Below are 144179 nucleotides of genomic sequence, written 5' to 3'. Positions count from 1 at the left end.
TCAGGAGACCATTAGGGGCTGAAGTGCCAAAATCTGTTTCATTGATCAACTAAAATACTTCAAAGATGAAGTTTTAAAAGAGGAAATTATCAAGAAGTAATTGTTTTAACACAGAACTAGAGACAATTTTTCAGGTAGGCAAACATATTCAATTTCTTTACTTTATTACTAGCAGATTCCTAAAACATAAGAAATCAACTCTGTGCTTTGACATCCCTTTAGAACTCACCTGCCACCTTTGGGCAGCCCCCAACCCTCCTGTACCCTGCCAGTGTATGTCTAGTGACATAGTGTGGCTGTCGTTTGTTGATTACAAAGTAGGCACAAAATGTTTTGTAGTACAATCAAATGCATTTTACTGCACAGAATAGTATTTTTTCACCTATTATAATAAAAATACCTAATAATTACATAAATATTCGATTTTGTAATCATAAACATTTTGACATAATGAAACACAAACACAATACTATTTTTTAGAGCTTATATTATTTCTTTGTAATTCTTAGTGTGTTCCTGTTAAATTAATTGAACAAATACATGATTACTTCTGTAGGCCAATTTATACCTCTAAACGTCTGGGGATTGCTACTAAACTAAACTAAATACAATATAGTTTAATGCACACAGCAGGTGCATCAAATTACTGAGTAGACTTACCTCTGTCATTTGAACGGAGCCCATTGCTGTGGAGAGCAGTGATTTGGTGATGTAACAAGCATAATCAAAAGCTTAGGAAAAGCAGTGAAATAAAGTTATGTGTATTTTGCAGTTATAGCAACCAAGGACTACGTGGATACTCTACAGTTGCAATACAACTTGGTTACGGTGGAAAGACTCATGAATAGTTTGATTTATTGTCATTTGCAGGTGAAGTACAATGCAAGTTTTTCATCAAGCATCTGCACCCATAGCCTTTTGAAAACATGCAATATTAAATATGTCTTACTTAAACAGATCCACTATATGGTTTTTCAGTTTAAAATTTTACTTATGGAACTGACCCAATGCCCCCTAGATTCCGTTTTAACAGGCTCTGATCACTGGTTTAAGAACATGAGGTTTTTTTTGCTGCTTCTAAGAATAATTTTATTTTCTTTTTTAATTTTCAATTTCTGTGCTATTTTTCTCCAAAGGAACTTTTAGCTCTACTATGTTTCATCTGCTAGGAACTTCCATACATGTCACTTCTGATTTTGGGCTCACAACCAATATAAAATAACACATCCGTAACTATACTGGTCCTAGTGGCTGTCTTCTTCTATATGTAGCAAATAATAGTTGTCATAATTTATCTCTGAATAAATTAGTTTTATATTTTGAATCCTGGCATTTACATTCAAAAAAGTGATGGTTCTTTTTTGGAGAGCTGGAAAAAATGGAAAAGCTCCTGAGTGATCTAATTCACATTAAGCACTGAACTATTTCTGCAATATCTCAGATTTAGGGAAGCACAAAGATACTGAAATGATTCTTCATCTCCATTTCGAAGGCAGTATCCTTGAGAAAGCTCAAAATCTCACTAAAGAGCATAGATCTTTTCAGATCTGTTTGTGATAGAGGTGGACTCAAAGCCTAAAACATGAGAAGAACGTTTGATCTGTACTTTTCATAACACACAAAAAAAGGGTTGAAATTCTAATCTACTGAAATCAATGGCAAAAATCTCAAGCTTTTACCTGAGAAGCCTGCAAAGAGGGAAGAATGCTGTGTTTAGCTTTGGTTTCTGGTGATTTGGTGGGTTTTTTTTCCGGGGCGGGGGGGGGGGAGGCGCGGGGGGGGGACGACGACGACGCATTGTAAAAATACAGACCACAATTTTCCAGCAACAATTTTCATGTAAATTCTTGCTGCAGGGCTAGCATTTGAATCTAAGAAGACAGCAGCTTGTTCAATTTGCAATTGAATTGGAGGTGTGTACCCTCACACCTTCTAAAGTGTGAAAGTACTCAGACCCATCTGCATCCTTCACTGCTTCGCCCACTTTTTCATGTGTTAATCCCAAACAGTTTGAGGTAAAACTGCTATTCTGACTCATTTCTGACATCTCTACTCCAATAGATTTTCTCTCTCACTTCAGCTTCAGGCCCTTTTAGGGTCTATGTCTTCAGCTCCAAAAGTTTTAGCTTTATCTGCATGGAGGAAGCTGCAGATGAAATGAATATCTCACTCATTTTCTGTTCCAGGACCAAGAAAGATGCAGAAAAGCAGTTCTGGAAATCTTCTGCTTTCACTAGTTCCTGCAGCTCCATAGTGGCTGGTATATGGCACTGTCAGAGCTGCACAAAGTATATGGCAGCTTCCAGGACACCAGGCCTGGAGAACTGTCAGTGAGGTAAGATAAAAAGCTGGTTAGATATTTCAGACCAACCATATGACTGAAAAAGTCAACACAAATAGAGAACACAAATGACAAAGTGCTGAGAACAGAACACCTGTGGAAAAAAACATACGTGGTCAAAAATGTTATCTAAGTTATGAAGCCAATGTAGACCATGAATCCTTTTTCTCTAGTCTCCTTTTCTATTCCTAGTACACAAATTGCAGAATAAAGTCAGGAGAGTTGTTAGCATGCTGTTATTTTGTATCCTGTTTTCTTAAAATACACTACTTAAAATTAAATTTTATAAGAAAAATAATGAAAGTTCCCTGGAACAGAATTCCAGGGAAAAGAGACCAGGAAGGCACTGTGAAAAAGCAACATCTTCATCCAGTGAGGTGCACAGGCACACACGAACTGGGATGTAATGGGAACTGGTACTCTCTATAAACAACATTTCTCCTTTTCTGTTTCAGAATTTCCTCCAGTTCTGCAACATGCCCAGAGACCATTTTCACCACTTTATTATTTGTCCTTATTGCTTATCTTCAGACTTAGTTTTCCATATTTGATGTTTTGTCTGCTTAATACCTTCTTTGAATAACATAATAGTCTGATATCTTTCTTTTTAGACTTATCTTTATCTGCTTGACTGAACTTTGTCATCTACTTACTAGCCATTAGAAGATTTATATTCTGTTCATTTAATGAACAGAAATTACAAACAATTTTAAATTTCAGTGTTATTCATCGCAACTTAAGAAGTGAAAATTAAAACTTTAGCATAAAAAACAACTTGACAATGGAATAAACAAACCATACTTTTTCCATTTTTGCTCTAGTTATTCAAATTAAGTCACTTAGTCTTTTTATTGGATTTATTCAGGGTCATTATTTATCTTTTGTGGAGAACAAAGGACATTTGCTGTGGTTATTTACTAATGCAATACACCATAAACACACATACTAAAAAGGAAAAATGGCATTGAACTAACATTGTGTACTGCTTTATTAGTAAAATCCATCTGGGTTAGATACATTTGAAAGTTATGCTATTAATACTTATAATTTCTGCAATAAGTAATCTAGAAGTTAAAATAAAAATGTTCCAAGTCATTGAAATGCACAATACAAAAAACAAAGCTAAGCAAACTTTTTTTTTTGTGAAGTCAATAAGCTGTTCCGATCACATTATTTCCCTGTGTATATGTTTTTCCTATTCTAGATTTTCTGCATATTAACCAAAACTGCAGAAAAAACAAGAGCAGAACTCAGCTTCAGCACTTTGTTGTCACACCCTGAATCCTGAAGCTAAGGCTGAATAGGACAATGCTTCTATTTTAATTTTCAGAAATAATACAAGGTTTATTTTCTTTGTGAGAAGCCAATTTGGCAGAAGGCGTGCGGACAGAGACAGGGTGGATGGAGACAGGGCAGTCTGCAGTGTACATCTGCACAGGATGCCTTTCACAGAAGGATGAAGTTGATATTTTTGGTATTTTATTGTTAAATCCTGAGTCTTTAATTGCACATTACATAAATTGCAAGTAGTAAGAGCATTGCTGAAGAAGTTACTCAGTGAAGTGTGGAGTCAAATTCATTTCACTATAGTAAACTGGCAAAATAGGCTACTAGACAACTGGTTTTATGTGCAGATCAAAAATGAGAGACAGAAGGACGTATCTGCATGAAGAATAGATGTGTCCTATACAATATGAGGGATGCTGCCCTCCTGCTTATCCAAGTCTCTTCTGTCCTGTCCTTGGAATGGAGGGGAATGGAAGGATGGGAAATAACTCCATACCTAGCTGGCAGTAGTGTCCCCCTGTCCTTGCCATCCCCTCAGTCATCCACCTGCCTCCTCCCTTCCCCTCTTTGGATCAGTAGAGGATGCTTGGGGTCTTGGAGGCTTTGAACTACCCCCAGTAGCCTTTTTTCCCCATGGTTAGGGACAACCTGAGATAAATCAAGGAGTTCTGCATCAATCAATAGTTACTTGTGATTGTGGACACCTCACCTAAGATCTCTGTGTGTCAACCAACAAAGGAAAAATCTTATTGTTTTTTGTATTTATAGGATAATATGTGATTCTCATTTGAGTATTAGAGTGTAAACATTCACCTTAGTGAAACACTGCCATTTACAGCAATTCTTTTAGTTTACCTCTGAACAGGTAAAAAAATTATAATAATGTTCATGGTAATTAACCTTCCCTTCCTTGAACACTGCCATTCGTCTTTGGGGAAAAATGTTCTTAAAAGCTGAAATCCAAAGACTTCTATTCTGGTTTTCTTTGCCTTTTTAATTAACTGTTATTTCAGTCTCTAAATATTTTATTTGGAAAAATGAAAATTAAAAAAAGCCCTATACTTTGTTTTTAAAGCTACTTGCAGATCAAAAAATGTGATCAGATGTGGCTATTTAGCTATGAGGTTACCTCCAGGCTATCAATATGAAAGAACATTTTTCAGTGATTTTAGTTCAAATTTATCTCCCCTGAGTTAGTCAGCCAAAAGGCAGTCAGATGGTTCCCCAAATTATCCAGTTGCCTTTCAGTTGCAAAGACATACTCCAGATATATCATTTCACCTTTGTGTTCCACAGGCAGCACTTCGGATGGTAAACACTCATCCTGAATGATCCAGCTCCCTTTTATCTTGACCTGGGTAGCTGAATAGCCTGAAGCTTCCAAGATATTTGCATGCCAGGCCCACAGGATGCTCTTTTCCTCCCCATCTATGGTTCTGCACAGCACTTCTAACATTTATCCCAACTATCACAGCTCCCTTTTGCAAGGAGAATTGTTTGATTGTTTTCTAATATAAAGAATAGAAAACAACTGGTCATTTAAGTGGAAACAGCAAGGAATAGCTATTTCCCAGACTTAGAAAAATCATGTTCCTAAACACTCTTCTTTCCCAATTACCCTTTTCACTTCTGACTCTGCATCAGGAGGTAACAGTTTCACATGTGAATAGTAGTATTATACCATTAAATTGTAATTTTATGTGTTTGCTAGATGAAAAGTTTAATGAAGGGATAGCTCTTGAGAAAAAGCAAAGCTATGGGGAAATTAAAAGATCAGCAGGACCCTGTAGCTTCATGTGTTTTGAGGCAGCAGCCATATGCTGTTCTCCAGACTCTCCAGATCCATGATTTTTAAGTGAGACAGAAAGGAGCACAAGTCCTGGGAATTCTCTCATCAGTGTGGCAGTAAATGTCATGAGTGTTCCACTTCTCGCAGGTATGAAGAAGATATGATGCATGTCTTGGCACCTTACATGTGCTTTAAATCACCCAGCCAAAATCATCTATGGCAATAGACAGCATCTTATCTCTGAGAAAGAGTACATCCCATTACCATCAATATTCCATGATCAGGGACAGCAAGCTGAAGATCAAATCTGAAAAACTGTATTACAGAAACACAGAGGAAAAACACTCAAATATGTACTTATCCAGAACTTCCTTAGATAGAATAACGTATACTTTCCTAACTTCTGGGAAAGACAACTTTCCTAACTTCTGAGAAAGCCAACTTTCTTTTATCTCTTCTACCAATAACACCTGCCTGACAGTATAACATGTACGAGACCTCTGGGAATCCCAACCAGAGAAGGCCAAGTGCAGCTACTGATTTACTCCACTTTGGGAGGGATAAAAGACAGTTCTGCAGTACTGATGAATGTTTTGTCTCCTGATGCTTGCTTGCATGACCCCATCAGAGCTGGATATGTTTCCAATGAGGTGTAAAACAGAGTTTCCAGCCCTTCTGTCCAGACTTAATAATCTTTCTGTATCACCACCTACATGTTTTGCCTAAAATATGTATCTCTACAAATTTATAGAAGATAACTCTTCCAGTTATATTTCACATAATGTTTGAAAATTTGCCTAAACCTTCACATCAATTCTTCAAACCATTGGTGGGAGTCTTATTTTTTGAAGCAAGCTTTTTAAAGAAGTCCACCCATTCTTTCCTTTAGATAATTTTTGGGGGTTTCTACCACTCCCTAAATTACAATCTGGATCCACATGATCTGAGAGAGTTGTCAGGCAGTAGAAAAAGTAGAAAACCTTTGGAAATTCAGAAGGTTTCTGTATGTCTATGAAGAGATTGACATATGGTATGGTTCTTCCAGTGGTTCAAATGGATGCATATCTTAACGCAAGTTCTGTAGGCATGCTATGTATTACAGGGTCAGTTGGGGTAGAATGATATGAAGTTTTTCAAAGTTCTATAAAAAAATTTGGGTGAACTGAATGAAAACAAGAGCCTTGCAAGAGATAAACATAGAGCTGAAAAATAAGTGAATAAATTGTGTCTATCTTTTCAAAATCTGCTCAGACTATAAGACAAATATTAGTGACCTTAAGAACGGATGTATAGACTTGGATACTGAGGAAATACTTTGTGGAAACTACCTAGTTACAAAACCCAGACTCGTTCTGATATGAAACAATTGTATTTCATAGTGAACATTTTACACAGGCACTTCTTTAACTGTGGACATTATCTGACTGTTGCCAGCTTGCTCACTGCAAGCAATAAGGATTCTTCATTAATATTCGTGTAAAACAATGTTCAGTGTTTTCAAAAGGATTTTTTTGAATGGCAAAAACCTTTTTTAAGTCTCAGTGTATACCCACAACTATTAGGAAAATAAAGGAAACTGTGTTCAGGAGGAGGTTAATGAGCAGCCATAAGTGTAGTGAATATTTAGTTTTGCTTACATTGAACATTGCTCACAGTTTAAAATAAAGCTTCGTGAGCCTCGAGCTATGAAGAGTTGTATATCTCTGAAGATATAGTGAAAGACTAAAAGAAAAAAAAAATCCTGTTTTCCTAAAGTTGCACATAAATTACCTTACAAGCCTTATTTGCATATATTTTTGCACATGATTCACCATGGATGGGTAAAGCCCAGGATAAGCCTAGTTCTGGAAGTTCTGGGTTTGAGAGAAGGAGGCATCCTTGATGCTCTCGAAAACAGAGGATGGGAAGAAAAGAAAGACAGGCTAAGCACATCTCAGAAATTAACAAAAAAATAAAAAATGAAGGATGCCAGCAAAGCACATGCCATTTAACCAGATATTTTAAAGTCTGTGGCCTATCAACACTCATTGCTTACTGGCTTTAGTACGCCTCTTCATATCCACATAGCATACTCATGATAGCCAGGAACATACATGATCACTATATCTGTATTATCATATCCACTTCACTATTGTTGTTCTAGAAATCCAGATATCATACCCAGAAACCACTTCTGAGAGCAGAACCAACAGTGACAAAGGACACCTGCTGCTTGAAAAAGACAGGTATTGATGTTTTTTATATGTCATTGGCCCAGAAATGTGAGTTGGTCCACTGCCTCCTATGTTTTTTTATTGCAATCAAATGGTGAATAAGAATGTCAACATCCTGAAGGATAAAATAGAATTAAGTCACTATTGCTCTCCACCAGCTAAAGGATTTGGACTTACAGTGAAACTTAGATGAGCCCTATTTCCAGTTAATATCTACATCATATACCTGGAGATGAATGAAGTAGGGAAATAATGGCATTGCAATTCATAAATAAAAAAAAATATATAGCCCTCTTATGATGAGACTGGTGAAAGTGAGAAATAGACAGAGAAGTATATCTGTTAGTATCACAAATCTTGCACCACAAGTCACATCATTGTGGCCAAAATTGTGGGGTTTTTTATAGCCCTGAATTCTCAACAGCAAAATATCACAATGACATGGAATGACCTGTGAGGTTATATAAAGATTAGATAAAAATTCAAGCTAAAGTGAATAAATATAAATAAAAATATATTGTTCTCTTTCACAGCTGAAGACAATAAAACATCACTTTAAGTGGCATTTATGAGAAAAAAAAACACAATTAGGCAGTGTATCAAACAACTGGGAGCACCAAGAAGGATTACTGTAGAATTATAATCTATGTTTTATGGAAGTGTGGTATTAATTCTTACTTTCTATTTATTAATGATTTTAAAACTGCATAACCAGTGTACCTATGTTTCTGCCACAAGAAAAAAAAATCATAATTGACATAACTCATCCCAGTAACAGGCTCAGAATGGAGCATATGTTAATTAGCTTATGTTTATAGGACATGAGTCCAGCTACCTCAATCTTACAGCCATTTTCTCTGTGAGGAACTATTCTTCAGGAGATGGCTGCAAGATGAATTTGTAAAACCACTCTGCCAAGTAGATTTAAAAAAAACCTGTTATTAAACCATTATATTTTTGAACGTACATTTTCAGGGATTTTTTTTTTTTCTGCAGGCATATGAAGCAGTATTTGCAGAAAGCCAAATGTTTCCAGACAAGCTGCTTTCCAGTTTTATGGTACATTGCTCCTCTCTGCATTTTCTGCCCACAGTGTTTGCTATTAAAAAGCTCCATCTCTAGTGGAAAATTTAAAAGGAGAATGGCCATTAAAATTTTGCTGCCCGCTCCATCTAGTAGAGTAATTTAATTGCATTAAGTAACTATTTAACAGATGTACTAGAATTATGAAGCTCCGGTAGGCCCTCTGAATATCAATGCACTATTTAACATGTTATATTGTTCACCACACCCCCCTAAGTTAATGGACCATATATATACTTGAACACAGATTTTGCCATTTAATACTAAATAAGATTACTGCAAGTTATGGACATTTTCATCTTTTCAGAATGTTAACAATTATATTCTTTTTTTTTTTATCACTTTTTTTTACCAATAGGGAGTCCATTGTTTTCTTTTACAGGAGTTATTTAAATGGGAATTACTTTCAAAGAAGTATTCAATAAATCCTTTTTTGCTTATAGAACTGAAATGAAGAGATATACTTACTGTGTGACAATATTTACGCATTTCTTATGGGCACAATATGCAATATGAAATAAATAATTTATCCACAAAACGCATAGTTAGTCTAATACTTCCTCAGTCTTAATTCAGTGCATTCTGCATATCTTAGTTGAGTTAATTTGACAGTGATATTAAATTATTATTATTGCATGAAGGTCTGTAATTTGTTTACTATAGAAGACCAATCTCCAGTAATGAAGGTATAGCTGATTTCTGTTCTTCTGAACACCAAGTGCCTGAATCCCATCTTTGGCAGTGCAAGAGCTGAGCTAAGTACCCATAGGATACCTTCTACATAAAGGAGACAACAATGTGTTCTGGCTAGTGGATGCTAGTATCACTATCATGGTCAAAAAACACTACTTTACAACGGTAGTTCTCAAAATATGTAGTCTGTTGATATGATCTAATCTAAGTAGTACTAGAATCAATATAATGAACCCTTGGAAAATTAAAAACATTCAGATGAGGAAAATACACAGGGAAAAACCTCCCTGGTACAAATATTCAGTTGAAGTCAATATGTCTACATCAATTTTTACCATTGAAGGCTTGATCCTCTGTTATCATCAAGGTACTACAGTTTAACCAGTACTCATTAGGACCTTGCCTTTCACCCACTGATATCTTTAGTCAGATTGTATCATCATGTGAATGGAGCTGTGAAAATACTGACACATAATCATAGAATCATAGAACAGTTAGGGTTGGAAAGGACCTTAAGACCATCTAGTTCCAACCCCCCTGCCATAATTATAAGTGATAACTTTAGCCAACCATTGTTTGTGTAACAAAGCAGAGTTTGCATGCATTGCAGAAGTGGAGAGAAGTGATTGTCAAAGGCTGAACTCTGATGGGAAACATTTTTCCACGGCAAGTATTTCCTAGGTGATCTACAGTGTAGTGTCAAAGCAGAACAAAGCAAAAATGCTGAAGGTCTGATTATATTTCCAAAGCAAACTTCTTGAAGAAGGGGGAGAAAGGAGAGGAAGTAAAACTGGAGTCTCTAACAAAATTACAGGTAGACATTAAAAAATCAGAAGCAGGAGCCTCAGTAATAATATTAAACTATATTATCATCTCCGGCATAAGATTTGAAAGCAGGAGGAAGAAAGGCAGCTATCACTATCTCTAGCTACTGACAGTGCAGTCATGGTCTAAAATATTCAGATCTCATAGAATTACTTAGCTCTTAGTCACTTCCTATCATGAAACATCTGTTTTTCATTATTTTGTCTCATGATTTAGAAGCCAAACAGTTGGTAGGTGATTTATCTAGAGCAATTTGGATCTGGCTGACTAAATCTTAAAATCACTCCTTCTGAAATTATACGTGTTTATTCTGAGACCATCCCTGTTGTGACTCACTAATATATAGTCATCTGTTCTTCACAAAGTCTAAGTGATGTTTAAAAACCCACTCTTGCAGAAGGTGGACAAGCCAGTTTCTTTAAGATTTTAAATTAAAAGTGTAACTTTCTTCTTCTCTAAACCCCAAACTTTGAATAGCACTGTGGATGCACCAGCAGGCTCCAATTGCTCTCACCAGCATGTAACCATGTTCCCCTGCAATCCTTTGCAGCCTCTCCCCACTTCTTTCTCATCCTTGGGCTGCCCTAGTCATCAACTTTATGTTTCCCTGGAAGAAGGAAGCACCCAAAGCCTGGGGGCAAGAAATTTCTCTGGAGTTTGGTGGGGAGTTGAGGCAGAGGGCCTGAGGGCTGCCACCACCACTACCACCTCAGCATCATATTCCCAACACAGTCATGTTAAGTATGACATCCCCAAATCATGGGCCAACCATTACCACTGCACTGCCTCCATGCTGAGATCCTGAAGTCTCTGCCGCAGCTACACAGTCTCCTTCAGCAACTGCCCCAGCTGCACACTGTGACTGCCAGCACCTTTCAGAAGGGAAACACCGTCACCCACAATACAATTGTATTGACTAGCTCTCAGGGAGCATTCAGCACCTGGGTTCATTTCCCCCTAAATCTCCCTTGCAAGGACTTAATATTTTTCATAAAAAATAAGAATAGATGGGAGAGATTTTGCAGAGGTATTTCACAGACAACCAGTTATAGGTGGGGTGAGGGTGTGTCGGGGGGGGGGGAGGTCAGGACAGCCAGAGACTGCTAGTACTCACAGGACCCTCACAAGAACTTTTGTATAAAATAACCCTTAATAATTCAAAGCTAACATCTCACAGTAGGGTTGTGCATGCATGTTTTTCTCCACCAAAACGTGCACTGCATAGCAACTACAGAGACTGCATGTTTCATTGTCTAATGAGAGTTTTCCTCTATAGCCTCTTGCAACAAGAGAGATGGAGAACAAGATTATTTATATGCAAAAAATACTTTGATTGCTATTTATATTGCTATTTATATCCACTCTGCATGTGTTCTTTCACCTATTAGTTGACTTTTGCCGGAAGCATAGTTTTTAAGTCCAGTCAGAAAATAATCACCTTTTCTTCTTCCTTGTTTGTACATTGTCTACAGAGCTATGCTTTGATAGCAAAGGCCTTGATATATTCACTGTTATTTTTTTATTTTTTTTTTCTAAAGGAACAACACAGAAAGCATAAAAGATGAGTGCTCAAAACTACTATGTGATGCATGAATGAAAGATAGAACCCCCACTGTACACTAAACTGAGAACTGGAGTCTTTGAAGCTACACACTGAAGAACTGGAATATGTCTTCAAGTTTATACTAAAATACAAACTATATTGAATTATTCTACAGTTAAATCATCAGCAAGTTAATTTTAGGTACTAAAATCTCTAAAAATGTATTTTCCAATTTATGCATTAAGCCAAATGTATTTGTTTGAATAAAAGCAGCAAGAAAAAACAAGGGACCTGAGCTATCTCACCACTGTCATTCACAGAATTCCTATTTTATCCACTAAGTTGACCTGACCCAAGTTTCACTGCCATCATCATATCACTCCAACAACCATGGGGGCTACCATGGATAAAGCAATTGCTCTTCCTGTTTCTTCATCTTCCTTTGCAGCAGCAGCAGCTTTTGTGCAGCCATTCAGCAAATTGAACTGGCATGAAGATGCATGAAGACTGTTCCTCAGAAACAGCCAATCAGTAACTCAAACAACCAACTTCCATGGACACAAGAAGGACTTGTGGGAACTGGGAAAGTGGGACTATGGAATTGTTATGGTTTAAGAGTAGTCAGTAACCCATGCAGCCCACTCGCTAACTCCCCTGCTTTCTCCCCCCACCCCCAGCTCCCGGAGGGACAGGGAGGAGAATCGAAAGAATGCAACTCCCACAGGTTGAGATAAGAACAGTCCAGCAACTAAGGTGTAACACGAACCACTGCTGCAACCACCAATAATAATAACGATAAGAGAAATAACAAGGGAAGAGAATACAATGCCACCTGTCGATACCCAGCCTGACCTAGCAGTGAACTAGCCCTTCTGGGTAATTCTCAGTTACATCCTGGGTATGACATGCTGTGGTATGAAATACCACTTTGGCTACTTTGGGTCAGGTGTCCTGTCTCTGCTTCTTCCTGGCTTCCCCTCCTCCCTGGCAGAGCATGAGGCTCAGGAAGTCCTTGGTCAGACTAAATATTTGAGCAGTAAATAAAAACATCGGTGTTATCAGCACTGTTCCCAGGCTGAAAGTCAAAACCACAGCGCTGCACCAGCTACTAAGAAGAAAAATGACTGCTGCTGCTGAATCCAGGACAGGAATAAGCAGCAACGAGGAACTGGGGGTAGAGGGGGAGACATCTCCTATTAGTTGGTGTCTGCCCTTGACTCAGATCACAGTCTCACATTGCCAAGAGGGAATGCCAGTGAACGAGTTGTTGTGGTGAGGAAAAATCTATATATAAAAGGAAGGGAGCATCTCCAGTGATTTGGACCATGTCCTGGGTTCAGCAGTAGCAGTCATTTTTCTCTTTCTTGGTAGCTGCTGCAGGGCTGTGTTTTGACTTTCAGCTGGGAACAGAGCTGAAAAACAATGATGTTTTGGTTTGGCCAAGGACTTTGTGGGCCTCATGCTCTGCCAGGGAGGAGGGAAGCCGGGAGGAAGCAGGGACAGGACACCTGACTCAAACTAACCAAAGAGGTATTCCATACCACAGCACATCATGCCCAGGATGTAACTGGGGAGGGACCCAGAAGGGGCTAGAGTGGACTGCTAGGGTTGGAGGAGATATTGGTCTGTGCTTGGTCGAGCTGGGGGGAGCAAGTTATCGGTTGCCTGGTGATGGGGTGTTGTATTCTCTTCCCTTGTTATTTCCTTTATCATTACTATTATTGGTGGTAGCAGTAGTGATTTGTGTTATACCTTAGTTACTAAACCGTTTCTTATCTCAACCCATGGGAGTTGCATTTCTTTTTGATTCTCCTCTCCGTTCCCCCAGGAGTAGGGGGAGGGCAAGAAGGGGGGGAGTGGGTAACAAGCTGTCTGGCTAGGGTTAAACCACGACAACCAAAAGGAGGACTAGATGCCCAAATGACGTAAATCAATACAGTTCTTTTCAAGGAAGTGCTTCATACTAACTGGAAGTTCAGGTTAAATTTTCACTGTTCAGATTCACCAGCCTAAACCAGAAAAAGGATACATTTATGAACTGGTTATTAATACATTGGAATAAATCATTGTTTATCAGACAGCTGCATAATTTATCTTAATATCGATATAGCTAAATCTCTTTGTTGTAATGACTGATTTGTCAGTTAAAGTATGTATTTGGAACAAGGATGTTTTTATAACCCAGAGACGTAGAAAGGTACACATACTTTAGCATTTGAAATATTTTTAAATCAGCAACTCTGATGTGAAAAATAAAAATGCATTAGAATAGACTAAAAGAGCCTCTGTCTTCTGCATGCAAGCTCTGTAAGAAATCTGTTTTGAATATTGAGTTTATCCCAACTATACATAATATTGCTGGTTTTGAACTTGGGAATATGGAGAAAGTTAAATAGGTCATCAAATTCTGTTATTTTTCACATTACCACTGTAACTCAAGAATATGTTGTCCTCAAAAGAATTTATCCAAATAGAAAATTACAAAATCAGAGAAAACAGCCTCCTGAGACTATGATATGAATTAATAATGTCCTTGTTTTATCAAATGCCTGTGAGATGATCTGATTTTATATAACACTTCTTAAGACTGCTTTAAAAAAGTAAACACCAGAGAATATTAATATACAAGATAAAATAAAAATATTAATTAAATACATAATGTGAAACAGTATTTATGAACTTTCCTAAACTTAAGTCAACAATGATTATGAGTGTCTAACATAAATTATGCATGCAACATCACACAGTCAATCTGAAACTGTAACAGTGCATCTAGAAATGTGCAACTTAAAAGATCCTCTCTGTGTGTATAAACATCATACATCAGTGTGCCTTTTGGTTAAGAGCCAAAAGTCATAGGTTGGAAGAATAATTCAATTTCATTGTCTAAGAACTGGTGCTACTTAGTCAGCTTTCCCTGATAAAGTGAAAGAAAAACCCCAGTAGAATATGACAGTTATAATCAGTAATAATGAATATAAATTGAAACTCACCTAAGTGTTCACTGATTAAATTGAAGTACAACAATGGGGCAGAAAAACCTAGAGTACACGAATCAGTACACAAAAACCTTTGTCGCTTTTGGGGGTTTTTGTGTGGTGGCTTTTGTGTGTGTGCATACGTGCGTGCGTGTGCGTGTGTGTGTGTGTGCGCTTGTTTTGGGGTTGTATTTATTGCTGCTGCTTTGGGATTTTGTGTAGTTTTTTTTGGTTGGTTGGGTTGGGTTAGGTTGGGTTCGGGTTTTTTGTTCCATTCACACTTATTAAGGAAAGAAGAGACTACCTTGAATTAAAGTTTAGAAAATCCCTCAGTGAATACTTTTGTCAGAACCACCAAGAGATGTACAAATGAACACCACAAGGTATTGCTGAAGATGAGTCCAGCAGTGATGAGAAAAGACTGCAACAACGAGAACAGTATATCCTTTTTTATTTTTCTATGGTGCAAGGAGCATCACATCCTGTCGTGGTTTAACCAATGCCAGACAGCTTTCACTCACTCTCCCCCTTTCTTGCTCTCCCCCCTACTCCTGGAGGGACAGAGAGGAGAATCAGAAAGAATGCAACTCCCACAGGTTGAGATAAGAACAGTTTAGTAACTAAGGTATAACACAAATCACTGCTGCTACCACCAATAATAGTAATGATAAAGGAAATAACAAGGGAAGAGAATACAACACCTCATCACCAGGTGATCGATAACTTGCCCCCCCAGCCCGATCAAGCACCGACCGATACCTCCTCCAACCCTGAGGTCCACCTGCCCTTCCGGCTAACTCCCAGTTCCATCCAGGGCATGACGTGCTGTGGTATGGAATACCTCTTTGGTCAGTTTGGGTCAGGTGTCCTGTCTCTGCTTCCTCCTCGCTTCCCTCCTCCCTGGCAGAGCATGAGGCCCACAGAGGCCTTGGCCAAACCAAAATATCATTGTTTTTCAGCTCTGTTCCCAGCCCGAAAGTGAAAACACAGCACTGCACCAGCTACCAAGGAGAAAAATGACTGCCACTGATAAACCCAGGACACATCCTTATAATGATCCCACAGTTTCCCTATGCTGCAGAAAATCCCTGAATACTTAGATAGGGTTCGATAGTCTGTGTACTGAATTTCCATTATGACAATGGAATTTGAATTCATTGTTAAAAGGAAGAATTCACTTAAATATTATGCAGAAATGGATTTAAATATGTACTTACAAACTTGCCATGGACAATGCCCATGCAATGAGTTATAAGCAAGAAAAAGCCTGAGTGATTGTATTCTCTCTGAGTCATAAAGAACAATTTCTATTTTTAACCATAATAGCATTTACAGGATGGCTTTTTCACCTTTTGGCATGAAGGTTAATTGTCTTTCTGGACAGGGAATATATATGAAACTCATTCAACATTTAACACAAAATATTTTATTAGGGAGAATAGAAAATAGGAAAACCTTGTAGACAGGTGCACAAATGTTGCAAGACAATCATGGCAGGTAGAAGGCAAAAATAGAGTATGCAAAGGCTATCAGGCTATAACTCAAAGACGTTGAAACAATGCCTGCTGTCCAGTTTTATTAGCCTTTCTGACAGCAGCAACAAGGGCTACAAAAGGCATAATATTTACAGAAAAGCATGAATGGATACAAGCATAATCCTGACACCAAAGCTATGTAAAAATGGTCATTAAGGAGATAAAGAAATGTGTGTACAGTGGATAAAATTAAAAGGAGTTTATGAAAAATTAAGCATTTATTAAATACAGCATCAAAGTCTGACAAACTGATGAGAATAAAAAATAGATTACGAATAATGAAGAAAACATAATGAAAAATATTAAAATATATTTAGAACATATAGAAATTCTAAAAGGAAAAATATTTAAAATTACATTGTTTCTATAACTGTAGTACGTCTGCACAGTGTGATGTGGAGAGAAGATTTACCATTCTTTTTGTTAACATGAGGCAAAGAAATAGAAAATGCTTAGCAGGTAAAGGACACATACTGAAATAGAAAAAATACTGCAGTTTGAAATGACTGTGACCATGAGAGTTATTATGATTCTTTTAAAGACATTCTTGGAAGGCAAAGTTGTGACCCATGAAACAGCACTCCAGCATGTGCTTTACCTTCTGCATCACCTATCTAAATTGTAGGCAGCAGTGCTGAAAGAAAATGGGCTCCAAAAGACGTCATGGAAGGCAAAGAACAAAACAAGGTAAGACCTTTATGAATGCAGTTTCTGTATCTCATCACTGACTGTCACTTTTATAGTGACTGCAGTATGTACTTTCTGAGATTGTGCAGAGGAAACCATTATCTTTCTCACCACATTTCCATAATTGTCTTTAATTAGGCCATTTTATTCCATGATATACTTGTCTTTTCATGTCTGCCACTTATCACAGATAACAGAAGTTAGATAATATGCTTTATCCCTTTTTTTTTTCACCTGATAGCTTTTTAAATAAGAAGACACATGAGGTCAAGAGTGATACTGAATAGTGCCATACAGCTTTGCAATCTTTAACATGTTAGATTAGAAAGGTGTATTTCTTGCCAGCAAGCAGATAAAAATTGCCTTATTTAGTGACTACAAGGAGTTTACTTAGGAGCTAACTTTATTTAAAAAGCTTTTTCTCTTAAAGAGAATCTAAAAACCAGGAAATAAAAAATGCTATTTATGAAAAATTTCTCAAATATAGCTTCAATATATGCTAAATCAAACATCATGTTTGCTTTCAGAAATCTGAGATATTAAAACAGGTTATCTCAATAGTTGCAAAATTGATTTTATAATTCTTTTTGAGATCACATTCTCTTTGTGAAGGAACTTTTGAAGTCAACAACTTACCTCATACACACTATTTTTAAATGTTCTTTACAGAAGAAAGATTTGAAGATTCAGCAAGAAAGCCTCTTCTATACATACACCTTTTTAGCTCAGAAAACAATATGATTTTGTTGATTGTAAAAAACAAATTATATTTATCACAATTCTTGGTCCCTTGTTGACGTGGGAGCTCGGACAAACACGGACACAATCAATGTGATCAAGCGATTGCCAAATTTATTCACACACATTGACAGCTTTTATAATACACAAGAATATCTGATGTAGCCACTATACATTCCGATTGGCTTAAAAGTGCTAAACACACATTCTTATGACAGATTAGAGGTGAACAGAAAAATTCTGTCAACTGTTACTTTTGCTACTTTTAACGTGTCTCTTGCAGTTTCTCCATCCCGCTCCCACATCCTGTTATCCTTGAGAACTACCAAGCCTCTTTGTTCTACTGCAAGTAGCTGACCCTTAATAACCTAAGGTTAGGCCTTGCAGCCTGGGTAACTTGAGTGCAAGCCTCAGAGTTCGGCTAAGACCAGAGAGCTGGGATTGCTTCTCATGTCCATCGTTCAGCTGTATTCTTCATAACCGCCACCTCCTTAGGGCTAAGACGTCTGGGTGTCCGCCATCCCTCAACCAATCCACAGTCCCTGTACTCCCTTTAAATTTATAATGCATAGCTAACTTACTTAAACAAAACTTGTTTCATGGTGCCATGAAAAAGTGCATAGGTTTGTAAGTGGTTAAAACCATTATAAATCCCACGTTTTAAAACAGCAGAGAGGCCAACATGCAAAATAGAAAACAGTATTTGTGACTCAGCTTTTTTCTGAAGTGCAAACACTCTGGCAGTTAAAGTGTGAACATAAATTAAGTCTACATCCAGCATATCCTGAGTGTTCTTCCTCCATACACTGTCCCAAACAAATTTTTTCCAGATATATGTTTAATTGCACAAAGAAATTTTTTAACTTATATGTAAAATAAGAAGCATGCATTAAATTAATATCTAGTTATAGAATACAGTTCTGTTACAGGTAACATTCCAATTTTTATTTTGACACATGAAAAGATCATTTATTTTCACATTTTTGTTTCTTCTGAAACACTTAGAGCATTGATAGTAGCTCAGAAATGATGACAAATGAGGTAAGAGCAAACCCGCGCCTATGTGAGTGTGGTAAAATTTGCTAGTTTTCAGTAGAGCTCATTAGGTTGCCGATTAACATAAAGCAATGGGTAAAAAGTGCTCAGAAGTTACTTGTTTTCCAAGGTGTTAGCTAAAACATTATCAGTTCCTAGAATAACTAAAAAACCGGGTTCAATAGCAGTCCTAAGTGCATAAAGTAGGAAGAAGGCAGAACTGAGGAACTTAAACTCAAAATCCAAACTCTCAAATTCCCCATTTATCTGTCATCTAAGCGTAAAGTAATCAAATTCAATAGGCCACTGGTATACATTCCCCAGACACCTGAGCTTCTGTTCAAGTTTAGCCCACTCTGAGCAGCAACCTTCTTATCAACAGCCTTTAGAAAATAGTTACAAGGAGCACAATCCAGAAGGCTCATTTTGTGTCACCTATCTTAGGTTCAAAATCCTGTTATTGTCAAAAGGGAGCCAACAACAAGTTGGTGGCATAAATAAAATCTTAATACTCGAATGAAAATGCAAGTTACTGTAAGTCCAATTACAATAACACTAACAATATGCCACATTAATACACAAAAGCCTCATTAATAACAACTTCAAAATTGTTGTACAAAAAATCTTAGGAACACTTTCCTCTGATGTTGTGACAGCTCCTGACACCCCTCTGAGTGCAGGTGGTAATGAAGGAATCTCAGTGTATTGTTACACTCAGCACATTTAGGTCTGCTCAGGACTACAGTAACACCTTTGATTTCAGATTAGATATCACTGAAAGTTGGTGCAAGGTAAATTCTTATATAACTGCAACACTTTAAACAAACACTGCAGCTGCTAAGTCAGTGAGTACTTTCAGAATTCCTCCTGTTTTGAAGGACAGAGTACAAGCAGTAACATTTTCAGTAACAAGTCACTCAAACAACATACGGTTGTGTTTTACTGTAATTGCAGCTTTGACCTCACTCTCTCCAAGACTGAGTGGTCATACAGCTTTTCTGTTATCTCAGGAGTGAACCTGCTCACACCAACATGACAGATTTGTGTGTTTGCAGCCCAGAAATCTAACTGTATGCTGGGCTGCATCAAAAGAAGCCTTTATCTGTGTAAAGTACAAGCCAGGGGAGAAGTAATAGATGTCGTGGTCTCTGAAAAATAACCTTAATGTATGCAGAAATGTTTATGCAAAATCAAGCAACTTTATGAATATCTTCTGCTACCCAAAAGAGCAGAGCTGTCCTAGTCACAGCTCCCTAAACATAGTAAGAACAATTCAATATCCTAGAAGGCTTAAAATGTCATCACCTTCCAAGGTACAATTTGTTCAATAACTTCCAACTTCCAATAACAATTTGTCTCTTAGGTATTGTTTTCACATGTGTATAACTATGTTTCTAGGAAGTCTTCCCACGTATGTCTAGACTTTTCCATTTTTTTCAGAAAGCTCCTAAAAATACCTTTTATGATTAGACCATTATTTCTAGTAAATGACTACAAAATCAGCATTAAAAAATGTCTTGAGTCTCTCAATACTTTGTTAGCTGCACATTGATCTTACACAGTGTGATACAACGATTAACTGACATCATCCCATATAATTTCATAGAGGTACTTGATTTATCAATAATAGAGGCTTTTGTCAGCATGATATCAGGTACTATGTTCAATAAATCTATTAAAAACTGAGTCAATCTATAAATGTATATGAGTAGGATCAAATGAGGGTTTGGGGAATTACATCTTTTTTCCTTTTATGCACTTGGAAATTATCCTGTGGGGACAACACATGATGCTTCCTTTTTCCCAATTTTGCCTTTTATAGATTACTGAAAGAATGCACAAGCAAGCCTATGTAGGTGACAGAACCATTACTACTTTGAAGAGAAATATCTCACACCTACAACAGTATCTGGAAGGGGCTACTGGTCTGGTCATTCTAGCTAGAAAGTTGGAAGCACCTTCACGGGTGGTTTATATACAGAATACCTGTGATTTGTAGTTGAAACAAGGACTTTTTCTAGACCATGGTCCCACCAAAGGGAAATATTTCACAGTGACCTCAGGTTAGAGGATTAAACCTATTACTGTTTCTAGCATACTGAATCACTTAACTTGTTAAAGCTATGAAGGTTGTTTGGAAACAAAGTAATCAGAAGTTCTCTATCAAGGTAAACACTGCTTGCTTTCCTACATGGATAATTATAGTCCTGTTAATCTATTAACCTTATGGTGGTGTTACTGCTTTTAAGTGTTGCGTGTATCCTTTGTGAGTCACTGCAAGGTCCGAAAAGTCTAACTCCAAAATGTGAGACTACGGCTATTGCAACTGTGGTATTACAGGCAATTTCCAGGAGAGCCTGGCTCCTTCTCCCACCTGTACAGCCCTTGGAGAGGACAAAGGAAGGTGCATGCAGGCTCTATGGCAGAGAGGTAGGGTCATGCAGCTCCTTCTCATATTAGCTCATATTATCTATGAGAGAGGAAGCATTATGGAATGAGCACAGAAGGACAAGACTTGACCTGTAGCTATACTAGCAAGTTAGCAGCATGAGAAATTACAAGGCATCACAGAGAGCAAAGAGGAGTGCAGCAGCTGGCCAGCCTTGGCTGGTGTCTGCACTAACAAGACAGCAACACAGGTGATGCAAAAATGGCAAACATTAGAGATAGCAAAGTAGGGTGGTAGCTTCACAGAGTTGCTGACCCAAAGCAGTAATTGCCAGGGTTACCATGCCACACATACTGAATAAAAGTGTAAAATTAAACAAAGGGTGAGGTGTTTATCTCAGAAGGCAAGAGTATGTTAGAGGGCAAGAACTTGGGAAAATAAAAAGAGGAAAGAGAACTTAAAGGGAAGCAACCATGTGATTTGTTCTGTCCAGAAGCTGTTAGGCAACCTGATGCCTAATTAGCACTATGAAACAGGAAAATGAGACCCTTTGTAACTGTAGTTATACCGGATGTACACTCCCAGAGTTGTTAGCAAGGGCACACCTTAGGGACTACACTCCCTAACCACATTTGCTACAACTAATGATAGCTGACAGTGCAGGGGAGGGAATTTTCAGATCCACAAAAAAATTTACTGGCGAGATAAGGAAATAAAATACAGATGTGGAGAAAAGGGAAGGTGGAGGTGTGGAAGACGTGGGGTTTCAGATTTATACACTTCACTCCAAAGAATATTGATCTAGCCATAATACTCAGTAATAACCATAGAAACTTAAATGAAGTAAGCTAAGCAAGTTTAACTTAACAAATAAATAACAAAGATTAATTCTTAACAGGATTTCAATATTTCCTGCTCTTCACTGACACTCCTGAAATACCAGGAAGATTCAAAAATCACTATAGAGATGAATATAGAATTGTATAATCAATCATCCTATGCCCATAATTGTCATCAAACATCCTTCAACTTCTCAAATGTAGCGCTACGTCCTGGAAAGACAATTTTTCCTGAAGAATCAGTGTCTTAACACAGCTCCTTTTTAAGCTAAAATGTAATTTTCTCTCTTTCACTGTCTATTAATTCTTTATCTGGGCAGATTGCAAGGGTAATCGACATTAACAGCTAAGTGACAAAGAAGGGAAAATATTTTTGACTTGCTCATTTGCAGTCTGATCTATAGCATAAAAAAAAAAAGAATATATAGAGAGAGATATGAAGATGGGGGAGCACAAAGACATCAAGGAAGTGCACTTTTACTAATGTATTCTGCAAAATAAATATTTTTAATTTTGTCTATTAAAATCCTTATGACATGTTAGATGGAAGTCTGAGATCCTAGTGTCTTCAAAAATCAGCTAATTAACTTTCCTTTCACAGGGGATATATGTTCACAATGCTTCAGGGAAACAGTTCTAGCTGTGAAAACCACATCCTTCAATGCAATACAGCCTACCCAGAGCAGCATCAGATTAAAACCTATGTGTAAAAGGCAATGTAAAAATTTCCAAAGACGATTGTTGAAGGAAAAGAAGGACTGAATCATTCACACTGTCAGTTTATATTGTTACCTGAGGTGTTACATATGACTCAATTTTTAAAAAATATAATAAACTTAATTCCTAAAGAAAAATGTCTAATTTCGAAAGGGGAACCAAAAATAAAACAGGAAAAATGACAAGATTGCTGGTGAATCCTTTGTGAGGGATCTAAGGAAATGTGTCACTGCAGGAAGAGTTAAGGATCAGGGGAGAAGATGGAAGACAAAGTCAGGATTCCTGTTAAGACAAGGTTAAATCTACTGGCAACAGCGAGTATATCAAAAGACAAAAGTTAAATTAAATGGCAGAGTGAGTTAATGAAATGGCATCAATGAGTTAGAAACAGGCCAAAACCCAAAAGGCTGCAATGGAAAAGTTAATCAAATGGCAACAGTGAGGTGAAAAGTGGCAGTTAATTAATGGCAGCAGTGGCAGTTAATTAATGGCAACAACAGATAGTCAAATGGCAGGGAAAGATTAAAATCTGGCTATGCTTATCAGCAGCAGGTGACATGTGGACTGTGTGGAGAATCCAGAAGGTGGCTTTTGTACAAATGCTGCACTATCCTTTTGTAGGAGGCTAGGAAGGCTCTTCCTTGGAGTCCAGCAAAGCCTGGAGGAGCCAGAGACGGCTACAACTCTATGCCTGCTGGGGCTGTACACAACAGCGCTGCTGTGGAGACTTGGTGCTTATTCCCTCAGGAAACAGGAGTGATGAGAGGACGAACTCACTCTTCAGGGACCATTTTAGAAGGGACTGTGCCTCAGAGTGGTTTCTTCCATATTTTGGCTGTAGCTGACAGTGTTCATAAGATATCCAGACAACTCTTTAAGGGAGGAAAAATCACATCTGTTTTGGAAACAAGTTCTTTGTAAAACAATTATGTATTCCTAAATTGTGCCCCCCATTTTTTTATCTGGCTACCAATGTATAGCCTACCAATCCAACCTATGAGAATTTAATTTCTGTGAGAGCTATCGGTGAAAGATTCTGAAGGCCTTTTGAAAGTCCAAGTACACTAAAGCTACTGTAACATTCCTATTAGCACGGCTATGCTTTTGACTATGTAAAAACCATCAAGGGACTTGTGAGCAATGACTTACTCTGCAAAATGAATATTTGTTGTTCCTAGCCTCTTGAATTATTTATATTTCCATTCGTTGTTTTTCATAGCTTCCACCAACTTGCTTGAAAACATGGTGATTGCAAAAGCAAAGCCAACAGAGCTATAGTACACTAACAGTGGGTTGCACTCAAGCAGAATATTATTACTCATCTTACATTATTTAACCTTTGACCAAAAAGTGAGACAAAACATAGAATGATTTTTTAAAGAAGAAAACTCAAAGTAATGTATCAGCAAAGTGCAGTAACTGTCATCCTGTGTGACTAAATATAAGCTTCCTATACACCAAGAATTTCAGAGCCAAAGATACAGAAGAGAATATAGGAAAAAAAGGTCTGTGTTTTCTGCCTAGTGAAATCCAATGTCGAATGTCTTGTTCCACTGCTAATGAAAATTATCAGCTCCTTCTTTGGACAAACAAGCCTACCAAACCAAACCCAAAAATAGGTACTGTGTACAGCGAAACATAAAAGCCAGCATCTTTAGTAAAATGAACCATTAAAACTAGCATTTCTGTAGCAGATTGTGCACTTCAGTACTTCCTATTCAGGGGTGTGAACCTCATCTATAAAACCATCAGTCAATCAGTACTTTGATATATTCACTGCAGTGACCTTGTATTTACCCAAGAAGCACATACTCATTTACCACAAAGAAGCTTAATAAAATCTGGTCTAATTATAATGAACATTGATGCAAACTATCCTCAATCAAGATGACAAGTTTGAGAAATGAGAAATGAGAGGAGACTGGAGTGAATGAGGTTGGTGTCTGATCAGCTTCAGAAGAACTGATATATAAAGACACCTTATATAAAGACACCTATCACCTCTACACCAGAAATGATTTAGAAAAGAGTAACAAAGCTTATGAGATCATAAAGAGAATAAAGACAAAACCATTTAGAAGGAGCATGATAATCACCTGTCTAATTTGAGTTTTCCAGGATTCAGGATATTATTTAACCACTGGTGCATTGACAGGAATCTTTACATTAAATCTTGTTCCAAGATTAAGATATGACAGACAGTGCTTGAAAGTTACAAGCTCATACAATTATATTTGTATGACAGCACAGCTTAAGCTCCCCATCCTTACATTTAAAATATACCTAAAAAATCTTAAATTGTTACAGTGTGTGCCTGCTGTTAAAGGAAGTGAAAATTATTTGCATGTAATTATGATTAGCATATCTTAGAGCTATCACAAGGACAACAAAGTATCTCTTAGCTTTCCTAAAATGTCTGTAACTTTAAAAAAGGAAGCCAAAAGCTATAAGATATTAAGATGTAGAAAGAGTGGGGGTTTTTTTAACATGAGTCATTTCATCTGTATTTTTTACTTACAAAAGAAAAAAAAGACAGAAACGTTTTTCTTATGCATTTGTTTACACACAAGAAAAAATGTGGCATTTTGATTAAGTAAAATATCTGTAAAAATATCAGTATAATGAGCATAGCTATTATTTTCTTAAAAACAACATGTATTTGCTGCAATACTAATTAGTGCTCATTGAACAAGAAGTAAAATCCTTTAGAGATTCCTGACAACTGTGTTCAAACAGTTATGATCACAAAAATAAGACTTACACCTTCAAGATGTGATTACATCATTTCTAGGTTTGTGTCAATGAAAATGAACTTGAAACTAATTTTTCAACACTCAGAATCTTCAAGCACTTACTGCACCTGGGTGCAGATTCTCCACTGGAGCAAACTTATAGCTATCCAACTGCATGAGAATAATTTATACAGTTAAGGACGTGTTCTATAGAGGTTAATAGTGGAAAATACTAAGACAGTTTTGAAGACAAAACTTTTCCATAACCTTTCACCATACTTGCATTAAGACACTTCAAATGTAGGGATGCTTCTCTCCAAAATATCTGCCATGTACAAAAGCCACATGTAAATGAAAAAAACATTTAATGCTTGTTAGAGACCTGACATCCCCCCACCTCTAGTGAAAACTGGGAATGAAAAGAAGCTGTCCCGAGTAAACTTAACCCTTCCATATCACCCAGAGCCAGTCTTCTGTTTTCTGCAGGAAATGTAGATTGAATTGTGTATTACGTCTGAACACCTGGGCATTATTTACCCAATGTGTCTGCCAGAGGGATGGGTGTATGAAATGCATGGGTGCAAGTTCAAAACTGGAGGTATATTCCTGGATAATTTTGACAACTCAAAAGGAACAGTAAGTCAGGGGTGGAAATACATAAAGTTTAGCCAAGACCTGCTATTTAAATAAACCAGCTTTAATGCAATGAAAGGGTTGAGAAATGATCACAGGAGCCACCCCATATACAGATTTGAGAGCAGCAGACAGTAAAGTAGTGATAGTCTGATGATAGTAACCTCATCCAGCAGGAAAGTCACAAGGAAAAAGACTCACAGCACAGGGCTGAAGAAGACAAAGCGGATGAGCATTTTACATTTATTGTATTTTCTCCATCCCAAATTCACTATTTTTAGTGTACTAATAAAGTCTCACCTTTTCTGTGCTTATTTACCATAAAACTTATTGTATATGCTGATGTTTTTTAATATAAAGTGTTCAAAAGCTCCACAAAAAGGTTATTTTAGTTCTTCTTGCTTTATACTACTCCAGGTAATAAAAAACACTATTGCATCTATAACATTACATGTGATAGCAGCAGGGTGATCTTTTTTAAAAAAACTTGTATTCAGTACTCTTTTATGCCCATATGTCTCTAAACAATAAACTAATAAACACTTTGCTCATTCTCAAAGACTTATTGGCTTTAAGAGAAAATAATGAGATGTGCCAGCTCATGTTCCTAAAAGTCAAAATAGAATTTTATGCAGGCATCCCTTTATTTTGAAGTCTAATACACAAACTACACTGAGAAGAAAACAGCCACAGACTTGTATCAAAGGATGAAGGCTCTCTGAACTGTTAATTAGTGTCTGTAAATTGTAGTATTCATTTTTATTACAGCAAAGTCTTTTTAGACATGGTTTTCATTAGTCTTGATTGTTTCAGGTCTTTTGGAGGGCAGCTATTATGCTTGTCTACCCTTCAACACATCACCTTGAAAATGTGCCACTTTTTGCTATTTCTCACACAAACTCATGAAGTTAATAGTAGAGGGAAATTAGTTTTCCATATGAAGGTGGCATTGTAGCTTGCCACATAGTGTACTCACAAGCCTTACATTGTAATACGCAGATTTTCATCTTGTCATTAACTACAACAACTTGGTTCCATTTATTCTAATGTGAGCTGGACATAACCCTTAAATGGTTATCTTCACTTTCTTGTCTGTGAAATCGAAATTATAACCAGTTATTTCACATGCTTACTTGGAGAATGGAATAACAAAAACTTATCAGCAGATTTGAAATGTTATGAGTTTTCGATACGTTTTTCTAATATATTATTTTTCATATGCAAGCGTAGTAGGTCCAGAGCTAATAGGAACACATAGTAAACCACTCTTTTTTCCTCATTTTACCTCTTCTAAAATTCTTCAGAAAAGAGAAAAAAAAATCAACCCCCCATATGCAACACTTAGTAAATGGAAAGAAAATACTTTTTGCTGTGAGTTAATAGAAATATGAAATCTCTTCTAATAACACAATTATATTACCTACATAAGCTGGAATCCAAATGGTAAATTTGCACTTTACAAGAAAAATATTCAGTTCTTAACACTATTTTTCCTCTAGTACATGTGGCTACTTATCTCTGTCCTCCTTCAGAACAAATCTAAAGACTCTTAAATACAAATCATCAAAAAAACAAACACTAAGAGAGAATGTGTCTAGAAAAGGCTGATGGCTGAAAGTTTATAGCATGACAAAGAAACATAGGATTTCTAGGATGTGTTAATTCTAGTTGGTCACAGAAAAATTATGTGGGGGAAGTAGTTACAGGGTACTTTGGTCAAGGAAACCTCCATATTTAATATCATTAGCTGGCAGCTGGTGGTTTATGTCACTGTATCTCTCTCTATTGTTGTTCTACTGCAGATAAATTATCATTGCAGCAGAGCCATGTACCCTTAACACTAGTTACAGTCTGTCTTTTTCAGTTCAATGAATATGTAGTCATACATAATACATGAATAGAATCATACTAGAGAAAAACACAGAGACATGCATAATGAGAAAATACTCAAGCATGCAAGTTGGCCAAAGTACTACTGTATATGCCTACATCCTTTTTGATCATGCTAGAAAAGAGCACAGCTAACAGAGACAGCCTGCAGCCTTTTCTAGACTTCCCAGGAACATCTGGGATTTTCAGAGGACTCTGGGAACTCTGGAAGACAATCAAGGTGCCTGCCTCTGCTGGGAGGCTGGTAAGCTCCAGCAGCAGATGGGACTGCTGAGGCAATCATGGGCATGACCTACAGGGCATGGTCTCCAGAACCCCTTGGAGCAGCAGCTCCCCCCACTACCTTAGCTACCCAGCATGCCAGAGACTACGGTTCATCTGAGCTCCTGAGAGAGGACGCAGGTCTCCAGGTTTAGGACTGCAGGAAGTATATGTGGATATAACTGTAATCAATCCAGTAAAGGGCCACTAAGATGACTGAGAGTTTGGTACATCTGATATATAAGGAGAGGCTGCGACATTTAGGACTATTCAGCCTTGAATATAACAGTCCTCAAGAAGAATTTTTTCAGTGTGAGTGTAGTTGAACACTAGAACAGGTTGCCCAGAGACATTGTGGAGTTTCCAAAGATGGACAGAGTCCATCCACAGTAACCAGCTTTGGGAAAGTCGGTTACCTAAGATGTCAAGTAGGCAAAGAATTCAAGCCAGTGAAGGCAACAAGGAATGCTTAAAAATAAAAAAGAGGTTGTTACTACCATTTTAACAGTCATGAATCCAAACCTGACACCATTTTAATGTAGCCTAATATACCACTTACTACACTATATAGATAACTCCATTACCACAATATGAAAACTCTAACCAAGAGTTTTTTTACATCAGGTAACACAGATCACAATATAACTTTTTTTAGGAGTTAACCTACTGTTAGTGTAGAATATCGAGTAACTCTTTCATTCACCAAAGTCTGTGATTCAGTCCTGTTTGGCCTGTAGATTCCTACACTGTGCTGTTTCATATCCCTTCAGAAGTATGCCCTCACCCACACCATCATGCAATAATGCACCAATTTTTAGCCCTCTTGTCATCTATCTCCCTTGACAGTTCATGGGCTTGTTATAGAAAATACACCTCCTCTCCCCTCATTTCTCTTTATTCTTCATTTTGGTTTTTAGCCCCCAAACCTAATGATCTTCTGGCACTTAATCCTTTTAATTTTGTTTTTACCTTCACTGTCTATCATTAATCCAGCTTCACAAATTCTTTATATCTTTCTAGACCATCTCCCTTATTATCACATTTTCATTACTTATTTTATTACTCTCTTTTGCTTTTTTGCCAACTTTTTGTCTTCCTTATTTGTCCACCACTTACTTGTTTGCATCCAGATAAAAAGCAATTTTAACTCTGAGTTGGCTATTTTCATTGAAACTTTCCTTTTAGCCTATTCTAATGTATTTAATTATTTTCCACTTCTCCTGATTTTCCTCCATGGCAGTATCCTGTTTACCTAAGATCAATGGGCAGTTAAATATCACAATATCTAGTATGGTTGTTGCAAAGAAAAAAACTATTGTGTATGTTGATCATGTAAGTGCTGAAATGCCTAGGCTTTCATAAGCTTATCCAGTAAATACTGACACAATCTGGACTTTAAAATCTACTTTAGTAATACGCAAGGGTTTTATATTAGTAGCTCTGCTTGAGCTGAAGTGGAAATCTAATATATTTTTATCCTTTTCAAAAAATGTTGCTTTTTATATAGAATTTAGATCCATATTATCAAACTGAATGCTTGAAATTAAGAATAAATTGGTTTACATAGGGAAAATGCACAGTTATAGTTACATACATTCTTAAACTACTATCAGTAAAAATTTTTGTATATCAAAATGAAAATAGATTTTCACAGGTAGGTATATTAACATTTATCATTGCTGATAAAAATCAGTAAGACCATTTTATAGATGATGGGAAAAACTGAACTTGAGTTTAAACAAAATCGGCAAACCTTGCCCCTGAAAGGGGAAAAATATGAAATTACCTATTATTTTGATTGAGCAGTGAAGACAGCCTTCATATGTATGGAGGAAAGCTTACTCTTGGTTCTGAAGTTTTACCGAAAGACTCACTAGAATACTGTTAGTGTGGTTAGTAAAAGATTATTTACTATAAGGAAGCCTTCAGTCATCATTTACTGCTTCTCTACCTAGAATAGTGACAGTCCCTATTCTATTAAACCATTTCTCCTTATATTTTATAGTACTAGCTTCCCCTGGCAGGTATTAAGATCAGTTCCTGAAGTTTAGGTGGCAAAATATAATCTACAGTCATTGAAAATATATTGAAAACTTTAGGAAGAACTTCAGGTTTAGAATAGGATGTGTCTGTCTCAGATACTAGTAATGTCACCACAAAAATCAATCTTAATTAATGCCATGCTAGTTTGCTCACTATATACCTGAATGTTTTTGTTCATTCCTATGCAGGTTAATTTACCCAAGTCCTTGACAGCAGATTGTGTGTGATTAAGAGGGCAGCACTGAGACAGTCATATCAGTGTTTGCACATTTTTTGTTATTATTTTGTCGAATAGATCGTCATGCTTATCTTTACCATTTCCCCTTATCTTTTCCACACTGTGTTCTATTCATTATTTTTTACCATTTGTATCACATTCTCATTGTTATTCTGCCCTTGACATTTTTACTATATGGAATTAGATAACTATCATACTGTTTCAGACATGTCCATTATTACCTTCTGAAATCCTTGTATCATGATTGCACTAACAATGTAATTAAGTAACATGTCAACATGTTGGCCCTAATGCATTATTCATCATTTGTCAAGCTATGATCCATCATAATGGCCTACTGGGAGCTTTAAAACAACCTCATTTGATCAGCTTAATCAATTTGCTGTTGTTGATTAACGTTGCTGTGCTAGTGAAAAGCATGCAATTGCAAAGTATATCAAGTTTTACTCCAAATTATATGTTATACATTTGCACATGGACTGATATATGCATGCATGTATATGTGTGCAAGCATATGCATAGCAACAGCAGGAATCAAATAGGGCTTTTGAAAATCTATCAATACTGGTTTGGGAGGAAAAAAGAATAAACATACACGTATGCCCTAATTTCACATCAATCTCCCTTTGCCTAGCATGTCAAAATCCCTTTCTGAAGTGTTACTAAGGTACATTCTGACATATTTTGACTATTACTATATGGTGTACCACCAAAAGTACAAGCATAACACTGACACAGCTGGTGTAGGCAAGATGAAGGTTCAGTGCTGATAGTGTACAGGGAACAGTATATTGACATTACTATATTGCCAGTCTTAATAAAAAACATTAAAAAGGCAATTGCTTAAAGTACTTCTGTAACAATCTGATATCAGCAATATGAAATTACCAGTTGTATGATTTCCTTCTATATAATCTGGGATCATAAAATGCACTTTAAAAGAACAATCTGATATATCCTTCTTGAATTAATTTTACCTCCTACTGCCCTTCTAGAGTTAATACTTTGTAAAGGGTTCAATCTTTTATTTCCAGCATTTAGTGAGACATCTTTAAAACTTACAGGATGATGTAGCCTGCAGTAAAGACATGCATTTGATACAAGAGAACTTATTAGGATATTTAGAATCCAGATTTACACACCACTGATGCTTTAAACTTCCTAAGCATTTATTTTGAACGATGTTCATCCCAATCTGCTCAAAGTCTGAATAAAAAGAATTAATTAACAAATCATGTTTTAAAGGGAAATTAAAAAAATAAACCTCTGTGAGATCACAAAACAACATATAGAAATAAATTTCTATTTTCCTAACCTAATGCTGCTACTATATATATATATATAGCGCTACTTCGGTAAATGCAGGATAAACAGGTACTTTTCTGTATTTAGTATTGCAAGAACAGAACTTCTCATTAGTATGAAAATATTAAAATAGCTATCTCCTTGAAATAACACCTACAGCAGTTTTCAGAATGAGTTGAGCAGAATGTTCCCAGAAAACCAAAACCTTCTTCCATGACATCTCCTCCATCATCCTTGTGTGCATCTGTATGATCAAACATGACAGTTAGTGTGTGTTCTAGACACACACTTGATGGTGTTGGCAATATAGAGCAAAGAAGGTGACCAGCAAATGTCTCCAGACGACTGAAAGGATATTGTTCTAAACTGTGAATAATGCAAGGTCGTTATCATTAAGAGAGAACAAATGAAGAGTAAGATAGCTATCTCTTATGAGCCAGATGTCTATAAAACTATTTTTTTTTTTTATTTATTTTTGTTTTTAACAGGATAAGAGCCAGAGAAAATTCCTTCTTTGAACTTAAGTGGAGAACTCAAAATGCTGGGATAATCCTCTGGATCTTTGTACGCATAATCTGAGGAGGGCCTACAGCCAGTGTTTGTGCTACTCTTGAAAAGCATACTGTACACCTGGAGGTAGATTTTTGGTGACTTGAAGAACTAGGTGGCTCGTGGCTACAATACTTTATGATCAATTATTATCCATTTTGATCCAAAGGTACTATCAAAAGCACTTATTAAGACCTGAGCTATGTGAAGAGGTAAGAGAAAAAAAAGTAGGAAAATTAATAGCTCAGTAAAGACCTCTTGAACCATGTTTGAAATAGAACTAAGGATATGTTCTAGAAATGTACAGTAGAAAAGCACTCAGATGAGCAAGTACCAATTAGTGAAGAAAAGTGGCAATTGTGTCTGATCTTTGCCCAAAAATTCTTCTTGTCTTTGCATTCCCTTTTATGTCTTTGCACTAGTTTTTACTAATTGTTCAATCAATTGCTACTGCTCATTAACAAGTCTTATACCTACTGATATAACAATGAAAGTATTAGACCAACATGCGAGCTCATTTTTTTATGACAAATGTACATGGGTAGAAAACGGCAAGCACTTAAAATGATCTCATAATAGGCACAATCTAAGGTCACATCACTTTCTTCTTTTAAAATGTACAGTGGAAGGATTTGAATTACAATTATTTAAATGATCTTAATTCTACGATTTTAGAGATTCAAAGTGTGTGTTCTACATACTTAGTCTATAAAACATATGTAAACACATACATATATAGACAAGTATATATACTTGTGCACATTTATGTGTAACAATTCATATCAGAATGTTTCAGAAGATATTCAAACATACTAATTGGTCTCTAATCATTCCCTCTGCTTCACATTTGAAATAATTGGAGATTTCATGTTCTGATCACTATGAGGTGCTAATGACTTTCTCAAAAGAACAGCTGTAACCAGCTGAGTTAATCATAGGGTACACTCTGGTTTTATAAAATTAGGGTAAAATGCTGAATAAAGCTGTATATTTAATACCATATTTCTCCCAAAGCTTGAGGAATCAGAAAAAATAGAATATTCAGGTGAGAAGAAGAAAAAGATAGGAGAGCAGAAATATAACTACAAATTCACAAAGAGCATTATGGCTTTATTTCATGGCCCCACGTATCAATCTCTAAAAAAAAAAAAAAAAAAGAAATAAAAAGGTGTTCTATGCATGCTGGATTAACAATTCCATGTTATTTTTTTACTGTAAATGTTCTACAGCTTTATCTAGTCTTTTCTAGTAATTAATATTGTTCATCATGTTGCTTCTAAAGCAAGATTTTAAACAACTTGGGAATAGACCACAAACTTGATTTTCCTGTTTGAGGCATCTAGCAAACTTCTGTGGTTCCCTAATCATTTTATTCCACAAAACACTTATTAATTCATCATACATTGAACCAAGTTAATTTCAAAATGTAGCACTAACCTCCCCAAAAAATCTTTCATATAGATTTTTAACAGCTGACTGCAATTTTATGTAAATGTTTTTATATGGTTTTAAGCTTTAAAAAGAGTTTCAGAAAGCCTCAGGATATCTGAGTGACACTGACTACTAATGAATATGAATAGAGTTAACTAACATCACTATATTTTTAGACTACCTGTCATAATTGCTGGAAAGCCAATGAATTATATAGCACATTCAAGAGTCCAAGTTGCTTGTGTAGGTGTAAGTTGAGCTTGATTCACTATCTCCTAATTTCCTCCTATATTTCCATAATTTTTTTTTATTTTAGCCTTCTCACTCTTGCTAAGCCCTTATGTTTGATAGCTTCTGAAATGTTAGAAAATATGTTATCTTTCCAAATTTCATATTTTGCTTCAAAGGTTTATTCTGCATAATTTCTCCTCTGTTGTACTGACTAACAAACTCTCTTTTTCTAATCAGTGTTACTATCCTAGAGCTAATGTTTTCTTCTTATTATGAACCCTTTGAACTAGAAAGGAACTCAGTCTTTTAAGTGTTATGGTGAATTGCAGTAGCAGTAATATAAAATACACTGACAGCCTATGACATAAGTAACAGAAGGCATGTAGGAACAAGCAGGAAGATGCCCTGAAGTCACCAAGAGTTCATTTCTGCCAGCCTAGCTGTCATCACACAGAACTATTCCTTTTGCAATAGAAAAATAAGAAACTACTCTCCCTACAGCCTTACACTCAGAACTGTTATCGTAATGGCATACTGAAAACATCAGCATCTGAGAAACACGTTTACTGCAGTAACAAAACTTAGTAACTGGAGAAAATTTTTCATGCATTTGTTTAGTGTCATGATGCAGTATTTTAAAACACTCTTGAATTTTTTAAAATCACATGTCATTACACCATTCAAGTGAGAGATTTTCAAAATGGTACATAAATCAGTACAAATTTAGGAAGTATCTATTCTAATGTAAATAAATAATCAAATAAATAAATAAATAAATAAATGAAAGAATCTCACTATGTTCTATTTCCTACCTACCTGAATGTGTGTGTTAAAGCATAAAGAATAAATATTAGTTTACCAGTTTCTGCTTTTACAGAATTCAACATTCAAGTTACTATCATTATTCATTTAATAGCAACATAGAATGTGTAATGATTAAGTACACAAATGAAATCTTGCATATCTTGTCTGGTATACTTTTACCTTTTACTAGTTTATAAATAGCTGTCAATATGACAATTAAATGATAAGATAAATTTTTACTAAGAGATAATACCTTATATTAGCCTAGGCTGAAAAAACCCTTCTTCATCTTTCCAATTAGAACAATAATAAATCTTCCCCTTAAATCCTACACAATTATTTTGATACACGTTTACACAAAAATAAAACATTAGTCTCTAGCAGTACTTTTGACAAGGAAAATACATAATGTGCATTTTATATAAGACTAATGTGAAACACTGGTATTTGCTTATTAACTGCTGTCTTTATCTGTTGTTTGCATTACTGAGTTTTGGTTATATGCATATAGTGATTGTGAGCATAGTAAGAAAAGGTGTAAAAAACCAATGCCTCTCAGTGCTCCAATATTAAATAAAAAAAAAAAAAAAAGTCCAACCAAGACCACTTAAAAAAGCAACCATTAAGTGTTTATTTTAATGGGGAAATTCATATCGCAGCTTTTTCTGAAGAACATGCACTTAAACAGTGCACAAGATGAAATTATCCGAAAGCCTTTATTTCCTAATAAGCAGGAAAACCTGTATAACAGAGCATCTCTCCAATAGCTTTGAATCTCCTTTGTACTGGGGAGCTCAGCACTGGTTCCAGCACTCCAGATGTCTCTCACCAGTTCTCAGGAGAGGGGAAAGGTCACCTTCCTTGATCTGCTGGCAACACTCTTCCTAAGACAGCCCAGAATGCTCTTTGTATCAGATAATGTTGATCATTATCTAGAAAAGATTAGTCATCAGCAACTAGACAGAATTATGTATTTATAAATAAAGGTTGACACAATGAAAAATACCAGAAACTAACACACATCTTAGCAAAATGACTTTACGTCTTTTTCTAACTAGACAAAAATGAATATTGAACAATATTGAATGAATATTGGTGGTTGTGATGATTTTGACACTGCAGCTCAGTGAATTAAGATATTTTTGAAATAGAGGATAAACATGCATACTTTTTTTCAAATGTGAGGAAATCAATTAAGAAGCTATGAATTGTCACAGACTTAAGAAACTGATCTAAAATTTGAATCATCATATTGGTTTACCTCCTCAGAAACACCAATTCACAAGGAAGGTATCAGCACATCACACTAACAGTCTATGTGTATTACAAACTACTATTCCTGGATTCCTGAATATCAGTTCACAAAACAAAGCAGCCTTCCATTATCTGCTTATCTCATAAATTATTGTATTGGTCTTTTAAATTTAGTTTCCATAAACATACACACATAGCTACAGTACTTAGACTACTGTCAAGACAAACTTGAAATGCAGACTTATCCACAAGTCACAGAAGTCACTAAAGCTCTCACTGGTTTACTGACTTGCCTTTGTTGCCTGTCCTCAGTGTGATTCTTTCCACTGTGCATTGGCTTCCCAATTATTATGGCACATGTTCTGTCCAAAGACTATAGAAATTAAGAGTAGGTTCTGTGTCATAAAGTGGACCATTGAGAACTCTGAGCTAGTGCCAAAGAAAGTACTAATGACAATAAGTACAGCAGAGTCGTATCAGTGTGGAGCTAATTTATCTCTGCTGGGGCACCCAGCTAATCAGCATAACTGTCAGGCCTTGCTGCTGCAGTTGTATAGCTTTGAAAATTAAGATACTGTGCCAACCCAGAGCTGCACTTGCTTGGACCAATGTAAGAGGACCACAGAACATCATGCTGAGCTACAATAGCATGCCTTTGAGTTCTTAATGGTCCAGAAATGCTTTGAGAGAATCAGAAGATGCTTTACTGCCACAATTATTACTACTTATTATTACTTATTTTTTAACTTAGGAGGGAGTTTTCAACAATTTATTCTTGCACAGCTGCTGTTCCATATTTCCTGTTTCAATCATCTAAGATTACATATTTTTACCAAAAGGTCTGGGCTTCTCTTTTTGATGCAGCATGTCCTGACTGAGTACTTAAGCTTTAGAAACCAGCTTTTCCATGTTTTTAAAAAGAAATTTCCTTCAAGTCCACTTATTTATATGTCTGAGATTAAAAACATTGGGATGAAATTTCATTAGAACAATTTGCTTGAAATTTGGAAAAAAATGCTCTGTAGATTTTGGCTCTATTTGTCTGTGCTATATGAAGTCAAATAAATGGCTGGGCAATGGCAGCTGGAATCAAAGCAAATTGTGTGCCCTTCAGACCTTTGAGATTAATGTTTTGACAATGAATTCCCTGCTACAAAATATATGCAAAAATATGCCAGGCATATATCCCCATGCACAAAATGAAACTCTAAATACCACTAAGCACTGGGTCAGTAGTCCTGTCCTTGAAACAGAAACAAGCATGACAAATGTGAGGACTATAATTATTACAAGAAGTCAGGTATTCAATGTTTCTTTGACTCTTTGTTTTTCATTACAAGTATACACCTGGGCGAGTTGTCTTCCCTGTTTGCGCTAATTACTGTCATTCTGTTGCTTTGTTGCAATTTTTAAGTAATCCATATGTTTGAATTGAATCTCTTTCCCATATGTTCTTTCCTATCAGCTGACACATGCAGAACAAGAAAGGTAATCATGCAAGGAGTTTAACTTACCTGTAAGCAAAATAGCTTCAGTTACCACTTTCATTTTTATCTCAACTATGACTTCAAGGATCTATTATGACAACACATACGCGTAAAATTGATATGTTTTCACAGAGATCTTATTTTACAACGTAATATGCACCAGGTTTATTATTTGGTGTGATTTCTTACTTTATGGATGTAGCTGTACATGAGGCAGACATATTGGTCAATATACGGACAGGTAGAGCTAAACACTTGTTTTAATGGGTGCAGACAACCTGCTGTATTTTCTATCATCTCAGACAAATCCTGACAATTTCAAACAGGCAACAAAGTAAAATATAGTTCTTCTATTATGTTCTAAAAGGCAAGCAGGTGGTCTCTAAACAGTTTATGCATACAAAATTGTTTATAAATTGTCAGTAAACCTGCCATGAAACAGTTAAACTGGTGTCCTAGGAGCAGAAAATGCTCACTTTGTGCAATCATTGAATCCTATACAGATTAAGCCTTACAGTTCAATATGCCTGCTACCAGTTTTCTTTACTAGTTTCTTGTTGTAAAAGTTATGTATATGACTAAATTCATCACATTTTTTCTTTGTACAGCCAGGTAGGCAAACATAATTCAGTCTAACATAAAGTCTGCTTCAGTCCTGTTCTGAATGAGTCTTTTTATAGAAATCATTGCACTTGTAAAGTCCAAAATACATTGCCAACAGAGGATTCAAAATATGTAGGAAGTTACATAGGTGGAATATAACCACTCCAATTTTTTTTTATTACAAAATCCCGTTAACCATCATTTCATCCCCCAAATCTCTTACTACATAGATGTCTGACAGCCTATCTACCTGGGTTTTGAAATCCCTGTACTCCCATAATTCCATGCTAAATCTCGTAAGTACAAAACGCTTGTTTACCAACTTTAACTGAGCAAATATTCTAAATTTCCCTTCTGTGGGATGTGCCTGCTAGCTGCAGACATGGTTTTAAAGAAAAAAAAAAAAGATATGTGCAAAACTTCACACATACCTACCCCACCAACCACAAGGGAAATTAATTCACCTTCAGAAAACACTCATTTTGTCTCAGTCTGCCTACCTGAGATTGTTGTATGAATTGACAGACTTAGCTGAGAATTGCAATATACCACTAGGAAGATTATTTGCAAAGAGCAGACTTTTTATCAGTCTGACAGTGCTATTGAATTCAAAACCACAAACAATTTTAGTCTGTAACAAATTGAACATTGTGAAGAACTAAAATAGTTGTGGTTGAAAAGTATATTTCACATATATACTTTTTTTTCATATACATACTTTTTACCACTTGCAGTAATAAAATGAAGCAGTACTTGTACATTGTGGATGAGCACGTCATATAAAGAGTTTACCAGCATCTTGACTACCAGGTACTAGTCCAAGAGGAAAGGTTTAGTCCATATGCTGAAAAATTATTCCAAAATCTGTTTCGCAAAGAATTATGTGGATCCTACTCCTTGTGGCTGCAGGTATGCTCTCTCATTGCATCCTCTGGAATGCGTCAGAGTCAAAATTCCTACCACTCTATACCATGCTAGATACAGACACCGTACCCACGGTGCTTGGCTGAGGAGCCACTGTCGCGAGGCTACCATCTGCGGGCTTATGACTGAACGCCTCTAAGAACCCGCCTAGATGCTTGTTGTGCTATTGTGTCATCGGTCGCTTGTGGTTGACCCAGGAGATGACAGTCTTGTTCAGAATGCACGGCTAAAGGTTCTCCCGAATCTTCGCTAGTGAAGTCAGGCCTTCCTCATAGGAGAAGGAAAACTCCAATCTTCAAACCCGGGCTGATGGAGCTTGTCTACCCTTGTATGGTCTTCCATCTAAGAGAAGGACACTCTTACAAAACCTATGACCTGTGGACTTTGCTGTCACCATCCTAGCTAGCTAGGCCGTGCCAGTTAAACCTCAGGTTTAAAGTGTGGGGCCAGTTCTGCACAAGCTGCACTTCACCTAAAAAATCCACTGCGCAGGCTGAAAGGGCTTACTGTCACTTGTCTGTATGGATGGGCGAGGGTCAAAACGGCAGGTGACAAGGTGCTTGGGAAGCTGCAGACCCAACCTTGCATGTGGGAGGACCAGCGCATGGGTAGCTCAAGTTAGCTCAGGAGTTGGCAGTCCTGGTCGGACACTTCCTGATTGCCTCAGCACCCTTTTTCCCAGATTTGCATATCCCACATGCCCTTGGTCATCACGCTTGTAGTAAACATGGTTAAAACCCTTCCCAAATCTTCGCTCGCGAAGCCAAGCCATCAATCAAACCCATGGTGAGAGCATACACAGGTATCCAGACACTCTCCAATGAATTTCCTTGCTGCCAGACCCCAAAGGTTACTGTGTCCTGCTTGTCACGCCCCTGCTTTTTCACACCACAGCTCACAGCCCTGTTCTTTTCTGCATGGTGATGTTTTTTTGGAAGCAGCATGTTCTAGGCAGGACATGCAGCCCACACATGCACTGTCATGTGCTGGGTGTCCAGTCCATCAGACACCTGATGGGGGCTAGTCCTCCACTGCAGGGAAAACCTCTGCAAGACACTCTTGGTGCTGCCCACGGCACACATGGGCTGCCATTCATAAATGGCCATTTTGAACCCATTATACCTATGTGATCTCTAAGCAGCCACAGATAAGCTACTTTTCACCTCTTGCCATATTAAAGCGGAGACAGAGAGGCCCCACATCTGCCCTAGCCCAACAGGATGTCTGTGCAGCATTTCTGGGGCAGCCTCTGGGCTTTGGATGGTGCTGCCAGGCTCTGGCAACCCTGTATGCATGTATGGGAACCAGGAAAAAATGCCAATCCAGAAGAATATGTATGTGAGGACAGCAAGGAAATCCCCAAAGGGAATCCCCAGAATGACCAGGTAAACCAGAAGACCCACCTGATGGGTCTGTAAATCAGAAACCACTTTCAGGACAGCTTGGATGGATATCATGCCAGGGTGGCTATGGCCCAAGCCACTAGAGAGGGCTGAGGAGGCTGGATTCCAGGGATTTAACCTGTATTTTAAAGCTTTAAACTTTTATCAGTAGACTTTCATCATTATTCTAGTGGTTCTGAAACAACTTTCTCAGTAAACTTAACGGTCTGAGCATAAATTATTTCAACACTTTCTTTTATCCTATTATGAAATTTATATTTTTCCTCCAGCTGTTAGTAACAGAATGTGAGACTGATAATGCAAACTTCTCAATTTGTTAAACTGCGTATCTGTTTAACATCGTCAGAAACATGCTCTGTAATGAAATCGTACAGAAAATAAGTTTTGTCTTACTAGGGTGAACTTAGTAAAAACTTTTATCTAATTCTTGCATAGGTTTTCTTCAATGATTTTGACTTTCTCCTAACAGGGGCTTTAGGAACTGAATTTCATATTAACTATGTGGTACTGATCACTTTGCCATAGTATAGAGACAGCTGCTGCTCCCAACCATAAATTCTGTATAGCAGAACCTAGAGGAAGATCTGTACCTGATGTCAGCTACCATCTCCATTATAACTGGTAAAGTTCAGATTAGTCAGCGAGGTAGCCCTTAATAAATACGCAGTAGGACAGTCACTGAAAATACGATGACAATGCCTTAAAAGAGCGCATCTGTCCTAGAAATGGCATGTGCATCATCTGCTTCTTTTCAAAGTTTTTTTTGCAGTTTCTCTTGGATAAAAATGGATCATGTGAAGTGTATAATAAAGTGGGAAGGCACATCATAAAGCTCACCAGAATCCAGTAAAGCAAGAAAAACAGCATATGAAGAGTGCATTAGGGTAGAATTTAAAGACTAAAATGATTGCACAGAAGGAAGTGAACTGTAATCTTCATCTGTAATTGCAGGCAAGGAAAGTGGAAAGTTTATGAAAATCTATTGCTGAAATACACCAGAAGTTTGTGAGACTTTGGAAAAAGAAAACTTATGACTCATAAAAGGTAGATGCCAGTTTTTACCAATAGGTACCAAACTGTACAATATACAAGAAAATAAAAGTCCAGGAATCTTTTTGGACTTTTAAAGATTGTAATAACAGCCTTCATATTGATATGAATGGGGAAGGGCTTCAAAAATGGCATGAGTTGTTGACACCCACAGCAGCACTTATCTACCTGCAAATTCTCAAGACAACCAGATCTGTAATAAACAGAGTGACTAAACCCTGTCAACTCACAGAGGTGGGACAACATAGAGACATTAACCAGTGCCATCATCTGACTGATACCAAGACAACACATCCAAAATCAGCACACTCCTAAGAAGAAGCCAAAAAGTATAGGAAGGACCTCAACACCTGGTGCCCCTTCATCCTCCATGTTATTGCAGCAGCCTGGACAGACTGCCCAGATAAAGGTGTCTTCACACGAGTACTTGGTAGACTATTTATATACGTTGGGGTGTTGCTGGGTCTAAGACTGGGTGTGAAATCACTTGTGCTTTAAATTAATCTTCTTTCTTGCAAGGTATTGCGCTGACGTACTGCAACATTATTTTTCATGGGCCAATTGGGCAGTCATTATGTTTTTAAGACTTTCTGAAAGATACATAGACTGCAGTAAACTATATATATATATATATACATGTATCTGAGAGGTATACTGTAATAAGCAATTCACATTTATATATGCAATTATAACTTGTGAGATTAAATGATCCATCTGTCAAACTGGAGGGCCATCTCTAGTTCTACATTATGAAAGAAAAGCAGAATTCTAGGACTGTTTTGATCCCATCCTGACAGGCAGTTCTAAAATAGTCCAGATGAGTCGTAACTGTTCCAGCACAGAAAAGAATACATGATGTCTTTCAGCACCACATTGCAGACAACTTAATTTATATGCCTAAATGTTGCAAAACCAATTAAAATTCATAAGTATATCTATGCAGAGCCATTCTAGATTTCCTAAAATAACTGAGATACTTGCTTAGAGCTGCTGTATGTGACAGAGTATCTATGGGAGTTCTATACCTCTTGGGATGGCAGGATACCTTAGGATATCTCAAATGCTGCCAGACATCTAATTTTAAGCAGCTGAATTATTCTGTATGGAGAGCATTCAGCTATGAACAGGTAAACAGCTGGTGTCATCTGGGAGTTTGTGGGTTTTTTGAGACATCCAAACAGAGCAGACCAATACAGCACAGCATTAGTGCGCAGGCTGTGCTGTTCTTGGGTGGGACTCCTCATGATATCTGAAGTGATACTGGAGAGACTATTTTCAGATACCAGAATGCTGTTCTGTGCATCTGGATATGTACTAAGTGTCTGTAGACAGAGTCAGTGCAGTTCTGGGAATCACAACTGGAATTAATTAATTTTTTTCAGTTTGAGATGTCCTTGCATATCCTGATACCTGACTGATACAAAAGGCCAAGCTAACGTGATCACAGTCAATTACATAAAGCACTTGCATGTTCCCTGATGCTTAGACATCTACATTTATTTTCCTGTACCCTCAGGCTGAACTCCACCTGAGCAGGATAAGGAAAATGTTGATCCAAGAGAAGTGGCAGATGCCACCCACTCCTAACCTTCTGCGGGATGTGGTGGCTATGTCAAAGTGAGCAGTAGATCAGTGGTGGCCATGTCATAGTATATCTGTGCCATGGCCAGCAAAGGGGCCATGAAATGTGTCTGCCTTCAGGTGAGAGGTGCACCCCATACAGACAGGAGCAGTCACTGGTGTTGTGGCTTTTTGTCCATCCCAGTGTATTTGGGCAGGCATCAAGAGCCATAGATGTGTTTCCCAAGGAAACACTGGGCTGGGCCCCACATTTGCTGCTGCCTGGTTTGTAGCCTGGTCACAGACATGTAGGTTGGCACTGTCTGGACAGGCAGCATGCTATACCACAACACTGAGGGTTGGAGAAGGGGAAGGTGTAATGCTGCCAGCATGAGGTCCAGCCCAAGGCAGCAATTACTCCCTTTCAGCACTCCGTGCTGCACTGCAGGCTTTTCAGGGGTATGACTTGCTGTCTGCCCAGTTCTGCACCCATGCTGTTTTGCCCGGGGGTAGCAGAGGCTACTGTGGCCAGACACGCTACCTTTAATATGTATACTAATGCCATCTACTACTGGCTAATCAGTAAGACTGAGTACACAAGAGCACAAGTAGAGGTACATAAAGCACAACAAACATTTCTTGTCGTGCTGTGGACTCAGAGCCATCCTTCCACTAATTGAATGTTTCTACGCCTTCATTCTACAAAGCCAAAAAAAAAAAAAAAAGGAAAAAAATTAACAATGCTGCTACTTAATCAGAAACACTACCTCTGGATGATTGTTTCATTTGCAACCTCTGCCAGAGGTTGTATAAGTTGCATTGGTTGCATATAGATGCATAGGTTGTGGGAGCAGTGTATTTCTAGACCTGTGGGATAGCGATTGCTCACAGCATCTCCTCTTCTTTCACCATTTCTCCTCCCTTGCCCAATGCCAAAGGGAAAAATCAGCATTTTCTGCATACGTGTGTGTCTGTGTGCATGTGTATGTGGTAGTGGATGCACACTAGCAAGCTTTTGTGATTCTGAGCCTACCAGGACCTTGCTGTTACACAGTGTTTGGCACTGCTCTCCAAAAGCCACTGGTGGCAGTCTTGTTAAAAAAGCGTTCAGGCATCTTCAGCCTCAGGATTGTCACGAACAGCTAGGGACAGCTGCTTGTTCTGTCATGAACAGGTTGTCAACCCTACAGGAGCTTTGGAGAACCAAAGAGCCAAAGCTCATGTTCTGCTGACAACCTGATTAATTTGTTATGAGACCCTGGTGAAGACTTCTGAATATTTTGAAGTACATAGAAGCACATCTTCAGATGAGTCAGGTGCAGGCACATGTTGGATGTCAGAAAGCAATCAGCTCCCAGAGGTCAGGAGATATTCTGCTTCCACAACCTATGCGTCCGGTAGGAAGTGCAAATGAAGAAGCAGTAAGGCAATACATAGTCTTGTCAAGGCCAGGGTAAAGAACCTAGGCTTTCTGTCCATGGAAAATTATCTGGAATATTCTGTGCCAAAGTACAAAACTGCGTTAACAGAATCTGAATTTAGGCTGTGTTTGAGAGACGTTAAGAGTTAATAGAGAATGTATATAGGTTTAATGTAAACACTGCTATTCTATGGGTCTTGAGAATGTCTGTTGCATAGGAAGATTTTCTGGCTCACCATGGTGAAGACAATATAAAACAAAGTATTTTGCTGAAGTATTATTTTCTATTATAAAACTTGTTTGATTAATATTTTGCAGCAATATTTTTCATCAACTATACTGAAAGATACATATTTTTAAGAAAACATTTATTTAAAATGTCTTAAATGAGTGTCTATAATTTAAGAGGTGGGTAGTGAGGTGGGTACTGGAGACAAGACTTCAGACATTACCAGTGTCGACATGCTCCTATTTGAGTCTTGTTAGTTGACCTCAGTGTAACAGGTAGAGGTAAAGCTAAATTACTACCCAAAGCATGGCCTCCTGTGGACTGAAACAGGCTGGTAAAAAAGAAACATAGCAAGCAATGCTTTTACAGTTTATATTGATAAAATCCTATTTAGATGAAGAAGAGAGATTATGAAAAGCGGCCTCTGCCAAGTTTAGGACACCAGATGCCACACTGGAAAACTGCCTGGTTGTTCTGTGGCATTGTCTATGATTTGTAGACAGCAAAGAGAAAGGCCATTGTATCAAGTCAATGAGGACAGAATTACAAAGAAAATAATTTGTGGATACTTTATTGAATTATGATATACATTAAGAGTGTGGAAATTGGATTTCCCTAAACCTGCTGTACTTTAATTTGTAACTATAACATTCTTCCATTGTATTTGCTGAAAAATATTGCTGCAAACTATCAAAACAGATTTATGATAGAAAATACTTGTTCAGAAAAACACTTTTTGGTGGATTTGCAGAGCAAATATATTCCACAGAAGGACATTTCTGCAAAATGAAAAGATATTTCAGAAAAAATCCAATATGCATTCTAAGAAAGTATTTACATTTGCTTTTTTCAGTACTGTTTTATACTTTCTTTTGGCATATTAGTAATGGCACATAATCTGACAGGCTACAGGGTGGGATACTATATTCTAAGCAAATGAACAAAATTATGTATTATCCAAAATACTGCAGAAAAGAATAATTCTGGTCATCTGTCCAGGGATAGTCAAAGGGAAATTTTGGCATTGGCTCCTTACTCAACAGCATAGAGAGTGCCTTTCATGAAATCTTTATGGACAGAGGAAGGAGATGTTCAGCACCCTAGATCTTTGTTTACTTGTTTCTCTTCCAGGGAGAAAAACAGGAATTTTTAGTATTTTGACATTTTTACTTCTGTCTGTTAGAGACAAGTTATGCTAAAAGAGGAATAATAGTTCATATTTGTTCTTTTTTCCAGATAGATGTTTTTTCAAAATGGATTTCCTTACATGACTCCTAACATCAGAAAAGTCCATTTATTCAAAGGCTGAATATTTTAAAAAGTTTTAGAATTTTTGTATTTTTTTATAGCACAGAAAACATACCAGAGGACTAATTTTACTTTATATTGTGTGCAGTGGCACAATATAAGAAGACGGGAGAGACACGTCTGCTTACTATGCATCCCTCACAATTTGGGAAGTAAATCTGCTAAAGTGGTCTCAACTGCAGTTTCAGATAGCAAAACACTCACATTCCTAATGCTAAGTAGACTCCATGTAACAACCAAGAAAAAATAAAGTAGAAGTATGATACAGGAATTCAAAATTTGGATCAGCAAACTTGTTTGAATCTTTGCAGTACAGCTCTTGTGTCTCTGTAAAGGACTATTTAGGATATTTCTCCTGGTACACATCCAAGTGAAATCGCATATATACTTAAAAAATCTTTAACCTCCAAAAGATAGCAATTTGTTGGAGGTTTGGCTTAATGGGGAATCAGTTGTTAATTGAACCAAAAATTGTTCAATTCTCATATAAATAAAAGATTATAACAACAATTTGTATAGAAAACATGAGCATGCAACTGACTTCTGAAATTCTTACAGCCAGTAAAATATGTAACTTACAACCTTTTACTTGTTAGAAAGTGTCATTCATCTTTACAAATCCAATAGAGTATATAAACATAACGATCAAAAAGTCCACAACTGTGATAACAACTGTGGAGTGATTGAATTATTTCATACATACAAAACATTTGATCTTCCAAATTGCAGATAAAGATGTAAACAGCTTTAAAGAACTACCTCATACCTACTAAACATATTCCTGTGGTTCAACACCATACTTAAAAAGGAACAACAGCTAAGTAGAAACAGCAGTTTGGTAAGGTGACTTATCCAGCTACAGGAAAAGTCCTATTTGCCTTATTCTCATAGTAATACTACATTAGCAAACACAAAAATGAAAGAATATTTCTCTTATAGAATAGGTAAAGGGGAACAGAATGTAACTTCTGAGGAATAAGCAAAGTACTCAGCTTGCTGGAGGAATCAAGAATACTTTCTTCACAGGTATTTAAAAAGAGGAAAAAAAAAATCTAATAAATACTTATTTAGCAAGATTGTAGCATGAGAAAGAGCTCTCTCTCACTTAGCTACATTGAGTCAAATATGATTATTACAAGTGTAAAAATTAGCACACTGTACAGCTACAAGCTCAACATGGTTTCCTTGTTTCTCATCAATCTTGAAATGCACTCACTGGGTGACACAGCTTCTCCTGTGGAAAGATTTTCTTGTTCTTAAGCTATGGAAAAAGCATAGAAAAGACACTCGGATTTTTATCTTCATCTTCGCTAAGATTAATTAATATAGGTCCTACTAGATACTACATTTTTATTGGTGAAGGATATTCGTGTTAATATGCGTTTGGTTTATTTGTTTTACCTATTCATCTTAACAAGTAGGTTGTGATTACTGTTTATGAATCAGTCTATCCCTTTTTGAATATGCACTTCCAATGCACTAAAATGGATGCAGTGAACAGCATTGTTTTGGGGGCATTCTTTCATAATGGGTTGTAAAAGGTAAGTTTTGAAATTGGCTTTCTTGCAGTTATTTTTTTTTTGCCATCCAGCATTCTGCTTCTCTTCACTTTCCACTTACAAATTCCTTTGGTCTGATAAAGTAAAATTTATTTTTTCATCCTCCTGGCACCTGCCAGCACAAGTAGGCCTTGGCCTTCCTTGTCACATCCCGGCAAAGTTCCTGTAGTCCTCCGACTTGGCCTGTCCCTTTTTCCACCTCCCAAAAATTTCTTTATTGAATTTAAGATTGCTAGGAACTCCCTGCTCATCCATGCAGGTCTTCTGACCCCTTTGCCTAATTTGTTCATCATGGGGATACACTGGCCATAGGCTTGGAGGAAGCGATGCTTAAATAATGACCAGATCTCTTGGACTTCATTGTTTTCTAGAGCCCTATCCCAGAGAATTCCTCTAAGTAGGTCTTTGAAGAGACTAAAGTTAGCTCTCCAGAAGTTTAGGGGTTTAGTCCTGCTTTTTGCTTCCCCCCCCCACAGCACTGAGTTCCACCATCACATGATTTCTACAGCCAGGGCTGCCACAGCTTTTATGTCATCATTCAGTCCTCCCTAGTTTGTAAGTACAAGGTCTAGCAGCACAACTTTCCTCATTGGCTCCTCTATCACTTGTAATAAGAAGTTATCTTCAATGATCTACAGGCGTTTCCTGGGCTGTCTGTGCCGGGCCATGCTACCTCTCCAACAAGTATCTGACTGGTTGAAGTCCGCCCAAGACAGCCAGCGCCTATGACCATGAGGCTATTGCCACCTACCCATAGAAGACCTCATCAACTTCCTCCTCCCCTAGATGACTATTCCATTAGAGAAATGTTCAGTCTTACACACTTATATCTAGTTTTGGCCTTAATGTAACAGGACCTTAGTATAGTGTCTCTGCTAAAGACATTATCTTTACCAGAGAATAGAATTTGGCTATGAAACTACTTTTTTTTTAATCCTGTTTTCTCTTTCTGTGCTTTCTGAACTATTTCACTGAGTTCCATGGTACTTATTTGCTTGTAATCTCACTGAATTTATACAAATGATTAGTTCCATCTTTACACTATATGTTTAAAGAAAAATGAACTTTCAAGGTATTCAATTATGCTACAAGGGTTTAGAGCTATGAGGAAAGTGAAAATAATTCATAATTAGTTAAAAAAAATATTTCATGTAAAATTCTTTTCTTGCTAGCACATATTGGAATGTATTCTTACTATTTCAAGGTGTACTGGGTTCAGCTGTAACAGTCATTTTTTTCCTTCGTAGTAGTTGGTGCAGTGCTGTTGACTTTAGTCTGGGAACAATGCTGATAACATACCAGTGTTTTAGTTGTTGCTAAGTAATGCTTACTCTGATCAAGGACTTTTCAGTCTCTCATGGTCTGCCAGTAAGGAGAGACACAGGAAGTCATGAGGAAGCAGAGACAGGACACCTAACCCAAACTAACCAAAGGGGTATTCCATGCCACAGCACATCATGCCCAGTATATTAACTGGGGAGAGTCACCCAGAAGGCCTAGATCACTGCTCAGGTCAGGCTGTGTGTCAGTAGATGGGTGGCGAGCAATTGTATGTGCATCACTTGTGTTTGTTGTTTTTTTTCCCTTTCCTTTTTTGTTTTATATTCTCTTCCCTTGTTATTTCCCTTATTATTATTATTACTATTGGTGGTTGCAGTAGCATTTTTGTATTATACTTTAGTTACTGGACTGTTCTTATCTTAACCCCTGGGATTTACATTCTTTTAATTCTTCTCCCCCTCCTTCTTGGAAGGAGAAGGAGGGGAAAGAAGGGGAGAGTAAGTGAGCAGCTGTGTGGTTCTGAGTTACCGGCTGGGCTTAAACCACAACACAAGAGCACCAGGTGAGTAAGGACAAATTATTAAAAAAAAATAAAAAGCCCTGTTACATCCAGAATAAAAATATTGTTATGAGAAGATATAAATTGGATTATTTATTAATAAAATTAGTTCTTTATTTTAAGGTAACAAAGATTCCTTCTCAGGGAGCCGAGCATAACATAATTGCATCAGCGCATGAGAATCTGCTCTTCTTACAACACGGTTCCTATTCCACCATCACAAATGAATGATTCTTTTAAGAGGTTCAGTCACAGCTTTTCCAATTCTGTCTCAGAAGTATTTTTTTTTCATACTTGCCAGAGAAAGAGCTGCCTCTCAAATTTCACATTAGAATAGTCAAAAGAACACAGCTGCACTCTGAAAACTGACATGAAAGTCAGTAAAAGTCTTGAGTGGTTTCTTGATTTCTAATTAAACCAGGCAGGTCTCTGAATCCTACAGAATTTCAAACAGTAAGTCAGAACACATTGTCTTGACAGCCAGAATGTCCAAACCTGAAAGGATTGAAATCCAAGAAGTCTTGCAGAAAATATGGTTAAATTTTTATGTTTGGAATAATCTTTATAAGCAGTGAGGTTCACTGGTTTTGGGTTTTGCCATATACTCTGCAAAAGTTCTGTTTTACCTTTGATACCCAAACAATTCTGTTGCCATATGCATGGTTGTGTAAAGCATGTTGATATGCTGATGACATTTATTAACAGCTCAACTATTTTCTGTGTTTGAATGGAACTAAATTTTATTGGCTTGCAAATGATTGACGGAACATCCGTTCTTCAGATCAAACACTGTGCAAGAATTATAGCTTACTGTAAAATATACCAATTATAATGCACAATTATAGTACATATAATTTTAACTGCTGTATTTCATTACACAATATTTGCAAAACAGTTTGAATTATTTGGCTGATCTTTTAAACACTAGCCTCAAGTCTTTAGTACTAGACAAGTTTAGGCAACAAGTGAAGTGGTGAAACAGATTAATATTTAGAATACTAGCACTGCATTTTTTGCATTAATTCTGATAAAAGAATACTTGACTACCACACGTAAAATGTTCTGATGTTTGACTTATATGTGGATAATATAAAATCTACCTTTCCTTCCTCTTCAGCAATCTGCTCTTACGTATAGCATTAATGAAGGTGCTTTATTACATTGACAGATAAAAAGCATGACATTTTCTCTTTGTCAGAGCTTAATGACATATATTCGCAAAAAAAAAAATTAGCTGTATGACAAAACCCTATGATGGTAACAGTCCATCATTCTACGGTTCAGAGTTCCTCACTTATTTCATAACTGACATTATGTTTAAAATATCAGTGTATTAACAGGGTTTCTTCTCAAAGTGAAAATGGATTTACATAATTCTTTATGATTTTTACCTCAAAAGGGGTATTTGTGATTATATTCATACTTAAGACTGTTATTTATGAGCGAACATTTAAATAAATGTGAGTGCCACAAGACTGGTATTAATGCAAATGTTTCACCAAAACACACAAAATCTTGATTTATTTCCACTCACACAGCAAACACTTTATGCTTATGTTTCATATTTATGACTATTATTTCTTACTAAAACAGCTTCTGAGGACTGGGGCCACAACACCTGAATTCTGATGTAACTGTGGTTGTTTACTCTGTGCATTAGGCAAATGAAGCTGTCTGGCTGCTGGTGTGTACAGTTTTATTTAACTTAAATTAAAGACAGAGATTAGAGCTTGTTTCCACAATCAGGCTGATTTGTAATTAAGTATAAAACTGTTATGTATATGGTATTTATGATACTATGTAGGAAGAAAATAGCAAAGACTCCTTATAACAAGAAAGCATCTATGGGATATGCTTTGGGTGGGTCTGATAGGAAAGGATAAGGATACATTGGAATTATTCTTTGATTTTAATTGTCTGCCACTGAAACAGGAATAAATTGGTACCATATTAAAAAAAATATATATAATAAAATGCAAATAAATAAATAAATTGTATTTTACCTTGTCCCACTGAAGTGTCTTACAAATGATTTTTAATCGGTTCCATTCATGTAGTACTCAGTTTCTTTCATAGCTACAGTGCAGCATCAGTTTCAAACACAAGTTTCTTATTAAGACCATGCTGTAATCCAGAAATGTGTAATACATATTGTAAGACTGTAAACACCACTTCCTCCATTCAAATATATAACCAAGACCTCACTTACAATATTATTCAAAATACAAAAAGATTACTCCAATTAAGTAAAAAAAAATTTTAGCCAGAAATCAACACTCTGCTATAATATTTACAAAGAAGTATGTATTAATTACTGTAGCCACAAGTCTATAGTAATGTGAATTTTAAACATCAGGACAAATCATACCTCTGTATCAGTCCAAGTGAAAGAAAAAAACTAGTTCATTATCACAGCAACCTCTGAAATACAAGAAATACAAACCTATAGAAAAACTGTTAACAGTTTCACTGCTGGGAATATAAATTGCTGATGTTTTCTGAAGATGTTTCCCTGTATTATTTTCCTTTGCACCAGTCTTCATCAAATTCTGTGACAGAAAAGCCCTGAAACATGAGTGAAATTATATTAATATTTTTTTACATTCTTCTTTTCTTTTTTAAAGATGGCTGTTTGCAGGTTACATGCATTCAAAACTGGGAAGATAAAACTGCCAATTGTCTCCCAGATTCAAAATAAAACATAATAGTACCTAAGTTCAGAAAAACATATAAAAACCAGAGAACAAGTAAAAATAAAATATGTGCAAAAGGAAGAGCAGGTATGGACTGCCAGTATGAAAAGTCAACATAGCACAAAGGTTCCCATCAATCAAGGATCTGCTCCCAAACAATACTCAGCGGTTTCCTAGAGAAGAGTGTAAAAATAATGTCTGCTTGAGGAATTTATGAATAAATCAAAGTATTATGCTTTCTCTAAAGACACATATAGAATCTTAACACAAGCAATTTCTATGCCTGTGGAGAGCACACAAATGTTAGATATTGTCTGCCAACTACAGTTCATTAGCTGTCTTCCATATGAGTCAAGATCTGTGCTATACATTTAACTATGTTCTCTGTCTGAAGCCCAGGAAACAGAAATTCAATAAAATTGCAGGAACTGCAGAAACTGCAGAAATGCGATTCCTACAAGCCATAAACTTGGCCACTAGAGTTGCTGAATACACTTATTGATCAGACAAAGTATGAAGAGTGAAAGAAGAAAGCAATTCATTGTCACTAACTCTCAGTTAAAAGCTTAAACAATGTGTGCTGAACTCAGTGAGAGTTGAGAGGTCATCTTCAGTTCCTCTTTGACTTCCTTGAAATCATGTCCTACTTGATAGTACTGCAGGTAATCAGAATGGGGAGCTACTGGGACAGGATTGCTGTTCTGAAGTTAAAAGTTCACAAAGTGTCACAAACTTCTCCCTCCCCTTTAACTTCTAATGTAGTGGGGAGCAAAAAGAAAGAGCAAGAGACATTATGTGAGTTGCAGACACTCCTGTAATTCCAATACTGCCACTCTATAATTTGGACAAGGCTTAACATCTCAGTACTTTTGTAATAGCCTTTGCATATATCTTTTCTTAGAGAACAATATAATAAACTATATCCATTACAAAGGCAGTGAACCACTTATTCTAAGACAGTAGCTCAAATATGCCTTCTACAGAAAAATATTTACATAAATGAACTATAAACTATATGGGGGTTTTGTTTGTTTTTCCTCCTGCTTTTCTACTTGTTTTTCTTTTCCAGTGCTACAATATATAAATAGGGGAAAAAAAGAAAAAAGAACAAAAAATTCAACAAAGCAAAGGTACTGAGGATATAATTAGAGGTTTCACCCCCCATATTTCCTCTTCATTAGCCTGGGGACATGCCACTCAGTATGCAAGCTGCTGAAAAAGTTTTCTATGGTCTTCTACTTTGTATTTAATAACGTAATTTAGCTACATATAGGCATAGATTTTGTAGCCTTTTGCCCATTTGTTGTAGAATGATATACAAGAAGAAATAACACTTTTCATTATCTCCTGAGTACACTATGCACCATTTGTATCTAGTATATCTAGCATATGCAGGGTATAACCCCAAAATAATGGCGAAGTATAAATGTCAGTTAAATGGTTGAATTACAGTGTTTATCTATTAACTTTTTGTAATTTCAATATCCATCATGTGACTACAGTAACATAATTTATTACTCTTCTGTACAGAAAGTAAACAGAAATATAGTTTTTGATTAATGACTTACAAAGGAAAACAACTAAGTACAACATCAAAAACATCAAAAAAGCTTTATCCATATGATAATCCAAACAAAACCATATTGGTTGCACCTCTATAAGAGTGTGCCTTTAAAAGCAGCAGGGTTTGTGGGTTCAGCCTTTGAATACTCAAATTCCTGAGTTTCTGATCTAGATAATTTGTATTTAGAAACAGGTTTTTGTATTTAGAAACATGCTTTTTCAAATACATGGCAGGTAAAACTAACACCAGAGGCAATGTAGGCCCGCTGATGAACGGGACGGGTGCCCTGGTGACAGAAGATACAGAGATGGCAGAGTTACTGAATGACTTCTTTGTCTCTGTCTACTCTGCTGGAGGCAGTCCTGAAGAGCCCTGTACCGCTGAGACCCCGGATGAAGATAGGTCAACGGAGCGGTCTGCCTTAGTTGATGAGGAATGGGTTAGCCTCACCTCCGTTCCTGGGAAAGTGATGGAACACCTTATCCTTGGTGCCATCTTAAGGCATATCAAGGATAAGAGGGTTATGAGGGGCAGTCAACATGGCTTCACCAAGGGGAAGTCGTGCTTGACCAATCTTGTAGCCTTTTATGAGGAAATAACACGGTGGATGGATGATGGTAGAGCGGTGGATGTGGTCTACCTCGACTTCAGCAAAGCGTTTGACACGGTCTCCCACAGCATCCTTGCGGCTAAATTGAGGAAGTGTGGTCTGGATGATCGGGTAGTGAGGTGGACTGTGAACTGGCTGAAGGAGAGAAGCCAGAGAGTTGTAGTCTATGGGGCGGAGTCTAGTTGGAGGCCTGTATCTAGTGGAGTGCCTCAAGGGTCGGTACTGGGACCAGTATTATTTAATATATTCATCAATGATTTAGATGAGGGAATTGAGTGTACTATCAGCAAGTTTGCTGATGACACTAAGCTGGGAGGAGTGGCCGACACGCCAGAAGGCTGTGCTGCCATCCAGAGAGACCTGGACAGGCTGGAGAGCTGGGCGGGGAATAACTTGATGAAATATAACAAGGGAAAGTGTAGAGTCCTGCATCTGGGCAGGAACAACCCCAGGTTCCAGTATAGGCTGGGGAACGACCTGTTAGAGAGCAGTGTAGGGGAGAGGGACCTGGGGGTCCTGGTGGACGACAGGGTGACCATGAGCCGACACTGTGCCCTTGTGGCCAAGAAGGCCAATGGCATCCTGGGTTGTATTAGAAGGGGGGTGGTTAGTAGGTCGAGAGAGGTCCTCCTTCCCCTCTACTCTGCCCTGGTGAGACCTCATCTGGAATATTGTGTCCAGTTCTGGGCCCCTCAGTTTAAAAAGGACAGGGACCTGCTGGAGAGAGTCCAGCGCAGGGCAACTAAGATGATTAAGGGAGTGGAGCATCTCCCTTATGAGGAAAGACTGAGGGAGCTGGGTCTCTATAGTTTGGAGAAGAGGAGATTGAGGGGTGACCTTATTAGTGTATATAAATATATAAAGGGGGAGTGTCACGAGGATGGAGCCAGGCTCTTCTCAGTGGCAAACAATGAAAGGACAAGGGGTAATGGGTACAAATTGGAGCACAAGAGGTTCCACTTAAACCTGAGAAGAAACTTCTTCTCGGTGAGGGTGACGGAACACTGGAACAGGCTGCCCAGGGAGGTTGTGGAATCTCCTTCTTTGGAGACATTCAAGACCCGCCTGGACACGTTCCTGTGTAACCTTATCTAGGTGTTCCTGCTCCGGCAGGGGGATTGGACTAGATGATCTTTTGAGGTCCCTTCCAATCTCTAACCTACTGTGATACTGTGATACTGTGAAAGAAGTGCTTTCAAGGTCATCTTGTCAGGGAGCATGGTAGGATGAGGATGAGCCCATGAGGGAAGTTAGGGTAGCCCAGGTTCAGGCAGGACCCTGCCCTCACTCTCTATCTTGAGCATGGCAGGCAGAACCAGAGATGGCAGCAGAGTCTGCCAGCACCGCTGGATGGCTTGAGGGGATGGGCTGGGGCCAGGGGTTTGCCTGGGATGGGTCTAGGACCAGAGAAAAGACACTGGTGTGGGTCCATATACTACTGGGACCAGGTCTGGGCAACAGCTGCTGACCAGGCTAAAGTAGAAAAGGGTCTCCTGTGCCCTGGGTGGAGCAGGTGGGGGCAGTGAGGACAGAGCTGCCTGTGCCCCCCGGGTCCTGCCACATGTACTGCCATTAGACAGAGAAATTAATCTCTTAAAAAACCTGTGTGACGGGTCTTGTGCAAGGACTGTCTGGGGACAGACTGGGCAGCAGCACAGGCTATAAATACACTCATTACTTTTGTAAAATAAAAGAAGATGGAACAGATTTACACTAAAACTGAGGGAACTGGTGGAGGTCATTGCTAGACCGCTCTCCATCATCTTTACCAAGTCTTGGGAAACGGGAGAGGTGCCTGAGGACTGGAGGAAAGCAAATGTCACTCCTGTCTTCAAAAAGGGCAAGAAGGAGGACCCGGGTAACTATAGACCGGTCAGCCTCACCTCCATTCCTGGGAAAGTGATGGAACACCTTATCCTTGGTGCCATCTTAAGGCATATCAAGGATAAGAGGGTTATGAGGGGCAGTCAACATGGCTTCACCAAGGGGAAGTCATGCTTGACCAATCTCGTAGCCTTTTATGAGGAAATAACACGGTGGATGGATGATGGCAGAGCGGTGGATGTGGTCTACCTTGACTTCAGCAAAGCGTTTGACACGGTCTCCCACAGCATCCTTGCGGCTAAATTGAGGAAGTGTGGTCTGGATGATCGGGTAGTGAGGTGGACTGTGAACTGGCTGAAGGAGAGAAGCCAGAGAGTTGTAGTCTATGGGGCGGAGTCTAGTTGGAGGCCTGTATCTAGTGGAGTGCCTCAAGGGTCGGTACTGGGACCAGTATTATTTAATATATTCATCAACGATTTAGATGAGGGAATTGAGTGTACTATCAGCAAGTTTGCTGATGACACTAAGCTGGGAGGAGTGGCCGACACGCCAGAAGGCTGTGCTGCCATCCAGAGAGACCTGGACAGGCTGGAGAGCTGGGCGGGGAATAACTTGATGAAATATAACAAGGGAAAGTGTAGAGTCCTGCATCTGGGCAGGAACAACCCCAGGTTCCAGTATAGGCTGGGGAACGACCTGTTAGAGAGCAGTGTAGGGGAGAGGGACCTGGGGGTCCTGGTGGACGACAGGGTGACCATGAGCCGACACTGTGCCCTTGTGGCCAAGAAGGCCAATGGCATCCTGGGTTGTATTAGAAGGGGGGTGGTTAGTAGGTCGAGAGAGGTCCTCCTTCCCCTCTACTCAGCCCTGGTGAGACCTCATCTGGAATATTGTGTCCAGTTCTGGGCCCCTCAGTTTAAGAAGGACAGGGACCTGCTGGAGAGAGTCCAGCGCAGGGCAACTAAGATGATTAAGGGAGTGGAGCATCTCCCTTATGAGGAAAGACTGAGGGAGCTGGGTCTCTATAGTTTGGAGAAGAGGAGATTGAGGGGTGACCTTATTAGTGTATATAAATATATAAAGGGGGAGTGTCACGAGGATGGAGCCAAGCTCTTCTCAGTGGCAAACAATGATAGGACGAGGGGAAATGGGTACAAACTGGAACACAAGAGGTTCCACTTAAACTTGAGAAGAAACTTCTTCTCAGTGAGGGTGACGGAACACTGGAACAGGCTGCCCAGGGAGGTTGTGGAATCTCCTTCTTTGGAGACATTCAAAACCCGCCTGGACACGTTCCTGTGTAACCTTATCTAGGCATTCCTGCTCCGGCAGGGGGATTGGACTAGATGTTCTTTTGAGGTCCCTTCCAATCTCTAACATACTGTGATATTGTGATACTGTAAAACAAAAGTTACTGTTTCTTAGAATACAGGAATTTCAGAAAAACCTTTAGTATCAAATTAGGCCAGGAGAGTCCTTGACTTAGTTAACCATTTGCAGTTGTAGAGGATTTACCAGGACTAGGTGCCAGGAACCCACCAAAGCTGCTTTATCACTTCCCTCCTCAGCTGTACACAGGAGAGAGAAAATATAATTAGATGCCTGTGGGTAGAGATAAGGACAGCAAAAGATCATTCACCAATTACTGTCATGGGCAAAACAGACTTGACTTGAGTTAATTTATGACCGGTCAAATCTGAGTATAGTATTGAGAAATACAACCAAACCTTAAAACACCCTCCCCCCACCCTTCCCTTCTTCCTGGGCTCAACTTCCAATTTTCCCTATGTCCTTTCAGAGAGAGGCGCAGGGGGATGGGGAGTGGGAGTTGTGACCAGTTCATCCTCATGGGGAAAGCTCCTCACACTCTTCCCCTGTTCCAGCATGGGACCTCCCATTGGGGACAGTCCTCCATGAGGTTCCCCAACATGTGTTCTTCCACAGACTATAGTTCTTCATGAGCTACTCTACTTCAGTGTGAGTCTCTTCCATGGAGTGCAGTCCTTCAGGAACGGACTTCTCTAGCATGGGTCCCGCATAGGGTCACAAGTCCTGCTAACAAACCTGTGCCAGCATGGGCTCCTCTCTCCATGGGGTCACTTTCCACAGGGTCACAACCTCCTTTGGACACCCCTTGCTCCAGGGAGTTGTCCTTCATAGGCTACAGGTGGATATCTGCTCCACTGTGGACCTCCATGTGCTGTAGGGGCACAGCCTGCTTCAGCATGGTCTGCACCACAGGCTACAGAGGAATCTCTGCTCCAGGGCCTGGAGCACATCCTCCTCTGCTGTGTAGCAGGCTTGTTCTCCTCCTTATCTGTGTTGTCTCAGAGGCATTACCATCATCACTAATGGGCTCAGATTTGGCCAGCACCAAGTAAATCTTGGAACCAGCTGGCATTGGCTCTTCCAAATATATGGGAAGTTTCTAGTAGCTTCTTTCAGAAGCCACCCCTGTAGCCTCCCTTCTACCAAAACCTTGCCATGTAAATCCAATACAGTAATAGATGGAAAAAAAAAGAAAAAATAAATACCTGCATCGTCATGATAAATCTTGCAGCCTGAGGTAGACAATCAAACTTTTTGATGTAAATACTAGACACCCCATGATCAATGATGTAAAACAGAAAACATTGCCCAGTCACTAAGGAACAAGGAGCCATGTTTCTCATGGCTGAGAAACAACCATGCTGACACCTAAGTGAGAGGAGAAGGAAGGGGAGGAGGTTCTCCAGGTGTTCCAGCACAGGTGGTGCTCTGGGCACCCCAGCAGGGACTCTGCAGACCCTGGAGAAGACCATGCGGCAGTAGGTAGATACCCCCTTGAAGGAAGCTGCAGCCCATGGAGAGCACATGCTGGAGCAGGTTTATCTTGAAGGGCTGCACCCTCTCCGTTGCCCATCCCCCTGTGCTGCTTGGTGATGAGGAGGCAGAGGAGTTGGGAAGGAGTGAAGCTGATTTTGGGAAGAAACTGTTCTTGATGTTCTCTTTGTTTCTCACCATTCTGTTTTTAATCAGCAATAAATTAAATTACCTTTCCCCAAATTGAGTCAGTTTTGTTAGTAACAATAACTGATTAGTGATCTTACTGTCTTCATCAGCCCACATCCCTTTCCATCTTATTTTCTAACCCCCATCATTCCTGTTAAGGAGGGGTAGTGAGAGAACAGAATGTAGACATCTGGGAGCTGGCCAAGTTCAACACACCACAATGTTAGATGTGAATTTGGAGGAGATAATCATGACTTTTATAACTATTCTAATCCTAGCTGAGATATAACTGAAACATGAGGTACTTTTACCAATGATTTTCTTACTACCTAAAGGACAGCCCAGCTGATCCTTGATGTATTCCCTCTGATGCTCTCTGTATACCAGCACTAGCATTCCCAAAGCATGGGACTGATCAACTTGAAAATTAATCTCGCAAAGAGAGAGCAGGTTCCAACCACAGAAATTTACTGGCCCTCTTTGCGTGTGACTCAGTTTATCTAGAGCAAAATCTTTAAAATATTCAAAACACAATTAAATTCACAATGTTGTACACAGATAGACTGTACAGGCTGTTATGGAGAGGAGCAAAATTACCTTCTTTGTAAAAGCTGTTTGATACATAGGTTTTGGATATGCATCACATCTTTCAAGAACCTTTACAGACATAAATAAGATGTTAATTACTGTAGCTATGCAATACAAAGAAGTTATATTTGGTACACAAAAATAATTTTATAGGAAAACCAGTCATTTCTGCTAAATGCAATAGCATATATTGCTATGCTAACATGTACAGTTGCATCCAAAGGCAATTCCACTATCATTAACTCAAATTTACTGTTTTTGGAAAGACAGACTGAGCAAAAGTAGACATCTGCAAAGTTAGTAAATTTTGTTTTATGTAAAACTCTGACTGAATTCTGCATACAGATCTTCTCTCTGTTTGTTTTTTTTTTACTAAAACTGAACACTAACAAAAATTTCAGAGGAAATAGGATGAAATCTGAGATAAATTAGATGCTATCATAGGAAATTGAAAAAGTTCCATAATACTGGTGAAGAGGTTTAGAAAGAGACATTGCTTATGATTCGAAAGCTCGAAAGCACTTGAGATTTATTGTAGCTAAAAAAAGGAACGAGGCTCAAAACACAGTATCTGCTAATAAATAGTCCAAATGTATTTCCCGCCATTATATCTTGATATAAATAGTGTAGTTTAATTTTATTAGTTAGTCTGTCAAGCCTGGAGCTGCATTATACAGCTCATTTAAATGATCACATTTTTGAGGCAAATCCTTAATATAACTTCTGTAATGCCACCAATTTCAAGGACAGGAGACTTTTATAGAGAAATCTGCACCATGTTGGGGAAAAGTTTCATTTTTATACAGCATACAATTAAGCACCTAGAAACAAGTGGTACACGGCATGCTTTGAGATAGGTAAGAATCCTAAAAACACCCTAGGTCTAAAGACAATCTAATGATTGTGGTCCATAAGCATTTCACCATGAACTTACACATTATGCTTTTGCAAGAGTGCTACCATGATTCTTCATTTTGTGGATAGAAAATGTAGGAAAAGTTTTGTCCAGGCAGGTAAGAATATGGTTGATAAAATACACCTATTTCTGAAGTTCTATAGAGGGTATTGGAAAGAGAAGAGATAAACAGTTTTTGTAAAAGGCTGTAGATAATTTTTTACAGGAAGGACCTTTAAAAAAACCCCAACTATTTAGGTTATCAAAAAGGAAACTGAGAGGTGATTAAAGTAGGTGCATATATTTCTACAAGTAAAACCAGTTACATACTAGTGGACACTTCCCTCTACTGCAGAAGGAAAAACGCTGTAGAACCCAATGGAATTCAATATAGCAAAAAATCAAGGTGGAAAGAAAAGGCCAGTGTTTAACACTGGTGAAGCAATCCAGGTTCCTGTACATATGACATGAGTGAGGAAAAGATCTTGAAAATGTATTTTAAAATTATTAAAAAACCCCAAAGTTCAAAGTTCTCTAAACTTGTTCATATCTAAAAGTATGGAATATACATAATGAATGGCAGATAGTACAAAAGGTTTTGCCTGCACCCAGTAGGCATGACCTCTAATTTACTTCTGAATGAATATATAATGAAAACTTCCTAAATTCAGAATAATAAAGCCTTTCCACTAGGCCAGCTATGTAAGCCCATGGGCAAGAGCTCTCTTTTTTAGTTCCCACTGGTAATGAAATACTTTACATGTAAAACAACATATTATGAAATACCCTCTTATCTTTTTCTTCTCTTTTTCCCTTACAGCTGCAGATAGAGACACAGGAACAGTCACTTTACTGCTTCCACCCTCACGTTTTTCTCTCAGAATAAATTGTCCAAGAAACTTATCAGCTCATATACAGCCCCAGTGAACGCTCAAATTTATGGAAAACTATAGACCTTTTCATCACACTGTAAGAAGATAAAATCAATATAATTCATTTTATGAATCTGCTTCTTATTAGTTTCCACATGTATCTGGTTTTAATACTCGAAGGACAACTTTAAAGAAAACCACATCAGAATTGCAGAATACATCATCATCATCAAAATTTCAGTTTTAAGCAAGATATGACAGAAATAATCCTTGTCCCATCTCCAAATTCTGGCAGGGCTTCCTCAGAGCTTCCTGGCTGTCTATCTTATGCTTTCTGTGCTGATCAAATTCTCAATTTTCTGACCAGTAATGTTGTTAAAGGCCACAGGCATATGCTATCAATGGCAGTAAAAAACTGTTAAATGAAATGTGCATAAATACTAACAGAAGTTACTTGCCTGCAGGACAGTTACTTGCTTCCAGGCTCAGTCTCTGATAGCTCAGTGATTTTAGGAGTTGCAGCAGACTATAAACAGTCCCTCTAATCCCTAGATTGCTTTCTTAGTTTTTGGTTTGCTGTGCCATGCAGAAATCTCTCTTCTCTCTGTAATATCCCACCCCTCTCCCTGTCATCTGCCATTCTCCTGTGCAATCTGGGAGTTATTTTTCCGTGATGAGTTCAGTTCCACCTAGGCAAGAACTACAACTCTCCCATTCATAGGATTCTCCTATGTTTAGCATGCTATTAATCACTGAGTATCTGTTGCAGCAAGGAATCTTTCAGCCTCAAGGAGTAACCTTGAGAGGTGTCCCTACTGAAGGGGAGATCCTGTCTTACAGCCTGCAGCCATTCAGGACAGCTGAGTGGGCCCTTTACTGTTCACTATTTTATAAAGTAAAATGTTTGCATGCCAATAAGATGTCTGGGTCATAGTTCCAGACAGCCCTTGGAAACCATGTTGCCATCCATTCCCCAAAGTCCAGAGTAAGCTGTATGCTGCCATCGCAACACCTGCTGGAGGTTACAGTTTAATCTGGAGAAGAGGGGAGCACACTGCCCCAGGCCATTTCCAGCTTACTAAAGACAAAGACTTATGGCAATAGAAATAGGTTGTAATAATACAGATCACCAGTACAAATAGTAAATTTATTAGCAAAGTTTCTTAATATTTCCTTAGATATTTTATTAGTATTTGATTGGATGCAGTAACCTGTTAATACCTTGGTGAGAAGAGAAACTGTATTTTCCTAAAACCAAATGTGGAATTTTCCAAGGATCAGGGTCTAACATCAGAAGAACTTGCAATATATTTATATAAAAATCATGGTGTATAATGAAGTGGGAAATACTGTTAATTATTTGGTAGACATGTTAGTTTGGTTAGTCATGAGACTGGCCAACAGGGAGTATTGTGTAACATAATGTGCTTTTTCGTGTTTCCTTTCTATTGCTCAATAAACCATTAGTTGAATTATTTAGCTGCATAATTGGTGTTAGCTACAGGGTATGCATCAAAGGAGATTTTTGGATTTACTCATCTGTAAATGTCAGGCTATTAATAATTTCCCCGATAACTTCATCTGTTGTAAATCACCTGTGATGAATTCAATATATGGAAATGAAAGGTAAGCACACTGTGTGCCTATGCACAGATATGCAGGCATGTGTGCTAAAATGGAGTATTATCTGAATATTAGAGTTCTTTTATGATCTCATATTTTTAAATAAGAAATTATATTGCTCATGTTTAAGACAAGAGAATACAATTTCAAGACCCCAAGGTCTCCATTAAAGAAAACTGTACTTCTACAATCATTTTTGGCATGCTCAAACATTTTTTAAGCTTCTCTGGGAAACTAAAATATAATAGTGTTAAATTACTTATAAATTGCAAGGCTGTAATTTTGTGTCTTCATATGTTTTATTTCTCTCTAGCTCTGACAGTCTAATCTCCTAATAATATTTTAATAGATAGATTTCCAAGACGGGTCTTTGTAAAAAGTGAAAATCTACATTGTAATTCAGATACATTGTATTTTAAACCTCTGGAGCCTTTAATTAGCTATTTATTTTTCCTGGCTATTTCATTCTACTTTTGTTTTCATTTTCATTATTTCAAAAAAAACAACCCAGAGTAGGTAAAAGTATACTTTTCATGTTATACTAGTTGTGCAAGACAACTTCTTAATGTTCAAATACGGCACATCAAGCAATCTAGAAGTAGCAGTAAAGAAAGCACAGATCCAAAAATGAAGTTTTGGAGGTGTCCTAATTTTTTTTATCTCTGCCTTCACCATTTTATTTACATTTATTTCATTTACTCAGTTATTTACATCTGCAGAGAACCCAGGCACTGCTGACATACTGGGCCTTTCTTGCTTACATACCAGAGGGGTTTTTAATAAGTTTCAGCCTTCTTTAATACAGCCTTAAGTTGTTATGTGCTAACATGAATGATTCTGTGGTATTTAAGGAGAATAGTAGGTTTATTGGATCTTTATAAATTTTATTTTCTGTTTATATTTTATTTTCATGCTGTCACTACCCAGGTGCGGGACCTGATCTTAACACCACTTCTTTCCCATTGCTCCATAAAACATGTTTCTGTGGTCACTAATGATCATGAATTTGTGACGTGGGAGAAAAAGAATAATAGAGAGACATCAAGGGCTCACTGCAAACACAGGCAATGTTTATGTTTATCACAACCTTTAAATGAGTTACTGTATTTCCTAAGGGCTGAATCCAACGGATACAGTCTACTAAAGAATATACAGCTACAGAAGTGGTTATGTTTTAAAGCCTAATTCCTTGCATTTATACTTGGACTCATTATCCTTGTGTTCTGTATTAAGTTTAGGAAATCTGGAGTATTTGTGAGGCATACTCCCTGGGAAAACAAAGTTTCAACAAGAACATGCTCCAAATAAACTTTATGGAATTTACTTGTTCCCTTGAAGATATTTGAAGAAATTTAGATATCCAAATGACATTCAGAAATGTAAACTTTACCCAAATTTACTCCACTATCTAGTGCCTTATCTGTATACTTATTTATGGTTCTTGCCTTGATTACTTTATAATTCTTGCCTTTTTTTTTTTTTTGTCACGGTGAAAATGATGGCTCTGTAATGTAGTTTCACAGCATATTTTCTTAAATACATTTATCTTTCATGTACTTAACTCACCTAACAAACTGAATTACAGTGTTATATGTTATAAACACATGCATTCTTGCCCCTTTGCAGTTTGTTTGCATTGGAATGTCACAGTGAACTGATTCTGGAAAGATAAGTAAGCATTACCTTTAGAAATAAAATTTTCAACACTATTCAGGAAATTATGGTTGCTATACTACTATAGATTTGTCATAAAAGATTATGCTTCTTTGTTTTTCAATCATGCCCCATACTGAAGGTTCCTACAACAGCTAGTACAGGAGCAGTTGAATACAATAAACTTAATAACTTAATATACTTCTTTATTTCCTTATGTAGCAGCTCTCCTAGTTGTTTAGAGAGGACAAGGAACCTGTATGTGCTTCTGTTCTCTTGACTGATCCTGTTCTTTTCCTTTTTCCTCAGTTATCTGAAAATGGATTTAGTACATTTTTCTCTCCAACTTTTCACCCAAATCCAATAGCTATTGTCCCAGGAGTGAAGATGGGAAGAAAGAGTGAAAGACTCCAATTTTTTTTTTTAGGGATCGAGATATTCTGGTAAGGATTCTGAATGTAATGTCTAGCATCTTCTTAAGTACTGGAAGTGATAATGGAAACAAGGACTCTTGATACTTTCACAGCAGTAACAGACTGGCTGTGTCCTGTAGAATGAAGTAGAAAATGCAGAAATAGGGAAGCCAACTAGGAAGAACTAATAGCAATTATAAGACAAAACATATAATTTGTTTGGCGTGTGAAAGAAAAAAAATAAAAACCTAGCAGAAGAAAATGCAAATGGAGTGTGTCTGGATATGTAGGCATTAAATGAGGGTACATCAATTCTGAGGTCAGTGACTACAGTTAGTACAAAACTGACTTAGATATATTGCAAAGCCTACTTTAAATACGAGTACCAATTTGGCTGTGGCAACAAGGAAGGCAGCACAGGCTGCAAAACCCAGCCAAACTGCAGGTTACATGAACCTCTGCTCTGCTCTCAAGACCAGAATCCTACTAGCATGTAAGACTAGCTATTACAGATCAAGTTGGGTATCTATGCAGTTGCTTTTATGCCTACCCTACAGACATATCTAACTAAAATTTATATTTTTCAGATGAGGGTGATGGTGGATAAAGGCTGTCAAGGTTGTGGAAGGCAAGTCTAGAGATATGGTCATGCATAAGACAGAGCAATTATCGTGGCAAAGCAGAGGCTGCTCTGCTTTTTCAAAGAGCACATAAAAGAAAATGCAACCTTACAACTGACAAAAACATTTTGCTCAGAATAGACTGTGCATGTAATCAGAATGATTTCATTTCCACTAGTCTTTTTAAAACTCTTTCATTGTCCTTTTGTGAGTGGGTATGAAGCATTCACTTCATGATAATTAGTGCAGGTTTTTAGTTTTCTCCCTCTTTATTCAGTGAAGAAGTTTGCATTGTTTACTCAAATGCCCAGTGATGACTGTGTAGGAGTAGGGACCTCACGGAGACAAACGAGGCTGTTTTCTACTTGCAGAACTACTGCTGAGTCTTCCTACAGACTTAGGGCTCAGGGTAATAGATAAACTGTTTACCTTCCATAGATGGTCTACTTTTTTGCCTACAATCATTTAATTAAATAATATTTCAGTAGAAGTTAGAAGATGATCCAGGAGACTATAAAGACACTAAGATACTTAAGCCAAAGCACTGTACTTGTAACTGTATATTCATAATGTAAAATACCTAATTCTGAGTCATGAGAAAGGTCTGTAAGCATTTAAGCTTGATATTAAACACCCATTTGAATGATAAGTATTGAAGACAAAGCTGACAAAGATAGAACTATATCTGCTCAGATATGATACTAAGGTGAAATAAACAAATAGAGGTATCAAAAGCAAAGCTAAGCAACTTAACAATACCCATGGGATTGGAAGGAATTGTTCTTCTGTGCTATCTGTGGTTGCCAAAAATAATAAAGGATTATAATTAATAAGAAATATCTTAGTTAAACAATGTGGAACATCTCCATCAGTAGGAGATGGTAAGGTGTTAAGCTGCTTTGTTTCTCTATTTTTTTTTCAATTCATTAGCTATTCTTCAGCAACTTTTTTTCGTGGTTTAAACCACGACAGAAGGTTATGCTGTTTGGCCAGTTTCTAGCACTTGGGACATATTTGCAAAAGGACCAGCCCTTTTCTCACATTGATCTCCTACACCTGCTACCTCAGGAATGCTTACAGCATGTTAAGGAGTTAATTAATCTGTAAAATTCTGCACATTTCTAAATCTTCAGAGCAGGGCAGACTACATCTGTAATCCAAAGCTTTTGGACATGTCTCCCATCTGAATATTATTTGCTCACGGTTTGCTTCCCTAAAACATACCAGAATACTGAGTCAGAATTCAACAGGTGTAAAGACGTCACTTATCTGAGCAATACCATCGGGTATGCTTTACACTGTAATGAATGGCTGACCAATTGATTGCCATCTGTAGCAAAATGTCTAGGTTTGTGAATGAGGAAAGCAGTAAATGTCATTTACTTCAACTTTTGCAGTAAGAATTTGGACACCATATCCCAGAATTCTCTTTCGTCCTAGCTGGGATGGTAAGATCTGGATGGATGAGCAACTAGAGGAGTTGGGATGACTGACTGATTTCAGAGTAGTTGTTAATGAGCAATACTCTACCCAGGGAAGACTCATAAGTGCAGTACCACAAAGGTCTGTCAGGTGATTTGTTCTGGTTAACATCTTCAAGTAATGGAGCACACTGTCACCAAACTTGCAAATGTTGCCAAACTGAAAGGTCCATTTGACATGATTGAAGGCAGGGATGGTATCCAGAGGCATCTAGACGGCTGTAGAAAAGGGCTGACAAGAACCTGATGAAATTCAATAGTACATGCATATTTCTACCTCTGGAAAGGAGCACCCCTGGCAGCTGTACAGCCTGGGAACTGACTGGCTGGGAAACAGCTTTGTAGAAAAGGCTTCAAGTGTCTGTGTCAATTGCACATTAAGCATGAGTCAGCAGCCTGTCCTGACAGCAAAGATGACTAGCAGCATCCTGGGCTGTTATTAACATGAACACAACTGGCAGATCATGGGAACGGGTTATCCCTCTTTAATTTGCACTGGTTCAACTACATCTAGGTACTGTGTCCAGTTTTGGATCCCCAGGAAAAGAAAGATATTGATGAAGTACAACAAGATCCAGGTAGGACCAGCAAGCCAGTTTGGGACTGGAGTACTTGCCCTGTTGGAGAGGCTCAGAGTGGTGGTGTTTTTTCAGCCTGGAGAAGGAACAACTGCAGAAAAGACTTAGAGGATGCCTAACTATACCTTTGAGTATGTCATTGAGAACATGGAACCAATGATGCACAGAGGTAGAGAAAACAGGCATAAACTGAACCAAGAGAGGTTCAGGCTAGATTTAAGGAGGAACTTTTCTGTCTGAGGGAAAAAAGCCCAGAGAATCTGTAATGGATCCATCTTTGAAGGCTTTCAAGACCCAACTGAACAAAGTCCTAGTCTGATCCCACACCTGATCTTGTTCGGAGCAGGATGTTGCAGTAGAGATTTTCAGAGATGTCTTTGTGGCTTAAGTATTCTGGGCTTATGGCATTTTTTTCCACCCAAGGGTAGCATTTTTGTAAAAAAAAAAAAAAAAAAAGCCAGGAAAATGTTCTATACTGAAGGTCTTTTCAGTCTCTTGCTTGTGATGGTATTAATTTGAGAATGTCAATGGTTTGGTTTGGTTTGGTTTGGTTTGGTTTGGTTTGGTTTGGTTTGGTTTGGGTTTTTTTAAGATGGTGGTATGGCATGTTTGTAAAAAAAAACCCAACATAATATTTTCCTGGCTATATGCCAATTAAGGAGTTTTGTACTAATATCTATTGTAAACTTACATAAAATAACAATGAAAAATTATAAACAATGCTGCCACAATACAACACATCTGTCAGCAACTGCAGTAAGAATGTTTGCATAATGCATTAATTACAGAAATTCTTCTCATAATTAATTTAGCCTCTTCATCTGAGCATGATATGGGCAGAACTGATGAAATGCAAACACACATGCTCTGAGAAAAGACACAAAAAAGTAAAGTTTCATACGCAAGGAGTGGATTTCAGCACTTTTATCAACATACAGCTGAAGCTGAAATGGAGAGGTCTAAATTATGTATCTGGTTTGCCATCACAGAAAACTCTGCACTAGTTGTGAAGGACAGCACTCCCCGGCAGGGAAGACAGTGCACTCTTCACTATGAATTGTGAATGGGAATGGTGTAAGGACTCAGAAACCAGTTTCACTGGATGTTGGCATTATATGTCCTCACATCATCATCTGTTAATGTGCTACCCTGTACTACCTGGAGACCAGCCTCTTTCAAGACTGCTGGACCTTCACTAAGGCAGAGAAAAAAACACTCTGACGTTTCCAGCTGCTTCAGACTAGTCTGAAATGAGAAAACTCATTTCAATTAACTCCTGACTCCTAGTGCTGATTTGTATTTCATTTCATAATTTCTTCCATGTTGCATGTGTACAGGAGACACTCTTGTAACACGTCATCTGCAAAGACAGACTGTTCTTCCCCCACATGCTCTTGGAGGGATGGGGAGGAGAATAGAAAGAATGTAAATCCCGTGGGTTTATATCAGAAGAGTACAATAACTAAAGCATAATAAAAAAACTACTACTGCTAGCACCTATAATAATGATGATAAGGGAAATAACAAGGGAAGAGAATATAAAACAAAAGGAAAAACCCCACAATTAATGCACAGTAAAATTGCTCACCACCCGCCAACTGATACCCAGCCCAACCTGAGCAGCTATCTGGGCCTTCTGGGTGACTCTTAAGTTTATATACACATGATATGCTGTAGTATGGAATACCCCTTTGGCTACTTTGGGTCAGGTGTCCTGTCTCTGCTCCCTCTTGGGTTCCTGTGCCCCTCAGCACTAGCAGAGCATGAGAGACTGAAAAGTCCTTGATCAGAGTATGCACTGCTTAGCAACAACTAAAAACATTGGTGTTATCAGCGTTGATCTCAGGCTAAAAGCAAAACCCCAGCACTGCACCAGCTGCTAAAAAGGACAAAAATGACTGCTACAGATGAACCCAGAAGAGCTAGTAGTCTTCAAAGAGAGAGAGGGGGAGGGAGAGAGGGGGAGATGAATGGAGGAAAGAAAGAAGGGAGGAAAGAAGGGAAGGAGAAAAGAAGGGAGGGAGGAAAGAAAGGAGGGAGGAAAGGAAAAGGGAAGAAGGGAGGAAAGAAGGAAAACAGGCAGGCAGGCAGGAAAATTAAGCTTCTGATCTTTGCTGTTTGCAGGGTTTAGTGGGGGTTTTGTTTTGGTTTTGTTTTTATGTTTGGAGAGGATTTTGTGGGGTTTCTTGTTTGCTTGGTTTGGTGGTTTGGATTTTTTTTCAAACATTCTAAATGCACAATGTAAAAACCAGAATTTCTTTCATAGAGTCTTTCCCAGTAACCATTATAAGGTAGATATATTATATAATTTATTTTCTTTTACAATAGTCATTAAATAAAATGTGATATGATTCAGAATAATGGGTGGAGCCTTCAGTATGTTGCAGTTTTGTTTTATCATGACTTCATTACAAATACAGAATGTATAATTGATGTATATAAATAAAATCAGAGGTTAAATAGTAAAACATTTAAGGAAGAAGTTATCCTCTTTTATTATGAGTTTTGTGTTGCTTGGTAGTTTTTTATTTGGTTTAGTTTTTCATTCCAATTACATATTGCTAGAGTTTTTTTATACTCCTTACACTTAAAATATGAAAAATAAAGATTTTTTTTTTTCATAGTTATGAAGACAAAGATATCATGTACTGTCAAGACTTCAGCTTCAATGAAAATAATTTTTTCTATTACAGAGGTAGAAATGAAATAAGTGCCTGTGAAATTGTATGCACTTAGTTATCTAAATTGTCTCCTCTGAACACACTTAAAAAATTATATATTATATTTTCTGCATTCAGAATATAATTTCCAATAGGCCACCTTGCATAACTCTCTTTCCTCGCGCTTAAGAACTCTCTTCTCTTTTTCAGATCCTTGAAGTAGAATCTTCATTGGTTTTGCATTTATTACCAAACTACCAGAAGGCTCAATGGATGATTTGAGATGTAAACACTATGATCTGAAATTCTGAATCATGTTACTCCCATTACAGCCTAGATTCTGATATCCTTTCTCACACTGAATATTACCTCACACATGATCCTAATACATTAAAATCAGCCATCCATTTGTTAAGATAGCATAAGCTACTTACAGAAAATGTACTTTTTGTACTTGTAACAACAAAAACTTATTCTTGGAGCTGCAAGTCTGTCTTGATATTTCATCTGTACAGTCACGCTTTCTCTTCCAGTGGGCTTTGGTTGCAAAGGATTGAGATACATTTCATTTTTTCAAGAAACGCATAACTCTTCTGAAAGAAATTGTTCTTAGCATAAATAAGGCTTCCCAGTGCTTGAAATGTCTTTTCATTTTTCACTAAGTGCTTCTCTCAACAACAAAATTTAAAAGACACATCAGAAAATCCGATTTTTGTCCTCTGTTACTTTTGTTTCTTGTACACACAAGCTTATTTTATATACTTGGTGACAGGAGCACTATTTGAAAGTGATGCAACATTTTTTTATGGCAGAGATTTACATTTACACACCCAATTGTGAAACTACTTCTCATTCATTAAAATAGCCTTCTGAACTTTATCTAAAATTAAGGAAGTCTGTTGAATTAGTGATGCCTCTTTTTGTATATGATCACTATGAATAAATTTTATATTCTATCACAGCTCTGAGATATCACCCTGAAAGTTTGCTAGTCAAATTACTTCTGTTCAGGTTGATTCAGCTCACTGACCTTAAGAGGAACTCTCTTACAGCAGTTCACATGAAATCTGAATAACTTAGTTTAATACATAAGCTCCCAACTGGATGCTATAGATGTTTTATCTGATAAAAATGAGACGTTTAGGAATTTTTACTATTTTTCAGCTTATCAGGTAGGAATTACAAAATCTGCACATCCAAAACATGCAATGAAGATACTCTCCCAATCCAGGGATATATTTTTACATAATGTGGCCATGTCAGTTGATTGCCCTTAGCATATTGCATGCAGGAGCAGATTCAGAAGGGAAAATCCTAAAGAAGATGAGTTCAAATCTATTTTTTTTAAGCTATAAATTGAATGTTGACAGTGCACATGTACTGTATGATAAAATATCACATCTAAACTATGAAACTGTTTTGGGACTTACTAAATGGTAATAAATTCAGAAATACAAACCACTAAACAGCTACAATGGAAGATACTGGGGGGGGGGGGGAAGAAGAAATTATTTTGACAAGAAAAATAAAATTATGAGAATTAGTCTGGACCTGTCATTATGAGTTAAGAAAACATCAATCACAGTAGTCTAAACTAATTATTCTAATAATTTAGGAACTTTCTGAAGTGCCTTCAGTCTATGTAAACAAACATGGAAAAATGAGACCAAACCAGACCAAGTCTGGGAAGTCGCAAAACACTGTAATTGACTTCTTGTTGTTGTTTTCCTAATTTAGTCATACAAATTACACAAAAGACAAGAGCTAATGTTTGTTAATTCTTAATAAAGCTGTTTCGAACCTGAGCTGCTATGAAAAGCTCTATTTTAGGCATAGGGGAAGGAAATTTAAAACAATCAGCTCAGTGCACCACAACTCAATTTTAAACACTTCACAATATCAAGTAACAACATGGAAACCAGATACCTGTTTAGCTCTTGAGGTTAGAAGCTTGAATTTCTACATCCCATGTGCTTTGACAAATTATCAGTATTGCCTCCGAGTGTTCCAGGTGGGTTTGCTCTACAAAGGACACTTACCCATAATTTTTTAATTGGCTAATGACATCTCTGTTAAACATCTTTGAGGTATAACACATCAAGAAAGAACGATGCTTGAAGAACATTAAGGTGACAGAATGAATTACCGAGAAACTTTTGCTACATGCCACTCAGCCTATGCACGTACAGAAGAATGAGAGCCATTCTAATTAGAGGAGCATCATGCTGGTATAGATTTTTGATAAAATGCTGGGTACAATTCTGACCATTCTCTGTCCAGTCACAAACCACAAACAGCTCTGCAAATGAGAAGGCAAAAGTGTCAAATTATTTATTTGCTTGAGGAAGCTTATCCATACTGAAAGGCATCTCAGAATGCCCAGGAACCAAGGCCCAGAGACTCTCACATGTGGCTGAAACTGATAAATGACTTCTCCTTCCATAATAATATTTCCTTAGAAGGTTTATGATGCTGAATTATTATACTAGCTTAACCTTTAATTCAACAAACCTTACATACAGCAAGCACCTTAACTTGCTAGGATAGGAATCTGTCCTACATTAAAAGACTGTGCAAGTATTCTTAATCCCAGGTGTAACTATGCTATATTTGGTGTCCCATTTTAGGTTGCATGGACAGGGAAAAAGTCAATTTAGACTTAGGTATCTTGAGACACCAGCCAGAAAACATTCATGAAGAATCTGGCCTGTCAGAGCGCATCCCTGGCCACCTCCCTCTGTCTGTATCACCAGGAGCTACTGCCATTGCTAAAGCTCTGACAAAATAAGCTGGAGGCTTCCTAGTAAAACTGCCCCAGAGTACTGAGCTTCCTAGTGCAGAAGATGTCTGTCATGGTTTAAGCCCAGACGGCAACCCAGAACCACGCAGCCACTCACTCACTCACCCCCCTTCCTCCTGCTGCTCCTGGAAGGATGGGGAGGAAAATCAGAAAGAATGCAACTCCCACGGGTTGAGAAAAGAACAGTTTAGTAACTAAGGTATAACACAAACCACTACTGCTACCACCAGTAATAGTAATGGCAAAGGAAATAACAAGGGAAGAGAATACAACCTCTCACCACCCCCTGACCGATACCCAGCCCAAACCGAGCACTGACCTTTCTAGGTAACTGCCCCCAGCTTATATACTGGGCATGACATGCTGTGGTATGGAATACCCCTTTGGTTAGTTTGGGTCAGGTGTCCTGTCTCTGCTTCGTCCCGGCTTCCCCTCATCCCTGGCAGAGCATGAGACTCAGGCAGTCCTTGGTCAGAGTAAACATTATTGAGCAACAACTAAAAACATCGGTGTTATCAGCACTGTTCTCAGGATGAAAGTCAAAACCACAGCACTGCGCCAGCTACTAAGGAGAAAAATGACTGCTACTGCTGAACCCAGGACAATATCAGAGGGATTAAGTCACGTTCCTGTGGTTTAACACAGAATCAGCTTCTGTCCTTGCAGCCAGTGCACAATGTGACTCAGTGAAGACTCTCAGATTTTGCCTGAGTAAGAAGTGGTCCCTTGCTGGTGCAAGTACACAGCATGTCAAAATCTCTCAATTTGCATAGCAATTAGTAGACAAGGACAAGCTGTAAAGCCAAAGATGGACAAATCTGATATGAAAACAAATTTCATGCTGAGGGTTCTCAGGTGTTTTTAGCATCACTGTCAAATGAGAAATATGATTTGAAAGGAATCAGAATCTAATTAAACACTCTTTTCCTGCAACTTTATTCTGGCAGAAAAGGAGGATTTTGACTGCAGCAGCTGCTGCCGAGTAAGCCTAAGCAAGACCAGTGGTTTTGAGATGCACTTGTCCTGTATACTCCTGTAAAGAAACCTGCTAAACCTGCACATTTGCCTTTTAATACTTAGGCTTGTCACACTGCTCAGGTTGAGCAGAGCACACCACACAGGAGAATTACACAGTGCCAAGTTTAACAATCCTGACCGTGAGGTCATTGCACACTGAGGAGTTAGTGATAAGCAGAATGGTTAAGCTGAGCAGTTCCAAGCCTATGCTGCTCTGCACTGAACAGACAGGACAGTCTGGACTTCAGATTGCATTGTGGTGTGCATATCCCTTCAACACAGGATAAACTTTGCTGTTTGAATGTAACAAAGGAGATTGCAGGCAGTTCCCATCAGTACTAGCAGGTGAACTACTTTCCTGTCCTTGCCCCATCAAGAGCTGCAGCAACAAGTTCCCATGGGAACACTCTTTTGTTGAATCATAAGAATTATGAATATTGGTGGTTTATTTGTAAGAAAATCCCATACGAGCTCATAAGAGCAACCACACAGGGCATTCTGGGGATGGGGTCTGCACAGCATGTTGCATCCTGACTAAAGGCTACTTCAGCGTTGCAGAGTTCAGGGATCACAGCGTCTGAAGGGATGGAGGAATATCTTTACTATTTTTTGTTCCCCCTAATAAAAAACATTTAAAGTTGGAGTGCTTTTCTTACTGGGTTCATAATAAACCAAGACACCAAAACTGGGTGTTTAAATTCTGTTTTCATTCCTCTCCTCTGATCTTGAGGCACATTTGATCTGAGCAAAATATTTGCTTTTCTTTCTCTGCTAGCAGGGAAAGGATGTAAGGATTGAGACGGCTAGCAAAGAAACTTGGTTTTTTTTAAAGGGACATGTATTACCACACTAACAATGCTAGCTAAACTGCTAATTAAAATGCATGAATGGTGTGATAACCTGAGACTTTGCAAAAAAGCAAGATTGTTCACATCACATGTAACTGTCATGGCAAGCCATGTTTTTAACTAGGCAAAGTGTTACTGATAATCAGAGCAGACAAAAGAAGCCCCTTAATGCAAATTACTGCCCTATCATTCAGTGGGAGATTTTCCATTCGAAAATCTGTGTGATAGAACATTACAAAAAAGTAACGTGAATACTAAAATGGAAAAATTCTTAATATTGTGTAACTAGTACCTAGAGAGTCATCGGAGTGTTTGTTGAGCATCCTTGTAAAGATCAGTTTTCTATTTAGGAGTTTAGGTACTCAAAATGGTGGGAGCAAATATGATTATGGAGTCTATCCAAAAATCCCACAGTGAATAGATCATTTCCTACAGGTTACCTAAGGTCCTGTCCACTGCAGGGCACCTGAAAATGACACCCTTAAGCACAGAGCCAAAATCATCATGTTAAAGACAGTTTCTCACAGCCTTAACAGGGTGCTGACTGTCAAATAAAAAAAAAATAAATTAATGTTTTCCCAAAAATTCTACAGATTTTATTTAGACAGGTAAATACTACAGTGAAGGACACCATTTTTGAAATATGTTACTCGCTTACCCCTTCTAGATATATTTCTCTTCCGACTTGAGGGCTGCTCCTGTAATCAAGCATCAAATATGACATTCTGGTTTGCACTGAAGTTAAAAGAAGCTTTGGTATTCACCCTATAAAAAAGTAAATGTTGGGCTAAAACACAAAGAACTGCCAGTGGCTTGTGGTGTTTGATACTGTATTTACTGGTTTACTTCATTTGCACTGGATGACAGACTGCTTTAAACAAATATAAGCTCAGCTAATTTTAATGTACCTTGCCTTTAATACAAAATGAAGATGACTACTTAAAGAATGCACAAAACAGGCCTCGTTACATGTACTCAAAAACATGTACTAAAAAGCAACAAACAACAACAACAACAAAACCAAAATGAAACAAAAACACACACACACACAAAAAAACAAAACAAAAAAAAAAACCAAACCACAATTTATTTGTAGAAAGAATTGTGGGTGTTCAAGTTTAAATTCTACATCAGTGTAACTACATCATTCATTATCATTAGATTACAGGGTATTTTAGGCATTGTACTTAGTAAGAATGCAGACAAAAAGATGACAGTCAATGTTCTTTTCAAATAAATGCGAACCAGATAACAACAATCTGCTTAAATTATTCCCAATGAGCCATACTGTTATTACCCCGAGATAAAACATCCTGAAACAGGTTAATAACTATACACAGTCATATAAATTAACTTCATTCTCTGCTTTTGAAAGTCTGCTAAAAATTTCAGTAACAAATATTTTCTTTATTCTCAAGAACATAAATTGAAGGGAAAATATTAGTTTTCCAGTACTGAGACTGGAAGTCACTGGTATAGTGAAAGAAGCTACTTAGTGGTGGGAAAAGTTTTTTTTCCTGATTTCAGTAAGGATAATTATTGGGAGAAAGATTTTAGTAAATTAAAGAGAATTAGGAAGGTAAAGAAGCAACAATATAGTTAGAATTCAGATTGAAATATGTAGACTTGTTATAAAAATTCCGTCTTGGCCATGATCTGATTTAATTAATTTTTTATTACAATTGATTAATATCGAGAGGCAATAAGCAAGCAGCTCTGGGTGCGCCGGGGAGTCTCCACTCCACCCAAGACGCACACCAAGAGTTCTGGGGTACAGTCTCTTATACTCCTCGGTCTTGGGTTTCAGCCAATTCTGTCGTCTCCTTCACCCAAATACCGACGTGATTCTTCTTCATTGTTCTCCTCCTGTTGCTGGGATCTTATCTTTGGGTGATGAAACTTCTTAAAAAGTCATTGAATTCCTTGGCAATACATTAACAGGGAATGTCTGTCACAAGCTTAACCACTATCTTAGCCCCCTCAATTCCATTTCTTATATAGTTACATATTGAATACACAAGTTTCACCTCATCCCATAACAGAATATATCCCTTGATTACCTAACCCCCTTAAGTATTCAAGCAGTTAAACAAAACACCCTCTGTAGTTAGCAAAGCATTTGAGACATTCAAGTAGTTAAACAAAGTACCCCTTAAAGTAACAAAGACTTTGATTAGGAAGGATTATTCCTTTGTTCCTTCTTTTCTTTTCATCATTGTATTTACAGGAACTCCCATCTTAACCTGATAATTCATATACATTCTAGACATGATTTTCGATTCCTCCCAAAGTGCAATGATGACAAGGACCCCTAAATTTCTGACACGAATCATTCCTATATACCTCACAATTCCCCCCTTTGTTTTTATGTAACTTATTGATTCGTGTCTTGGCCTCCAATTTAATAACTGCCTTTTGAGCAGCAGATAATAATGGAGTCATCTTTGTTTTTAATATCATTAACGAGTGGGTTCCTCCCTTATTTTCTGGTTCCAATGGCATGATGGTTAATTGCATGTTTTGTGTAACTGTATGTATCAATCTGGTGAAACATGGGATTATACGTGGAATAATTAATAGTCCTCCAAATATTCCTAATATCACTATACCGATTTTAGTGATCCAGTCCCTATTTAAGAATTGTCCCCAAGATCCCAATCCTCCTAAATTGATTCCATTCCAGGTTGATACCGGAACATGGGCTATCTTTTTCATTTCTCCCACAAGTTCACTTATGGCTCTTCCCTCATCATCTATTTCTAAACAGCAATTACTGAGATTGAATTTGCCACAGACCCCTCCTTCTTGAGCTAGCAAATAATCCAAAGCCAAACGATTCTGGTATATTGCAGTTCTCATTTTAGTATTTTGCTTTGCAACTAGTCTTAAAGCATTTTCTGTTTTATTTACTATTATTTCTACTACAGCTTGTAATCTTATAATCCTATTCAGCATATATATAGGAGTCCTGTATCCCCAGGACCCATCTTCAGCCCAAGTCGCTGGATCATAATAAGAAATTATTCGTTCAGGTGGCCACTCATTGTCTTTCCAATTACCAATTTGTAGTTCTCTTTTATATCGGTGTTTTTTTTTTCTTAGTTCACCTGTTTCTGTATATAACTGGACTCCCAAGCATTCCTCTCGGCTTATAGGCAACAAAAAGAAACTGGGTCTGATGGTTCCTAATATACATGATCCTGTCCAATTTTGAGGTAAAAATGCAAAGGCTATTTTACCACAGATCCAATCATGTCCATCTGGAGTGGGCCAACCGTTTCATATGTTAGTTTCATTAGTCCAGTTACTGAATCACTGATTTATTTCTATAGGATTTCCCCATTTTTCCCAGTCTTTGTTCTGTTCCATATATAACCCCCTTTACAAAGTAAATTTCCTACTGGTTTCCCACCATTTTCTAAATTCTGCCAACAACTTTTCCCAATTATCTTTGTTTGTAAGATCCATTATTGTCTCCTGTTTTTCCCTTTTCGATTCTTCCAAATTGCAGGGTTGCTTATATTATTCTCCATTGCCTCCCAGGGCCATCTCTCCCCTTGGTTAGTTCTCCCACAAACATAGCAGTTAGTTACATTCAATGCTTTAGCTATATTTTCAGCAAGATTTACAAAGAGATTTTTAGCAACTGTGGGAATTTCATATTGGACTCCTCTTTCCATTTCATGATAAAAGGAATTGAATAATAAGTGGTGTTGCACTGACTCTCTAGATTTTTCCTTAATTACTACTTGTAAAATCACCCCTGGATCTTCTCCAGTTCCATAAATTACTAGTCCAATTTTTACCTCCTCTCATCTCCATTGTCCTGGATTCCAGATAGTTAGATTGACAGGATTACAAGAATGGGCTGTGCAATTGGCAAAAGTTATTCCTTTTCTAATTTCTGCCCTCAACTGGGTTTCCTTGCATTCTTGGGGCCATCCCCAGGTAGGAGTTGTACTCCAACAGGCACAACTCCATCCAGTATGTCCACGAAAATGGTAACTTCTTTTGGATTGACTATCATATTCCCAATCTGCATAACAACCTGTAGGTAAATATGATTTCTCTTTTGGTCTGAGACAAATATATTATTCGCATTCTCTATAATACCTCCTCCAATCCAAGTTTCCACAATTTGAATATAGGTCATCATCAATAGTGTCACAGGCATCAAAGGTTACTCATAGAGGTTGTCTTAGATTAGTTATTATTTGGCTTGTTGCCATTAGTCTTCCTTCTGCTGAGTTTGTTCTTATCTCTATTCAATATTGATAGGGGAGTTTTTTTCGGATTAAAACATACCATTTTAGTTCCTTCTTTACAAAGTCCATATTGAGTTTGAATATATATATAGTAGCCAGTTACCATTCCCTTGCATTCATACATGGTGTGATAGAACAGTGTTTGAGAGGTCACTTTTCCTCGTCTAGTTGTAGTAACACATTCACTACAGTTGTTGTTTCTAGCAGCCACGGCAGTTTCCCATACGGGTCTTATCAGGACCAACACCAAAAGAGGTCCGGTCAGGATCATAGTGCTCAGCGGTCACAGCCCCAGGGGTTGCAGCCCTCGGCAGACCTTTTCAGCTGCAACACCTTATTCCCTCCAGTCTTGCCCTCTCTGATAGGTCAGAGGTATATTTTCTGTCGGTTATTTATGGCAATATCATTTGCCTCGAAACAACTGTTCCAATGAGGTGATAATTTTACACCGAATGCAAAAGGACTGTAACTGATTTCTCAAAAATGATTCCTGGTCCTCCCTACAAACAGTAATATACTTTTAACAATTGAAACTCTGAGCCCAGTTATACCTGTATTTCCCTCATCATTTTACAAGAGTCAATATGAATTCCCTCAGTTACTCATTAAGTCCTTTTTAGGGTCAGCTTGATGTCTCCAGGTTCAGTCACGACCCTCCATTATTTTACCGGTCCTTTTACTCGTGATGTGTGTGTCCACCCTTTTTCAGCAGTTCTTATCACCATTTCAGAACACCATAATCATGGATCCAGAGTTGACACCATCCAGTCATTCCCAGAAATGTCCGGATATCATTAACTGTGGATGGTCAAGGTGTTTGGCAGATTGCTTCCTTCTTAGCTGCTCCAAGTTCTGGTTGTCCTTCTGTTATTTTGAATCCTAAATAAGATACTCAAGTTCGAATTAGTTGAGCCTTCAGTTTAGATACCGGGTATCCATTTTAGCCCCAGAAAGTTTAACAATTCTACAGTCTATTGAACACATTCTTTCCCAGTTTTGGTAGCAGTTATCAGGTCGTCCACATACCATAGTTAAGTTCCTGTCTGGGTGGGTGTTTCCCAGAATTCTAATTCTAGTGCCAATTGATTTCCAAACCTGGTCATTCTATTTTTTAAATCCCTGAGGTAACACACTGTTCACGTGAGTTGTGTCATTCTACCTGTTTCAGGGTTTTCCCATTCGAAATCAAATAAATTTTTACTTTCTTTGGCCAGGGGCAGACAGAAAAATGTATCCTTTAAGTCCAGAACGGTAAACCACCCCTGATTAGTATTCAATTTAGTCAATAAGGTATACAGATTAGCTACTACTGAATGAATGTCCTCCACAATTTGATTGCTCTGAGATTTTGAACTAATCTGTAAATTTTCCCATCGGATTTCTTTCATGGCAAGATAAGAGTGTTATATTCCAATTCACATTCAATTAATAATCCATTTTTTTTTATTTCTTTGTTTCCCTTTTGATCCTCCAATTTTAAGGGATATTGTTTTGTTCTAATTGGGCAGGCCCCCCCTTTTATTTCTACTTTAACAGGCAAAGATTTTTTTTTTTATTTTTTTATTTCCTTACCTGGAAGTTCAGATGCCCATACTCTCAGATATACCTGATTAAGGATTTCTTCTATTTGAGGGAATTCCTCCTGTTCGCTTTTCTATTAAATTAAAGATAAAAAGATAAACTCAAACCTTCAATTAATTGATCATTTTTGACTCCTAATTCCATTTTGCCTTCTTTAAATGTTGCTTCTCACCCTAATAAAGATTTCTGGAGGATTTGGCATGTATAAAAATTTATGCATTCCTATTTGTTTTCCCAATTTATACTCTAAAGGTTTCACAAATTCTTTTCCTCTGATTTAAGCTCGAATAAGTTGCTCCTGTATCCACTTAAAATTCCACTTTATTTCCTCTAGTTCCTCGTTTTAATTTAATCAGTGGATCTGCTAGGGTAGATTCCCCAGGTCCCTGTCAGTCTAGTTCTAATTCAGTCACCGGAGCCACCCCATGGTAGTCCCCCCAAGGCAGTCTCACTTCCAACATCCAAACTTCTTACAGTATGCACACTGATTCCATCCCACAAGAGAATTCAGTTTCTCATCTCTGCCTGTCATTCCTCCTCTACCTCTGCCTCATCCTCTCACATTAGTCCCTCCACCAGTTTCTACTTGTCCCAAAGCAGCCACTGTAGCCGTGCCTATAGCACGACTCAGCTCTTTCTTCTCTACATGTTTCCAATTCTGATACACTCTCCACACTTCTTTAACATTCCCAAGTCCTTCTGCTCCCAATATCACAGGCTGGAAAACATCTCTCCAGCTTAGCTTTATGGTTTTCCCTTTCCTTTTCCAAAGCCAAAATTAGGGATATGGCAGAGCTCTATTAATTTCACATTCTGTCTGCCACTCCGGGTGGTTTCTTAAAGTGAAAAATATATCTGCATACATCACTTTATCCCATTTTCCCTGCCGCCTCAAAAACAACATTAATTGTAACAATGTATTATAATTCAGAGTTCCATTTTTAGGCCATTTCTCCTGTTCTTCCAAAGTATGCAAAGGCCACCATTGGTTACAATATTTTATCAATGTTTTCTTGTTTACTGAGCCCCCAGGAAACCCTCTCAGTTTTTTCCAGTGTGCCAAAATGCACCCTAAAGGACTCTTTTTCAAGATCTCTCCACTCTGCCAATTTCCCATTATTAATCTTGCATTCACACACATACACACACAGGATCCCACAGACATACTCCACAGTTACAACACTTGAAACAGAGACAACAATTAATAACGCAGTTATAACAATCTGTCACCAATACCAAAATCACAAGACCAAGTCAAACAACCCACAACATAAGTCAAATACCAGTAAAAATCCAAAACTTTTTCTACAAGACGCCCACTGCGTCTTTGCAGGACCTAAACCACAAGAAGCCCCCTGCTTCTTGTGGGTGTATACCAAACAGACGCTAGCAGCCAGGTATACGTGTTTACCCACGAGATTTCTTATCTTGATTTACGGAAGGCTTCCAAACTTTGCGTACGCTTACCAAAGCAGTTTACCAAACAGAGATGCCCCCTGCATCTTACAGACTATATAAATGAAAAGAATACCTTTTATGAGATGGTCCTTGTCTGCTCCTGCCGGGATCCGAATGAGTCAAGGGGTCCCTCCGGGAAAAAACTCCCGAGGGCCCTAGGGGAGCCCTGTCCTCAGCGGGTCCTGCAGCCGAGCAGAGAGGGTCCCATCTGGGGTGCCAAATTGATTCGGAGAAAACTCCAGGAACTCCTCAACAAAGTTTTAACTTGACAAGCAGGTATTCTTTATTGCAGGGACATGGGCATGCATACAGCAATGTGGTGGTCTTTAAGGGTCGTTTACTTTCCCAACAAGCTTAATTAACATTACAGACATAGCAATCATCCTGCCCTTTTACTTATCAGTTAGTTTAACTGCTTCCATCCTGGACATCAGCTAGTCTGGGATACTCCCCAGTAGATGTTTACACCATCTTAATGGCTTTATTAACACCAAACATAGCAATTATCCTGTATTTTTATTTTACTCCTGGGACTGAAGAGAGGGGAGGATGGGGGAGCCAATGGAGAAGGATAGGGTGGTATCGGTGGTAAATGCCTTCCCGATCACCTCTCGAGTCCCACCCTTGATAAGGGGGTGGTAAATTATCTAAAGGCTCCCATGATGGTTTATTTGGTTTATTCACCTTCCCTTTCTTTTCTGTTAAGGGAAATAACGAAACAGTTATAGATGACCCTTTCCATATTGCAGCATAATCACTCTCCTCTTGGTTGAAAGGTTCCTTGCCATTTACATATAGATTTAAAGCCTGACAAATCCAATCATCAAAATACCCGAATATTGGCCAATATGGTCAGGTCGTATTTCCTCTGATCCACACTTCCATACAGTAATGGACCTTTTTTTTTTTTTTTTTTTACTTTTTCCCTCCTGGGACGGCCAAAAGCCCCAGTACTTAAGTGTTAACCCCAAGTGACTGTCTGGGGGTATATCTGGTAATTCGCTCCCTGTCTTATTCCTGGGACCTCTCTGTGGGCCCCTCTCTGGGTTAGAGTTACGACTCCTACTCTGACCCGTTTCCCGCTGTGTGGGTCTCCTCTCAATCAATCACTACCACTTCCCTCCTTCAGCGGCCAAGTCCCTTGCGGGAGATTGGAAACACGCTTAGAAGAGGTCCACACTTGCTTCACAGATCCAGATGCCCTGGCCCATATTTCCACATGTCCAGGATACCCAGTCCGTGTCTCAATGGTACACAAACACAAATCACCAAGCACTCCTTCTCTGCACTGGCCAATTCCCTCAGGGGAGATTGGAACCACGGTTAGAGGAAAATATCACAGTCACACTCACACACCGGCCCTCCCACCCAACCGAACGATACTCACAGTCCGTTGTTCTCGTCCGAGTCTTCGTGCACAAGAATTACGGGTATCTTACACTGCAGTTTTTACGGGAGCTTGAATTCCTTGGTTATTGCCTCTCTGTTCGTTGATCTCGTGAGACTACCGGGGACTAAAACTCCCGAGCCACAAACTGTGGGGCGCCTTCTCATAAAAGCTATAGTCCCAGGCAGCCACACAGAGATCATGTCGGGGTCACCAATTTTGTTATAAAAATTCCGTCTTGGCCACGATCTGATTTAATTGATTTTTTATTACAATTGATTAATATCAAGAGGCAATAAGCAAGCAGCGCTGGGTGCACCGGGGAGTCTCTACTCCACCCAAGACACACACCAAGAGTTCTGGGGTACAGTCTCTTATACTCCTCGATCTTGGGTTTCAACCAATCCTGTCGTCTCCTTCACCCGAATATCGACGTGGTTCTTTTTCATTGTTCTCCTCCTGTTGCTGGGATCTTATCTTTGGGTGATGAAACTTCTTAAAAAGTCATTGAATTCCTTGGCAATACATTAACAGGAAATGTCTGTCACAAGCTTCACCACCATCTTAGCCCCCTCAATTCCATTTCTTATATAGTTACATATTGAATACACAAGGTTCACCTCATCCCGTAACAGAATGTATCCCTTGATTACCTAACCCCCTTAAGGTATTCAAGCAGTTAAACAAAACACCCTCTGTAGTTAGCAAAGCATTTGAGACATTCAAGTAGTTAAACAAAGTACCCCTTAAAGTAACAAAGACTTTGATTAGGAAGGATTATTCCTTTGTTCCTTCTTTTCTTTTCATCATTGTATTTACAGGAACTCCCATCTTAATCTGATCATTCGTATACATTCTACACATGATTTTCGATTACTCCCAAAGTGCAATGATGACAAGGACTCCTAAGTTTCTGACACGAATCATTCCTATATACCTCACAGACTTAGTAATCAAGTGCTTTTATGATATACTTAAATCATCATGTATTTCTAAAAGGGCTAAAATTACACAGAACTCTATAAGGCATAATACCTTATGAATGCTGTATATCAACAGATGTTCAGTAAGCTAACAGTATTTCTAATCATATTTAATTAAAATCTGCAAACAGTTACAGTTGCCCTTCCAAAGCTTCCCTTTGACATTACTTAGAATTGAATTAAGTCCTTAAGGTGCTAAGACAGGCAGCAGTTCTAAGCAGAGAACAAGAAGTGATAGCTTCTAGAATGATGCTTAGCAGCTCCTTGACTACTGCCATAGCCTGAGGAGCATATTGGTCTAAGAGCAAGAAGCGTTGTGTTTTTTACACCAGACAATATTGACACTTCTGTTACTTCAATTCATGAACAAATTAATGTAAATAAAAGCAACTTTATGTAAACTACCCAGTAAAGCATCTTGCCAAACTACTAAAATCTATATTACAGCCGGGAATTTTTAAGTATCTGTATGAAATTATCAGTGGCTGGAGTTCTTGGTAAAGTAAGAACTTTTTTTTCAACATATTTTTTAACTTGGTATGGGAGGAGGCAGAATACTGCTGTGTACTTTAAGCTCTGTGTCTGTAAGGAGAAGAAGAATTGTAAATACTACCTTGTTTAGTCAAAGGATTTAAAGTCAGTTAGATGAATAAAGACTTTATGGAGCTGGGATTTTACTTTGCACACTTTATCAGAGAATCAAGGAAGTTTGCAGAAGGCAGTATCCTCTTTTTTTATGAGCAGAGAGGCAAGCTACAGTGATATAAACTTGGTCACAGTCACAAAACAATTCAAGGACATCACGAAGATGAGCCCTAGTCCTTCCTTCCATCAACCCAAGCTGAAGAGTCACAAGTGCACTGGTGGATAAGATGCTTTAGAATCTGCCTGCAGTTTGTGTTTATTAATCAAATATTGACTCTAATTATTGGACAATGGTTATTTATGAAGTATCATATTTGTCTCTTCGTAAGTGAAGGAAATGTGAAAAAGTAGAAAATTATCTGAAAATATAGCTTGCCTTGTGATACAGCTGTTCTTAGAACATCACTAAGAAAACTGAAGTTTTAAAATACAGCTGTGTTGGTCAAGTATAGCCAGCTACTTAACTGGAAGGGAAAAAAGAAAATCCAAGAAAGCACTTTTCTTTCTTCTCTCTCTCTCTCACCTTGGCAATACATCAGCATGTGAATGAAATATGTTATAAACTAAAAAAGGAAAAAAAGAAGCACAAACAAACAAAAACCCCCAAAGACTAGAAAGAAATGAGAGGGCAAAGATGACTGTTCAAGCTATTAATACTCTGAATTAAGATGTCTAAACTGGCAGTCTCAATGGTTTTCAGTTTTGCTGCTCAATGGGAGCATTTGAGTTGATAGAAAATGCTGATTAGGAACCTTTTCATCAATAAGATGTCAAATTAAATCAGGGAAAAGAAGGAAGTATGTAGAAGGTAGTATTAAGTACAATATGAAGCATATTGAACAGAAATAGGATATTGAACAGGATATTGAAGGAATATGAGCAGCTTGGGGCTAACAAAGCTGTCAAAACAGAAGAGACAAGTTGCATATGTAAAAAAGCTCATCTCCAGATGAAAGCAAACCCAGATGAAATTATAGTGCTAAAACCCAGCAGAACAAGGTGACAGAGAGGTCAAACACAAATTCTTTCTTTTACTCATGCCATTAGATCCAAGAAGCAGATGGAAAAGTGCCCACCCTTACTGGGGCCTCTTCTCAAGCAAAAACTCTCCTAGAATGGGGCTGTTAACATCACCCTTGCTGATTCTAATGGAACAAATAGACTACACCCTTAAATACACGAACTCGTTTGCCTCTAGTACCCCCTAGAGACTGAAGAACTAGACTGAAATGGCACCACAGTAACTTATAGGCAGATATCTAGACACAGTGGGAAAGTCCTATTTATTAGGCCATTCACTAATCTATCCTTTTTAAGCTTTTATGTTTCAAGTATATAATTAAATATAGATTGTGATGGGGAGAAAAATATATAGAAAAAAAGTTAGGTCTCTGCACACCTTTGATGACAGAGAGTTTTTCAAATTCCTAATCCAAAATAAAAAAGTATACAAGAAAAAGACTAGTAGTAACTTCATGCAGAAATACACAACAGCGAAATGGGAAAGACATCGTTTCCTGTATCATGGTTTGTGGTTCCAAGTCCTCATCTTCATAGAGATGTTTTTCATATCTTGTTGAAGGAAAAAGGGAACTCATGATAGACACGGAGCCAAGAATTTCTTGACAACCTATTTTAAAAATTATAAATAAATATAATTTAACCAGATTAATAATTATAATTAAAACATAATAGTTCCAACTAAAACAAGAACACATAATTAGTGATACCTCTAAAATCACTAAGCAAGAAAACTTAGAAAAACTTACCCTTTTCCCCTGATATACTGTCCCCAGGCACCTCTGGGTGGCAGGAGTGCCATAGTGAGTCATCAGTGTTCCTAGGTCTCACTGTGAGGGTTGTGATGGTAGCGTTGAGATTTCCTTCTCCTCAGTCCTGGGGTCCAACTGCATTTATCTTTATACATTCTCTTTGCATACATTCCCCTTTTTTTGTACTTTTCCTGGTGTATCCTCAGTCCAAAGGGTATCCTCCCATGAAAAACAAACAAATAAATAAATAACAACAAACAAAAGATAAGCCACAAACATAAGAAAAACAATCTTATCTATATATTCTATTTGGTAAAAGTATGTGGGGGAAGAAGAATTGCTTTTTAGAAGAATTTGAACTCAGAGGTGGAAATTAACCTGCATGGAACATGTAAGTATCCAGTTCAAAAACATGTGAAATTTATTGTAGATTCAGAAATGTGTATCCACACAAAGTATTGTTAAATGAAAGAACTTTACTTTCCTTCTTTCTGGCACACGGAATACTATCACACTCATTACCTTGATAATTACTCTTGATCTACTTTATCCTTTCCCCCAGCTATGGCCTTTCTGTTTGTCTTCTCCCTGAAGTTTCCATCATTCTGTCTTTCCGATGAGTTATTTTCCCAGTAGGATATAAGTAATCCCTTTCTGTACCTATGCACACCATAACATTTTCAACTTGCTAGCTAATTTCAGCCTGGTTGAATGGTGAAGTTTTGTTATGTTTCTACAAAGGTTGTGAAAATATATAACCAGGTAGTGGAAGGACAGTACACTGGTCATGGTGATGAATATCAAGCTCAAGTGATGTTGTAGACCAGAAAAATCACCAAGAAAGGTGACATTACAAATGGCTTGATCTAAGAAAATGATGATTCAGAGCTCATACATTTTGGAACAGCAAAGGCAGCAAAACTTCATTCACCCTGATGATGTAGATTAATTCTTTCATCTTATTTGTTTCTGGAAATTAAGGACAGACTAAAATATAGCCTTACATACTGAGAAAGCCATAATGGTCTTAATCTTACTCCACACATATTTTAGTGAGCTGAATATTGAATTACGTTTGTCTGAATTTCCTTAATATAGCACTAAAATATCTGAAAATCAAGATATTACTAATTTGAAATAGAATTGGTCAAGATTTTACGTCACCTATTCTCACTGTGATATTTTTCAGACTGAGTTTGCATTGTACCATTGTCTTCTTTCATTTGAAACCATGCTCAGAGAAATTAAGCATCAGAATTTTAATATCTCATACAGTCTATGACAGGTGCTTTATTACTTCAACCTTTTCAATATTCTGGATGTTGGTTGCCCTGCTTTTCCCTTCCACATAGTTTACAGCCTCACTAAACTTTGGGAAGAAAGGTACTGGCCAGCAAGATAAAACACAAAATATTAAAGCTGAAGGTCAAAACTTTCAAAATCCACTGTCCTGTTTCATGTATTCAGGAATTTTAATAATCTTAGATATAATCCTTGGGTTTATATTATTTTAAGAATGACTAACTTGCTATTGAAGAATTTTTAAAAAGATAGTAATGAAAGACTGCAATGAACAGAGTATACTTTGTATTTTTCAATTAAAAATAAAAATAAATTAAAATTTCCTATTGTATTTTTCATCAAAATAATACTCCTTTACACCAAAGATATGAACTTTCTTTGTCAAACGTTTATCATAAAAGCAAAGAAAATTAAAGGCTGGCTTCTGAAAAACAACAAGGAGATTCCACTGGCATCCTCAACTCTCCATCCCTTTTTTTCTGTAATATCACATAATCTGGACAATTTTACCAAGTGCATGGGAGATCCAAGTTTCAGCTCTGTCATATGTTTGAGAAGACTGAAATCTAGAGTTTACACAGACCACCCTTTTGCAAAAGAGCACATTCTGATTTCTCAGTCCTCTTTTATTGCAACTTTACAATATTTCAGTACTCTGTAATTCAAAACTAAGAACTCAACAAAACAGCTTGTATAGATGTGGTCTTGGAGATATCTCGTGGAAGCAATCCTTGTCCACACCTCAGTAAATAACTAATTTTTTTGCAGAACAGCCTAAATAAGACTAAAACCTTTTGTCCCACTGAGAAATATGCTACAAGCCTGTAATAATCCTCCTTTTCCACTTGAGTGTAGAATTTTTCTGATCTGCTTATTGCCTGAGACTGAGAAAACATTCTGGAAAAGGATAACAACATGCCAATTATCTACCTGCATTGCTTTCTAGGGTCCAGCTGAAGGTCACTATGAAGGCAGAATAGGAGCTGCAGGGACTCCTGCCTTCACCACAGACTGGGCAGTAGGGTAGCACACACAGTGCTGGGCATCACTTGAACTTTGTGGAAGGCCCTGAGTTTGTTCTTTCCATCCTGTTCTCCCACTCTTGCCCCTGCAACCCAAAGCGAGTAACACGGTCAAATCAGAGAGTAGCGAGGTATCTGAGGAGTAACTTACATATTAAAAGGAAAGGAACAGCTGGATTCACAGTTACGTCTGTATAGCTACAGAAAGATTCTTGGAAAAATAAGAAATTAAGCTTACAGAAGGTTTAACCAATGAAAGTAAGAGAAACATTATGACAAAGCATAACAGATAAATTAATTCTTTAAATATCTTTTTCTTCATTAATTGAAAGTCTAAAAATTGTCTAGAGTACCTGTATCTTCTGACAAGTTTCCTATAAAATGGATATAATTTCAAAGTTGAGTCTCCATATCATGGCAAATTGCATTAGGTAGCAGCATAGAACTGAGTTTTCATTTTCTTTACCCATTTTTTAGCTACTCACGAAGACAAACATAGTGCTGTTTGAGAAATACAGGTTCATCTTAACAGCAGAAATTGTTCTCTGTTATCCCAAATCTTTGCTCCAGCTGCAGACCAACTGCATATTACAATAATAATAGCACTGACCAACTACAAATTAAGAAAGTCTGAATTCATTCATACTGAAACCTCCATGACTCAAGGTGACAGTTTTCAGCACGGAACAGATGCTTCCGTGCTATGTAGCAGCATGAAGCTACAAGTATAACCATCTCTCATAAATCTCATTTATAAGAAAAAAAAAATCAAGCTCCTCAAATACCTGAATCACTCTGGACAATGTGGTTACAACCTTTTCCCCCTAACTTTTAAGTTATCATCTTTAAAAATACTGTACTACACATAAGACCTTTGGAATTATGGGAGATTTTTTCTAATGGACTATCAAATATTCTGACTTAAGAATATGTTGCATAAAGTTAAATTAAAAAAAAAATCAAACTCTCAATATGATACCACTAAAATATATTCTTATATTAGGTAACTAGGCTAGAACTTGTGTAAAAACCTTGAGCTTGGGTGAGATATTCCTGGTTTGGTCACTGCTACCAGTGGTTTAACACTGAACTCCTTTGCATATCTTTAATAAATGTTGTTATTGCTACCTCCTATTAAATAGTGAATTACCATCTGCTTCACCCCATGGTGATCACCTTACGAAGTTCTTCAGAGTAGTCACATTGCCAGCTACAGAGATACTTGTATCTGTGATATGCTGTAGAAGTTCACATGTGATATGTTGCAGAAGGCCACAGCTGTATCCACGAGATGCTGCACATGCAGTTCGTCCATCTGCCAGGTAAGAGGAGCTTATCAGCTTGTGTATGGAGATGCATTTTTTTTGGAAGCCAAGCAAAACTAGAACTACATGGGCATATATTACTGTCTCCCACAATCCCTATTTTTTAATACAGACAGGGCTTAAAGAATCTTTCAGTATCTCCAGGGCATATCTAACTACTGGATACAGTATACACCTTTATTTTTTTTTTTAAGTTTTCTTCCCTTTACATTATTTATATGCATGATATTGAAATGCTTAAATCAATTTTCATGGAGAAATTTAACTGTCAGAGGAATGCAAGTTGGGTAGACTAGCCTACCCAGTAGCACAAGTAGATAGCAAGTTTTGCTGTGGTAACTGTGGAACTATTCCAGATTGTTCTTTTAGGAAATGTATGAATATTGGGAAAAAAAAAAACAAAACACAAAAACCAGAAAAGCAAGTGGTATTTTCTTTTACAGATTATGCCTGCCAAGCTCAAAGCAAGTAATACTCGAATAAAAGTGACATTTATGTACACTAAATGTTTATGAAGTTCTTGATATGTTCCTTGTGTAATTATCTCTCAACATTGCATTCTGACAAGCAAGAAAGGCGAGAACAGCTGTTCTCTGCATAGCCAACTGTTATTTTTGCCTTTATACAGTTATGTCTACTTTCAACGTTTTTATGTGTCTGTACACACACACACATATGCTTATACAGAAATGCATATATCTGTACACTTGCAGATAGATACTGATACCTACCTGAGAGAGTGACCCTTTCGTTTGCTGCACAGTCTGTCAGGAAACACTGGATCTGATGCTCCTGGTGAATGGCTGGCTAAGTTGTAACAAAATTAAGTACTTGTGCTGGTTCTAGCTGGGATAGGGTTAATTTTCTCCATAGTGGCTACTATGGGGCAGTGTTTTGGAATTGTATTGAAAACAGTGCTAAGTCAGGGATGTTTTAGTTACTGTTGGGCAGTGCTTGCACACAGCCAAGGCCTTTTCTACTTCTTACCCAGCCTCACCAGTGAATAGGCTGGGGGTACACAAGCAACTGAAAGGGGGAAAAGCTAGGACAGCTTAACCCACTGACCAAAGGGATATTCCATATACGGCCTCATGCTCAGCAAATAAAGCTGGGGTAAGAAGGAGGAAGAAGGGAACGTTCAGAGTGATGGCATTTGTCTTCCCAAGTAACCATTACATGTGATGGAGTCCTGCTTTCCTGGAGATGGCTGAACACCTGCCTGACCATGGGAAATGGTGAATGAATTCCTTGTTTTGCTCTGCTTGTGTGCACAGTTTTTGCTTTACCTATAAAACTGTCTTTATCTCAACCCATTACTTTTCTCACTTTTACCCTTCTGATTCTCTCCGCCATTCTGCTGTGAGGGGAGTGAGCGAGCAGCTGGGTGGTGCTTAGTTGCTGGCTAGGGTTAAACCACAACAGTACTATGAATAGTCAAGCTTAAATAGATATACTTTTTTTCAGGAGGAAAAGAAAAAAAACACAACGAAACAGACCAGGGTAAACCTTTGGGTTTGTTTGTTTGTTTTTTTGTTTTTTTTATCTTTACACTTAATAAACCACACTTACAGTCTTTCTGAATTTTATATCCTTTTGTGGACCACTTAGGAAACAGAAAGCAGGATTCAGCTGTTTTACTCCATTTTTCCATGTAACATTAATCACTGTGGAGAAGGGTATCAGACATGGTCTACAGCAAATTTTGAATATTACACTAGATCAAGCAAATAATAAATTGTCATTTAAGAAATGATAAACCTACTCATGATTCTCTCCTTGAAGAAAAAAAGCAGTGATTGGATTCATCAGTTTATTTGGGCCACTTAGCTCTGCTGAGACAACACATAATACCTGAAATATTAATACCCTGGCAGCAAGCCAGTCTCCTTGTTCAGCTGATAAACAGGTCCAGATATAAAGATGGTAGAAGCAAAGGAAGTTATTCAGTAAAGTTATTCAGTAAAAATTTCTAAAAGGAAAACTGAAAATATTTATTCTTAAATAGATATATTCCAAAACAGATTTAATGACATTTAACCACCCACGTCTGTGCAGTCACCCATAACAAGTATATTGTTTCTATATACTGTAATTACAGTACAAGATAAAGGTCTCTATTTGTACAACTAACCACTTAGTAAATGATAGGCTATGTTGATAATTACAGACATTGCTTAAATCACAAAATGAAAATCTTTTTCTAAGTTTCCTAATAATCTTCCCTGTAGGCAGTTCTCATACATGAATTCTATAGAAGCCTTAAGAAATTGTCATAATGCTGAAATATTTGTTTGAGTAGTTCCTGCTGCCAGCAGCAAACTATAATTTATCACATTCTGGGATACACAGGCTGTCATTAATTCAGCTTGCATCCCTAAGTGCTTATTTACTCCATTCTGTAGTCACATGGCACAGATTTGGTCTAAATAGCATCAGTAGAATCTCAGAGAATTTACTGATCATACTGAAAGTTATTCCAACTTTTTTTGTCTATAACTTTTGTCACTTCTGCACAGGTTTCAAAATCACTGCACAGTTACCAGAGTTAAAAGATGTAGAAATATATATATATATATATATATATATATTTTTTTTTTAACCTATCTCGGCTATCACCTAAAAGGCAGGAGATTTTAATGCGAGATTTAAGTTGCTTCAACAAGCTTCAGATCATAAAGCCCATTCAGAGGATAAAACAAAGCAGTGGTGTAGTAAGATGGAACTGATTAGCTATACAAACTGGACTTCAGCAGCAAACGTTGCTCAGAAGAGAGCTGGTGTTAAATGCAATCTGGTTTTGCCTGAGGTCTTTGAACCTGTCAATCCACCTGAAACTGCACTGACCAGTGTGTTCCAGTGTTACCTAAGTATATTAAAGTATCTGAAAACTTTACAATTCTTTGATAGATATGTAAACAATATGTTTTATGAACACAAATAAGGTGTGCAAACTACGTTCCTTACTCTTGTTGTTCATATTAATGGCTAAAGTGACTGCAGCTTTTTCTGTGTTGTGCTCAGAAAAAATTTGTATAGATTGTATCACTGAAGAGTCTGTAGACACGCTCCCATTACCCTAGCAGAAAAATCTCTCAGAGTTTATTAGCCTGTGGAAGTTTGCCTTTTAGGACTAAAATAGAAATGTTAATTGGGCTCTTGATTTGTTTCAAATACTTCCTTACCATATTGTCATTTAGAACTCCAGTAACATCCAGAGGCTGGGTAGCTAAGGATTGATAGTTCCTGCTTCAAAGATCTTGAAATCCTGGGTTTTAGTTCTTCAGACACAAAAAGAGCATCAAATTACATCAGTAAAAAAGTTACACATTAAATAATTGGCTTTCCTATTTTCTAAAGACACTATGACTGTCCAAGTTCTGATTCTGAAAATATAGTGTATTATATTTTCCCTGGCAACACCTTACCTCAAAATCTTCTAAATTGCTCCCAGAAATAATAGCTGAACATCTGTCAAATCTGAATTATTCCAATACTGCTCTATTTGATCTCAAGGCAGTCAGGCTCTCCACAGTGTTCATGCTCTTCTCCTGAAATAAATATTGAAGTAAGTTCAAAGCTTCAACCAGGTGTCATGATTTAAACCCAGCCAGTAACTAAGTACCACACATCCACTCACTCACTCCCCTCCCTCCACCTGAGCTCCAGGTGGGATGGGGAGGAGAACTGAAAGAATGTGAATCCCATAGGTTGAGATAAGAACAGTCCAGTAACTAAGTTACAGTACAAAACCACTACCTACTACCACCAATAATAATAAGGCTAAGGGAAATAAGGGGAGAGAATATAAAACTAAAAGGGGAAAGGAAAGAAAACAATAAACACAAGTAATGCAAAATACAATTGCCCACCACCCACCGACCGATACCCAGCCCAACCTGAGTGTCGTGGTTTAACCCACAGCCAGACAGCTTGTTACCCACTCCCCCCCTTCTTGCCCTCCCCCTACTCCTGGGGGAACGGAGAGGAGAATCAAAAAGAAATGCAACTCCCACAGGTTGAGATAAGAACAGTTTAGTAACTAAGGTATAACACAAATCACTACTGCTGCCACCAATAATAGTAATGATAAAGGAAATAACAAGGGAAGAGAATACAACACCCCATCACCAGGCAACCTATAACTTGCCCCCCAGCCTGATCAAGCACCGACCAATACCTCCTCCAACCCTGCAGTCCCCTAGCCCTTCTGGGTAACTCCCAGTTCCCCCCTGGGCATGACGTGCTGTGGTATGGAATACCTCTTTGGCTAGTTTGGGTCAGGTGTCCTGTCTCTGCTTCCTCCCAGCTCCCCTCCTCCCTGGCAGAGCATGAGGCCCACAAAGTCCTTGGCCAAACCAAAACATCATTGTTTTTCAGCTCTGTTCCCAGCTGAAAAGTCAAAACACAGCACTGCACCAGCTACCAAGAAAGAGAAAAATGATTGCCACTGCTAAACCCAGGACACTGAGCAACGATCCAGGCCTTCTGGGTGACTCCCTCCAGTTTATGTACTGAACATGATGTGCTGTTGTATGGAATACCCCTTTGGCTGGTTTGGGTCAGGTGTCCCATCTCTGCTTCCTCCCAGCATCCCGTGTTCCTCCTCACTGGCAGAGTATGAAAGACTAAAATGTCCTTGAACAGGGTAAGTGCTACTTAGCAGCAACTGAAACAAGGGTGTGTTATCAGCATTTTTCTCAGATTAAAGCCAAAACACAGCTCTGCACCAGCTACTAGGAAGAAATTCTACCCCAGCTGAAACCAGGACAGCAGGGAAAACCAAAAGAAATAGAAATAGAAATCTTTTTTCAAGTTTTCACAAATTACAGTATAGATTACATATTCACTTCCAAAATTCAGGGATAGGCCACAAAGGATAAAAACATCACATTGCTTCCTGATGTCACTTAAAATGAAGCTAGGCCAAAGAAGATGATATTCACAGCACCCAAGCTGCCTTCTTTTTTGATTTTTTTAGAAGAGTTTATTCCGTAAGAGCAAAGGGTCTTCTGCCGTCTCTGAGTCAATCTCGGAAGTACTTGTCTTTTTTTCCTTGAGTAAAAAGGAACAAAGGAATGATATATCTTTCCTGAGTCCTCCCTACTAGAGACATTTTTTTTTTCTCCTCTAATATATATACCAAGTAATTAAAAAAAAAAAATAAATCAGCATTTCTAGTCCCAATGAGCTCTTTTTGTGTTTCTAATCACTTCATGCGTTCCATTCTCTGACTAACAAGAGGAAAAGAAAAAGACAGTTATTCTTCAGGCAGGTGAAGGCTGCCATTTTATTTCTGTACAGAGAATAAGGATGAAATTCCTAAGTGTTGAAGATGTCAACCATTCATTTTATCTTAAAATAACCTGAAAATCTACTCATCCAACGAGAACTGATGAAAAATTTGACCCACTAGGAGATGAATTTTTAAATGGTTATTTTAAGAATATATAATTAAGAGAACTCAACATGAGCAAGAGCGGGCTTCTCTGTGAATGCCTGATTAAGGGAAACATCAAAAGATAATATTAAAAAATAATAAAAACTGAGGAACAAAATAAATGAGAAAATATTTTAAGATCTATGATGCTTTAAGCAATGTAATGCACTGTTCCAGTGGTTTTACCACAATAATAATCATAACTGGTATTTTTCTTAAAACTTCAATTCCCTGAGCTCACATGGTAATAAAAGGTTTTTAGATTTCATTATTTTTTATTCCTCTGAGTTGCAAAGAAACAATGAAAATATTTAACCTAAAGGCTGAAAATCAGAAGGCAGATACTAGGAACATACCTATTAAGAGCCATTAATCATTAAAAAGTAATATCTGATTTTTTTTTTTTTTTTACTTATTTTTTTAGGACCAATGTCTGAGTTTTGAACGCTGGATATTGGCAACTCTGGATTGCTATCAAAGTAATATTCATGGTTACTTAACAGACTTTCTCACAAACATTTAATGTTATAGCATAGCTAATACTAGGGTTCATTACGTAATTGTGAACTGAGCTGTCTGAGATTCAAAAAGTGAAACATTATTTGAGGAACTACATAAAGATTTTTTTCAACCTTGTCAAAACTTCCTCAGAAATATAAACTCTGGATATTTCACAAGGGACTAGCTTGTATGTGTGCATAAAGATCATGGAATTTTGAAATAAGAAAAAAGTAGTAGTTCAGGAAGTATGCTTTTTTAGAGAATGTATGTGTTATTTTACAGTCCCACTAACTTTCTCCAACTACTGTCAGTGTGAATGATTGAAAACAAATAGTACTAAAGTCTCTTTCTCTCTTGAATCTATTTATATAAGACACCCATACACAGACAAAGCCACATTCACATATGTCATTCAAAATCATTACACATCCTCATATTGCTGCAAAGCTTTGAAAAAACACTTGGTAGAACTAAACACCTAGTGGTTCAATAGTAGCTTGTCAAAAAAAAAAAAAAAGTAACTCAGGGTAAAATGTTAATAATAACCTTCCTTTTATGTTGAATGAATTATTAATTTGCCATTTAACAGCTAACTGTGCATATTTAAGGCTTAAGATAAAGAATTATTTTATGAAACTTGAAGTATTTACACTGGATTTGTATGACTTTTTTCTACGCCGCTAGTTTAAACACTGTTGTATAAAACACAGTGATTACTATTGCCTTGTCTAAGAGAAGGTTGTAAAAACATGTCTCATTAACTTTATAAGGTCATCTAATTGATGCAAGAGAGTAGCAGAGATTTCAGCTCACAGCTGGAAAACAAGCTGCTCCCTGGGGCTCATGAGCTTGAGTGCAGGATTCCTCCATGCTCTGGGCAGGAACCATAGAATCATAGAATAGTTAGGGTTAAAAAGGACCTTAAGATCATCAAGTTCCAATACCCCTGCCATGGGCAGGGACACCTCACTCTAAGCCATATTACACAAGGCCTCTTCCAACCTGGCCTTGAACACTGCCAGGGATGGAGCATTCGCAACTTCCCCGGGCAACCCATTCCAGTGCTTCACCACCCTTACAGGAAAGAATTTCCTCCTTATATCCAATCTAAACTTCCCCTGTTTAAGTTTTAACCCATTACCCCTTGTTCTATCACCATAGTCCCTAATGAAGAGTCCATCCCCAGCATCCCTATATGCCCCCTTCAGATACTGGAAGGCTGCTATGAGGTCTCCACGCAGCCTTCTCTTCTCCATGCTGAGCAGTCCCAACTTTCTCAGCCGATCTTCATATGGGAGGTGCTCCAGTCCCCTTGTTAGAAAAGAGTGAAGTTTTTAAGGTAAATAATCATATAAAATGGTAGGAACGATTATGTTTAAGAGGTTTATAAATCAATAGTGTGATTTTGTAGATTAGAAAGAGCTATAATTTTGCAGTTCTGTCTGTCCGGTATCATGGTTAACCTGTAACCAGTGATACAATGGTAGTCTTGGTAGCAAGAGCGTATATAACCATATATGGTAAAGGGTGTATGGGTGAATTTACAGAAGTATATTGTGAAATTCTATCCAAGCAGAACCTAGAAATTACCAGAGGTAGTCAAGGGAAAATAGAACAATGCTGGCGTCCACATAATGGTTGGGATATGTCCAGAGGACAAAAAGGTGAAAAGAACAAGCCGAGGAAGACTTCTTACTTCATCCGAGGAAGACTCCTTACTTCATCAGGACAACCACCAGAGGGGGGCTGCGCAAGCGCAGAAGAGGCTGATGTCATAATAGATTGATGTGGCAATCCTTAATGCATATGTATTAGTTAATGATGCAATCTATATTGAATATGTATTAGTTATGTAACCTTTAGTGTATATATTGCGAATGCGATGTGACGAGATCAAAGCCAGATTTGGGCGCGTGCCCCTGGTTTCCCAGCACTGCAATAAAGCACCTCATATAACCATTCCGGTGATTATGTGTCAGTTCCTACGCTAACACCCTGATCATTCTCGTGGCCTTCCTCTGGACTTGTTCCAACATATCCATGTCCTTTTTATGTCAAGGACACCAGAACTGCACACAATACTCCAGGGGAGGTCTCACGAGAGCAGAGTAGGATCACCTCCTTCGACCTGCTGGTCACGATCCTTTTAATGCAGCCCAGGATACGGTTGGCTTTCTGGGCTGCAAGCGCACACTGCTGGCTCATATTCATTTTCTCATTGATCGGCACCCCCAGGTCCTTCTCCGCAGGGCTGCTCTGAATCTCTTCTCTGCCCAGCCTGTAGCTGTGTCTGGGATTGCTCTTACCTAGGTGTAGGCCTTGCACTTGTCATGGTTAAACTTCATGAGGTTGGCATCAGCCCACCTCACAAGCGTGTCAAGGTCCCTCTGGATGGCATTCCTTCCCTCCAGCGTATCAGCCGAACCACACAGCTTGGTGTCATCGGCAAACTTGCTGAGGGCACACTCAATCCCACTGTCCATGTCAGCGATGAAGATGTTAAACAAGACCGGTCCCAACACCGATCCCTGAGGGACACCACTCGTTACTGGTCTCCAGCTGGATATTGAGCTATTGACCACAACTCTTTCCGTGCGGCCATCCAGCCAGTTTTTTATCAACCGAGTGGTACATTCATCAAATTGATGTCTCTCCAATTTAGAGACAAGAATGTCGTGTGGGACAGTGTCAAACGCTTTACACAAATCCAGGTAGATGACATCAACTGCTCTACCCCTGTCCATCAGTTCTGTAGCCCCATCATAGAAGGCCACCAAATAGGTCAGGCAGGATTTCCCCTTAGTGAAGCCATGCCGGCTGTCACCAAGCACCTTGTTATTTTTCATGTGCCTTAGCATGCCTTCCAGGAGAATCTGCTCCAAGATTTTGCCAGGCACAGAGGTGAGACTGACTGGTCTGTAATTCCCCGGGTCATCCATTTTCCCCTTCTTGAAAATGGGGGTTATATTTCCCTTTTTCCAGTCATCGGGAACTTCACCTGACTACCATGATTTTTCAAATATGATGGCCAGCAGCTTAGCGACTTCGTTTGCCAGCTCCTTTAGGACCCACTGATGGATTTCATCAGGACCCATGGACTCGTGCACGTTCAGATTTTTAAGATGGTCTCAAACCAATTCCTCTCCTACAGTGGGCCCAAGGTCTCCATTCTCACAGTCCCTGCGTCTGACTTCCAAGACTTGGGTGGTGCGGTCAGAGCCTTTGCTAGAGAAGAATCTAGCTGTAGTGCCTACCAGCTGAGTAAGGCATGTTGCACCTGGTCCCCCCCTTTGGCATTATTGCTATTTTTACATGCACACGCAAATATTAACTGCAATGCAGAAGAGAAAAAAATTCACTTAAATCTCAGTGCAAGACTCACCAAGTTTCATTGAACTGGAAGTGATTATATATGAATAGGTCAATTCCACCTTGTGCCACAAGCAGAAAAGCTGTGCAAACATAGAAGATATGGAAACTTGAATCAAGGTATAAACAGAATTATCCCACATTGATGTTTTCAAACTTGTGTTACAGAAGATTTCTCTGTTTCTTATGTACCTGATGGTCCTGGTAAAAGAAATCATACCAATGAACATTTACTTACTGAAATAAAATTCTTAGTATGCGAGTTTGTTTGAAGTGAAATGAGCAATATCAAAATGGCATTATCTGTATTTCATCTATAAATTTCAATCACTGGGGAACAAAACCCTGCATATAAACTGCATATAAAAGAACAAATTCCTGTTATAGTAACCTTCTATTAAACAAAACCCTCAGTTTTATCTTATGATTCTTGCAGTTCAGACTTTGAGTCTTCAGTCAAAAGGATCAGATACAATGCAGTCCTTCCTCTTGGCAGTGTTAAAGGAAGTAGATTTACCAGGTTGACTAGAAAGAATTTTTTCTTATGCTCACATCAGTTTTGGGAAGTAGTTCTTGTATCATATATGATACCATTATTCTTTTTTTCCCCCACTTTTAGTAAAGAACATACCAGTGGAGCATAAGAGCAATCAAATGAATTAAAATGATAGCAAAAAAAATGAAGTATCTTAAACCTTTCAATGCAAAAGATAGTAAAAAAAATGAAGTACCTTAAACCTTTCTGTTATGATAATATCAAGTTACATGATTTTATGTAATTTAAAAAACATTGAAGCAAGACTGTAAAAACCTAAAGCTTTTTCTCTATTGATGTTTTCTAAGAATTTTTAACTTCTTAGCTTTCTTTTGAGAAAAAGCTTAAGAAATTAAAGCCAAAGATGTTTCCAAAGCTGATGTGTATTTGTCAGCATCATGATGAAAAAGGAGGATGAATAAAAGACTATAATATATTCTTCCATGTAATACTGTTGCTTACAGCAAAGCTGTATCAGATGTCAAAAAGGATGACAGAAAACCCTACTGGCCTTGCTCAAACATTTATTATTTAAATAGATGTTGACAATGCTTTCTGAAGAAAAAAAAAAACAAACCCCCCAAACCCCCCTCTATTTGTAGCTGTGCTTGCATCATGCCAAACAATAATGTGGGATATTTAAAACTAGGAGAAATTCTGGTAATGACATAACTATCATTCAGAGCACTAAGCAAGAACCTGAAAACATATACTACAGACGCTAAAGGTCCAATCATATTTTCAGAATGTAATGCCAATATTACCAATAACCCCAGTGAGAGACCAGTCAAGGAGTCTGTTTCAAAAGTGAACAATACCCAGAGAATTTGTCCTTAGCTCTGTCACCTTGCGCAGCACTACTGGATTTCCCTGTGCACTTTAACTAGTGTAATATGGGTAAATACTTCCTGTCAACAGAATTCTTGTAGTGATTAATACCAGTGCCAAAATTCCAGCTCTTTCTAAAGTGATCAGTATAAGCAGTTGACATTTGCAGAGTCTATGCACTCGATAGTTGATTGTGTATTTATGAGCATCGTATATGCTTAATGTTACAGTAGAAAAATACAAGCGGCTCTTGAAATATCTTTACTCCACCTCCAAGTGACATTCATATAGCACTTTAAGAAATCTCATAAGAGAAGGAGACTTCGAAATATGCTCAAAACTCCTGAAAGGAGTAGGGAAAGAAACACAACTACAATTTAAAGGTATCAAAGGGAATAGTCAAGTGTTTACTGTTATACACATGCTTACATATCTCACTGAATCAAAATCACATAATAATTACGGTTGGAAAGGACCTTAAGGTCATCAAGTTCCAACCCCCCTGCCATGGACAGGGACACCTCACACTAAACCATGTTACCCAAGGCTCTGTCCAACTAGGTCTTGAACACTGCCAGGGATGGAGCATTCGCAACTTCCCCGGGCAACCCCACCCTTACAGAAAAGAATTTCCTCCTTATATCCAATCTAAACTTCCCCTGTTTAAGTTTTAACCCATTACCCCTTGTTCTATCACCATAGTCCCTAATGAAGAGTCCCTCCCCAGCATCCCTATAGGCCCCCTTCAGATACTGGAAGGCTGCTATGAGGTCTCCACACAGACCTCTCTTCTCCAGCCTCAACAGCCCCAACTTTCTCAGCCTACCTTAATATGGGAGGTTCTCCAGTCCCCTGATCATTCTTATGGCCCTCCTCTGGACTTGTTCCAACAGATCCATGTCCTTTTTATGTTGAAGACGCCAGAACTGCACACAATACTCCAAGTGACATCTCATGAGAGCAGAGTAGAAGGGCAGGATCACCGCCTTCGACCTGCTGGTCACGATCCTTTTAATGCAGCCCAGGATACGGTTGGCTTTCTGGGCTGCAAGCGCACACTGCTGGCTCATGTTCATTTTCTCATTGACCAGTACCCCCAGGTCCTTCTCCGCAGGGCTGCTCTGAATCTCTTCTCTGCCCAGCCTGTAGCTGTGTCTGGGATTGCTCTGACCCAGGTGTAGGGCCTTGCACTTGTCATGGTTAAACTTCATGAGGTTGGCATCAGCCCACCTCACAAGCGTGTCAAGGTCCCTCTGGATGGCATTCCTTCCCTCCAGAGTATCAACCGAACCACACAGCTTGGTGTCATCGGCAAACTTGCTGAGGGCACACTCAATCCCACTGTCCATGTCAGCAACGAAGATGTTAGACAAGACTGATCCCAACACCGATCCCTGAGGGACACCACTTGTAACTGGTCTCCAGCTGGACATTAAGCCATTGACCACAACTCTTTCCGTGCGGCCATCCAGCCAGTTTTTTATCCACCGAGTGGTCCATTCATCAAATTGATGTCTCTCCAATTTAGAGACAAGAATGTCGTGTGGGACAGTGTTGAACGCTTTACACAAATCCAGGTAGATGACATCAACTGCTCTACCCCTGTCCATCAGTTCTGTAGCCCCATCATAAAAGGCCACCAAATTGGTCAGGCAGGATTTCCCCTTAGTGAAGCCATGCTGGCTGTCACCAAGCACCTTGTTGTTTTTCATGTGCCTTAGCATGCCTTCCAGGAGAATCTGCTCCAAGATTTTGCCAGGCACAGAGGTGAGACTGACTGGTCTGTAATTCCCCGGGTCATCCATTTTCCCCTTCTTGAAAATGGGGGTTATATTTCCCTTTTTCCAGTCATCGGGAACTTCACCTGACTACCATGATTTTTCAAATATGATGGCCAACGGCTTAGCAACTTCATTTGCCAGCTCCTTCAGGACCTGCGGATGGATTTCATCAGGACCCATGGACTTGTGCATGTTCAGATTTTTAAGATGGTCTCGAACCAATTCCTCTCCTACAGAGGGCCCAAGGTCTTCATTCTCACAGTCCCTGCATCTGACTTCCAAGACTTGGGTGGTGTGGTCAGAGCCTTTACCAGTGAAGACCAAGGCAAATAAGTTATTCAGAACCTCAGCCTTCTCCAAACCCTGTGTAGCTAGTTCTCCCGAGAGCTTCCTGAGGGGGCCTACATTCTCCCTAGTCTGTTTTTTATTTGCTATGTACCTGTAGAATCCCTTCCTGTTATCCTTAATATCCCTAGCCAAGTTTAATTCTAACTGGACCTTAGCTTTCCTAATCTGGTCCCTAGCTTCCCAGACAACACCCCTATACTCTTCCCAGGCTGCCTGTCCTTGCTTCCACTTTTTATAAGCCTCTTTTTCCATTTGAATTTTCCTCAGCAGCTCCTTATCCATTCAAGGAGGTCTCCTGGCCCTCCTGCTGTACTTTCTTCTAGTTGGGATGCAACACTCCTGAGCTTGTAGCAGGTGACCCTTCAATATCAACCAAGAGTCTTGGGCCCCCTGCCATCTAGGGCTATATCCCATGGAACCTTACTAAGCAGGTTCCTGAAGAGGCCAAAGTCTGTTCTCTTGAAGTCCAGGGCAGTGAGCTTGCTGCATGCTCTACTTACTGTCCTGAGTATCTCAAATTCAACCATCTCGTGATCGCTGCATCTAAGGCTGCCCTGGAATATCACATTTCCAACGAGCTCTTCCCTGTTGGTGAGCACGAGGTCAAGCATGGCACCTCTCCTTGTTGGTTCCTCTATTACTTGCAGAAGGAAACTGTCTTCCACACAATCGAAGAACCTCCTGGATTGCTTGTACCAGGCTGTACCATCATTCCAACAGATAGGGTAGTTGAAGTCCCCCATGAGAACAAGGGCCTGTGAGCATGAGGCTTTTCCTATCTGTGTATAGAATGCTTCATCCGCAGGTTCTCCTTGATCAGGTGGTCTGTAACAGATCCCCTCAGTAATGTCTCACATCGCTGTTTTTCCTTTAACCCTGACCCACAAACTCTCTGTTAACTGCTCACCTGTCCCCAGACTGAGTTCCATACACTCCAGCCTATCCCTAACATAAAGGGCAACTCCCCATCCCTGCCTGCTGGGCCTGTCTTTTCTAAGGAGCCTGTAACCTTCCATCCCAACACTCCTGTCATAGGAGCCATCCCACCATGTTTCTGTGATGCCTATCATATCATACCCCCGTAGATGTGCGCACGTCTCTAATTCCTCTTGTTTGTTCCCCATGTTACGGGCATTTGTATAGAGGCATCTGAGCTGAGTTCTAAATGAAGCCAGCTCATTGGCTGGAGCAGCCGGAATATCTCTACATTGGTCTGAGCATTTATTATAGGTGCGGGCAACTGACTGGGGGTGCTGGGATGGAATGATGCCACCTTCCCCCAACACATCTAGTTTACAGCCTCCTTGACCAGTCTGGCAAGCCTCCTACTGAAACGACCAGCTCCACCAGCCCCCAGTAGACCTGGCCTACAAACTTGGGTCCTGTGTTCAAGACACCCAAACTCCTGACTACGACACCACCCTTTTAACCATTTATTAACCTGGCCAATCCTCCTAGCTTTTTTTAGGTCCTCCCCTGTATCCTGGAGAATTGACAAGAAGACTATCGGAGCTTCATAGTTCCCTTCTTTCTTTTTAGTTAAATTCTGAATGTACAATAAACCAACTCTTCCTGTACTTTGTACTTTCCATTGTTTTTAAATCAGTGAGGACCAGAACAACGTATAAACATTAAAATGTGTAGGGGGGAATTTCATTCATAGTCAGAAAAGCAATTTCTTCTTGTACAAAATGAACTCACAGGTGAAAAGGGTAGAGATGAAGATGATACTGATGGCTGGGCAATGGCCAAATAGCAAAAATTCTTAGGTTTTATTACATCTAGATGGTAACATAGGCTTTTCACTCTCCATAGACAAGTAGTCGAGTTAGTGCCTTCTGCTGACATAAAAATATCTGTGAAAACAGAAACAAAAGAATTTTCCCTCCAGAATTCCAGATCTTGGATATAGCTAAACTGAGGTATTTGCCCTTCAACAGCCAGTGAAAACTTTTCTGAAATTAAGATCAGAAATGTGCTGAAATGTATGGTCAGATGTGCAATGTTTCAAGAGTCATACCACTTGGACACTACAAAAATTCAGCTTAGAGGTGACAAGAGCAAGAAATAAGCTGCTTGCAGAAACAGATGCTTTCAGAGGTGATGTCAACACTGAATTGACTGATGAGGGGGCACAAGAACATCTGTGATGCTTTTAAACCTTTTCTGGTAACATACCAAGTTCAGGTGCATCCTTGTGCTAATTTCACCTGAAGGGCAGTAATGAACTCCAGCAATGCCCAGGGTCACACATACCTATTTAGTTGTGAGCAAGGCTTTGAGGGAAGTCCTGGAGTAGCCTGCAAAACTCAGCACATATATATAAAAAAGACAACAGAGTTGTGTCTTAATTCACACTCCTGATGATACTAGTCTGTGCAAAAATGAATAAGCCTGTTTCGTATAGTTAATTATACCTTATAGACAATGGCTATACCTTACTCAGTTCATACAATTAAATATTTACAATATTCTAAGGTTTGTTAGTGTTTCAATATACTCTTCACTTATTCCTTCCTCTTTCTTTCCCCCGCCATGGTCCTTTTTTCAATAGTGTAGCAAAGAGAAATTCACAATAGGTATAATTGAGTTAGTATTATGCAACTGATTTTCCTTATACACCCACATCAACTGGAAATCTTCAGTTCACTGCTGCTGCCCAGCCAGTAACAAAACTTTTTGCACCCACTACTGCTTCTGTAATGGGATTTAAATTATTTCTAACCTCCTCCTACCAAAATGCTCACACCATCCTTTAATTATACCCCAATCTTCTTGTATTTTCACCTTCCACAACAGTCCTTTACACAATGATCTGTATTCATCCTTGTGCCCTGTGTTCTGCCTTCACTGTTCCATTTTATTTTGAATACAGACTTGTAAAGACCTTAATTTCCATTTCTTAAATCGAAGCATAAGATTTGCTCTAAAAAAGGTATGTGTTAACTTCAGATGCTTTTAAGTCCCTGGAACCTAATCATTTGCAGTCTTAGGCCTGATAAAAGAATTTCACACTGTTTGGAGATATCTAAAAATTTTCAGTGAAAAGTAACTCCCTGACAAACTACTTTACTTTAAAAAAATTCTGCTTTCAGAACATATAAGAGCTGAGTACACTTTTAATCTTTCTGGAAATAAAAAGTATAAAACCGCAACAAAACCAACCCAACCTAAAACAAAACCAAAAATAAACAAAACAAAAACACCCAAATCAAAAAAAAAACAACCAAAACCCCCAAATTAGATGGAATACAAATCACTTGCTTTAATCCAAAAGAAGATATTACTGACCAGTATGTATTTTTGCAGTTTCTTACATGTTTACAAGACTGGTTTTTATTTCTCCTTCCTGTATAAAATTTTAATCAGAGGCATCTATTATTTTGGAAAAGAATATTAAACTGTTTTGAAAAATAATCACAATTCTGTCATTCTTGAATTGATTGAAAACATTTAACATATAATGGGATAGATGGTAGCAGGTGTAGGTTAAATTCATCAGTGCAGATGGTTCTGGTGCATAAGTTTGCAGCAGAGCTAGAAAAAATATAGGCTGATATTTTTGTTCTTTGACACTAACGGTTTGACTTGCTTTTATTTTCAAATGAAAATATATTTGAAAATATTTTTCTAAAGATATGTAATTGGACAGAACTGGGAAACATGCTAACAGATTCTAAGGCAACAGTGCATAAATGCTGCAAACTTTCATTTGTTTCAATATTCAATGAAAATACTAAATAGAGTAGGTTTTTACAGAAAGATGGAGGCAGAACATATATGTGTATGTGTAAATTTGGAATGTGCACTACTCTGAATGAAAGCCTTAAAAAGTCTTCAGACTTTTTCCACTAATTTTTAGACCTCTAGTTTTATGATGTTAATATACAAGTCTTTTATAGAATTTAAATTAAATGAATATGAAATAGTTCAGCATAATTATTCATTGCCAGGAACAATAACAATCATCTTACGTCTAGCAGAGTTCTTTACAGTGGCCTCCAAAAAATTAATGGAATAGACTTCACTTAACATTACTGCCTTAAAACCACTGTGTAACAAAGATTACATTCAAAGCCTACTTCTTAAACTATTTATATGACCCTACACCCCACCAACTGTAGGAAACACACTTTTCTGTAAGAGCAGAGAAAATGATTACCCTTTTGCTGAGATGAATTTTAAAATTCTCAATTTTTTTTTATCTTTTTTTCCTAAGAGCACTCCTTTATGTCTACCTTACTGACAATTTTTTCATTTTTCTTTTCAGTCTCTTTCCTATTTGCTGAAATATGAACTGTTCTGTTAGTAATGGCAAATGCTGCATAAAGGCAACAACCACAGTCAAATCCAAATGTTTTACATTGAAGTCCAACAGCCAAAGCAAGCCACAAAGGCCCGTATGCCAAAAAACAAACATTCATAGAAAAGCACAGATAGGTTCAGAGCAGATATTAATTCGGTAGAATATTCAAAATCCAAAGCCATAAATTCTATTAAATGTTGTCAGGATAGTATCTAAAGATGGCTTTTTTTTTGTTTGTTTTGTAAGCCTATCTGAAGAGATTTGCCTATGATGAACATCTCACTGCCTCAGATGAACAGAAGAAAGATTACTGAAGAAGCTTCACATTAATGCCTACAGACATTTAATTAATTTACAAAGTAACCCAGCGGGAACCCACTGAAGACCTTCAGAAGAACACCAATTTACTTACGTTGTCTGCCTATGCCATGCGTATAAATGAGCACAGCTTCTAAACACTCCTTTGAAGAAAGATGTCACCCTTAAGAGGAATTTCATACTTAAAGCATATTTATCTGTCACCTTAACTCAGCTGTCCGCTATTTATCCACATAAGAATGTTTTCCAACTAAGATGTTTCATATGATCTAGACATAAAGGTATATAGATTTCTCTCAATAGCATCCCACTTCACACCGTGATTCCACGTATTTAAAAGCAAAGATGACTTCTGACAACATAAATGTTGGATAATTAATACCTACTGGAATTTACTTCAAATAGGATTAATCAAGTAGGTTTTTTTCCCTGTAATTATTAATACATGACCTATTTGGTCCATTAGAATATCATGCTCTAAACCATGTGTGAAAATCTACTCCTTTTTGAAATAAATTAATCTATGCAGGTTTGAGACAAGCTTATGCAATTCTATCTGCATTTTAATATTTATATTTGCAGCAAAAAGCCATAATTGTTATAAAACATTTCTGTACATATGTGGAGATGGCTGGAAGATAAAAAGCATAGTGTATTCAGCACAGTCTTCATAGGACAATCAAACACTTCAGTAGACAAACATGCTAGTGGAAACAATTTTATGTAATGGTTTATTTTTCAATCCATGTAATTTAGTCCGACAAATTAGCATAGACTCAAGACAGATAAATTTGTTTATGCAGACTATCTGAAAATAATGATTATAATTCAAATATTTATTAGGAAATGCCCCTTTACTAGCTTTTACAGGAACACTTCCACAGAAAATTCCACATCAGAAGGACTGTGGATAACAAAGTCTTAACTTGTAAATCAGGTGGAAATGGAGAGATTATTCTGCTACTAGATGCAGCCCTCTCCTTTATCCCCAAGGATCCTGAGCTGAAGTTATCAATGTAAGTCAGTGCTGTCTGCTCCTCTGGAAAATTACTCTCTCGTCTTTTCTCTACTACCTGAATAAAACTTTTCCCTGAAGAGCTAAAATTCTCAAATTGGAAAATGCAAATGTTTTAGGATGATGTTATTCAATTCCACAAGTAATATTTCTCCAATTTCTCTTCCAAAATATTGTGCGTTGGGCCAAGACAGACATCAAGATTAATATCCCAATTGGGAAAGATTAATAAATAAATAAAAAAATCCAGTAAACTTCTCTTGAAGAGGATTTCAGACAAAAATGCTCAAATTATCATTTAAATGTGGAGAATATCCAATATTCATGTCAATTTTCATATAATACCACCATAACCAAACAACATTTTGGTTTGTTCTCTAAATCATAATATTAATTTATAAAACAAGCAAAAAAATGCCTATTTAAGGTGCCTACTTAAAAGTCTGCTTTGAGACAATGAAAAGCAGAAGTTTCTAGAAGGCTTGTTTTTAATGTCAGGACATAAGTTTACAAAAGGAGCTGGAAAATGGCATTTGCAAACACACTTTTTTTAACAGACAAGACACTAGGAGACAGAGAATTCAATTTATTTATTTGCTAAGAGATGTTTATAGGCAAATAGATGACGAATGTGGAAAATTATGGTAATTTCTCTAGGAAGTACAAATATGGCTGTGGTTTCCAGATGTCCCATGGTAGTGTGCAATAAGGAGAATAAACCTTGAAGATGCAAAACACTGGTGAGTGAGGCAACAAAGGTGCCTGCATCACTGACAGCTGCAAAGTGATCCAGATGCAAAGTGACAGATGCAAAGTTCCTCTGGCTAGGAAATAAAAAGGTGTTTTGAAAGCATGGTAAAAGAAGCATGGAGCTTGTTTCATGCAGATATACAAATTTTAGTTCATTTTATTCATTCATCCAGTTACCTTCACATTAATCACACCCTCCACCTGAGCTAGACATGACAAATCCAACTGATGAGAACCAATCTGACACCAAACAAACTTATAAAATGGTCACTGTTCTTCTCACAGGTGTGAAGGAAGGAGGAATGGGATCTGTGCTATTTGCTTGTACTTTTACTACATTATAACAACATCTAGATCAGCAATTAGGCTTATTGCCTTCACTCCCCACAGCCTGTGAATTGCCACACCTTTCTCCTACAACAAATTACTCCAGACTTTAAAAAACCTTCTAATAGTTGTCTTTCATTTTGATTTAGCAACTTTTTTCTTCCTTTTCTTGCAATGAGTTCATTGTTGAACATCACCCACACCTTAAGATGCTTAACTACGAATTAATTCAGAAAAAGATAGGCACACAAACACATGATGTTAAGACATCCTAAAGTCCTATCAAAGCTGTCTTGAATTAAGACAAAGTTATTCCAGGTACAAAAGAAAAACAGCATTTCCACCAGAGAGCAGACAGGCAAGACACTAGGACAGGAAGAGGAGCAGAGCAACATTAACTTGACTGAATGCTTTGACAGGCACTTACAGCTGCTCTGCTACCCAGGAAAAACTGGGGACTTGGTCCTGTCATCTGCCTTGACGTCAACACTGGGTTTCACTGATACAAACAGATTTGCATATAAATGAATTTTAGAAAAAAATAGTTTTAAAAATACAATGAACATTTCTCACTTCTGTCTCCTTCAGCTGGTCTGGGTATTTCTGCTACCTAAACCTGGCAGGATCTTCACACAGTACCGCTCCCTTTTCTCCAATGGCTTTGAAACAATAGAACAGGAAGGGTTGGAGTCAGCTGTGACAAGAGGCATGTTGTCAGGGGCTCCAGCAAAGGCCGTAACAAAGGTACAGCTGTTTCCATTTTGTCCTGGGTTCAGCAGTAGCAGTCATTTTTCTCCTTCTTAGTAGCTGGCACAGTGCTGTGGTTTTGATTTTGAACCTGGAAATAATGCTGATAACATTAACGTTTTTTGTTGTTGCTCCGTAATGTTTAGTCTGACCAAGGACTTTGTGAATCTCCTGCTCTACCAGGGATCAGGGGAAGCTGGAAGGAAGCAGAGACAGGACACCTGACCCAAACTAGCCAAACAGGTATTCCATAACACAGCACATCATGCCCAATATATAAACTGGAGGCAGTTACCTGGAAGGGTTAGATCAGTGCTTGGTTGGGCTGGGTATCTGTCAGTGGGTGGTGAGCGGCTGTATTCTCTTTCCTTGTTATTTCCCTGATGATTAGTATTATTGGTGGTAGCAGTAGTGGTTTGTGTTATACCTTAGTTACTGGACTGTTCTTATCTCAACCTGTGGGAGTTACATTCTTTCCATTCTCCTCTCCATCCCTCCGGGAGCGGGGGCAGGAAAAAAGGTGGGGAGTGAGCTAGTGATGGTGTAGCTCTGAATTACTGGCTGGGCTAAAACAATGACAGTTCTTTGTGACACCCAACGTGAGGCATGAAGTGTTGAGATGTCCCATATATATATATATATATATGTACACGCACACACACACACAAAGAGAGACATATCAGTCTTTAGTGCATGGACCAATCCCTATAAAGCTGCTAAGTGCATCCAGTCCATGATGTTGGGCTCCATATTTTGTAACAGCCTTTCAGAGCAACAGAGACGGTGTGCACGAGACTGTGTGCACTGTTGGATTGTTGCCTGCTGATGACACTGCAGAACTCAGCGGGTCACTGCTGAGCTCATCTGGTTTCTTTGAAGTTCATTCCTTGTTGGGATGATGGTCAGAGGGAAGTCAGGGCCAGTTGCTGGTGACCTGAAGACATCTAGTTGGTGGCCTGTAAAAGTATTACATAGCAGACAACAGCATACAATTGAGTTAATTGGCTGTTTTGCCCTAAAATCAAATCCCCTTGAGGTATACACTGGGCTTCCGCATCTTCCCACATTACCCACCAAGTACATCTGGGTCCCTGAGCAAAAGCAATACCATGAGTGGGTTTGCCTTTACCTGAAGCAGGAATAACCCAGACTGTCTTTCCCAGCAAATTCTTCATGGGCACCACAGGAACTTTGTCCCCTTTTACAGTATGTAAAAGTTCTGACTGGGCTGGGCCAGCCCTGTTGGCAGATCCTCTGGTGTTGAACAGCCAGGTGGCTTTTGGTAAGTGTGTATCCCAATGCTTGAAAGTTCCACCACTCATTGCCCTCAGTGTAGTTTTTAACAGCCCATTCTACTGTTCCATTTTTGTAGAGGCTGGTGCATAGTAGGAGATGTGGTATACCCACTCAGTGCCATGCTTTTTGGCTCAAATGCCTATAAGGTTATTCCAGAAATCAGTCCCAGCTGTCTAATTCAGTTCTCTCTGGGGTGCCGTGTCACCACAAGATTTGCTTCTCAAGGCCCAGGATAGCGTTCCTGGCAGTGTCGTGGAGCACAGCGTATGTTTCCAGCCATCCAGTGGTTGCTTCCATCATGGTAAGCACATGGCGCTTGCTTTGGTGGTTTGATGGGAGTGTGATATAGTCAGTCTGACAGGCCTCCCCATATTTATACTTCAGCCATTGTCCTCCATACCAGAGAGGCTTTAACTGTTTAGCTTGTTTAATTGCAGCACGTTTCACACTCATGAATAACGTGGGCAATAGTGTCCATTGTTAAGTCTACCCCTCGATCATGGGCCCATCTGTATGCCGCATCTCTGCCCTGGTGGCCTGAGGTGTCATGAGCCCACCGCGCCAAAAATAATTCACCCATATGTTGCCAATCTAAGTCCATCTGAGCCACTTCAATCTTAGCAGCTTTATACACTTGTAGGTTGTTCTGGTACTCCTCAGTGGCCCGACTCTTGGGTACATGGGCATCTACATGACGTACCTTCACCACCACGTTCTGCACCTGGGCAGCGATATCTTGCCACAGTGCAGAAGCCCAGATGGGTTTACCTCTGCATTGCCAGTTGCTCTGCTTCCATTGTTACAACCACCCCCACAGGGCATTTGCCACCATCCATGAGTCAGTATAAAGTATTGGCCACTTTCTTCTTTCAGCAATGTCCAGAGCCAGCTGGATGGCTTTCACCTCAGCAAACTGACTCTATTCACCCTCTCCTTCAGCAGTTTCTGCAAGTTGTCGTTGAGGATTCCATACAGCTGCCTTCCATCTCTGATGCTTTCCCAGAATACGGCAGGACCCATCAGTAAACAAGGCATACTGCTTTTCACTTTCTGAAAGTTTATTATATGGTGGGGCCTCTTCAGCACACGTCACCTCCTCCTCTGGTGACATTCCAAAATCTTTGCCCTCTGGCCAGTCCATGAGGATTCTAGAATGCCTGGATGACTGGGATTTCCTATTCGAAATCGTTGTGTAATTAGTGCAGCCCATTTATTCCATGTAGCATCAGCTGCATTATGTGTAGTGGAGACCCTGCCTTTGAACATCCAGACCAGGAGGAGCTGTGCTTCAGTGCCACTCACTTCTGAAGCAGCTCGAACCCCTTCATAGGCTGCCAGTATCTTTTTCTCAGTTGAGGTATAGCTGGCCTCAAATCCTTTGTATCCCTGACTCCAAAAGCCGAGGGGTCGACCTCAAGTCTCCCCTGGAGCTTTCTGCCAGAGGCTCCAGGTAGGACCATTCTCCCCAGCTGCAGAGTACAGTACATTTTTTACACTGGCCTGGTCCAGACTGGTCCAAGGGCTACTGCATGAACTATCTCGCGTTTAATTTGCTCAAAGTCTTGGTGTTGCTCAGGGCCCCATTTAAAATCAGTTTTCTTCTGGGTCACATGATAGAGAAGGCTTGCAATTGAACTGTAATTTGGGATGTGCATTTCCAGAACCCCACTGCACCCAAGAATGCTTGTGTTTCTTTCTTATTAGTTGGTGGAGATATTGCTGTTATCTTGTTGATCACATCTGTGGGGATTTGACAACATCCATCTTGCCATTTTATTCCCAAAAATGGAATCTCCTGTGCAGGTCCCTTGACCTTACTCTGTTTTATGGCAAAACCAACTTTCAGCAGGATTTGGATTATTTTCCTCCCTTTCTCAAAAACTTTTGCTGTATCACCCCACATGATAATGTCATCAATGTATTGTAGGTGTTCTGGAGCTTGCCCCTGTTCCAGTGCAGTCTGGATCAGTCCATGGCAGACAGTAGGGTTGTGTTTCCACCCCTGGGGCAGTCAGTTCCAAGAGTACTGGACACCCCTCCAAGTAAAAGCAAACTGTGGCCTGCACTCTGCTCCCAAAGGAGTTGAGAAAAATGCATTGGCAATATCAATTGTGGCATACCACTTGGCTGTCTTTGACTTCAGTTCATACTGAAGTTCTAGCATGTCTGGTACCGCAGCACTCAATGGTGGTGTGACTTCATTCAGGCCACAATAGTCCATTGTTAGTCTGCACTCTCCATTAGAATTTCACCCTGGCCATATGGGGCTATGAAAGGGTGAGCAGGTCCTGCTGATCACTCCTTGGCTCTCCAGTCTATGGATCAGCCTATGGATGGGAATCAGGGAGTCTTGGTTGAGGTCCATGGTGAAGAAGTCACTTCTTCTTCCTCTGATCCACATAATAATAGCTCTTGTTTAGATGCTGTCCCATGTAGTAAGTGCATTGGTTCTTCATCTGTCTTCACTGTAGAGGTTGCTCATTATGCCTCTTGGTTTCTTTTCCCCTTGTGTGCAGGGGCAACCAATAGTGTCACGAGTTGGTCCTTTGGTTTAGTTGCAGTGATTATCACTGTGGTTGGAGTGGCTGCAGTATCTGTTGTTAGGGTTGGTGCAGCCTCAGTGCTTGAGGTTGAGTAGCACCAGCAGCTGCACTGCCTCTTGCTGTCAGGGTTTGAGTAGCTGCTGTATTTGTCAGTACGGTTGATGTACCTGCTGTACTTGGATTGTCTTGCTGCATTGTCTGTTGAAGTCAGCATTTCCCGCATTTGGGGAAATCACAGGGGTCAGCACACCCGCAGTACAAGGGATGAGCCTTGCCCCGGGAAAACCACCTGCCTGATGGTGGTGTATCCCTTGCCAGGTAAGTATAGTAAGTCAGTCAAAGTCAAAATAAGTAAACCCCTTCAAAATATGCTCCCTCATCCCCTTTAAAGGACAGGAGATCTGACACAATGCTGTGGTGCCTATAATTTTACTATGCATAGCAAGGGTATTCTAAGTTACTCACTGTTCTACCTGTCATGGACAATTTGTTGGACTACTGATTGGAGGCCATGTTGGCAAAAGTTTGTCTTTCACAGCAATTTTACAAGAGGAACATGGACACGAAATTAGGAGAATAAATCCATAAAATGGTCCTATCACACTGGCAGTCTAGGGAAAATACTTCAGAGTAATTGCCCCAACGTTTCCAATTCTTTGTTCATTTTTGCAGTAAAACTGAAACAATTTCACAAGTTAACATTAGAAAAGGTTTAAGTAGTATTAAAAAATGGAAATAAAAAGCATTGTTCAAAGCATTCTTTACAGGGTTAAAAAAGAAAGTAGATAGGAAGATATAGACAAGATCTGGGAAAACAATAAAAAAGTTAAGTGAAGTTGCAGAGTGATAACTACAAACATCTGCATTCTCCATAGTCAGGAAATATAGTATCCCTAAAAATTTTAGCATTGTGAAACTAGAATTATTATTTTAGACATTTGCTGAAAACACTGATAAAAATTTAGCTAACTATCCCTATGGACTTCTTCTGTGTTAAAATGGTAGATATCATTAACAGAAATGATGAATTTCTAAGATGCTGAAGTTAATAAAATCAAATTAGTTCAATAAAGCCCGATAAGTAAGGAAATGAGGTTTATGGTAACCTATTGTATTGTGAATATGGAGAGAATTCTACTGAGAATATTCAAGCTCTCTAAGCAAAAAAATTTTTGACACAAATCCTTAACTAATTTCTGAAAGTGATCTGCTTTAATATACTTTGGATTAGTCTGGGATGCTTGACAATTTACCCAAGTGAAATCCTTCCAAGAAATTTTCTATTCAGCTAAACTACTATTAAGTAGGTTTCTGAGATGAAGAGTGGAACTTTCAGCAGATGAGGAAGTGTTCAGCCTCAAACATCTGATCTATTCTTACTGGGGAGATGAGGGGCCTGTGTTTTACCAAAGGACATTGAATTTAGGTCTCCCAGTCCAAGCAAGCATTTGAACAACTGTCTACATTTCTGAGACCACCCACTTTTATCTAAGAAACATTTAGTTTTACACAGAGTTGAAATTAAATATATTATTTGAGCTCACTGCCTTTATCTATATATCCACCACACTGAAAGAGGTGCATAGGAGGACCTCTGATCCCCATTCCTCTAAAGTACTGCTTTTTCCGAGCTCAAGATCAGAGCATCCCGACATGTAGGAAGTCAAGGAAGAGGGCCAGGAGACCTGCGTGGCTAAATAGGGAATTGCTGGGTATGCTAAAGTGGAAGAGGAGAGTTTACAGGTCATGGAAGGAGGGGCTGGCCACTTGGGAGGAATATAAGGCTGATGCTAGAGGATGTAGGAAGGCAGCTAGGATGACTAAGGGCTCCTTGGAATTAAAGATGGCGAGAGGAGTCAAGGACTGCAGAAAGAGCTTTTTCAAATATATGGCAAATAAAACTACCACCAGAGGCAATGTAGGCCCACTGATGAATGGGATGGGTGCCCTGGTGACAGAAGATACAGAGATGGCAGAGTTACTGAATGACTTCTTTGTCTCTGTCTACTCTGCTGGAGGCAGTCCTGAAGAGCCCTCAGATGAAGTCAGGTCAACGGAGCGGTTTGCCTTAGTCGATGAGGAATGGGTTAAAGACCAGTTGAGCAATCTGGACATCCATAAAACCATGGGTCCAGATGGGATGTACCCGCGGGTGCTGAGGGAACTGGCGGAGGTCATTGCTAGACCACTCACCATCATCTTTACCAAGTCTTGGGAAACGGGAAAGGTGCCTGAGGACTGGAGGAAAGCAAATGTCACTCCTGTCTTCAAAAAGGGCAAGAAGGAGGACCCAGGTATCTATAGACCAGCCAGCCTCACCTCCATTCCTGGGAAAGTGATGGAACACCTTATCCTTGGTGCCATCTTAAGGCATATCAAGGATAAGAGGGTTATGAGGAGCAGTCAACATGGCTTCACCAAGGGGAAGTCATGCTTGACCAATCTCGTAGCCATTTATGAGGAAATAACATGGTGGATGGATGATGGCAGGGCGGTGGATGTGGTCTACCTTGACTTCAGCAAAGTGTTTGACACAGTCTCCCACAGCATCCTCGCAGCTAAATTGAGGAAGTGTGGTCTGGATGATCAGGTAGTGAGGTGAACTATGAACTGGCTGAAGGAGAGAAGCCGGAAAGTTGTAGTCTGTGGGGCGGAGTCTAGTTGGAGGCCTGTATCTAGTGGAGTGCCTCAAGGGTCAGTACTGGGACCAGTATTATTTAATATATTCATCAATGATTTAGATGAGGGAATTGAGTGTACTATCAGCAAGTTTGCTGATGACACTAAGCTGGGAGGAGTGGCTGACACGCCAGAAGGCTGTGCTGCCGTCCAGCGAGACCTGGACAGGCTGGAGAGTTGGGCAGGGAATAACTTGATGAAATATAACAAGGGGAAGTGTAGAGTCCTGCATCTGGGCAGGAACAACCCCAGGTTCCAGTATAGGTTGGGGAATGACCTGTTAGAGAGCAGTGTAGGGGAGAGGGACCTGGGGGTCCTAGTGGACGACAGGATGACCATGAACCAACACTGTGCCCTTGTGGCCAAGAAGGCCAATGGCATCCTGGGGTGTATTAGAAGGGGGGTGGTTAGTAGGTCGAGAGAGGTCCTCCTTCCCCTCTACTCTGCCCTGGTGAGACCTCATCTGGAATATTGTGTCCAGTTCTGGGCCCCTCAGTTTAAGAAGGACAGGGACCTGCTGGAGAGAGTCCAACACAGGGCAGCTAAGATGATTAAGGGAGTGGAGCATCTCCCTTATGAGGAAAGACTGAGGGAGCTGGGTCTCTATAGTTTGGAGAAGAGGAGATTGAGGGGTGACCTTATTAGTGTATATAAATATATAAAGGGGGAGTGTCATGAGGATGGAGCCAGGCTCTTCTCAGTGGCAAACAATGATAGGACAAGGGGTAATGGGTACAAATTGGAGCACAAGAGGTTCCACTTAAACTTGAGAAGAATCTTCTACTCAGTGAGGGTGACAGAACACTGGAACAGGCTGCCCAGGGAGGTTGTGGAATCTCCTTCTTTGGAGACATTCAAGACCCGCCTGGACACGTTCCTGTGTAACCTTATCTAGGTGTTCCTGCTCCGGCAGGGGGATTGGACTAGATGATCTTTTGAGGTCCCTTCCAATCTCTAACATACTGTGATACTATGATACTGTGATAATGCATATATATGCACACGTAAATAAATATTTCTCCATTTATGTACATATATGCACACACATAAACATATTTGTATGTCAGTCTTAAAACTCTGAACTACTGTGCTCCTTCTCCCATGTTTATGATATGTAGAAAATAAACATATGCATTTGTAGAAAATGCAGTTAATATGTTATGTAAATTGTAATAGAGATATCTCTGCCGTGATGTATAAAATTCTGCAATAATAAAAAAATTATCTAGATGCTATGGGAAAACCTGAGTTTCACTTCCAATCTCTAGCATACTGTGATACTGTGAAAGTAGTCAGGTTCATGGGCAAGACACTAGCTTTGATTTTGCCGTTAGCTCAAAGGGAACACCCAGTGTACTGCATACTAAGAAGTAATGTGGTTGTGTTAGAAAAGGAATGAAGCTATCGCCATAGAACAATTTTGTTTGTACAAACCTCATGATCCCTAATAAATAATTACCTGAGAAAAGAATCAGAAAAGGGATTTTTCCTCTGGGAAAGGAAATGAGTAACTTCTAGCATATATGTGCGGAAGACAGAGTTATTATATAGAGCTGTTCATATTTTAGAAAGAAACACTACATTTAGTTTGTATTTCAGTACAAGAAAAAAATGCTATGACATATTTGGACCACAGCACATTGTAATTTCCTCAGCCTGAAGATGAACATCAGCTAAAATATGGTCTCTTTGAATCTGTGGTAGCTGAGATCCATTTCCAAAAGGGATTAAGAAATCACTATATAGAAAAGGAATGGAGAATGACTATTGTCATGACTGTTCTTCAGGAATGCTACTCAGAAAATAGGTTTATATATTTCAGCTACGCATACAGTAAATGCCCATTTTCTTGTTTGCTTCTCTTTATGCCATTGATATTTTCACTCCCTGGTACTCAAATGTGTCTGAAATGATGATTTCTCAAGCTCAAGAAGAAATATAAAATCCAGTTACCTTATTTGTTGGAAGTAGCTGTATTCATTACTGTATATCCAGACATTTCAATAGTCTACTTCATAATGTTTTGTTAGGATAAGAGCGGTGAGAGATGACCTATTATGGAAATGTCAATCATTACAAAAATAATCTTTTTTATGGAACCTAATTCATTTACACATATTGATCCACTAAAATGAATGCTAGAAAGTATTGTATTGTTATGACAGAGATAATAAGCATATTCCTCTTAACAGTCCAAATCTTTCTTAACAAGCCGTCTTTGCTATCCTTGTCTTTCAATTTCACACTCAAACTTAAACAGATGGTCTATTAGGCTCAGCTGTTTCCTGCGCTGTTCTTTAGGAATGTAAATAGAAAATGCACTGTGCTAGAAGTGATGTTTACAAATGTTTTTTATACAAGAATAGACAGCATAAGCTTATCACAATGCTAATAAAAATATAAATGCAGAAATATTAGATGTGCTTGTATTGAAGCAAAAAATAAAACATTAGTATGGTAGGCCCAGGATCTGAGCAGCTGGAAAACAAAACAAAACAAGACAAAACAACACCACACAAACAAAAAAACTCACAGGAAATGTAATATTTGCTATAAAGTAGTAATAATATCTCCACATGTAGTTTTCCTTCAGTTTCTTACCCTGTAAACTTGTAAAACTCTACTATAGAAAAGTAATTAGGGCAACTGTTATTTCTTCAAAGCTTTCTGACCAGACATTTGATCCGCATAACAGGCCTTTTAATAGTTCCTTATAAATAATCATCTGGTGTTTGTGTTAGGTTACCTGTACCTGATTAGCTCAGGAACATGTAGGAAGCTGAGACTATAACTTAGAATGCCCATACATCCATACGTCTTCCAGAGATGAGGAACTTTCTAGGAACCAACTGAAGTAGAATGCAAAATGGCTGACGGGTCACCAAGTCGTGAGCATACCTCCTCGTAGATCAATGAAATAAGAAGTCCATATCAATTAAAAAAAAAAAATTATAAAGTATACACTGCACTATAGTTTATGAGCTACCTTAGGTATGTTTGCTGTCATGTAACACGAAAAGAGTTACAGTATGAGTTTGATGGTCCTTAAAGAATGCAAGATAGAACACTTGGCACAACAATGGATTCACACAAATTTAAGATGAATATATTTAGTCCGGTGAAGTGTTTGATATCTTTCTATTCTGTAGGCAAATATATAGCAAAATCATGTAATAGACATCATCTGTTTTGGAAAGGGATGGTAAAGCAAGGTACTGAAAACCCAGGAAAAGATGATTCTTGAGCATCTAAAGCAGGTTGAGGTAGGGTTTTTTTGTGCTCATAGAGCATAGCCTACTATCCCAAAGACTTTATGAAAAAGTCCAGAAAAAAAAAGTATGTTCCTGATCTGCCCTCTGTCAAAAGTCTCTTTTTTTTTCCTTCAGCATCAGTTAATGTCACATATAAGCTCTTGTGAGTACAGGAATTCCCCTGACATGTTATGTCTATACTACATTTTTAAAAGCTATTTTGAAACGGCTGTTCATTTTGGGTAAGTTTCTGATTCCACACTCCCTCATAAGAAAGATAGTAGATATAAAAATAACCTCTGTCATGAAAAAATGACAAGGCACTTAACCCCCAGTTAGACAGTGATAAGTTTTTTTCCTTGAATAGTGATGAGGATGAAAAGGGTTTTGAACATAGACCCATTTGTTACTTCTGGGTTAGACAGCAGCAAAACAGCTAGAAAGGTATTTTATTCTGAGGAAAAAAAGTATATCAAATGGTTAGAGACATCAAAACCAATCAATTTTCCATGCTCATTTTGGAAATTATTATGGCTGAACCACTGAGACTTGATCTGTGGGTTTCAGACCCCCTATTTTCCAATTTTGCTTATATTTAAGTTGAAAATACATTTGGCAGGAACATTTTTTTACCAAAGTCTGCAAACAGCAGTTTCACAAAGAAATTTCTGGACAAATATATTCCTTATACACTGTGAAGTACAGTACAATTATAGAAGCTTACACTCATCTGGTTTTACTTTAAGTTTAGCCTTGGATATAAAAGATGGCTTTCCTTCCTGCATATTGGCTGACTTTTTCAGCATCATCTTTAAAGCAAATTATGTTCATCTCGGATGCCTCCTGTTTCTGGAAAAGGAAGGGGCAGGGGGAGTTGTAGGCAGTAAGCATCCCTTTGATTTGAGCTCCTAGCCTTGAATGTACAGCTATGTGAACTGGATGGGAACATAGATGTTGACAGATATAGTAACATTATTCGGGATTATCTTTTAAGTACTTGCTGAAAAATCTCTTGTCAAGGTTAAAATATTATGACGTGGAAAAAAGGAGCCAAGCTAATGAAGAAAAGTCTTGTGGTTAAGAAAGGCTAGCTGCCACTTTCCTTTTTATTTCCAAACAATACCCAATAAAGATGAACTTCAATAAATATAGACATTTGATCACTTATTAGCTGGGCTGCACTCACAAATCTGGTAGACTTTGCTGTACTTGTCTATTTTAGGTACTTTCATATGTCATTTTTATGCTTTAGTTTAACAAGTTTTAGTAAAAAGACCTTCAAATTGTGGCACGCAGATCCACTAATAATGTATCGTTTGCTAGTGTCGTAACATTCTTTTATTGCAAAGAGCATACTTGAACTGTGATAAAACATGTAAATGTGTTTTCGTCTTTCTATGTTTCCTGTTTTCATAAAGACAGCAACTTCTAAAATAACTACTTTGCAAGAAAATCACACATTTTGAACACAGGTAACAGATACCAAAAGACACTGTAGACTGCTTCTGTGATACCAGAAAAAAAAAAATATATATATATATATATACACACATATATTTTTTATCCTGCCCTGTGTCTCAAAGTTTTCTTCTATACATCCTGACACAAAGGTAGCACCAGCCTTCAGAAATTATAAGAAACACCAGATTAAAATGGTGTAAGAATATACAGCATTAGAGGTAATTTAAACAGTCAGGCTGCTCAAATTTCTTTCATCTCCAAATGAAAATCCAGAGCTGGTGAAAGCTTGAGGCATCAAAACCAATGAGCATTCAAAAATGCCTCTTCTTTTCCAGTTTGATTTCCAGTATAAAGTCCTTGTTTGTCACAGGCTGCATAATTTTAGCTGTCTATGCTGATGAGGAAGCATAGGTCGCAAAGTTTAATGACTTGGCACCTGCATTTTGACAGATTGGTATCAAAATACCAGCTGCTACAGGATTTGGACACCATGCGTTTGCAGAGATGTTTCTCAGGATTGCTTTCTGTGGTATCTTTTCTTTCAGTATGAGTCCAACGTAAAAAAGTGCGTCTCTTACATCATCAGCTATGCTTTTCTGATAAAATCAGCTTTCTAGAATAGATTTCGCTTTGTGGACAAATAGAAAGGCAAAAACCTAATTTATTAATTCAAGCATGATACTGGTTTGACACCCTAACGGGCCAAATGCACTGAATGAGTATAACTTAGCATCTTGTTTCATACTTGGTTTCTTTTGGTTCTCTTATATATCCCACCTGAGCACAGTTTTTTGAAGATTATTAAGAACAGCTATGAGATATTTTCCCAGTGACTTCAAAGCTGTAGCCAGAGCAGTATAATCCAACAAAATTCAGTTGCTTACACTGTGAAAACCCCCAGTTCTATAATATCTTTCACTCCATCCAGAATTGCAAGTTTAATTCTCAAAGTGGTTTCTTCTTTTTTTTTTTTTTTTTCTGGGTGGAGGAGAGGGCAGGTTATGCTCAGGAATGCCCAATCTGATACTGAGGCATTGGAACATATGAAACAACGACTTTTTCTTTCCATCAAAGTCATGCTATGAAATTACTTGCAGGAAACATTAAAAATTAATTCATGTAAAGTCCTGCCCTCAGCAGTTCTATCACACTGTGACAATGCCAAAATCAAACCTCAAGTTTTCCTACTTTGCTGGAAAAGCATCAGTTTTATATCAAATTATTTTAGGTCATTTTCTTTCAATTTCATTATTACAAGAAAGAGATTTTTACCAAGTCAAAGCATATTTTTTCATTTTTCACTGGCAGAATCTGATGAAATAATCAAATAAACAATCAGAAAACACTCGGTGGTAATCCTTGTTTGAGTGAACTATTACAAACCTCCTCAGAATCAGAACATCTCACTTCACTCTGTGTGAGGCTGGACCATGTGAATCACAGTGCACAAAAGAGCAGTTTTTTAAATGTGTCTATTTCAGTTCCGTTTCCCACTAAAAAAAAAAAAAAAAAAAAAAAGAAATTAAATACTGGAATTCCCTTGGGGATTGAAGTTCAGAATAAGGAGCAGTATGTAAATATTTTAAACTACCTCCACTGGACAGTCCACTTTGAAAGCACCAGTTTCTTGCAATGATATTAACTAAGCACCTCAATATGCAATTTCTAATCTTCCCATTGTAACCAATTTAAGCTGTCTAGCTTTATTTCCAGATATTTCACCACAGGTTTCTGGCATCTAGAATTTAGCACTCTACATTGTAAAGTTGATATCAAAACACAAGCTGACTTTAAACCTCTGCCTTTCTAAGAACGCAAGAATTTCCACATGCTTCTCGTAGCAGACTTTTCTGACCTGTCACACCGACAGCATATCTGAGATTGTTCCTCACAGGAGATCTTGATGAAGAATACTCTGCTCTAAGAGTACTTAGAGATGTTCCCCTCATGCTACCAGATAAAGTTAATGAACAAGGTTATGCTTATGCTGATTACAGTGGAAATGGTGGGCAGATTCTCCAAAGCTGCTTACCTATGTCATTTTCCACAGCTGCGAGAAGAATCTGAAGTTACCTCTATCCGTTGTGAGACCCAAGGAATGTCCTCACACATATGAGGAAGTAAGGACATTCAAAACATAAGAAACAATAATTAGGGAAATAAAAACATGTATGGCTTCTTTAAAGGCCACTTTCAAGTGTAAATTAGAACCTCAACATGAGATCAGGTATAGCTGTGCACATGGCAAGTGCCTGCATATGCTTGTGCATGAAGTCAATGGTGAATTTTCACCCAGAAATCCAACCTCACCTTGATACTTCCCTAAAACATTTATCCTTTCAATTCCATCCTGATATGCAACAAGAAGCTACTGCAACTTAATTTCATACTTCCCACAAGCAGTTTCCATTCCATAGTACTTAACCTGTGCTTTAAATTAATTACAAAACTACTGACCATCAAACTCACACCAGAGGGATGAAATTATGACAGCATCAGTTTTCATTTTGTGACTAGTTCTTCAATTTTTCACACCTGAAGACTGCATACTGTGAAATGTCGGCACTTTGTAGTCTGTGAGAAAATGATATATTTTCCATTTATGTAAAATGTCCAACATGGAGCAAGAGTCTACATGTCACCAGAGAAGGCATTCCTTCAGTTTTAGTAATCTGACCATATGATTAGGAACCCTGTGTACTTTAGGAGCTAATCCACAGAGTTGTAGAGGATCAGATTTTTAATTTGAATCAATGAATTATTTGATGGACATAAAATGGCAAATAGCCATGTTACATCTCAGCATCTACTAATCTGTACAAGCTGGTTGTTGTGCTACAGGTTAACTTGGCTTGCTTGACTGCATTAATTTACACTCATAATTTCCCCTTCAGCTCTGCTGTTTTGTTATAACATGACCATCTTTGGGGATGATTTGAGAGATCTTCTAGAAAGCATAAGGTTTAATGGAGATGAACTAACGAAATCAGGAGACCTGTTTGCCACAACAATGGCTTCTTTATCATCTGATCCAAAACCAAGTACAGACAGTACCTTACATGAACGAAATGCAGCAGTTTTACAGACCCCTGAGTCTGATCTCAGAAATAAGGTAAAAATATAATACTTTTCCATAAATAAATGCAGTAGGTTAAAGCAAATGGCAGTAAGGTGTTGCTCATCAAATACTGTGCAAAAAGGCCGCTTTTAGCTTAAATATTTACATGGCAATCAAACTGATTCATGAACCCAGTCTACAACTATCCTCTGCACAAAAGTAGTTTTAGCTTAGTAGGATTTTTGAAAATTTCCCCTCTTCTTCCAATCTTCTGCTAAAATAGTTTAATTACAAAGAAATATCTATTTGATATCAATAGATGTATGTAAATATTTTTACTACTTATCCCACTTAAGTCCCTTAAACTATTTTCAGTTATTTCAGTTAAAATCAAATGGAGATTTAAAAACAAATGAGCATTGAACCAAACCCTGTCAATGTAGCTATAGTTTAAATTCTTTTTTAAGAAATTGTTATTCAGGATAGTCTCTTCCAACAATGATTGCATAAGGACATATTTATTTGCTAATATAACGGGAATCTGAATCTGAGGGTACAAAATATAATATCCTTTGGTGAATTTTTAGCAGGACCTAGAAGGAAATTAATTCTGCAACTCTTATTATTGTTAAGGAGAGCTATTCAGCCAAATCTTCATGTACGAGTCACACTTAATATGTGCCCCTTATGGTTTTTTCCTGCATAATATTTTAAATTAATTTCCATAAACAACTTCCCAGCAGTTATTTAATACAGTAGATCTAATTCTGATTCCACAAAGGTTCATTGATTCACTTCAGCATAAGCCTGAAAGTGTAACAACATTAAAAGGAGCAAAGCATCTGACTGAACACCTTAAATTAAATACTTGCCCTGGCATAACTCAACTAACTTCAACAAGCTAGCCCAAATTTACACCAGTAGAAGTGAAACCAGAACCCTATTTCTGCAAATCAATTTGGTCCTTAGCTCATCCATGGTGATATTTCCTCATTAAACTTTCAGATGTGGTCTATCAACACATTGCCTGCTTGCTGTACTGGTGACTGCTGCAATGGGATTCAGTTTTGGCAGGCAATATTTATTCTGTTCTGATCCTCCTAGTTCTCTTAAATTTGAGACTGGAACAAGTTACTTCAATAAAAGTATACTTTTGTATGAGAGGTACTGAGGAAAATTGATTTCTGTTTGTTCTTCTAACCTCACTTGCAAGAAAGCAATAATATAATTCAATATTGGTCCTGTCATTTACTGCTTTTTGCATATGGTTCTTGATTTTCTTAGCATCTATTCTAGAAGGACCTGCTGAATTCAGCATAGTGAATACTTTTGTATAGATGGAACTTTTTGGTTTACTTGCATGCATCATAAGCCACACAGGTGGAAAAAAACCCTAGCACCGATTACACAAAATATATGGAGACAAAATGTAAGGGCCATGGCTACATGTGTCAGTATTAGCAGCAATCTATTTAACTAGATTTTACTGCAGGTTTTCTGATTTTGAGACTTAATTCACTGGTGGTGACTGAGACAAAGAATCTACTATGCAGGCCTTCTCACTGTGTTGTATAGGTACCCGCTTGCTCTGCTCCTGAAACCCAGAGACCTGAGAATGTAGGGTTTATCACACCTGGTAATTACTTCCTTGAAGAAGCATCTATGTGCATAATACCTGTATGGTTAGCATACATATCACTTGTGGAGAAGTGTGTCAGTAGAATTACTAATACTATCTGAACCAGTTCAAGCTCTTTAGGATTTAGCACCATGTGATTGTGTTCAGATCTGCAGGCAAGCCAGTTATTGTACCCACTCAAATGTTGGTTTTACACTTAGTTTCAGACAGAGCCAAACGAACAACTTGAACAATTTTGCCTTTGATTTTGCCACACTGTCTTAAAAATCTTTAGCCTCCAATACCATGTGCCATGATACTGATCCTGTTAAACTCTGTTAGTGCAAGTTGCCTGTGAAGTATAGCCAGTCACCTAAAAAATCCACTATGCAGCCAGAAGGGTTTACTCACACTTGTAAAGCCCTGTAACGACAGGCAAGAATTGGAAGCTGCAGATCCAACCTTGTATGTGGGCTGTTCAGGACATTGGTCACTCAAGATTGTCCCAGGAGATGACAGTCCTGTTCGGAAACATCCTGAATGCCTAAGCAGCCTTCTTTTCCAGCCAGATTTGCCTATCCGACATTGCCCTAAGTCATCGTGCTTGTAGTAAGCATGGGTAAACCCCTTCCAAAATCTTCGCTTGTGAAGCCAAGCCATCATAGCCAGTCAGCTAGTTTGCACAGGTGAGTGGGTGTTGAGAATATGCTACTCTGCCACTTCTAGCAGAGGTTTCTACTCCTCCTCATTAATACTAAGAAGACACCATAGTTAGTTAGACTCAGGTATTTATGTAATGGATTCCATCCTGGCATGATTACTATTGGGCCAGAGACAGTAAAATATATCAATTTAAGGGGCTTGAGATGATTTTTTGGTCTCATCATTAACAATAGAATGTGGTTTTGTTCTTATATTTTCATTAACAATTTTTACTATAGAAAACAAGTTTATAAAGTGTTTGGATTATGTTAGTCTGGGGAAAAGCTGGAAATGAGCTCAGAGTTTATCAGTTTGTAGTGCAGATTAAAGAGTGGTTGTATTACTGAGTGGCCCTTAGAAAAAATGTAATTATGCCTGCACGGTGCTGCAGTTGTTAATAAATCTTGCCTTACTTGAGGGTCTCCATAAGCCACCTTTCTGTCCACAGCCCTGGTAGTTTGCAACCCAGATAACCTACCATGAATAATGAGAGCTGTCTGCATGTTTATTCTAGGACTACCTCTAAAGCAGCTTAAAGATTTCCTAATCCTTTTTACTCCAATATGACTGTGCCATGTACTTATTATCAGATTTTGCCATCTAATATCTTCTTTGTAATTTCTAAGAACTAGAAAGCATGAAAAAAATATCAAAGCAAAGTCTATAAGAATACAGTAGTGATTAATTTCCATAATTGTCCTGAAAAATAAAAGTGGAGCAATGAGTAGCAGAGACAGGATAAGATTCAGTCATTGGTCTTTGTATTCTTGGGAGAAAACAAAATATTGATGATACTTGAAACTACACAGAATGCTTTGTAAAGCATTAACCCTAAATAAGTTTGCATTTCATGCATTTGGACAGCAAAAGTACAACTACTAATCCCTGGAACCACTCTTCTAAGTAAAAGCAAGGACATGGATAAATATTTGTAGCAAAAGTTATTCTGACTTGAAATAGTATAAACATTTTATTCCAGCTGTCTTGCACCTTACAGAAAAAAAAAAAATCTAATTAAGAAAATAAGCACAAAATCTCCCAAAGCCCAAACTTCATATACCACATGAACCTTGAAGAGTAATTCATTTAAAGGAAACAGAATATATATCCCTAGAAATTCATAAAGAAAACCCCATATAAAGAGAAAGTTGAAAATCTTATATAAACAGCAAAGACCACAAAATATCCAGAGATTCAGGGAATTCATGGATTTTATAACCTCATTCACTTTGAAAAAAAAAATAATATTTTTTTATTATTTAGATGCTTAAATATCTAAAAATATTTAGATATCAAACCAAAATAACAAGATATAAAATATAATTTAAAAAGTTATAAGAAATTAATTATTTTAAGATTGAGAACCAATTGTTATAAATTGTCAAGAAATGATGCAAAAAGCAGCAAGATTCTGCTTCTGGCCTGGAAAGGGAGGAAGACAACATCTAAGCTAGGTGTGCTTGAAAAAAATACAACCAAACAAACAAAACAGGGAAAGAGAAGTGGTACACTGCAAGCTCAGCAACCCTCACCAATAGAGAATGTTTCTCAAATAAAGTTCACTATATTTAGTTGAGGATCTCCTCCCTATTGAAATAAATCAAACCCACATATTTCACTTAAGTCTGCTCAACATTAATCCGAGCCACAACCATAACTCATGCCTTCCCATTTTCTGGACTTTTAAATTATCTTACTGTGGCATGCTCGGTACTCTTTGCCTGCCTGGGTCACTGCATTATGGGAGACACACTTGCAAAGACTATAACTTGGATATCCCTTATGTATGAGTCACAGAGTATAGGATATCTGAATTTCAGCTAAATTAAAGTAAAGCAGTATTCACAATGCATGAACATAACAATAAATTAAAATACAGTACTTCAAACTTCTTTTAAAATTACATATTATGTCCCATGTTTGAAAAAAATTTAAACTTTTCATTAAAAACAGAAGTGAAACATGAAATGAAACTGACACATCAAATGACATACCTCATTTGTTTCATTTCTTCTACAAATAGTTTCTATAAATCAATGATACTTGGTTTTGTTGAATACTGTAAAAACATTTATCATAACTATGAAAATTTGTCCCACAAACCGCAATCCTACAACTCTGTAGGTACAAACATTCTTCCCCTACTTAAATTAAGTAAATCTGCAAATACACTTACATAAGAACATGAATCCTTCCAAACTGATGACACTGGGAAGCTTAGCTGGTATTGATTCAGACATACCTCATAGGAATATGCTGTGCTGTTCCTATACTATTATCTCTCCTTTTTTTTTATGATGAGAGAGTGGTGAAACTGTCTACATTTCAAAAATATTAGGATTGTTCAATTTTGCTTCCTTTTTCATTTGCTTTGACGGACAGTATGGCTGAGAAGAACCCCAGCTCCAAAATTTCAAATGTGAAAGAAAAACCCTGAGGCTGGAAGTTTCTGTTTTCGAAAGGAGTCCTGTAAAAAAGGAAAGCAGTTCTTTGATGGTGCAGGAATATGTCTTACCAGTCCTTACGGCCTCACACTATGAAACCTGAATGTACCCCTATGGCTATACAAGTACTTCCAAATATTAAGCTGTAACTTCAAACTTGCTTAATCAACACTAATTCAACCGGAAATGTGATATAAAAATCATTAGCAAAAATAATTTTGCTGACACAGATTTCTATTAAAAGCATCTTAAATTGGATTGGCTGCACACAGAAAATGCTTTTTTCCCCAAAAAACAACTGTCTATAGTCTATAAAAATATTCATTTTTCCTAGAACAGAAAGTCAAACCAAGAACAGCTTTGTTCAGACATGTGCTAGCAATGGAACACATATTTTGTCTCTGGCCAAACGTCTGAAATAATGTTTTTATTCTGGAAGTGTTTTGCTATTTTATATTCCCCTCATTTTTTTATGTAGATTTCATGCTGTAGTCACAACAGTGTTATTAATGCCACTAAGTTTTTTGTGTCCTTTAATAAGGAAACCTATGGTTTCAAATTAAAAAACACCACCAGAATTAACATTTGTGTAGTCATTGTGAAGGAGTGATTAGACTAATCAAAATTCTTTGATTAAAGAATGCTTCCCAAGTGTCTGTCCCTGATAATTACTATGCAACCACTACATTCTAGGAGATATAACTGAAGGCCTTCATGCATATGCTCTTCTACATAAAAAAAAATCTCTATTTTTTTCAATACATACATATTTTCATACAGCTGGCACAACCAGCGCTTTAGTGTTTTGCGTTTGTTTTTTTTTTTTCTTTTTAACCAGCAAATCTTGTGGAACTTGCAGTGAAATCAGAATTGCTAACAGCAGTATAAAAATCTTTAGTTCAGTTTTCTTAAGACAAAGGCAGACAGTCTCATTTTCTTCCTCTATTTCAAGTTTCAGTGTGATGCTACAAGTTTACTGCGTACCATCAAATCCAAAGTCAAAACAAAACACAGACAAGTACAACAACAATCATTCAAAAAAGTTCACCTAATCTTAATACTATATCCTTTGTATGATAGTATGTGAATGTATCACACCTTTTTGACTCATTTATCCTTGATTTTCTAAAATAAAGAGCTTATTCACTCCATTTTGCAGATTGCCTTCATATAACCAACACTTTGGCTCAAGCAAGGCATGTGCAGCTTTCACTAGTTAAGGACACAGAAGATACCCTGAGTAAAACCTTAGCTAAGGTAATTTTCAAAGCATTGTTAGTTGCAAACTTTTATTTTTCTTATAAAGCATTTGACAGGGAAGAGGCAACAGCATAAGAATCATTCTGGAGGAGGGAGAGAGCTAACTTTATGATCATGGCACTTGTTCCAATACTGGGAAACTCACGCTCATCTCTGCCCTTTCCCCTGGGTTTCAGGCCCCACTTCCCCACTAGCAAATTGCCCTGCTTTTCCACCAGGAAAAACATCCCAGTTCTGGGATGAGAGCCTTCTCCAGCTTTCCTGCTAAATTTGCTAAATTTTGCAGAAGAGAAGGATCAAAGGCCAAGGTGGCAGTGAAGAAAAGAAAGAAGAGAATCTGATTCTACATTTTGGGAGAAAACTGTATTTCAGTGCCTGCTCTAAAGACGTTGAATATACTTTACAATAAAAAAAAGACATAAACAGCCTTTCAAACAAAGACTAAAATAATCCACTGGATTCTTCTCCTCCCTTGAAAGTGTAGTGCGGATGAAAAGAAAATAAAAGTGAGTTACATCCGGAGCGTTGAAACCACTAGGAAATGATGGAAGAGAAAATGCTCTTCATATTCTCTGGTCACATTTTTGAACAAAAGTAAACCCCCCTGCAGGGAAGTTATACTGACTTAGATTAGGTGTACTAAGCACATAAATATCAGATATTTTGTTTTCTCCAAGCATAAGGCAGCAGATTTACTTCTGGTCACAATTTGTGGCTTTCAACATGCTTTAAATATAGATTCCATGCTACTCAGCTATGAACAAGACACAAGAACATTCTCAAATGGGAAGGTCAGAGATAAAATATTAATCACCTGACTAATTTTACTGGCAAAATATATGCACAGTTTTGAGAGCTGCATGCTTTTACTTAGACAGTGAACCACAGTAGCAACTTGCCCAAGGTCAGACCACAGACTCAAAGCTTGGAGTAAGTTTCAAGATCAAAGGAGGTTTTAACCACTGCATATTCTTATCTCACCATAGTTTAAGAGCAGCTCTAACACAAAACATAATTGCTGCATATTTAATGTAAAACTCTGTATAGGATAATAACAGTCCCTCTTTACAGCATATAGAAAATATATACACCACATAATCTCAATTTTTTCCTCCACTCACAATGTTTGAATTATTTATATAAGTAGTAATTGGAAGGATGATTAAATAAAACCACCCAGAAGAAGCTGTGCATAAATTTCACTATGTTTCTGCAGTCACATTTAGTATCCCAGCAAAATATACATAAACCGTAAACCAAGCTTATGTCTTTAAAGGTAAACATACAAATAAGTAAAATTGTTTTCAATTCTTAATTGATCCATCACCTGATAAAGGGTAACTTAATGCTTTCATGTTGCCCCTTCTTTTAGAATACTGCAGGAATCCCCTTCCACAAAAACCAAAAGCAACCAGCACTAATAGCACCTAATGTGTGCCAGAGCCCATGCATTCACACCACAGTTGCAGCAGTGATGCTTTTCTGTCAGGAAAGAGAAATCACTGACATTGTTGCATCTGTAGTAAAAACTGTTGGTGATTTGGTTCTGTGTCAGGCACAGGTGTTTATCTGATAGCTGTTCCTGGGAATTAATGTGCTAAGTGCTCTGGAGGAAAGGAAAGCAAAAACCAAAATGGGATCCATCTGTAGGGTTTTATGTTCATATTGAGGCAAGACTGATACCAGGCTTTATAAAGCTGTCAAGGGAGGTGGTTAGAAGAAAGAGACAACAAATGCTTTAAAAAAAATGATAAAAAAATAATTAGTCACTTAAAAACAGTTCCTTTCAATGTTTTTCCACCCTATCATCAATCTTTATTCACTGAAGCACAGCTGGCAAAAAATTACAAGGCAGATCGTTACAGGTGAAAACTAAACCACAGTAGCAGACCAGTGTGTAAAACCCTGCTTAACAAACAACGTACATTTGGTTTGTTGCTGCTTTAAACAAAGGTTAAATTTCCTAAAAATATCTTCTGAGGCATGAGCAAAGAATAGGTCTATTTCCTTTCATCTCATTTCAAATTTTGTTTAGTCTCAGTACTATGTTTCATGTTTAAAACATTCATGCTCGTGGTCTACTGATACTGAAAAATTAAAATCTTTTAGCATGAAATTTAATTTCATGCATTACTTAATAAACATTAAAAAATATCTAATATCTTCTTTCTTCAAAAGAACAATATTTTATTACCAAACAGCTTACAGGACATTAGCATGACTCAAAAAGTTAAGATAAGAGTATCACATTTATCATGTATCCCACAATTATTTAGGTTCCTTGTTTTTACAATGTCTGGTACAAGGAAACCCTTATCCATAAAGTATAAGTAAATAAAAACAATAAACCACAGGATTCAAGATCTCTCAAATCCTGTATTACAGGCGGTGCCTTTTTGGTACTGTGGTGGTACTTGAGACAAACACAGATATATTTAGTTCTTCCTCATGTATCTGCCCTAGTTTAAACAACCAGACTTATTTTGTTAGCCATCAGTTACAGATGATAAAAGAAGAAAATACCAGGACTTTTTAACTGTTAACTTGCAAGTCTGCTTATGTTAATTCCTTCTTTCAAGTACCTCCCCTCAGCTATCCTGGGGTAATCCTAATCCTAAACCCAAGATTTTCCTGTGATAAAACATACACACTTTGAATTTAAACACTTAATCTAATTCTTTCACTGTTTTGTAGCTCTGGTTGAAATCATAGCTCCAAAAGTATTGAATGTAAAGCTTCCACTATCTTCAACAGGGACACAGCTCCAGAAACTGGGCCTATGTATCTCCTTACTTCATGACTGGAATGAGGACAACATTAATTTAGAACTGACAAGAAACCTTCTCCCTGCTCTCATGGGATGCAGAAAAATAAAGCTGTCAATTCCCATTAGTGGGGTCAGGAGAAGCAATGGCAAAATCTGCTTACAAGGAGCAGACTGCCATTCACAAAAGAGTTCACACACACTTGAGAACAACTACAACAAAAAATCACCTAAATAAATACAACACAAGTAACACCTAGAATAAAAGACTGCAAAATAGAAATAGGCAAAGAAAATTCACTGAAGAAATACAGTAACCTTTAGTCTGATTACATTCATGAGACTCAGATGAAATTAGTGCTGTAAGTAGTGAGGGTAGTTAATATTCTCTGTGTACTGCAGTTGATGTATTTTTTGAGTGAAATGTGGGTTTAGACAATAATATTTATAGAGAAAAAAATGCATTTTTAGGTGTACCTGAAAAGCTTAATCTACTGATCCAACATTGCTATAATCCTTGCTGTTTAAGTATTCCATTATTTATGCCCTTTCCATACACCTTTAAGCTAACTAAACAACTATTTTTCTCCCTCAAGCAATAATTATTTCCACTACAAGTTCTCCAGAACTGAAGTGTTTTAGAATCAGATATTCTGCAGTCTTAGATTTGCATATCCTATACAACAAGGTGAAAGCTTGACATATGCCTGCAGTGAAAAATTTGCAAACACACACAAAAAGGTGGCTTCATGATAACCACCAACACTGTATTTCTCCCCCTTTGTCTCCCCCCTACCCCTCCGGTTCTGGCAGATCAGAAATCCCCAAAAATCTATTTGGAAAACAAAATTAAATGCACAGTGCAGCTTCAGTTGAAGGGATGTTTGCAGGTAGGGTGCACACTCTTCATTTTTAACTAACAAGAGTTATTATTTGCTATGAGGTGATTCCATTTAGAAAAAGAGGGAAGACAAAAGCCCAGATTTGCAGGAGCCATTTACCAAGTATTCTCTAAGGACAGACTGGATGATCAAAACCTGTGGCACGGTCTTGCAGCAGGACCTGGGCATCCGGCATCTGACCTCCATGATGAGGCCAGACCTTGTGGGACAAAAAAACAACCAAGTTCTGGTTCTCCTAATGGCAGCTCAGGTCTATAGGCTATGGGGTGAAAGAAGCCTTATTGTAGCACTACAGTTTTGAAAATATGCCCCTTAAAAATTTCCTCATTGAGTCTAAGCATTTAGCTTTCTTTTTTTTAGAATAAAACCAAAGATCAGTCTTTGAATGACACATTGCCCAGCTTTACCCTTGCAGAGGTGCATTTTTCAGCTAGGATCACAGTCCAAACAGCAGCAATAGCAGTGAGACACAGTGTGTGTAAACAAAGGTGGTACAACCTGTCATGGTACAAATTTCGTAGAATGGACCAGGTTAGATGGGACCTTAAAGATCATCTAGTTCTAAGCCCCCAGCCTCAAGCAGGGATACCTTCTACTAGACCAGGCTGCTTAAAGCCTCATCTAACCTGACCTTGAACAATTCCAGGAGTGGACGTGTTCCAATCTTCTACAACTTCTTTTGGCAGCCTCTTCCACCCTCACAGTAAAAAACTCCTTCCCAACATCTAATCTAAATCTACCTTCTTTCAGTTTAAATTACTCTGATCCCTCTGATCATCTTAGTGCCCTTCTCATAGACTCCTTTTCCATGTCCCTCTTGTGTTAAGGGCACCAGAGCAGGATGCAGTACTCCAGGTGGGGGTTTCGTGAGAGTGGAGTAGAGGGATAGAATCACTTCTCTCAGTCTGCTGGTCATGCTCCTTTTGAGGCAACCCAGGATATGGTTGGCTTTCTGGGCTGCAAGCGCACACTGCCTGCTCTTGAGCTTCTTGTCAACAAACACCCCTAAGTCTTTCTCCTCAGGGCTACTCTCAATCCCTCTGCCCAACCTGAGGTTGTGCTTGCAATTGCCCCTACTCAGGTGCAGGACCTTGCACTCAGCCTTGTTGAAGTTCATGAGGTTCACATGGATCCACCACTGAAGCCTGTCAAAATTGCTCTGAGTGGCATGGCTTCCCTCTAGCATGATGACTGCAGCCATGGAGCTTGGTGTTGTCATCAAGCTTCCTGAGGGTGCACTCAATACCACTGTCCATATTGACAAAAAAGATTTGAAACAGCTCCAGTCCAAGAAACCTGTGAGGAATGCCATTCATCACTGGTTTCCACTTGGACAGCTCATGCAAGGTAAGGTTCTATATTATTCTTAAGGAGCATCAAGCACATTTCTCTAGAACAATATTTGAACAATTATATTTCCCATATAAAACCTCACAGCATGGTTATTGTGCAGTCTTTCTGGCTGACACATTGTTTGTACACCCATCTTTCAGACCCTCTCACATAATCCAAGATGTATAAGCTATTCTGTATGTCAATAACTACTAATGGCTTCCTGAAAAGGCTTCAGTGTAAGTTCAGTGAAAGGTATAATTTAGGAAGCAGATTTAGCAAGCAGCAGATAAAACAATTAGACTAAAGATCTTTTGTGAAAGAAGTGGCTGGCAGTACACCAGCAGTGAAGGCTGACTTTGTAATTTATCAAATAGATTTTATAAGTGGCACATACAACAATTAAGGGAAAAATCTTTTGTGAGCAAAATAACTCATCAAATATGCACAGAGAAAGTACATTTGCATGAAAATGATGTGTAGATTTCCGCTGAAAAGTAATCTATTTTTTCCTGCTTTTTTCCCCTTCTTTGTGTTACTAGGGATTGTGGTAAGAGAGAAGTGGGAAACAGAGCACTTAATAAAGGAATAAATTGAAATTGGGAGTGTGGATGAATTTGAGGCATCAGTCTAAAAAACTCTTGCATTAGAATTCAATCATTCTGCACCTTAGCTATCCAAACCCTGGGTTTTTTTAATCAAACTTTCTTGTTTTATGATTGCTATGCTTTATTGCTTTATTTTAACAAGATGCCTGCATCCAAACGTTGACTGAAACAGAATGCTGTAAAATTATTTGAAAGGCCCTGACAGGCTGTAATTTCTGTTACGATGTGTGGAGGAAGGGGAAGTCTGTCACCAGATTTACTATGCAGTCCTTGATCTCGGGTAACTATTTGCTTACATGGCATTGCAAGTGCACATAAAGCTGTAAAATGCTGGCAAAATACCCCATGTTTATTCTATGAAGAACTTAAGACCTTGGCTATCCGTTTGAAAAGTGTATTTGCTCCTTCAAATACAACAAAAGCTGCAGAAGATGGCGAGTGTTCCCTGTGACAATTCAAAGCTGTAACTATGTCTTCCCAGTTGTTCTCTCCAATCACTGTAAAGTCTCTGTGGAAGAAGAATAAATTTGTTTTTCCTGAAGAAGATAACAGGATTCCAGCTCTGTATTTATCTTGCTGGTGTGATACAGAGGTGCAGCACTAGTCTAGACAGAGACTTACTGTTCGGCTGTGCCCTAAATCACTAGAGTGCATCAAGTATTTTAAGATAGTCTGAACTATTTAGATAAACGGACAATTCAGGTCATATATTACCTCTGCTTTGAGAAAAATGTGGGCCCAGACACAGATTTTGTACAAGGCCTCCTACCTGTGCTGTCACGATGAAGCAATGGTGAGAAATTATGTGGCCACAAAGAAAAGCTTCACAGTTACTTTTCTATCTTTACTTTGTTTCCATGAATGGACATTTGGGTGATACCCAATCCGGTAGACTTGAGCCCATGATATGATTCTGTCTGAGCTGAAAAGGATATTAAAGATATGAACATATCTTTTTTCCATCCAAGAACAATCGAATTACGTATCAGGTTCAGATGGGACAGTCAAAAGGCAGCTTGGCCTTTCCCTTGCTCTTACTTTTTAACTTTCTTGTTTCAATTTTTTTTCATGGAGGGGTATTTTTATATATGCCAAGGTTAAGACTTTATTCTTTACATATTTTCCTCAGTTAACAAAGCTATTTTAACCCTTTTCTCTCTTAAGAGCTCAATAGAGTACCAGGTAACATTTGTTCAAGGTATGTTAAACCTCTCCAAGAGAATAACTCCTGTGTTTCCAAACCCTATAATTTATTTATGAATTATAATACCATCTTTTGAAAACATAGAAACAGAATATAAATATGTATATTCAGAGCAAATCTATATATTTGGCAGAGATAAAGCAGTAAGGTTACAGACCTGACTTCCCTTCTTTGAAGAAAAACTACTTTCTTCTATGAAAAAATTTTAAACACTTATTAAAATGTAAGCCAGTATCTGACTGGAGAACTCACTAGAGTGATAGGAATTGAAAAGTATAGTATTTCTGTTCAGATAAAATAAAATTCTCCAGTAAAATTAAGTTGTACTTGTTTCTTAGCACTTTCAAATTGAATCCAGTAACATTTATGTTATTGCTGCAATTCCCATTATTTAAGACCCTTTAGGATAGTTTCTCAAACACTTGAAGAAAGTTTTAGAGGTATACTAGAAACATTCTGCTCCTGCTAAATCTTTTACTTTTCATAACTCCTGTTTTATTATGCATGGAAAATACTTTTGCAGGTTGTAACCGCATAACAACTTAGCAGTGATCTCCCTTACACTACAACCTGAGAACAAGGAGCTATAGCAAAATACTGGAATTTGGATTCCTACCTTCCTTCCTACCTTCAATGAAACACACAGTTCTTTTGCTTGAATAGCTGTCAGCTTTCCCTGCAGCATGTAATGTTAAAGCAATTCATTCTGAACTGTAAAAATGTCTCCACCTTAACGTTCAAATTTTTATACACAGTATGTACCTGTCCCCTAGAAACAGTTTTGATTATTTCCCCTCAAGCAGCTATGATTGTTTTCCTCATTACTTTGTTTCAATACAATTTCTATCCCATTAATTGGTCAAACAAAAGATCTTCTAATAAGTGGTATTTCAAAATGCCACTAAGGCGAAGGCTTATGGAAGGCACAGTAGCACAGCACTTCTCACAGGATTAGCAATACACCCTTTGTCTTCAGGGGCAGATATTCTACTTCTGTTTAAAAACACACTCATAACTTCAGACTGCTCTTTCCTAAACAGTTCGATCCTCCATAAAGCCACTTCTTTGTAGGACACAAAGCCAGGAATCAAAAAGTCTGATTTGAGACAAACTCAATGTGACTTTCTTTCTCAAACACAATATTTATTCCCATTTGATTTTCAGCCTCAGTGAATCACTGTTGGAAGAGTGGACATATCTAGCAGCACTACTGCCATCTTCCAGCAAAGACACATGACAAAAATATGTCCATGCAAAGGCTGACTAATGGGGGTAGCTATCAACCCCAAGCTGGTGATGCATTTATTATTTAACTGACTCTTCTAATTTAATCAGGAGCAGCTGATTTGATCCTTTCCATACTTATTCTGGCAACAGAAATAAGAAATGTCACCTGGGAATACAATTTAGGTGCTCTCAAATGTGGTGTCAAGAGACACTACCAAAACCATAATTTCAGTAAGATATAAAGCACATGTAGATTTGGCCATTTAAGCGGTATAACAGGGGGGTTTGACTTCTCATGTATGCACAGAAACCTAAACTAGTAAAGCAAAGGCAACATTATTGGTTTACTTTTAATTTAAGAGTCTGTAAGCGGAACTAATGCAACAGCTGTTTTAATTGGTAAGTAGGAATTATAAACGTCTATCAAATTTTAAGCTATGATTATTTTGACTACTTCTAAAACAAAGAGCTGAAAGATGCTTCACTAAGCACAAGGGCTGGAACTCCAGCAATCTTCAGTTTAGGTTGTCTCAGTTAAAGGGACACCATTTTCATTTTGGTGATGATGAGGTCACCTGACTGGTGCATAACCAGGATACAGCTTCTTCCAGATTACTAAGTGAAGTACTACCATGGTAAGCTGAGGGTCTCTGAAGTCACTTCTGGTAAACCTTGTCTAATGATGCCCAGTTCAGTCTCTTCTGCAGGGCAGCTCATACCCCTATGCTCGGGCAAGTGCTTTTAGCACCAATGTATCCTTCGTGTACACGTAAAAAATGAAATATCCACAACAAAGAAAAAAGAGGAAAAGATAAATCAGTTCTCCTTTACACTTCATTCATCAAACTGTGCACAGAGTCCTGTCTCCTGCTGAAGGATAACTCTTTCGTAAAGGTACTCCAGCTTCTGAGCCCCTGCATGCACCTTCACTTGCGCCAGAGCTGAAAGGAAGGAAAGGAAAACAAGGAGACCACAGCTTGGGATGGAAAGAGGAGATGGTGAAGGTAGAGTAGTTGTCGTATGCCAAGGTATTTTCTTCATGTCTAAATATGTTCACTGCTTGAAGATTTACCTATAAGAGTAAGATGGGCAATGAAGATAGGCTCATAGAATCATAGAATAGTTAGGGTTGGAAAGGACCTTAAGATCATCAAGTTCCAATACCCCTGCCATGGGCAGGGACACCTCGCTCTAAACCATATTACCCAAGGTCTCGTCCAACCTAGCCTCTAACAATGCTAGGGATGAAGAATTCACAACTTCCTTGGACAACCTATTCCAGTGCCTCACTACCCTAACAGGAAAAAATTTCCTCCTTATATCCAATCTAAACTTCCCCTGTTTAAGTTTTAACCCATTACCCCTTGTCCTACCACTACAGTCCCCAATGAAGAGTCCCCCCCCACCATCCCTATAGGCCCCCTTCAGATACTGGAAGGCTGCTATGAGGTCTCCACTTAGCCTTCTCTTCTCCAGGCTGAACAGCCCCAACTTTCTTAGCCGATCTTCATATGGGAGGTGCTCCAGTCCCCTGATTATTCTCGTGGCCCTCCTCTGGACTTGTTCCAACAGATCCATGTCCTTTTTATGTTGAAGACACCAGAACTGTACACAATACTCCAAGTGAGGTCTCGCAAGAGCAGAATAAAGGGGCAGGATCACCTCCTTCGACCTGCTGGTCACACTCCTTTTGATGCAGCTCAGGATACGGTTGGCTTTCTGGGCTGCAAGCACAGACTGAAGCCGGCTCATGTTTATTTTCTCATTGACCAAAACCCCCAAGTCCTTCTCCGCAGGGCTGCTCTGAATCTCTTCTCTGCCCAACCTGTAGCTGTGTCTGGGATTGCTCTGACCCATGTGTACGACCTTGCACTTGGCATGGTTAAACTTCATGAGGTTGGCATCAGCCCACCTTACAAGCATGTCAAGAAATCACCACAATCAATCATAACCTGAACGTATACAAGTCCATGGGTCCTGATGAAATCCATCCATGGGTCCTGAAGGAGCTGACAAATGTAGTTGCTAAGCTGCTTGCCATCATATGTGAGAAATCATGGCAGTAAGGTGAAGCTCCCGATGACTGGAAAAAGGAAAATATAACCCCCATTTTCAAGAAGGGGAAAATGGATGACCCGGGGAATTACAGACCAGTCAGTCTCACCTCTGCGCCTGGCAAAATCTTGGAGCAGATTCTCCTGGAAGGCATGCTAAGGCAGATGAAAAACAGTGAGATGGCTGGTGACAGACAGCATGGCTTCACCAGGGGGAAATCCCACCTGGCCAATTAGGTGGCCTTCTATGATGGGGCTACAGAACTGATCCAGAAGGACCTTGACCCTCTTGTAAGGTGGGCTGATGCCAACCTCATGAAGTTTAACCATGACAAGTGCAAGGTCCTACAACTGGGTCGGAGCAATACCAGGCACAGCTACAGGTTGGGCAAAGAAGAGATTCAGAGCAGCCCTGCAGAAATGGACTTGGGGGTGTTGATTGATGAGAAAATGAACATGAGCCGGCAGTCTGTGCTTGCAGCCCAGAAAGCCAATCGTATCCTGAGCTGCATCAAAAGGAGCGTGACCAGGAGGTCGAAGGAGATGATCCTGCCCCATTACTCTGCTCTCGTGAGACCTCACCTGCAGTATTGTGTTCAGTTCTGGTGTCCTCAACATAAAAAAGACATGGATCTGTTGGAACAAGTCCAGAGGAGGGTCATGAGGATGATCAGGGAACTGGAGCACCTCCCGTATGAAGATAGGCTGAGAAAGTTGGGGCTGTTCAGCCTGGAGAAGAGAAGGCTGAGTGGAGACCTCATAGCAGCCTTCCAGTATCTGAAGGGGGCCTATAAGGATGCTAGGGAAGGACTCTTCATTAGGGACTGTAGTGAGAGGACAGGGGGTAATGGGTTAAAACTTAAGCAGGGGAAGTTCAGATTGGATATAAGGAAGAAATTCTTTCCTGTAAGGATGGTGAGGCACTGGAATGGGTTGACCAAGGAAGTTGTGAATGGTCCATCCTTGGCAGTGTTCAAGGCCAAGTTGGATGAAGCCTTAGGTGAGATGGTTTAGCATGATGTGTCCCTGCCCATGGCAGGGGGTTTGGAACTTGATGCTCTTAAGGTCCTTTCAAAACCTAACTATTCTATGATTCTATAATTATTGCTTTTTTAAATTCATGGGCAGGATGTGACTCTAAATTTGGGGACATGGATTTACTTTTATGGAAATCTGTTGTTAGTCTTCACTGTAAGATGTCAAATATCTTGGACTTCAGTGGAATTCTATGTCTGAAAGTGTCTTCACAAGGAACAGCTTATAAGGTAAAAGCATACAGGTATAATTTTCTCAGACATTCTTTGTAGTTTGTATATGGACACAATGGAGGCATAAATGCCCATGTTCCAGCTTTATATTAGTGGCTTTAAAATGGAACTTTCTTTAATGACTCCTCTTATTTCTTTCATTTTAAAATATCAGCTATTAACAAATAATATGCTCATTACGGTTTTCATCATCTTTAGCTCTCTCTCAGTAAGTAGTAATATGCTCAGTGGTAATGATCCTTGACAAGTTTGACTTGTGTTAATGTATGCTAGTAAGAGTGTAGGTGATACATCCCCTGAGGTACCTCACTGACATAATGCACCAGCGTTCACTTTGCAGATTGCCTATCCGTAACGGTGCATGTTTCCAAGTTATTTTGAAAATGGAAGGCCATATCCAACCAAGCATTGTTAAGTAAAATTGAGCAAAATTATCACATCTATAAAGAAAAGTGTAAAAGGCTATAAGAGAAATGTATTCTTTTATGCTCACAAATCAAAAAGAAATTACTTTTTCTGCAATCACCAGCTCATGTAGAATATGCTTTGAAATTGAATCATATTATCACTTTAGACAGTACAGGAAGTATCATAAAATAGTAGCCATGACATGAATTCTTTTTCTCTAAGGACTTTCTAAAGTAAATACTAAGGTTTGATAGCATATTGCTTCAAATGGACTGCATCAAAAAGGGGGAGTGACTGCAAAAACATTTGGCCAAATTTATTTCATGTGCAAAATGACTAAAGTGAAATTAATAAGAGAGATGCATAAAACTAATTCTCGTGTCTTGCAAAAAATATGTGAGATTTTATCTGTTCTGAATGGGCAAACTTCTACAATCTGATTAAATAACTTAATTTGGCAATTGAATAACTTGATTTTCATTATTTTGAAGCACTTATTTTAATAAAATCTCTTTCTCTAACACTTTTTTCCATATGAATTCCCTGTTTCATCAATTCTTGGATATTCAAAAGTATTTTGAAACAGTAATAATCAAATCTGGTCATGTGTCTGAAATTACTTATTTCTGAAGTGACAGGGTGGAGAACGTTTCCATCATTCTCCAACAGGAGTTCACCGCCAGAACTTATCTTTGCTACAGTTTCTTCTATATGTAAACTTAACAAAGATAAGTTTTAGATCCTTAAAACTACAGTTCTGTTGTATATTTCAGCCAGTTTATATGTGGATACAATTCACACATTCCCATCAACTGATATAAAATTTAGAGCCTTAACAAGAAACTCTAATGTTATACTTTCATTTCTATCTCAGTTAAAAACAAGTTAGTTAATAGTAAATAAGAACTTCATTTGTACATTT

At 38.3% G+C, this 144179-nt stretch overlaps 1 pseudogene; it reads right to left on the bottom strand.

Annotated features, from left to right (window-relative positions):
• Window positions 1–115213: 115213 nt before the first annotated feature.
• LOC133219413 (U1 spliceosomal RNA) lies at window positions 115214–115343 on the bottom strand (annotated as a pseudogene).
• Window positions 115344–144179: the final 28836 nt, after the last annotated feature.

Source organism: Neopsephotus bourkii, unplaced genomic scaffold (assembly GCF_033783945.1).
Source record: "Neopsephotus bourkii isolate Nb327-2 ecotype Australia unplaced genomic scaffold, CSIRO-AGI_Nbou_v1 NB_1350, whole genome shotgun sequence".
In the NCBI taxonomy this organism is placed as follows: Eukaryota; Metazoa; Chordata; class Aves; order Psittaciformes; family Psittacidae; genus Neopsephotus; species Neopsephotus bourkii.
This window is presented reverse-complemented; position numbering and strand designations above follow the sequence as displayed.